The sequence below is a fragment of the Microtus oregoni genome, unplaced genomic scaffold (assembly GCF_018167655.1).
Source record: "Microtus oregoni isolate MIOR12 unplaced genomic scaffold, Mior012 000061F_ref0000440, whole genome shotgun sequence".
NCBI classification, from domain to species: Eukaryota; Metazoa; Chordata; class Mammalia; order Rodentia; family Cricetidae; genus Microtus; species Microtus oregoni.
In genome coordinates, this window is record NW_024543871.1 from 11278038 (window position 1) to 11422216 (window position 144179).

Genomic DNA, 144179 nt, shown 5'->3' on the forward strand with positions numbered 1-144179 from the left:
TGTTTGGCCATATAGCAAGGTTTGATTCAGCCTGGGATACATGAGATGCTGTCTCAATGAACAATCAAACCAAAATAACTTTTTAAAAATCTACAAGGAGATGGTATCTCAATGAACACCCAAACCAAAACAAATTTTAAAAATCTACAGGAGATGATGGAAAATAGACGAGGATAAGAATCCAAGAAGATAGTTCTGGAAAGAAACTTTAAAAAAAAGAAAGTAAGAGAGAAAGAAAGAAAGAAAGAAAGAAAGAAAGAAAGAAAAACTAAGGGCCTGGGGAGATGTTTCAGCCGCTGGAGTAAAGGCTGTTCCAGCAAAATGACTGCACTTCGCATTTCCATAACCCAGGTAAATGGCAGTAAATGACGGGTGGTTCTGATATTTGCTTGTCTGGGAAGGCAGAGAGCTCGAGCAAGGTGGTTTGGGAAGATGTCTTAGTTACTTGTCTATTGCTATGGAGACACCATGAGCAAGGCAAATTAGAAAAGAAAGCATTTCATTTGAGCCTTTTTTTTAATGTTTCAGAGGGTGAGTTCATGGCCCCAATGGCAGAAAGCATGGCAGCAGGCAGACATGGCACTGGAGCCGGAGCTGAGCACTTAACCTCCTGGTCGATAAGTTGGAGGCAGAGGGATGGGGAGAGGCTGCGCCTAGCCATGGGATCTCAAAACCTCAAAGTCCATCCCCAGTGACATGCCACCTCCAACAAGGCCACATGTCCTAATCTTTCCCAGTTCTACCATAGGGTCCAGGCATTCAAAGGACATGAGCCACTGGGGTGCGGGGGGTGGGGGGGGGACATTCTCATTCAAACTACCACGGAAGAGTAGTTGTACTGGCACACTCTGGATTTGCTTAAGAGACCCTGTCTCCAGACTATAAGGTAGATGAGTGATCAAGGAAGATTCTGGCTACTCACTCCCACACACGTATGATAACTTACATGCTAACTCATATATACATACAGTACACACTAATGCATGAAATGAAGAATAACATTTAAAATAACCCAGGACATGGTAACTTCATACTATAAAGTTGTTGTCAAAACATAAAAATCTGTACATAGATGCAGATAGTTCTGCAAGGAAGCATAAAAAAGAAAATGGTGCGTTCAGGGGCGCCAACCTCTGTGATGAATTCAGGAAGGAAGGCTGGTCCCAAGCAGTTGAAGAGGTGGAGCATCTTCAAGGGGTATGTTCCATTTTCACAAAATGAAAATACTAAAGATTCATCTATTTCAAAGGATCTAAGCGGAGGGCAAAACTCACTTTCAACAGTTGTTAGAAATGGATTCTGTTTCTTCTTCTTTTCCTTTCAAGCCAGTTCCTAGAGAGATTTTCACATCGGCCCCAGGGGTGGAGGGAATTTTGTGAGGCAGCAGGAGGAGGAGCCTAGACAACCACGGCTATTGAATGAAGCAGACATTTCCTGTCTTCAGTTCACAGCTGTTTGCTTGAGGCCCCGAATGCCCAGTGCTATTTTCATCCGGCATGAGCTTTGTGGACCAGGAACCACAAGGGAAGGGAACCGAAGCCCTTCACACACACGAAACAAGCACTTTGTAAAGCTGTGCTCCTGGGAGACGGGGCCAGAGACAGGAAGTCTCTCCCTCTGCAGGCTGGAGGTGACAGCCTGGCCCAGGGGGCAGTCTTAAAATACAATGACATTGCTACCAAAAGCAGCACTTTCACATCAGTTCTGACGCACTGCTAGCATCTGTCATTTAACACCTGAGAAGAATGAAGCAGCAAGATGAAAAAGAACTTCTATCCTGGTGTCTCATTTGCAAGGGGAAAAAAATGATCTCATACACAGCTAAGGTTTCAGGCCTGGAATATGAGCTATTAAGAGTTCAAAAAAGTACAGAGGTCAAAAGAATCAATAACCACTAAAAAGTGGTCAAGAAGGGTTGGAAATTGTGTCTTTCCCTTTGATTCATTATTCGGAACTCAAGAAAGCAAATATTTGGCGTCAGGGGAACATAAAGCTAGTAAATGCATTTTGCAAATAGCAACCATCCCACTGTCTGCCTTTGCTTCCCAAATAGGATTTCAGATTATTAACTATCCTTTCTCCCAGGACATTAAGTGATTTCACAGGCTCTAAAAGGCAACGGTAGCCAAACAAAAAGGCAGAGAGAATGCTGGCTGCCTCATGCTGTTGGTGGGGCAGGACGATGGCACAAAAACTAACAAACACAAGCTCATTACATGCTCATTACCATCTTAACCTTGATTTCTGGATAGCTTTATGGTAGCATTATTATAATCTGAAATCTCTAGCCTGCATAATGAATTTTCAGTCTGCTTGGAATACAGCAAAAAAAAGCACTACTTTTCAAGACCAGATGCCAGCAAACCACACAGGACATACCTTGCCTGACACCTGCTGTTATGAATCAAGCTTTAGTTATTTATTTACTTGTTTGCTTGTTTGAGACAGTACCTCATGTGGCCGAGGATGTCTTTGCATAGCTGGGTAACTGAGGATGACCTTAAACATTTGATTTTCCGGCCTCCAGATGTTTGGAGAACAAGAGTGAGTCTCTCTGCTTAGTTTATTCAGGCCTGGGGGTAGAACCCAGAGCTCTGAGCACGCAGTGGGTAAGGGTTGTGTCACCTGAACTCCAGTTCCAGTGAAGCTTCCTTACTGTATCCATTTGCTTACCTACTGTCCCCATCTGCTCTCACACAATGGCAGAGGCTGACCAGTTGGCGCAGGGACTGCATGGCTCACAGGGCCTAAAATACCACCAGGCTCTTTACAAAGGAAAACTGCTGACCTAGTCAACATTTTCTTGTTTATCCCCTTACTGTACAACAGACATGTGTAAAATTTCAGGATCTGTTGCTTTGTTTCTGTGAATAAGATTATTTAGGGGCTCAATTCCAAGTAATCTGCTATCACTACCAATTTCCTTCCCCATTCCTTGAATCTAGGGTGGCCGTATGGCTTGCTTTGGCATGAGAAGGTACTAGAAGAGGCCTGGAAACTTCTACTTCTTCTCATGGAGCCTCAAATCACCCTGTGGAAAGGCTGTTACCTCCTGCTGGAGAGAAGCCTCACCAGGCCTGGACACTTGAGGCCTGATGCCAGTCTCTGATGAAGTCATCTTGGAAGTCACGGCTTCACAAGAGCCCGCAGCTAGGATGCAGACATGGGAGCATCCAGGGCCAACATATGTGGTAGAACTCACTGTGCATTCGACAGAGTGAGGAAAGCCAATCACTGCTGCTTTAAATCACCAAGTTTGTCACTGCATAGCCATACAGGAACTCACCCTAAGGTTTGTATGCTCCATTTAGCATTGCTCAACTTTTAAAAAGCTATTTAAAAGTAGTGCCAGGACAAGACACCTCCACCATCTTTATAACATAAAAGCAAAAAACATCACCATGTTTGAATGGCAGTGTGAGCCACTGGATGAAAGGTACCTCTCCTAAACTAGACACAAACTGGAGAGAATCATCTCAGAAAGGGCCGAATCAACTGGCAACAACAACAAGGTGCACACTATAAACTAAACGCTGCGGGAATTCTCTTTAACCCACTGTCTTAGTGGTAACGGGTTTTAACATTTCTTCTTTGAAGACAGCATTGTTTTTCCTCCAATACAGTAAACAAACCAGGAAATGACTCAGTGGAACTCAAACATGGTTGGCCTACTACTGGGTACCTAGTCATAAGGATCTCAAAAGGTATTTGCACACCAATGGTTTTTGCAGTGTGCCTTATAATAATAATAGCCAAAAAAGAGAAGCAGAAGCCATGTAAATATCAACTCGCAATGAATGGAAAACAAAATGGCTGTACACAGAATATTACTCAACCCTTAAAAAGCAAGGAAATTCTGGCACATGCTACATCATATGTGATTCTTAAGGGCATTGTGCTAAGAGAAATAATCAATACACAAAAAGACAAACACTGTATAAATTCACTTATGTGAGGTCCATAGAATAGTCAGATTGATAGAGATAAAGGCAATAGTGGTCGCCCAATACTGGGAAGAGTTGAAAATGGAAAGGTTCTTGTTTTTGTGAACCAACTTCCAGATGTGCTATTGGAAAAAGTTGTAGTGATTTGCTGGACACAGGTAAGCATGCACTTGAAAAAATACTGAATGGGGAGAAACTGGGGAAAGACACTTGTAGAGATGCAAGCCTGACAACCTCAGTTTGATTCTTGGAACTCACACGTAGTGGAAAGAGAGACCCAGCACCGTCACAAAGATTCCTGATCTCTGATTCTCACCCAAGCATTACGGTATCACCCCTCCCAGCCCTCACATACACAGAGTAATAAGTTTTTTTTGTAAATCAGATACTTAATGGGAAGCCAGGCATGATGATACAGGCCCATAATTCACCTGGGAGGGAGAGTCAAGAGGATCAGAAGTTCAAGGTCATTTTCCAGTATGTAGTGAGTTCAAGGTCATCATGGGTTACTTGAGAATCTGTCTCAGAAAATCAAGAAAGGGGGTAGGGGGATGGAGAGGTGGTGGCTCAGTGGTTAAGAGTTTGTCTCTCAGCACCCACATGGAGGCTCACAAACATGAGAACTCCAGAGAACCCAGCCAGCATGCATGCAAAACATCCATACATATAAAGTGGAGCAAACAAATACATCGAAAAACAAAAAAAAATAGGAAAAGTTAAGCTGGTGAATGTACTATAACAGTAACTAAAAAAACAATTTTAAATTGCTTTTTAAATAGGAGAGGCTAAGGAAAAATGCCAGATTCTGGTGACCAGCTAGGGCCATGGAATAGCGGATGATGTTTACTATTTTACTTGTGTTTTGATATGTCTGCCTTTTAACTTGCCTTTATTTTTTTGAGTCGAAATGCTACTTGCCTATGATTTTCAAAGAAAGCGAGAATGGTTTGTTAAAAGTATAATAATTATCTTTGCATTTTTAGAAAAATGTCTGAGTCTCTGTAGGATGAAGGGAATAATTAAAGTATAAAAATAAATGTTAGAAAACAGAAACATGTAGCATTATTTGTAAACTCAAAAGTAAACTTCCTGAAGAGAGAAAAAAAAAAGACCTAAAAAGAGGCTGGGGGTGATAAGTCCCAAACGTGTACTACCAGGAATTGGGAAGTAAAGGATTTGAGAAATCCCATAATCTTTGAGAGAACTGGAAAACTCATAAATCTTCAAAAATGGAGGAGGTCTGAATTTCAAAGTCAATCTGGTTCAAACGTTTATGTTCTCAATGATCCTATGCCAACCATTCAGAAGTTTGGAAATAAAAAGCATGAAAAGTTCTCATTGTTCACTTTAGACAGCTTAAACAGTAACAGAGTTTCTAGAGGTGCTGCCTGCTGGATGATTCTGGCACAACCTGTGTGGAGCTAGTATTTCAGCAGAGGCGTTCCTCAGTCGATTGTCAAAATCATTAAAGACAACAGGTAGTTAATGAACATGAATTTATGAAAGCGGGCTGCATGAAAACGTGTACTAAAAGCAATTCGGCTTTAAAAATGGTTCTTCGTGTTAAACCTGTGGGAGAGGGCATGCAAGCCAGCTGCGGGACCAGGGGCTGAGGAGGGGGACTCAAGTCCAAGGCTCATACTGGGGAAGGAATACGTAGGTGTTGCTTCTGTTTGTTACCCTATCTCTAAACTCTAAGGAGGCACTTCCAAAAGTGTTCAGGTGGTTGTCTGCAATCCCTAGAAACAGCCGGCTGGAAAGCAAGCCAATCTGGACAAGTCCGCTCCTCCTGTCCCGCCTTGCCTCTCTATCGCCGCCTACTGGCGAGTCATAAGCAAAACCGGAGGCAGGCAGCCGGCCAAGAGAAAAAGGGCTTTGAAGAGCTCCTTTCCGGGCCAGCGGTGAGGTTCAATCATTAAAGGCTAGGCTAATAACCAAAAAGACAAGAGTGCTGCTCCCAGAAAAGCCAGAACGCTGCAAAAAGCTGTAGACTGTGAGCTCTTTGATCATTGCTGAAAGAATGGCAACATCTGAAACCTCTTAATTCCCTGAAAGAGGGTCTGTGAGAGGGTTCTGTCGGGAATAAGGTACCTTCAGAAGATCAGTGAAAAGAGAGGCCAGAAAGCTGTCCTTTGACCTCCTCACACCTGTAGTGGTGTGTGCGTACACACAACAAATAAATGTGTATTTTTAAATTAAAAAATACTCAAGTGCACAAAATGTATCAGCTGTTTCAAAATTTCGAGCCTTGATTCTTCAAAATCAAGAGCTAAGAAACTAAGGTTTTCCTTTCAGTGTGACTTCTGGAAGCAGAGATTCTGCTTCATTAATAAATACCACTTTATTTATTTAATACTCATGTGCCTAATTAATATTGTTTGCTGTTGTTAGTTTTTTTATTTTGTTTTGGTTATTTTACCATGTAACTCAGTATAGCCTGGAATTCCTAATATAGGCTAGGATGGCCTATCCCTAGTGTTGGGATGAAGGCATGCCCCACCATGCCAGGCCTTGTTTGTTATTTGTTTTTGTTTTTGAACAATTTTGTTTCATTTTCAAATTTGTGAAGATTTTCAATATGTCTCCCCACCTCCTTCCCTTACCACCCTCTCCACCTTCCCATCTCTCCCTATCCAACTTTGAGATTACTTCTTTTAAAAAAGAAATTATTTCCCCATGGTGTCCAATTTGTGTTAGTGCATAGACTTGCTATGATTTTTGTCTCAAGTTTAGCTAGGGATTTTTAAGGATAATGTGTAGTTTTTCAATAGTTTACTTTCTTTTCTGTGCAAAACACATACTGGAGTATTCTGCACATCAGCAGAGACAGTTATTAGAATTTAAAACTAAGGGGGATCTGTAATGTAACATGACGTAAATGAAAAAACCAAGGGCAGCTCTCAGATATGGTTACAAATTGAAAGCAAAGGGGTGATGTTGACATCCTGCTTTGGTAGGCTTTTCTCTGCTCAGCCTGAAGGGCAGAGGGCACATGCAATTTGCTGAGAAGAACATTGATTATGAGGGCAGGCTTCTAGCATGCTAATTAACTTTTGACAAGGGTTGTACAAAATTTAAGAGCATTTAGTTACTCATTGCTCAAGTTACAAAAGTAATTTGCTCATTTATAAGAGGCAAATTTGCTTTGTTTTGGTTTTTTACCAAAATATACCATGATATCTTTTCATATAATATCTCAGCACAGTAAAATACAGGCTTCCTGCTTTTGTTATTGATGATGGCTGTTGATGGTTATATTTTAAGGTTATTATTTTATTTTATTGTAAGTGGAGACTGTTTGTTCATTTTCCAGATGCCCAGACCCAAATAATCACACAGAAACTATATCAATTACAACTTTGCTTGGCCTATTAGGTCAGGCTTCTTATTAACTAACTCTTACATCTTAAATCAACCCATTTCTATTAATTTGTGCATCACCACGAGGTCATGGCCTACCAGCAAGGTTCCAACAGGTGTCTTTCTCTTTTGGCAGCTACATGGCATCTCTTTGACTCTGCCTACTCAATCTCTCTATCTCTCTTCCAAATTTCAGTTCAGCTTTACTCTGCTAAGCCACTGGCCCAAATAGCTTTATTCATCAACCAATAAAAGCACCACATGTATAGAAGGATATCCCACATCGTGTCTATGAGTGTTCTGCCTGTTTGAGTGTGGTATGTGTAGAAGACAGAAGAAGGCTTCTGAGCCCCTGGAACTTTAGTTACAGATAGTTGTGAGCCACCATGTAGGTGTTACGAACTAAACCTGGGTCCTCTGCAAAAGCAGCAAGTGCTCTTAATTGTAGCCTTTCTAGCCCCTAAAGTACAGGTTTTAAAATCCAAGGGGGGAAAACTGGTTTGCCTCACTGAATAGCAAGTCTGAGCTCACTCAGAAATGATCCAGTGTGGTGTCTGCCCTAGTCAACACAATATTGGCAAAGGATGATTATTCAAGTCCTTTTCACAAAGCCATAAATAGTTGTGCTGGAAACCAGTTTGTGAGCAAGTAGCAGTCCATTGTTCTTTCTCTGGCTTTTATCACTGTATAGTTACTATCGTTCCAGATTTTTATTGTTGTTATCTCTAATTTCAATATGAACACCAGAATAGGCACACTTAATTGTCCATAAATCACTGAGAGTAATATGGAAGAAATAAAGATATTTGGGAAACGTTTCGAAGAAATATCAATTTTTCATGTACTTTTATTTTCTTTTTTTGGAGCTGAGGACTGAGCCTAGGGTCTTGTGCTTGCTAGACAAGGACTCTGCCACTGAGTTAAATCCCCAACCACTCATGCACTTATTTTTCTTTTAGCTTATTGTCTTATAAATAGGTCTCACAAGAAAAATCAGCCTTAAGCATAATACTCAGGAATTCCTAAAAGCCATGCCTTTGATGAAGAAGCTCTATAAAGTGCAGGAGGTACTACCTAACCATCCGTTTCTGTGTTTGTGACCTGGAAACAGACTGACGTTTGAATACAAAGAACTCTGTAACAGTGCTGTTCGGTAAAGTTGAATTCGTGAAAAGGAAGGGGAGAGGAATTAGTTCATGGTACTGTATCCGGATTATAGGTTAACTTATAACAGCTGGTAGGATAAATAAATCATATATTTGTGTAAATAATACACATGCATGTCTACATCCAGATGCATGTCTGTAGAGATACATATCTGCATGTATGTCAAAAGTATAATGATGAGTTAACGTAACACATTTCATATTCATAATCTGAGCTCCCAATACCACAGACTCAGGCTAATGTTGATTCTTGGAGAAGGAAGGAGTGGGGGGTGGGGGATAAACTAAGGATGAAAGAGAATGTTAGCTCAATACAAAAGCTTTTCTTTCTATTTCAAATGGTGAACGGAAACAAATATCACAGACTAGTAACAGCCCATATAATGCTACAAATATGTATTCTGTTTTCTTTCCTGGCTATTATGGTCTAAATAGGAAATGTCACCCAAAGGCTCTTGTGTTCACTGCTTGGCCCATAGTTAGTCTGAGAGGTAGCAGGGCCTACCTGGCGGAAGCAGGTCTCTGGGGACCCACCTTCTAAGACTGTGTCAGCTTCTTGATCTCTCCTCTCTACGGCCTGTCTACAGTGAGATGAACAGCCTCTGCCACCAGCTCCCACCACTGCTGTGTGATACGTTGTACACCGTCATAACCTCCATACCAGGATGAACTGAACCCTGTAAAATCTTGAGCTAAAATCGATCTTTTCTCCCTTTAAGTTCTTTACACCAGACATCTGTCATAGCAATGAGAAAAGCTAGAACGAAGTCTTCTGGAAATTAATTTTTAAGACCCTCTTAATGCCCCTCCCCACAAGACCTCATGCTAACTACAAAACTCCCAAGGTGTGATTCTGCCTGTCTCCATTTTCTACCTTATTATCTGAGCACTAGCAATAGCTAGCACATGTTCCTAGGGTATCTGGTGGATTCTGAATACGCTAAAATTTCAGCCTTTTGGGCCAAGGCAGAGAAGGCTGAGCTCCACCGTAGACGATCAAATGTGAGCAGCACAAAGGCAGTGTGGACTTAGCTACTGAGGGTTAAGCAAGCACTCCAAATCCCAGTGGCTTAAAACAGTATGAATCTATGATTGACCTACAGTATACAATCACTTGAAGAGTTCTGCTAAACTGGGCTATCCTTGGCTGATTGTAGATAGCTCGTGTATGGATCTACCCTTTAAGGCAGGCTGAACTAAAACAGTGTCCCTCAAATGTTGGCCTTAGCTGATTATTGAGGTAGTGCAAATAGTCAAGGCAGCTGGGTTTTGTCACTTGGCAGATTATCCTGGACTTGCCTGTTTCTCAGCAAGGTTCCAAGGGAGGTCATGGAAGGGAGTCCCTTCTGTCATATTTTCTCGGCCACGGCAATTCACAAAGCCAGACAGATTTAATGAAAATAGATATTCCACCTTTATTTGACTTCAAAGTCACAAAGACTAGGGAAGAAAGTGAGTGTGGGGGGAATATAGAAAGTAGAAAGTTTTAGAAAAGTTTTGGAGTTCATCTACCACGCCACGAGTTTGTATAGAGTTTCAATAAAATGCTGCAATATATAGCAGGTAAGATATATATTAAATAGAACTTTACTAGGGATTTCCTCCAAAAATGTTTATATTATTTCTTTGGATAATGTATTTTATTTATTTAAGTAACTTTTAAATGATTTATTTAATTTTTTATGTGCATTGGTGCTTCACCTGCATGTATATATGTGTGAGGGTGCCAGATCCCCTGGAGCTGAGTTTCAGACAGTTGTAAGCTGCCGTGAGTGCTGAAAATTGAACTCGGGTCCTCTTCCTGGAAGAGAGGCCAGTGTGCTTAACTGCTAAGCCATCTTTGTCGTCCTTATTTTATTTCATAAAGAGGTCTCACGTGACCTAGGCTGGCCTCAAACTCAATATATAGCCAAGCATGACCCTGATCTCCTGATCCTCCAGCCTGGGGTTACAGGTATACATCACCACGCCTGTCTTCAGCCTTTTATGTAATGCCCAACCACATTTAAACACACTTTGTCCCCTGAGAAAGCTATATTTTTATACAGCTCACAAATTATCTCACTTCAAATTATTTTCTGGTTACTAATGGACAACTAATAGAGGCTAGCGACCTGAATTTCCCTCCCAAGTCCCCTTTTGTCACAGTGAAGAGTGAGCTGTAAATACAGTCTGCAGACTGGCGTAATTTACCCTGCACCAAAGCAGATCTCCACAAAGACTTATTAAATAATCCCATGGAAAGTTGTAAATCTACGTGGGGAAAGAACAAATCAATAGGAAAACACAGTGGAGCACTTGCCTACCTATGATTTTTGCAACCTTCTGGAAGGGTGAAGATTGATGCTGCAAAGAAATCCCCAACATGGAGGCTTGTAAAGATGAAGTGGCCTGCATTCTTCGTAACAATTCAATTTATTCAGGATGTCACTAACCTCTATCTGCATTAAATTTTCTTTTTGTTCTTTTTGCTTATATCACAGTATTAGCTTACATCCTGTTTGTGCAGCAGAAGATTGTGGAAACCAAAGAAGTGTAAAGATATTCATGATACACATTTGTTCCTGGAAGAATTGTAGAAAGACACAGTGCTCACATTTCTGATCTTCAGATGCCATGTGAACTCAAAGAAGAGAAGAACAGAAACCCAGTCTTTCATAGGGAGTGATGTATGGAGGAAATGCACCAGATTGCTAGATAAATGGATTTTCATGGTGCATGTTGCATAAATTTGGTGCAGAGCGAAAAACTCAGTCTTACATTTTTTAAAAAAATATGTAATTTACACGCTACAATACTCACTGGCTGGGGAGATGGTTCAGTGGGCGAAGTACTTGTCACACAAGCATGAAGACCTGAGTTCAAATCTCCTGAACCCACATGAGAGCTGTGTGCAGTAGCATGTCTGTAACCCCAATGGTCCTATGAAGAGGAAGTAAAGACAAGACCAGCCCTGGAATTTCTCTGCTCAGTTAGTCTAGTGTATGCAGTCATATAATAAGGAAATGACCCCATAACAACAAAATAACATGTGCACAATGGAAAATGTATGCCTGTCTCACTCCACAAAAAAAAAGCTGAAATTTTTTTTTAAAAGACTCCAAAGACTATTCACAAGAGCAGCACAGTGGTCAGCACTATCTGTACCAGGCTTTTTCTTCTGGGCCACCAACCTGCTCCCAAATCATGACACAGAGACATAGTATTAGTTTTGAATGCCCGGCCTTAGCTTAGCTTCTTTTCTGGCTAGCTCTTAGAACTTAACCTGTTTCTCTTCATCTCCGTTTTTGCCTGGGGCTTATTGCCTTTCTTCCTTCTGTATAGCTTACTTTCAATGCTTCTCTATGTCGGGCTGGCTTCTTGTCCTGGATGTCTCTTTCATTCTCTCCTCCTTCTCTCACTCTTCTTTCTTGTTCTTTGAGCCTAGATTTCTCTTCCTATTTATTTTCTCTGCTTGCTAGCCCCACCTATCCTTTCTTTGATGAGCTATTGACTGCTCATCACTAGACCAATCAGGTGCCTGAGGCAGACAAGGTGAAATAGCAACACATCTTTACATAATTAAGCACATATTCTTACATCATTAAACAAATGCAGCAGAAACAAATGTAACACACCTTTACACACTTAAAGTAATATCCCACAGCACAAACAAATGTGACACACCTTTACACACTTACAGTAATATTCCACATATAAACAAATGTAACACACCTTTACACTCTTAAAGTAATATTCCACAGCATAAACAAATGTAACACTTCTTTGCCTAGTTAAAATAATATTCCACAACAACCATCAGATTCCAGAAATGTCCATCATTCTAAAGAATCTGTATACCTTTTACTCTCAGTTCCATCCTGTAGACAGAGATTTCTGTCCCACCCAGACCCACCGCCACTCCATCCCAAAGAAACACACAGAGGTCTACATTAATCATAAACTGGTTGACCTATTATCTCAGGCTTCTTATTAACTCTTACATCTTAAATTAGCCCATAATTCTTGTCTGTGTTAGCCACATGGCTTGGTACCTTTTAACAGTGAGGTGTTCTCATGTTGCTTTCTCTGTGTCTGGCTTCCTCTGTGACGACTGCAGACTCAGCCTTTCCTCTTCCCAGAATTCTCCTGTTCTGGTTGCCCCGCCTATACTTCCTGCCAGGCTACTGGTCAATCAGCATTTTATTCATACACAAGTAGCAAATCTCTACAGGGTACAAGGCCATTGTCCCACAGCATCACTCCTTCCCACCCACTGGCAACCACTACTCATTTGTTCTGGATGTTTCATAGCTGGTATTGTTTGATTTTGGATGAATGAATGAAGCAGGAGCCCACTGTCACCAGTTCTTCACATATCCTTGTTCTTTCCTCATTCACCTGGGAACAAGTTTCAACCTAGTAATCCCCTGCCACAGAAACTTGGCATAAATCAGTTAGGAGGGCTGAGCGAGGGGCAGACATGGGTGGAGGAAAGTTGTGTCTCCTGAGGAAGCTGATCCCGCACAAATGTTCAGCCTCCCTTTCCAGTTCTTTCTTTTTCTGAAAGAAAACCCTTTTCCCCATTGCTCTTCCTCGCCTCCCAGAAAATCTCTGCCATCTCTCTGAGGCAGAGTTCCCTAGATCCTTCTCTTGGCTCTATCCTTTGCAGACATCAAGTAACAAAAGAAAACACCCATGGCATTGGAGAGATGGCTCAGCAGTTAAGAACACTTGCTGCTTTTGATCTGGTTTTGATTCCCAACACCCAAATGGCAGCTCACAACCACCTGTAACTTCAGTTCCAGGGGAATCTGACACCCTCATCTGGATTCCTCAGGTACGAGGCATGAATGTATGAATTTGGTACATATATATATATATATATATATATATATATATATATACACACACACACATCAAGCAAAATGAATAAATCTAAATTATAAAATAAACAAAAGGAAATATCAAGGCTGGGAGATGCCTCAGTGAGTTAAGCACTTACCTCACAAGCATGAAGGTGAGAAGTTCAGTTCTCCAGATGCCATATACAGTGGACACAGCAGCCTGTGTCTACAATCCTAGCACCAGGAGGTGTGAAGCAGAGAAAGAGACTCACGGGAAACTTGAGGATCGCCTAGCCTAGCATATGGAGCTGCAAATAAGAGCTCTGTCTCAAGGGGCAAGGCATGGACCAACACTAGATGTTGTACTTTGACCACCACATGCACCATGGCATGTAGGCACCTGCACCCTTACATACAAACACACACACACAAATGAACATGGGCCTGCTGTGGGCTACATTCCACCCCACAATACTCCTTAAAATCCTCAGAGTTGCTGGGCGGTGGTGGCGCATGCCTTTAATCCCAGCACTCGGGAGGCAGAGGTAGGTGGATTTCTGTGAGTTCAAGGCCAGCCTGGTCTACAAGAGCTAGTTCCAGGACAGGCTCCAAAGCTACAGAGAAACCCTGTCTCGAAAAACAAAACAAAAATCCTCAGAGTTCTTCAAGGAGAGAATCATACTGCCTAGTCCAGGAGAAGATCAACCTTGGAAGTACAGCATCAACTGAATTCATATAACTTTCCCAGCATGAGAAACTACAAGCTAAACTGCAATAAGCTGGGAAGTGTGCATACTGACATTTCATGGAAGATATACCTCTGTATTTTCTTTTTCCTGATTTGTACAGTAAACAGCATTTCCCCATTTTCATGCTGCTTTGTGGTCTGCTCCTGCTTGCTGGAAACGAAGTAGAGAATGATTTAAAAAAGAAAAAAAAATCCCACAGCATCAAAGCCAGAGTGGTATAGTAGCTCAGTTCTGGAGTTTTGGTGGAGGATTATAGAACCCGTCTGTCATGCAGGCTCCTGTCATCCTGGGCTCTGTAGCATGGGCTAAAGCACTCCTAGCGTCGTCCTTCACTGGAAAGCTCCTAGGATTGGCAGGTTTTCAAGCTAATGATTTGGAAGGTGACCACTGGCCCAGAATGGCTCGGGAAGGCAGTGGCCAAGCCTAAGTGGCCGAGATAGCTCCTCACTTTGGACCCACAGCTTGAGAATGAAGTTGAAGGCCAAAGTTGTTGACATCACCATTATTATTTTTGGTGCCGGCAACTGAGCTCCCATCTTGGAGCTTGCTAGGCAAGTGCCCTATCACAAAGCCGAAGTTCCAGCCTCACCTCCTCCATTATAATCAAAGAACTCAAGCCTCCATACTGCAGCCAACGGAGACTGAGAAAACACAGACTTCATTAGCCACGCTCTGAGGTTGTTGACGGATAACATGAACCCTAACCGAAATAGTGCTATCGGTATGAAGAGAGGAAGAACTTGGTACCATCTGAACAAAAATCACAAGGTAGCAAGGGAATGTGACATGTGGATGTCTGGAGCAAGAACATTTATGCTAAGAGGACGGCCAAGACTGTGTCCCCGAGGCAGAAGTGTACGTGGCTTTCCTGGAGGAGGGCATAGAGGTTGGAGCACACTGCAGTCGGAGGCAGGGAGTCAGTAAGCAAGTCTCAACTTAGGAATGAACGGTGCTGCTCTATATAATGATAACCACTTTGAAGTATTAATTTTTGTCCTAGGAATGCTGTATATTAACTGATAACACATTACCTGGCACTCAGAACAGTTTGTTGGTAACTGTTTAGTTCAGCAAAACTAATAAAAATGATAAAAAATACTTTAATAGAAATGTAAGATTACACTATTGTGCCCACTTAGATAGATGATGGTGACTGATGGACAGAAATCAAGGGCCATGGGGCTGCAGATATGACAAGTAAGAACCGTGTTCCTGGTTTGATCCCCAACACCACATAAACCAGGCATCGTGGTATAGGTCTACAGGTCTATGGTCTAAGCACTTAGGAGGTGGAAGCAGGAGGATCAAAAGTTCAAGGTCATCCTCATTTACACAGTAAGCTTGAGTCCAGCCTGAGCTACCTGAGACCTCAACTCAAAGACAAATCAAATAACAAAAAACCCCAGAACAATGACGGTATCAGCTGTTTAAAAGTATTTCCTAACAGTGACTTGAGGCACCTATTTCCCAACTTTCTTAAATGTACCGCTAACAACGCTGTTCATATAGCACTTATATTCTTACTGAACCCCATGTAACAAAGGATATGGACGCAGAGAAATTCTGGTACTTTCTAGGAAGGCAAATGTTAATAAAATGCTTAAATATGTGCACTCAGGGGGGTGAAGGTTATTGATACCAGTCCCGATGACCTAAATTCAATGCCTGGAGTCCCCATGGTGAGAAGAGAGCAGACTCCCAATAGTTATCCTGTGACCCCCATGTGCGCGCGCGCACGTGTACACACACACACACACACCCCACACACCTGTACCAATTCCTTTCCCAGATTCATCACCTGTGAGTTGGAGTTTGGGGGCCCATTTAGTTTAATGAGGGCCAACTGTGTGACAGGTAGATCGGGACTATGCAGCTGCTGGAGACTGGCGCAGTAAGGAGTGAGGACACAACCGGAAGTCACTGACTTCTCCCTCCCTGGATCTGCCAGCAGCGAAGAGTTCAGCAGTGAAGGCAGTGAGCACGCTGCAGGTGCACAAGCCTAAGCCAGATAAAGAGGAATCCTATTGTGTTAGGCATCCCCCCCCCCCACTCATTACTGTAACAAAATGCCCGACAAAAGCAGCTTAAGGAAGGAAGGGTTTATTTTGGTTTACAGTTTGAAGCAATACATACAGGCTGTCACAGTGGGGGATGTCATGGCAGCAAGGCTCACAGTCAGGAAGCAGAGAGAGATGAATTTTGGTGTTCCACTCTGTCCTTTCTAATCTGTCTGTGACCCCAACTCATGGAATGCTGCCACCCACATTTAGGGTAGCCCTTCCCTCTTCAGTTAAACTTCTTGGGAAGCACCTTCATAGAGACATATCCACAGGTGTGTTTCCAGGATGATTCTGAATCCAACCAAGTTGACCATCAAGATTAACCATCGCTAATCTACCCCTGGCCAACCTGATCCCCCAAAACACATCACTACATCATAGCATTCCGCCTCTGGCCGCTAATATCTCATTTTCATCGCACGATTCTAAAGCTGCCCAGTCTTTTAACAATTTGAACAGTGTTAAACAGTCCAAAGTCTCATCTGAGACTCAAGGCAATCTCTTATTTGTAAACTTCTAGAAAATCAACAACTTACAACATTTCAATATACACTGGCAATGAATAACCATCCCCATTCCCCAACGGAAGAATCAAGAGTGCAACAAGGGAAGAGGAGACCAAAGAAAAGAGCAACAGCCAGCAAGGCAAACACCAAATCCTGCAGCCACATGCCCGGCATCTGGAGCTCATAATGGAATCATATGGGCCTCAAAGGGCTTTGGGGGTCCCAGGTATCCAGCTCTGTCTTCGCTCGCTCCTCTCCATGCTCGCAGCTTCTCTCCGGTGATGACCCACAGTTCTGGCACCTCCACCATCTGGGCTCCACACTGAAGCTTAGCTTTCACTTTCACATCTTCACATAATGGCTTCTCGGGGCTCACCACTGTGACTCCAACCCTGCTCCATATCACCTGCTCTTCCGGGAACTCTAGTGCACATCTCCACGACGCTCTCAGTCATGCATCTTTCACAGCTGTCTGCCACGACCATGTGGGTGACATTTTGCAAAATTCTGCTGTGCTGGCTTTCATAGACTACAGGTCTATTGATGTTTGTGTGCGGGCCACGGGGAAAGGTTCCCTGGGTGACTGCTTTCTACAAGTAGGAGACTCCTTCAGCAATATTCTCAGCTTAGGTTTTCTCCTTTCAAATGAATTCTCATTTTCACAAAAGGGAGTGTTTACTAGGTGGGGTTTTGCTTTCAGAAAACCATCAGTAATGTCTAATACAGAGCACAAGGCTTCTCATTAATGCTGCTAATCTCTTTTAACAATTCCAGTTGCTTTCTCTGCATCTGCCTTGCCTGCACCTTTCCACTCATTTCTTTCCCCACCAAGTGGACACGTCTGTCTTCTGTCTGTCTTCCATTGCCCCATTTGTGCTTTCCCTCACTGGAGACCTGGATGACACAGTAGTCAGCAAACATGACACAGTCCGAAGGAAACCGAGCCTCAGATTTCTTCCGCCAAGCAAACGACTCCATTAATTTTGACACTAGTCTCACTTGAGTTCCCAGGACATAGCCCTGATGACATAGATTGATACCAGATTCTGTCAGATTTTCACACAAATGGCCGGTAGCTCAATTCTCAATAGTCCCCTTTCCTCTCCAAAACTCCACGAGCCAGATCGCCACTGTCCGCTCTTGTCTCGGCATCTGAGTTTTCAAAACGCCACCAGAACTGCCCATTCAATTCTGCTTACAGCATTCCAAGACTTCTCTGGCTCAAAGTTCCAAACTCTGAACTTTTAAACCCGTTCCAAATGCCCATGACCCACATGGTCAGGCTTAACACAGCAGCCCCACTTCTCAGTCCCAATGTTCTGTTTCAGCTCCTTTTGTGCTTGCTGCGACAAAGTCCCTGAGAAAAGGGTTTACTTTGGCTCACAGCTTGATGGTTCAGTCCATTATGGCAGAGAAGCCGCGGCAGCAGGAACATGAAGCCACTGGCAATACATATGCATTACACATGCAGTCAGGAAAAAGAAAGAAATGAACGCTGGGATCTCACTTACTTTCTCCTTTTTACTGCATCACAGACCCTAGTCCATTGCATGGTGCTGATCGTGAGCAAGATGGGTCTTTCCTCTTTAGTACAAACTTTGCTGAATCGGTACCATAGACACACCAAAAGTATGCTTCCACAGTGATTCTAAATCCATCACATTGACAATTAAGATTAACAATCTTACCTACCAGGACCTTGAAGGCTATTCCAATCAGTCCCCACAAACCTGAATCTGCACTAGCAACTAAATGCAGAAAGGAAGAGGTCTACACGCAGGCCACCTGGGAGGTAATAAATCTTAGCAGTCAGTGACGCACAAGGCACTTTAAAGAAACCATTTGTAGTTAAAAGTCCTTGAAGCTCCTATTGTTCATGACCGATGACCTTTGGAAAATAAAGTCAACTGAACTAAGCCATAAGAAAAGACAAGTGCTATGTTCAATGCTTTCATGACATCGGTATCCTTTCCAGTCACTAAAAGTGCTCTAAAGCATAGAGAGGAAAGGCTTGCGCAGTAAAATGAAGATGGAAAGGGTGACTGCAGAGCATGGCAGCTGGTAAACTTGGGAGAAAGATAAACGTGTGTTGGGCCCACCAGGGCCCACAGAACAGCCACACAGCATAGAGTCACAGCGACTTCTCATAACCACCAACAGTCACGATGCATAGAGAGGCCAAAGCAAAAAAGCGAGGGGCAAAAGGGTACAAAGAGAAAACAAGGGAAACAGTTGTGAGTGAGGGTTACCCCCACTGCTTCCCTGCAGTAAAAAGAACAGGGAAGGCCAGAGCAAAGTTTCTCTTGCTTCTTTCAAACAAAACTGGCAAAGCTTTATTTAGATCACCCAAAATAACATTTTATAGAAAAGGAACTATAACATTACACGGCAGAGTATGGCTGTAAAATCTCAAACAAGACAGGCAACGCTTTACTTAGAGCAACAAAAATAATGTCTCTGAGAAAGGGAACTGCTAAAAGCAATGCATAGTTGCAAGTTCTCCTTTGTCATCAATATCAATTCCCTCTAAAATACTTTCAGAGTACTTTGTGGCTTCCAAGCACAAACTAAGATCTGTTGAACAGAAAACAGTTTTCAAAACCATTTTGTTTAACATTAACAAATAATCAAACAACGTGCTTCTTGCTAACAACCAACCGCAATGGCTACCAGAACAATGTTTAACCTAAGTATCTGTTCATGAACGTTTCCCTACGAATACAGCTCTGGCTGTTTTTATCCTGCAAGCGCATACAGTTTGTGCAGCAGTGTTAATTTGGAACACGTTCAGACACCCAGGAGGTAATCATGACACCAAAAAAATCATTAATTAATTAATTAAATCAATTCCCCCTATAGGCATGTTCCACCATGATGAGGTCAGAAAATAATTCTTAACAGAAATAAACGTATGTGAGCAACTCAGAAGAACAGAGCCTGCTTCTGTCAGAGAACCCCCAGGGGAAGTCCACCATTTCATTCACGCTTCACCTGGAACCTAAAATATAAAGCCACATCGTACAGCTATTTTTCCCAAACCATGGAAACTTTAGTAAACTGCCCTGGGGTTCTTGGTGCTGTAGTGTGCCTCACAGGCAGCAACATATGCTGACTCCGGGAAGAAGTCATCATGGTATTCTGCTAAAAACCTAGAGAAAGAAAGAAGGCACTAATGAGCATCGTACTAAGAACTGAACACCCTGCAGCTCAGTATTCGCTTATAACCAGCTTTCGCATTTCAACTCCTGTGTGTACTAGGAAGGGAGGCTGCTTCTAGTCTTGATTCCATTTGATTACTTCCACAGCACTCACTGAACTGGTTTCTGTCAATCACTGTGCATCCAAATCTCTTCATCAGCAGTGTTACGGAAACAGAACCTGAACTTGATTAGGTGGCAGTCTGATTACATACATGAATCTGTGAAAAACAACCTCAATAAATACTTGCCTGTTTTTCAAACTCTAAAAATAATACATGACAAATCCAATAAATGTCCCTTAAGAAATTCACAGGGCTTATACACACTAAGTTGGCGGTAGGGCCTAGGTCCTGTCTCAGCAAGGTGCTGAGACAGATTTAGTTGACTTCCCAGGGGAGGCTTTACCCTCTCTGAGGAGCAGATGTGGGTGGGTAGGGGGAAGGTGGGGGAGTGGGAGAAAAGGAGGGAGGGGGAACTGGGATTAACATGTAAAAGAATAATTAAAATTGAAATAATTAACCTGGCATTAATAAAGACAAACAAAGGGGAAAAAGTTACATCCAAACTGAACAGAAAAGCCAACACCAGCACTTTACATATGAATTTGCCATCCCAAGAGGTTAGTTATAAGTCTGGATGAGAGCCCAACAATACGTCAAAACACTGGGATGTCTGTAGACGGCTGGTAAAGTGTGGCAAGTCACTCAAGAATCTGCAATACACTGATGATGGGCCCTCAAGTGAGTCATGCATGGTGCCTCAAGTCTGTATTCCAAGCATTTAGAACTAAGTTGTGACACTCCAGCTCCAAAAACAAAACAGCAACAAAATAAAGCAAACACACCCACGAGATAAGAAACAAAACAAATTCCAAGTGAACCGGCAGCTGTGCGGGAAGTACTCACTCTGCTATCTCACACCTGTCCGAATTCCTAAACTGTCACAGCTCTCTAAATAAGAAAGCACTGTCAAAAGTCATTTGCTAGCTAAGTGCTTTTCTCTCTGTTTGCACCTTCTTGAAGGCCACTGTTTAGTTCATTGATTTGAACTGTTGCCACTCTCTACTTCTTTAAAGAACAGTTTTATTTACTCTTTGACAACTTCATGCAACAGACCTTGATCATATCGAACCCCAATCTTCCCTCTCATACCTTGGGTACATTTGAAAAGCCTTTTCCTATGTTTATTTATAAAATCTTCTATGTTGTTCACTAAAGTCCTAACTTCTGCTTTATATGAGGAATACTGCAAAATCTGCACGCTTCCCTATACTAAACTGCAGTTTTAGCACTATCTGCTTTCAGTGCCCAAAGTTTATGGTAAAAAGGACTGTGGGTTACTCTGAAGGGACATTTGGGAGGGAAGAGAGTATTTTTAAAACTTGTTTTCACTAAAAGGTTGGAAAGTCTGATTATGTTCAAGGACGTGCTAGTCACAATCCCTACAGGAAAATCCCTTTTCAAACTTTAAGACTAATTTCTCTGGGCAGAGTACTCTCTACTCTTGAATATCTTAGACCAGTCAGAATGCAGCCCATTAGACAGAAAATGGCTCCCTTTAAGTTCTAGTAGCTAAGCTGAGCTGGGTGAGGCAAGGTGAAGGCCAGCTTTGAAGGCCAAGGTAAAGACCCAGCTAACAGACGTCTAGATGGAAGAGAGGGACAGTTCGAGAAAAATGGGCATAAGATCCACAGATGAAACATTCCATTCGATAAGAAAATGAATGGCTATATCAGGTGAAGAAAGCCACACCTTCTCTGAATTCAGAAACGTCAGTATATACTGAGTCATATTTAAGTTAGGAACACACAATTAACTTGGGTACACACAACAAAAAAAGGCCACTATTTATGGTACTCCTGAAGAGAAAATGTAAAATTAATGTCAATCTTAAGTACTTCTACATAGGAAAAGTCATTTTCTGCTTACAAGGTTAGCCTCCTGGATTCCTCTAGTGACATGATACATACCTCAGTATCCTTGCCTCAGAAACTGGAGAAATGAAGATTAAAAGAAACACAAAAGCAAGCAGCAAACAAACAAAGATCCTGCCCTACTTACCCTATCAGTCAGAACACACCCCTCCCCACAAAATGGAAAATACCACAAAGCTACTTTCCCTGCGTGCTAAAGTTAAGCCTAGAAAACTCGCGTTTGCTGGCAGAGGTAGGTGTGACAAGGTACTTAAAATACCTCAGAAAGAGATCAAAGTGCTTCAGTAGAGCCTTCAGATTCTTCTCCGAAAAGGACATCTTCCCAAGGATCTCTGGAAGTTTGACTGGATTAAAAACAAAAGCATTTGTAATCAGCAGAAGGTTACGATGGAAAGGACTCACCGTGGCTCATCATGTGAGTACTCGTTCCCCTTCGGGGACTGAATTCCCACCTGGAGAGTCAAACAGTGAGTCACTGAACAAGCCCAGAGTGGGAAGTCAAGTACTGTAAGTACAACTTTTATGAAATTTAAGGTACATCCAATGTCTTTTCTTTGAAGCAGAAACTGGGTATCCACATTAGTTCAATGCTTATAAGATGTCTACAATCTAGTGACCCTGGTTAAAAAAAAAGAGTCAAGAAATAAGAAGCTGCTAGTGCTGAGGGTATCATGAGGCCCCACTTCAGTCTGACCATCTATAAATCTGTAAGAGAATGGTTGCTAAGAGGAAGAGACATTTTCTCCAGTGGTGAAGCCACTGGTAAACTGCTCTTGTTTCCCTCCTCACCCATGCACTTATAAAGAACTATAATGAAACTAGTGAGGGGTCACACACACATACACACACGCCATGGAAATAGAAGGACAAGTAGTAGGGACTAGAGAGATAATGGGGGAAGTGACTATGATCAGCATCATTCTATAAACATATGAAAGGATCAGTGAAAGTCACTATCGTAGGTATTTAATAGATGCTAATAGAAATGAAAACTGGAACGAAGACAGAAAGAACAGGGGTTCTTACCAAATAATCGCAGCAAATGCTGTGCGCCATAAATGTATGAAGGGGGAGGTGGATGGTCTCCTGGCGGGTAATTGTCAGGCACAAGTTTCCAAGATAGGACCTACGAAAAACACCATGTGAATGCTTCCTTTATTCCAAATGGAGACACTTCTAGATACCTACATCTTCTCATAGTAAATCATATGGAGAGAATAAAACCATATTGCTACCCAATGAACATAAGAATATAAAAATAAATGTGAGGGCCAGAATAACTCAACATTAGACTAAGAAGATACTGGATTTTAAACTTGTCCACATGTACTACTTTCTGGAGAGACATTCCATAATGATGGAGAAGCCATACTGGCAGGATCAGGAGCCTAGCTGCTCACACTGCATTAAGTTAGGAAGCTGAGAGTGGGCCAGCAATCGGCCAGTCTATAAAGACTAAGGGCTCAGCCCTGTGAGCAGTCTATTCCTCCCAAAATCCGGCCAGTCTATAAGGACTAAGGGCTCAGCCCCGTGAGCAGTCTATTCCTCCCAAAATCCGGCCAGTCTATAAGGACTGAGGGCTCAGCCCCATGAGCAATCGATTCCTCCCAAAATCCGGCCAGTCTATAAAGACTGAGGGCTCAGCCCCGTGAGCAGTCTATTCCTCCCAAAATCCGGCAGTATATAAGGACTAAGGGCTCAGCCCCGTGAGCAGTCTATTCCTCCCAAAATCCAGCCAGTCTATAAAGACTAAGGGCTCAGCCCTGTGAGCAGTCTATTCCTCCCAAAATCTGGCCAGTCTATAAAGACTAAGGGCTCAGCCCCGTGAGCCATTCCTCCAGCAAGCTTGACTTCCTAGAGGCTCCACAGTCTCTCTGGACAGCATTACCAGCTGGGGAGCCAGTGTTCAAACACATGAGCCTCTGGGGGACATTTCCCGTGCATACCACCACAGTCACTTAGCCCCTTTTCCTTTATCAGGAAACACTAGCAAAAGTATCGGGAGTCCCTGGTGCCTTGCTATTTGCATCATTATGGAAACTAATTTGAATCATCTCAGAGTTCCAACTTGGTCATTGGTTTCCTTGTCTTTACTCTGATTTTCAGAACTATGGATGAACATGGGTCTTTGCTTAAAGTGAGAGCTGTCTTTCGGAACTCTGATGGATTTCCGCAGTACCTTCCTCAATCAGCAAACCAGCTTTTATTAAAGTGTGTGTCCAATCTATTAACATGGAAGAACCAATGGTGCAGGAAATCCTCTATGAAAAAAAGCTGAAGGGTGCCCACCCCCCAAGACATCAGAGATGCTGGCATAGTTGACCTGAAATAAACTACACATTCACAGTCCTGTGGGACTCCAGGATGACAGCCCCAGCTTCATTTCAGCTCCTTGGAGCCTTCATGTAAATTCCCTATCTCATCCTTGGCAGCCAGTACAAGCATCTTCACACCAACCAGAAATCTAACCCAGCTCCCACAGGGGAAGCTTAGAACTGCTTTGGCATTGAATGTGGACCAGAGGGCGCAGATAGGCATCTGCAATTAGTACAAGTTCTCAATGGGAATCACCTGTGCATCTTAACGAGCAATGTTTTCATCCAGACCCTTCCCAATCAGCGGCTAGTAATAGAAGAAAGGGTTATAATGGATTTGGATAAATAGTCTTGGTTAAAACCTACTGTGGAAGAAGTCCTAGAGGTCCTTAAAGTCACTATGGATTCTTTGGTCCCTAGAGCCTGCTGAATGCCACTGTTTACCACAAAGCGGCCTGTTCTACCATCAACCACTAGATGGCAGCACTCACCTATGTGGAAGTGGCCTTTGCTTTTTTTTTTTTTAGGGAAATAGAAGAGTAGCTGTGGGAGAGAGGGGGATGAAAGAAGGGACTGAGAAGAGTGGAGGAAGGGGTAACTGTGGGGTCTAGATTTAGTGTATGTGAGAAGAATCCAATTTAAAGAAAAAGAAATATAAATACCATTTCACTTAAAACAAAGCCTGTAGTGGCAAGGCTTCAAGTTGATGGGCTTAAAGTCCGGCCCAATGGCGACATTCAGCATGCTTTCAAAGGGATGGCTATTAAGGTTACTGTCCGTGGATGAGAATCAATGTCAAAAGTGAGTCAGAAACGACAGCTTGCTGCTCACATCTCATCCAACTGTCCATGTGGATTTCTATATTGCCCCAAACTATGTTTATGCTTTTTGTTGAGGGCTGAACTGCTCAACCGGGAGCCTCTTCCTGAGGTCTGATGTAAGTATGGAGAAGGAACAGTTCAGATTCTAAGAACCCAACTCTGCCCACCAAGGGGATTATGGTTATCAGTCTCAAGGTCGCCGTGTGCTTGGTCTGGAATGCTCTTAAGATAGCCTGTACTCCCTTTGTGCAACACTGTTTGCTTAGCTTCCCACTAAGTCCACTGGGTGAGTTTCGGCTGACTTTGTCCCATTGTATTTCTTAAAGCGCTTGTGTGGTAAAACACACAGCCTGTGAAAGAACTCCCGGTGGCAATCCTTATCTTCTCTTTGTCTATTCTCTTTATCTTCTGGATCTCCTGGTCCTCTCTGTAGGACCATAGCACCTAAGAACAACCTTTAAATGATTTAAAGCTAAAAGGCTATGTTTAGCTCTTGCATATCATATGCTGTTCACATTTCAGTGTCCGCGATAATGGTTTATTGATGCACGGTACATCTATCTCATTTACATATTGTTTGCGGCTACTATGCAGTTGATTAGTCTTCATAGGCATCACGTGACACACAGAACCTAAAATACATACTCTCAGACTCTTCAGAATAAAAGTATTAACGACTGATGTGTTATACAGAACACAGACACAAGTCTTTCAACAGCTAAACAATCTTTGTAGGAAAAAGTCATTCGACTTGTATAGCTGGAGTCCTGGCGGTTTTCTCAGATTTGAAACCAGAAACAGACTAATAAGCAGAATCCTCTGTATCCTTTTGCTCCTATTTCTTGTAAAGCAACATAATACTACAAGACTTAGGATTGTAAGCAACTACAATGGGTAAGAGAACTCTTGGAGCTGAACATCAAACACTCTACCTCATTTATTTCATTGGTTCTTCTCCCTTCGAAGCCAGCAAATACAGCACTCCCTTCCTTACTCAGAGTCAGAGGAATGGGGGAAGATGATCTGCTATGCACAGGTGTCTCTGCCAAAGAGAAAGTCACAATTATTTACCCATAAACTTACAGAGTGACCGAACTAGAGACACTCCTCGGGACCCCGAAAACCACTAGACTACCAATGTAAATAAGTTCTCAACAGCTACAAACCTTCACCAATATGGCCTTCATCTTTATAACAGATAGTACCTGGAATTTTAACATGGTACTGATACATGTTACAACATAAGTCAACCTTGCAAAGGTTAAGCTAAGCTGAAATGGGCACATCATAGAGCCACATATTGTGATTTCATTCATATGTAATATGTAAAATAGGCAAATCTGGGGATAGAAAGGAGATTTATAGTTCTACGAAGGCATGGGTGGGGTGACTGTTAATGGGTATGGGTTTTTGGGGGGAGAACTTCCCATGTTTTGGAACCAATTGAGAGAGGGCTGGACAACTCTGTTAATACATTAAAAGTCACTGGATTGGACACGTTAAATGGGAAAACTGGAGTGTGGATTATAGCTCAACAAATTAAAAAAGTAGGGCCACTAAATTAGTCACTTTAAAACGATTAACTTGGATGGGGGAGATGGCTCAGAGGTTAAGAGCATTGCCTGCTCTACCAAAGGTCCTGAATTCAATTCCCAGCAACCACATGGTGGCTCACAACCATCTGTAATGGGGTCTGGTACCCTCTTCTGGCCTGCAGGCATACACACAGACAGAATATTGTATACATAATAAATAAATATTTAAAACGATTAACTTGGATGGGGGAGATGGCTCCAAGGCTAACAGCACTGGAGTCTCTCCAATTGCCAGCAGCCACATGGCAATGGCAGCTCACAATTCTCTCTAACTCAGTTCCAGGGATTCTGACACATCATTGGTGCCTGAGGACACCAGGCACCCCCATGGTATGCAGACATAGATGCAGGCAAAACACCTATCCTCATAAAATAAAAATAAATCTTGAAAAATGTATATAGCTTTATGTGTGCTTTTGCCTAAATCAATAATGCCAAAAAAAAAACCTGGAGTAGGTTGGGAGGCAGGGAGATATAACTTCCTGTTTTAGAATTTCTTTTAAAAAAAGCATTTTATTTCCCAATAAAACCATCCCAGTTTTCACTCCATTAACTTATTAATCATGTACATACATTTTACATTATTAAATTTACATAAAATGTCTGAAATAAACAAATCTAAAGTGCTACCTAGATTGGTGCTTTCCAGGGGAGGTAAGGAAGGACACGTGAATGGCTGCAGATGCACAGAGGACGTCTTTTGTTCTGTGAGGAAAGCATCTGAGCTGATTTTGGCAATGGCTGCACCATTCTAATTATGCCAAAAAAACACCAGGAATGGTGAATTTTCCAGCATATGAAGTATATATCCACTACTCTGCTAAACCCAGATTTGGATACTTTCCTCAAGTTTTGGAAACAGGAAGAGAAATTAACAATCTACTAGCACCTTTCGCCCTGAGTATTTCAATATCTCCACCAGCTCACAAGTAGCAGAGAGGGAGTGTGGAAAGCAGCCGTAAACACGGAGTCCAGACCTGCTCCCCAATCCTCAGAGCTACCCAAGCCAGTTGCTTTTCCATCTTCCTATGGATGTTTTCCTCTTCTTCAAATGAAGTAGCCTTCTAGCATTTGGCTGAGGTCCTAGGAATAGCACACCCTTTATATACACTTAGGAAGGTTAAAGGCAAAGGAAACAGTGGCTTTCCCCAGCCTGGGGATCTTACAGCAAACTCACTCTTTTCCAAGTGCAGAAACAGTTTTGGCATGTTGGTAGATGTGTCCTGCTGCCGACGCTTGGGCTGAGGTGAGGAGCTACTCTCCGACAACCTGTCACAGTTAGTGCTATGGCGCGTGGACCGCCTTAGAGACTGCAGGGCTTCTGGATCAGCTTTGCGCCTCTTGGGAGTGACTGGGTCACCGCTAGTTGGTTGGCTCTCAGTGGACTGTGGTGTGGATGGGTTCAACAAAGGCGGGCTAGGAGACAGCTCCTCCTGGCTCCTGGGCAAGAAGGACAGAGTCACTGGCAGCCTCGAAAGTCTTCTGTAAGACCTTTGAAAGGCAGGTTCACAAAGCAGCCTGGGAGGGGCATATACCCCCAAGTATACTCAAACATCCATTTTCTTAAACAGTCCCTGAATAGATGAAGTCACTATACCTCTGCAAGGCAAGCTGTTATTAGAAATGAAAACACCACATCTATATGTTTTAGAACAAGCACTTTTGTGGGTGGGGGTTGGCCCTAGCCCAGAAAATAGTTACCAGTGTCTGGTGATATTATAAGGTTGACACAACTGTGGGAAGATATACTGTTGTCTAGTGGCTAGAGACCGGAGATACTGCTAAGTGTCCAACATCACACAAGATTGGCCCTAGGACAGAGAAATTCTGGTCTAGGGAATAAGACTATCACAAAATGTCTTCAAAATGTAAAACTTGCCAGGATGTGAAAACGGCATAAGCATATCAAAGTCGACCCCAGACTCTGGGAATCATCAGGTGTGAAGCAGGTCACTCATGACTTCAACATAGGTCCCCAGTGCATTTTGCTGGCCTCCTGCCTGAGGTGAAAGTGACATGGGGAAAAGAGGAGGGAGGGAGGGGGAGGGAGGGAGAGGGAGAGAGAGAGAGAGTCCACTGAAAAGAGATGGTAGAAAGGGAGGGAGGGAGTTAGGGAGAGGGGGGGAGGGAGGGAGAGAGAGAGAAAAGCCACCAAAAAGATGGTAGAGAGGCAGAGTGGAGAGAGAGAGAGAGAGAGAGAGAGAGAGAGAGAGAGAGAGAGAGAGAGAGAAAAGAAAGGCAGCTAATGTAGGGCACAGGAAATGAGAGTCAGCAAGATAGCTGTGGATGAGAGCAGATGCTGAGTGGTCAAACACAGAGGGATGCTACTCTTAGTGCTAGAGAACTCAGTCCTCTGAGCATGCTATGATCATTGCCATCGTGGAATCAGAGCAGCTATGATGACCCACATGAGATGCTCATAACTAATATTCCCTTGTGAAGGGTGGTAGGGCCCAGAAAGCACACAGAGGCCTCCCCTTTCTGAGGATACTTCAGCCGTTGACGCCTGCTGGGGAGAGGGAGGCTGGGGAGAGGGAGGCTGGGGAGAGGGGGGCTGGGGAGAGGGAGGCTGGAGGAGGCTGTAGTTCCTCAGTGCTGTAGTTACTTGTAAGTAGCACATGTTCCTAGAACTAGTCCTGGTTAAACTCATTCATTCACCAAGCTAGACTTGAGAACTGGTGTTTAGACTCTTGTACAACATTCAGGAAGAGAAGGGAAAGTGCATGGCAGAGTGCCTTAGACAGATTAAGGGAAAAGACTTTAGGTAAGGATGGATCCATCCTCACATCCCCTGCCAGAGAACAGGCTTAAGTACTCTTAGATACAGAAGGAAGAAAAGCAGAAATGAAAGAAAAGTAGGGAACTAACCTAAACTTAGGGCCAAAGGTTGTTGGCCCCTTGTGAACAATATCATGAACCAGGGAGACAGGCATTCATTCCATACTACAAATAGTAGGCAAGAGGCTCTATAAACACTGACCCAAATCACATAGCTAACAGCAATGAAGGATGTCAGTTGTACCTCCGCTTCCCACCCTTCTGGCCCATGTTGCCTTTACCCTCTTCACTGTCTTCTGGAAGACGGGACAGCTGCTCAGGATCCACTGACAAAGTTCTATCTACCCAGGAATCTTTTGTTTGTCCTGGTCTTGCTGAACTCCCCTCTAGAGACCATCTGTCCCCAGATTTATAGCAGTCCTCCTGCCTCACCGGCATGTGCCATTATGCTTGGCTACCCTGAAATGTTTCCCTGGGAAAATCTTACACACCCATTGAGAACAGGAGTGAGGATCTAGCTAACCCATAAATAAACAGAAAGCAAAAGTAAGAAGACCCTGTGGTTTCCCTTCCTCCATTCAGGCCCCCAATAGCAGCAGATCAAATACTGCAAAAAAAGAACTCAGTCACCCGAAGATGAAGGCACACTTCCATGTTGTCTAACTCACCTATTAGTTGTGGTGGTACTTTCCTTAATAGGAACAAAAAATTTAGATGATGTCACTCTTTTATATTGAGCTTGTTCATATGGATAGAGCAAAACCAATGGGAGAGTATAATCAAAGGTAATTCGTAATCCATCCACCATCTCCTTACAGAGGATTGAGAAAGAAAAGATTAGAGACTCTGTAAAGTCACGGGTATTTTCCAAACTTCACAATAAAAGTATATTTTTAAGAGAGCAGATTTATCTTTATTATTTATGTATTTACTCTGAGGCAGAGTCTTCACCATGTAGTCCTGGCTGGCATGGAACTCACTATGTAGACCAGGCTAGCCTCAATCTCACAAAGCTCTGCCTGACTCTACCTCTTGAGTGCTGGGATTAAAGATAGGTGCCATGCAGCTGAGGGCAGACTTTTAAAACCTTATATATTCACTTACATATAAAAAGAATAAATACAATCTATAGATGCTAATAATAAAAAAACATGGAAATATAGACCCTAATATAAAGTGCAGACACTATGATAATAACTTAAATGTATCCATATAACACAAATGAACAGGTTTATTACAACATAAGACATCCTGGCAGCCCAGTGCTCCTGGCTCCTGTTCAACTGTAATACTATACATCCCTAACACTGATCCTGCCAAGTCACAACGGTATAGTAGGATTTGAGGAACTCTACTCTGACTAGAATAAAGAATTATTTGGGGCTGAGGAGATGACTCAGTGGGTAAAAAGCGCTTGCTGTACAAGCCTGACAACCTGAGTCTGGATCCCCAACATCCACTTAACTAGATGCAGTAGTGTACAAATCTGTAATCCCAGAGTTCCTGCGGGGAAACCTCTGGCAATTCAGAGGCTACCCAGGGTGGTGGATCCAGCAGTGAACACTAGAGACTGTCCTAAGCAAGGCAGAAAGTGAGGACTTTACACCACGGGTTGTCCTCTCACCTTCAAATGGATGCCATAGCCCATATGCACTCAAACACATGCATACATAAATTCATTTTAAAAACTGATCTGATCAGTCATAAGCAGCCTTCTATCCAGTTCTCATTGCCATTCTGCATCCTCAAGTAGACAGTTCTTGTCCAAAGTGGTATCCCTGAAAATATTGGTCTTGGTGACAAGGAGATGCATAATCAAGCCAGGTCTCATGTGGAATTAGCAAACACTTCACAAAAATCACAATAGTTTCATGCACACTGACAACTGAATGAATAAGCAGCAAATCAGCTATGAAATAAGAGATGCATTCAATAAAACTGAACAAATAGAATGATCCCTTCTTCAAAACTGTAATATATAAAGAAAAAGCTGAGGGTATAGCTTAACCCTCATGCATGCTAGGCTAATGCTAGTTAAATTCAATCCCTGTACCACAAACACACACACACACACACACTCACACACTCCAAAACTAAACAAGAAACCTAACAATAACAACAACAAAACCAAAGACAGAATCCAAAGACCCCCCCATCACTCACTTCTTTTCTGCTGGGACATAGTGCACATTCATATGTGAATGCATCATGGCATGATGGTGACGAGGCCTCTCACTGGCTGAAAAGGCTGCATTAATAGCAAAATGCTTCACATAGGATTCCAAAATTGTTATGACGTTGGTCTGGCATGGAAGTTTCACTAACTGTTAAGAAAAATATAAACATCTAATACACACATCCCATTATAATCAAACATATATTACAAGTAGGAATAGCAATGGCTCTATCAGTTTAACTTTGTGAATTCTGCGTACGAACTTCTCAATTAAATATGTCTAGAAGCTCTTTAATATTCCTTCCATCCACTGATCATACTCATATATTACTATTGTCTTATTGTCTTGAATACACAGATGTGGTGATTCTCAGGCTTAGCATTGTATTAAGAAATTTGGGGAAATCTCTCCAAGTATTACCAAGAGATGTGCCCCTACCCTAGCAATTAAATCCTAATCAATCTTATCAGCTCTCTTTTTGAGACAGGGTGTACTAAATAGTTCAGGCTTTCCTGAAACTCTCTAGGTAGATTAGGCTGGCCTTGAACTCACAGTAATCTCTACCTCCCTCTGCCTTCTGCATGCTGGGATTAAAGGTGTATGCCATCACTCCTGGCTTAAATCTTAATCTCAGATGAAGCCCAGGTATCAGAATTCTGAAAAGCTCCCTGAGGGGCTCAAATGAACAGTATAAGGTATCCAAGTCTTAAGTTATGCAAGAACCCAGCACCACTGTTAGTCAATCTTATAACTAGACTGCTGTGGAATATTAGTTTAAGATGAGTTACATTTGTTTATGCTGTAGAACATTTGTTTAATGATGCAAAGCTGTGCTGCATCCTTTTATGCTGCATTTGTTTAACTCTGTGAAGCTGTGTTACTTTGGCTGCCTAAAACACCTGACTGCTCTAATAAGGAGCTGACCGGTCAACAGCAAGGCAGGAGAAAGGATAGGCAGAACTGGCAAGCAGAGAGAATAAACTGGAAGAGAAATCTGTGAGGAGAGATGTAGGAGAAAGAGAAGTGGAGGACTTCAGGGGCCAGCCACCCAGCTCTACAACAACCCATGGAGTAAGAAGAAGAATGATATGCAGAAATAGAGAAAGGTAAAAGCCCAGAGACAAAAGGCAGATGGGATAATTTAAGAAAAGCTGCCAAGATACAAGCTGATGGAGGAAGGTCATTGGCTAATAAAGGCACTGCCCTGGCCCATTTTATTGGTTAGAGGATAGGTGGGAGGAGTAAACAGAACAAAATGCTGGGAGGAAGAGGAAGTGAGCTCGGAGACTCGACCGCTTTCCTCGCGGGAGCAGACGCCTGAGAGAGACGCCATGCCCTGCTCCCGGGATGAAGCTCGGACCCAGGATGGACTAGGCTAGAATCTCCCCGGTAAGCGCACCTTGGGGTGCTACACACAGATGATTAGGAATGGGCTAAATTAATATGTGAGAATTAGCCTAGAAGAGAATGGGCCAAGCAGTGATTGAAAGAATACAGTTTGTGTGTTGTTATTTCGGAGCATAAGCTAGCCATGTGGGCGGCCGGGTGTGGGGGACGCAGCCCTGCCGCCCCATATTACTACAGTTGGCGCCCAGACATGTGGACAGCCGAAACCCACTTAAAAAACCTGAGAAGGCTTAAAAATAAGGGAGAGAGAGTTTAACACAGATTTTTGCTGTTTGTTGGTGTCGTGCTGTAGAGAGATTTCCTGATTCAGCAACAGTAGCAGAAAAACCACTTTGTCATTTTAAATCGCAACTTCCTGGGGCTGTGCCGCCATTGCGATCTCTGTCTGGCTCCTGCGGGAGACAGAGCTTTTGAATAGAGCATATGGAGTAAAGTGCTACAATTAGTTTGATGGCAACTAGACTCGCTGTGTTCTCGGGTCTGCTCTGCTTGCCAGAGGCAAGCAAGCACCTCATCTAAGAGAGGCTTCCTGACTCAGCTTTAGCTGCAAAGCCTGCAGCTCATTAAGAGGTCCTGCCACGAAATACTTAACGGTGTTGACGAAAAGCTGAACGCATGCTTTTCGGTTTTCAGCCGTAGCAGGAAAAAAGCTGCGCCGTTTAAAAATGCTGGCTTTCTGGGCCATCCTGCCAGGGCAAACTCTGACTGTTTGAGGCAGGAGGGCCGGCTACCAAGAGAGGACATGAGTGTTGTCTGTTGTAGCTCACTTGCTGGCAGGGACCTTGAAATGCCATACAGTTGTTGCAGTAAACATGGCTACAGCCTGTATATCCGCCATGAGGCTGGAAAGCTAAGGAATGGACTGGATCTAGCTGGCAAAGCCACGCCTTTAATCCTACCCATATTGCTCAGTAATTTAAAGGCTTGTGTGGTCAGAAAAAGAGAGATATATAGTAAAGAGAGATTCAAAGACAAAGAAAATTTCTAAATGGTTTGAAGTGTGTTAAAAATATATGCAGACTAAAATTTAAAGTTCTTAAAGTAACAAAAAAAAAAGGAAGAAAGTTGTGTGTGTGGTAGCACACGCCTTTAATCCCAGTGCCTAGAAGGCAGAGACAAACAGATCTCTGTGAGTTCAAGGTGTAGTAGTGTACACCTTTAATCCCAAATGCCTGGGAGGCAGAGACAGGCGGATCTCTGAGAGTTCAAAGACAGCCTGGTTTACAGAGTTACTTCAGGTCAAAGATACAGAGAACCTGTCTCAAAAAGCAAAGAGTTAAAAGTAAAAATAAACAAAATAGAGGTTAAAACAAAGCTGCACAAAGATGGAAAATACACAGAGAATCTTGATACTGTATGCTATTATGCTCTCTTTGAATTGTTTGAATGCTGAGGAAGAAGCAACAGCTGCTAAAAGATATTTATTGATAAATGCTGCTGAACTAATCCGACATAGATATTTTGATGCCTTAACTTTCAAATTTGGATCTAAGGACATGATGCTTTGGAAAGGAGTTTCTTATTTTGTTTTCACAGAGGATGAGACCCTGTTCATTTCTTCTATTCTGATTTGGTATGATGGACCACGCCCTCCTGAAGGGTTGGTGTGAACGCCTTCAGAAAATTGCTTCGCTCAACTGCCAACTGAGATGAAACTAGCACACAGGTTATACCATGAAAGACCTAATTAACGACGCCCCCATTCAGCAGGAAGCAGTTTGGAGAGAAATAACTGCGCCCATATTCCCAAAAAATGTTTATAAATGTTCTTTTACATTTAAAGGAAGATATGATATAGGTATGAATAATTTGCATTAGTATAGATTTTGCTTTATTGATAGAGATTTAAGGTCAATTTTGTTATATGTATAAGTGTTTCTGATTTTGATTAAGGTATTGTGATTGTGTAGTTCATTTAAATATGTACTGTATAATTAGGAAATATAGGTTGTTAATGGATAATCATCGATAATAGTAAAGCTTGTAGTCATGTTAGTTAGATTTTCTAGATATATAGAGATATATTTTAGATAGGCATTCTTCATATTTTTCAAAGATTATAGAATATGGCGTTTTAAATGTTTTAATAACTGAGGACTTTTCATGACAATGAGACACTCTGCTCCTGGCAGCACCAATCTACTTCAAGAGGAAGATGGGCATCGAAGAGGCTCATTATGGAGTTTTGATAGCCATTTGGGCAAGAAACTGCTCTTGCCCGGACTATTGCATAAACTGGACACAGAGAACCCGCAGAGAGAGGACTACTGAACTTGCCTAAGGTGAGATGATCTTTCGGGGTTCCTGATTCATGAAAGAGTCTGCGAGACATTCTGCAGGACACAACAGATAGTGACTGAACTGACTTTGAATTTTCCTGCTTTATGGAAATGTCTGCTGGATACCATGGGCCTGAAGGCTGAAGATGGATGCCCCAACGGTACAGAGGAACTTTGGGTGACTGTCCAGGCAGCGAGATGTCTCTGTCATTTCTAGAGTTTTAAAAGTTTCTTAGTTCTTGTTTACTTAGGTAATATTATATCTTTCTGGAGTCTTTGATGGAGTTAAGAATAGTTAGTTATAGTTATAGTTTTCCTTAGTTATGATAAAGATTATTGTAACTTTTACTTGATAACTGTTTTGTTATATGTAATTTTGCTATGTTAAATCCTTTTTTTTTTGTTTAAACCAAAAAAGGGGAAATGATGGAGGAAGGTCATTGGCTAATAAAGGCACTGCCCTGGCCCATTTTATTGGTTAGAGGATAGGTGGGAGGAGTAAACAGAACAAAATGCTGGGAGGAAGAGGAAGTGAGCTCGGAGACTCGACCGCTTTCCTCGCGGGAGCAGACGCCTGAGAGAGACGCCATGCCCTGCTCCCGGGATGAAGCTCGGACCCAGGATGGACTAGGCTAGAATCTCCCCGGTAAGCGCACCTTGGGGTGCTACACACAGATGATTAGGAATGGGCTAAATTAATATGTGAGAATTAGCCTAGAAGAGAATGGGCCAAGCAGTGATTAAAAGAATACAGTTTGTGTGTTGTTATTTCGGAGCATAAGCTAGCCATGTGGGCGGCCGGGTGTGGGGGACGCAGCCCTGCCGCCCCATATTACTACAACAAGCCAAGCTAAGGCCAGGCATTTATAAGAAAGAAAAAGCCTCTCTATGTGTGTTTATTTCAGAGCTGAGTGGCAGGCTCCCAGAAGAGTCAAAGAGCTAACAGAAAAACCATCACCAACACTGGACTGAGTAGAAAACTGGACATGAAACTACAGTCTTTCCATACGGCCTGGTGTTTGACACTGGGACTACAGAATACAGTCAAGTAGAAGCATCCCAAAGAATCCATTCCTCCAGCATACCCGTTTCCTCCTGTTGATATAGTAACAGTCATCCTCAAGCTGCTTCTTGAGAACTTCAGGGATATCTATGGTTATTGTTCTTTCATCCATGTCTTTTCTTGAGCGCAGCGACAATACTTTTTTTTTCTGCAATATCACAGTTCTATTTTTAGTTAATGTGAACAGTGGGAGAGGTCACCACAGAAAAGTCTGCTATGCAACAAAGCTAGTTACATCACAATAGTCACATCATGCCACATGTCCTCTATGAAAGGACAAGACATAAAGATACTATGCCACATTTTCAAGTGTTTTTCACAGCGTTAACTACATTACAAGTTCACTTTTGTTTCTTCCTCATGTATGATTATCATTGGGGTTTATGTCCAATTTGGAAGCAAGCAAAAGCCAATCTCTGTTATGCACCATTAAAAATGAATCATTATAAAATGCAGTTCACAATCTTACTTTAAAAAGATGTACGCTTTGTGGAAACACTCCGTGGGTATAAAAAGTAAATGATGCTCACACAGTGACTATAAACACACTGTCTTTTCTTAAAATGTCCAATAAATTCATACTATTGGTCTGAGAGGTATGTCTTTTGGAAAGAACTCCTAACCTGAGAATTTTGCCACTACCATAAACATCAAAGTTTCTACAATACAAACTTTTTAGTACCGCTTTAGTCTTTACTTTAATACGCCGCTGGCGATGTTCTTTCAGTTCTTCATTCTTTCTGCCACAGCTGTCCTGACAGGTACTGCTTATTGCTACATAAAACAAAAACATCAGACAAACTCATATTATATTCTTTGACAATTCCTTACATTTGCACATTTTTAGGTGGCGCATGCACTTGACTAAGAAGAACCATCTGTAGTTCTGCATACATTTTAAATCCTAAACACAAATACTGTACCTTTTGGAACAGAAACTTATTTTGATAAATATAACTCCAATTTCAATGGATACAAAAATCACACGAGCTAATGATCTGAAAGGGTTTCACCAGCTAGGATCCTATGGTTCACTGTTGGAGTCATAAGTGGTGGCAAGGCCCTGGAGGTATCAAGAAGAAAATGGACTGTGAGAAAGGATCTGTGCGGGCTCGCAGGCTGAGATGAAGGTGCTCACTGCTGAGACTCTGAGAGAGTCTTATACCGACATGCTGACTGATCAGATTGACTGCCTCTGTAATTAACCTAAAATAAACCAAGCGCATAGTACAAAGCTGCTCCTTCACTTACGATAGAGTCACACCTAAATTGATGAAAATACAGGCAGCGTACTGAATATCACAGCTGACTACTCTTAAGGAACTCAGAACACATATATTAACCAACAATTGGGCAAACTCATAGAAACAACGCTTACCTTATGGCAGTGTTAAATATCTCATGCATTTTATTGTATATTGTACTGAAATTGGAACACGAAAATAGTATATTTTCATACCACCATAAAGTCAACAAAATCTTAAAACTGGAGAACATCTGTATGTTATGAGTTTGCACTATTTCCCTGTCTATAATTTCAATGACTCTTTCTCTCAATCTTGAGGTCTAAAAAGATTACATGAAAATGGTTTTAGTTGAGGAAAATAAAGGCACTCACAGTTTTCGTCATTTTGAGGTTTTTCTTTAATCGGCACACTTTTTAAGACAGAGTCAACACCAGGTAACCTACAGCGTCTCTTCTTTTTTCCTGTACCTCTCCTGAAAACAATAAACACAATTAAAATAAACTTTCAGTCTCGTATAGGAGTTGGAATCCACAGAGGACATGATAAATAATCATTCTTAAATCAAATTTTAAAACATAATGGTAATACTCACTACCAAATGGATACGACTCATTATGGAAAACATCTATGAGTCCTGTATAATACTATAGAAACTCATTTACTTTAAATATGTAAGATGACTGAAATCTGTCACTTTATTACTTTTATATCATAAAATCCAAAACAGTTTTTAATAAAAACATACTGAATAACACTTCCATCAAAGTTTTTGTATCCTTACAGGCGAGCTATTGCTTTTTTGGCCAATTTACGCTGTAACCTCCGATTTTCATCTGTATCATGAAGCACATGGTCTTCGGCTGCCCATCTATTCCAACTAGTTGGAAAAAGGAAGAGGATGTAAAAGTCAGTATTTTGAATCAAATGAAACGAATCCTGAAAAGCATCACAAACAAGTGCCCCGTAGTTGCTGACATTTTAGAAAGCTATATGAAGACTTCCAAATCACCAGGAGGGCATCAAAGAAGCACAAAACGAACTCAGTTCCGGTCACCAGGGATTCCACAGATTACCCACAGGTAATCCAAACATAGCTGATTTAAAGTAAGCATGCCTCAGAATATGAAAGCTTTCCGAACAAAGCAGAAGCAGGAAATTAAACTTTTTTACAAGTGTTTCTAAATCTTAAAGTTACAAAATTAGTATGCTACAAAGGCAATTAATATTTAGTCTGATTGTAGCAAGTTCACTCACCTACTGTTCCAACCATTTAAATGTATCAGATATTCTGGAATCTTTCTGCCTTTTTCGTCTTTCCCGACAATAACATCGACGATCTGAAACCAGGAAATAACTGCTCACGAGTGGCACAATAAACCAATAATTATGTTAAAATTATAAGTTTTTTTTTAAAAAAAACCTAGATCACAGTCCCTTTTTAAAGGAAAAGAATTTGTTCCCTTTTTAGATCGAGAGCAGGGTTGTAACATTCTTCAACATATATTTTTTTCTTTTGCCTGAGTGGTTGCCTCAAAATAGGAAACATCCGTCCAACCAACCCACGATTGGTCTCTTGAGTTTGAGACCGGGTGAAGCTTTCTGAAGCCATTGGTCGGTAGATTTGTCATTACCTAGGACCCAGACTAGAAATAGCAGCCCTGAGACCTCTGGGAGTTGTAGTCACCCTGGCCTTGCCTTGTCCGGTGTCCAGTCAAACTAGCCAGAGACTTCCACAACTCTCCCCTTCCGTCCCCCTCCCCTTAATAGCCTTGCATCTCCGGAGGGAACTTCTGGAACAAATCAAACAGCGTGTCCTTCCCTCCCCTAGCGACGCAGCAAGCTTGAGGGATGGCAAAAGAATTTAAACAGTGATAAGAGTTGCAGGAGACACCAAAGGGACATAATCCAGCCCAGACTTTGGGGTGGCCCACAGGACAGCACCACTTAAACATCGCTAAAGACGCACCTGGGGCTGTTCCAAGTTGTCTCCGCCACCAAGGACTTCGCCTTGGTGGATGGAAACACTAACACTCGCCCCGACCCCCAGCGCGCTGATTTTCACCCTCTTGGGCACCGGAGCACTTAGGTGCCCACTCCTGCCCTCCACTTAAAAACTGACAATTGCAAGATACAGTTCAGCCCCGGCTGACTGAGCTGGATAAAGGCAATGCTAAGTTCTTTCCTAGCCCTGTCGGTCTCCTACAAATCCTTTAGAAATTGCGAATGTCAAAGCGATTGAGCAACCCCGAGCCCCTTCCTGCCACCCCTCCCCCAGGGTGGTAGTTCACTGCCTGTGATCTTAAACTGGACTCGGGTCCCGGGACCATGACACCGCCTCCTGACAGCTGCCAAGAAACTGAGGCCAGGGTTGAGGGGTTGAGGACGTGGGTGGGTCAATTGGTCAGGGTGTCCTCTAGGGAGCCCACACGGCGCTGAACCGCAGCGGACATGGACTTATCGCAAAAGCAGAGGCCTCAGGCGACAGTCCTCCTACACCGGGCGCCGGAATTGGCACCCAGCGATCAAAGTACCATCCCGGCCTAGCAACCGCTAAGTGACGCAACACGACCAGAAGCGGAAGTAGAAACAGAAGGGTCGCGGATCCTTCCAAGTTTAGGGTAGTTGAGTGCATTAACCGTCTCGTCAGCGTCCCCTGCCATCCCGGGCCGCTCTCCGGGGCCAAGGCGCACCCTGGTGGCTGTCCAGTGCTCCAAGCCACTTGTCCTCCGCTGGCCCCTTTGCCCCCCATCCCCGGGGCCCAGACCCGTGCCTCCTCCCTGTCCCCCCCGCGGCGGCACCTTGGCATCGTACAGCACTCGCGCCTTGGTGGGGTCAGGCTCGAAGCACAGCACTTTCTCCCCAGAGTGGAATTGAAATTTCATGCCCTCGCTCGCGCTCATTTGCTCATCGTGGCGGAGGGCGAGGCTCCGGGGCGGGTGGAGTGTGCCTGGTAAGGGAGGACGACCTGGAAGGCGGCGCTCCGCCACCGGGGGAGGGGGGGGGGGGCCAGAGTGGCGGAGGCTATGACCGCCCCGCCCTCGGCCCCTCCTCCGGCCACCCCGCGCCGCTGAGGGGACCTGGGCCATGGCGTTGGAGGCGCATGTCCCCATCCCCGCCAGGGGTCGTCCCCGCCCTCTCCCTCTGGGGCTCCGGGAGGGGTGCGGGCGGGGACCAAGACCCCGCGACCGAGGTCTTCCTGCAGAACGTCCCCTCTTGTTCCCATGGGCTAGGGTCCCCGCGGCTTCCAGGCTGCGCCCACACGTGCGCGGGGCCGTCACCTCCGGCGCGTGCTCTCCGGCCAGAGCGTGGGGGTCTCTTAGGGAGACGGCGGCTCTGGGGTAGTCACCAGGCTCCGGGGATTGTGGGTGGCGTCTGCCCCCAGGAGCCTCCTGGCCGCGCGCGCGCATCAGCCCTCTCAGCGGTGCTGCGCGCCAACGAGTGTGGCCACGCGAGAAGGACGCGGTGTTGGAGCTGGCCGGAGTCGGGCAATGGCCTTGGGCGAGGGGAGGAGACATTCCGGCCAGTGAATAGAACACTCTGTCATCCTTCGGAAAGGACCAGCAGGTAGCAGGCCTGGAGGCCCCAAGTGAGCAGTGGGCAGCAAGGCAGATGGGTCTTTAAAGGGTCGTTAACATCTTATATGTCAGTTTCCAGCGCTCCTGAATTGCTCCCTCGCGATCTGTCTTCAGTGGCTCAAAACCTGTAGAGTGGAAGCCTCATTGAGCCCGTTGTTAACAGGGTACCTGCCCAGAGGTGGAGTTCAGTAAATGCTCCGTGAATCAGTGATCAGGGGATGGGAGACTTGCAGCGTAGACCTTCAGCGACAGGGAGGGCGGAGCTGGCTGGTTTCTTCTAGAGTGCAAAGCCCCTGAGCTGTGGAGTTACTGGATGAAGACCTGGCTAGAGAGCAGAGCCCAGCGGCAGGGAGGTTAATGCCTGCAGTTTTAGTGAACTGCCTGGTTTCCCACACTATTCTGCTCTTGCCTCTTGCTTCCTGAAATTTTCACTCGCCTCCCCTCCCCCCTCCTGCGCCACTCCTCCCCTCTCTTGGTACATGGCACACATCTTTCACATCGCCACTTGGGCACTTCCAAGAGAACCCCTTGTCGTAGCCACACGTTGGGGTGACATGAATTACAATTACGTACCCCCAGTATCCCCTCCCAGCCCTCTACTTACCTGTTTCTTGCATTGACTGCTCTGGCTGATGAATGGGTTCTCTTCATTTGCAAAATGCCCCCATTAAGATGGGAAGCTGCTGGAAGCTGGAGGTTGGGGGTGTCTCATCCAGTCCATCATTGTGTACTCCTGGTACACAATAAATATTTAATGAATGAATGAACAGGTTGCAGATTTATGAAATCGAATCCATAAAACTCAGTTGCCAATTGGATATGAAGGAGGGGAGGAAGGGAGGGAGGAATCTTGGGAGACCTCCAGGTTTTGTAGCTTAAGAAGCTGGGTGAGTGATGGCTGCACTGGCCAGATAGGAAGAGGAGGGACAGGTTTGGGGAAAATGGCCAAATGATGACTTGTATCTAAGATAATATCGTCGGTAAGCCAGAACTGGAGCCTTGATTCTCCAGGGATGTGGGCAGTAGATGCTCAGAGTGTTCTCTGCAAATTGCAGGGCCAGCGCTGAAGCACAGGTAATTGCTTGTCACGTGTAAACCATAGCTGAAGTCTTTTGGTTTTTCTTGTTCAGGAACGGAAAGTTCCGTTCCATGCTCTAACCTTTGGGGGGAAGTGAATTCTTCTGTTTCTATTCATTTCTATCTTAGGTCACTGGTCTCTTTCTCTGCCCTTTTCTATAAAATGCAAGAATGACATATCTATATATCACATATGTCTGATTTTCTCTCTCTCTCTCTCTCTCTCTCTCTCTCTCTCTCTCTGTGTGTGTGTGTGTGTGTGTGTGTGTCTAATTGTTAGAATGGTAACAGTCTTGCCCCCCCCTTTTTTGGGTTAGGATCCACTGGAAAGGTTTCCATCTCTTACCCAAATGACCCACCCTTTGCCCTCATGGGTGAAAAAGACGAAGAACTCACTAAAGTCTGTAATTTAGTCTCTGTGAGGCCCAGTCCTATGATTATCACTTTCTGGTATGTGACCTTGGACAAGTAATTAGTCTCTGTGAGATGGTTTTGTTATACTAAAGAAAAAAATTGGCTTTAAAAAAGAGTGGCTCCTACTTTAGAAGGAGTAGGTAAAGCATTCAGTTTGTATGGCTTTATTTAGTACCTGGCATATAAATGCTGGGTAAATGCTTAATGTTAGGCATTTCCTATTAGCTCACCTGGTCTCTCATTTGTTCATGTAATAAATATTGAGCCTCCTGGGTGCTTAGAGGCTAGAAACATCAGCCATAGTATATACATCACTCCTAGCTTCTAGGATGGCAAAGCACTAAGCAAGCAAGTTGGAGCCTTCTGACTACCGTGATAAAGCTAGCGTGGAAGAGTGGTGGCGCATGTCCTTATTTTTACCTAGGAAGTTGGTACTGTCACAATAATCTTGGAAACTAAAATGTGTCAAAGTACTTCCAACATGACAATGTTGGGTCCCAGCCCTATTCTTATCAGTTACATTTTTGTTTTGTTTTGTGACGGAGTCTGCTGTATTGCCCAGGCTGGTCTGGAACTCTTGAGTTCAAACAGAGCCTCTTGCTTCAATCTTCCCAGTTCCTGTGGCTGCAAACCCTGTTCTGCACCCTCAGCGTCAAAGCCTTGGCGTCAAAGCCTCGTTTTTGTTCCCGTGTTTGCTCTACTCCAGCACAGAATGGACCCCCCACAAGGGTAGCGGGCAGCAGCAAAACTTAATTAGGCTGATACAGTAGCATTCACTTCGGGGATACATTTGAAACAGCAGGGGAATATTGGAGACACACTGTTGCCAGGCATTGTAATTTTCTTTCCAAGGCTTCCAGGTGACGTCAAGACACAGGCAGGGCTGAGAAATATAGATCTAAACTAATCCCGCAATCCTTTTTTTCTCTTGCAGAAAGCTAGACGTGACCATGTGATCCACTCTTGGCCAATAGGAAGTTTTTGTAGAGCCAGAGCTAGTTAACGAGAATATTTCTGGAAAAGGACCACCTATAGGCTAGGTGAAACACTTTGACACAGTTTGAAGTAACCCCTTCCTCGCTGGGCACTGTTTATTCTGTGTAGGTACGTGGGTAAATACCACAGTCATCTTAATAAGAGGGAGTTTGTCACTGTTACTGATGCTCTGAGTATGAGATAGCCCATAGATTTGCTGTCCTGTGTCATTAATGTGTTGTTAAACTTAGATTCCCCGAAATAACAAGACTTCTTGCTGTGTAGCATAATATACCCCAGAGCAGCTAAAAACATCCTGAGCACATCTCTTGTGCAGGTTTAAAGTTAACAGTCTTTACATCTAGCGTATCTGTGCAGCCAATTATGGTAATGTGAGGGAGGCCTTCAGTAATAAGCATGTGCTTTTCCGTGGCTGTGCAGACAAAACTGATGGAGTGGAATAGAGGAAAACTAATGACCCATTTACGGTGTGTGTTCAGTCAGAATGTGTGTTTTATTCTGGAAACAAGCTCCAAGGGCCCAAGGATCTAACTCAGATGGTAAAATGCTTATACAGTCTATGGGAAACTCTGTTTTTACCTCAGCATGGTTTAAATCGGGTACGGGGGGGGGGGCTCACCCAAGTAAGCCCAACATTTGGGAGGTAGAACAGGAAGATCAGGAGTTCAGCATCATCCCTAAATATATAGCAAGTTAGAGGTCAGTCTGGAATACATGACATGGGCTGTGGCAGAGGGAGTGGGGGGCAGGGGACACCCAAAAAGGAATCCTAGACCGATCCATTTATAAAACTAAGAATCATAGAAAAAGGAACCTCAACTGAGAATGAGACTTCAATGAGACACCCCCACCCTGATTACCCCCCCACACACACACTCCTACCCCACCCTGGTCTCACGTAGGCCAAGCTGACTTGGCAAGAATGATCGCCTCTATTCGGTCTGGACTGTGGCTATGTCTGTGGGGGCACTGCCTTGATTAATGATTGATGTAAGAAGGCCCAGTGAGCAGTGTTATCCATGGGCAAGAGGGCCTAGGCTGTATCAGAAAGGTAGCTGAGCAAGCCAGTATAACAACATTCCTTCATGGGCTCTGCTTCAGTTTTTTGTCCTGAGTTCCTGCCTTAGCTTCCCCAGATGATGAACTATATAAACTGTAAGCCAAAAAAACTCCTTGCTTCTCAAGTTGCTTTTGGCCATGGTGTTTATCGCAGCAAAAGGAAAAGTATATAAGACAAAATCAGTACCAGCAATGTGCAGCGCTGAACCTGACCATGTTGGCTTTGCGAGGGATTGTGGAAGGATTTTGAAGCTTTGTTGCTCAAAAAGGCTTTTGAATACTGAGGACTTCACGATCTTGGAAGATAGAGATGTTGAGGAGAGGTTCAGACAACTGGAGACTTGGCTTGTGAAGTTTCAAAGGGAAGCAAACTCCATCAGAGCCATTTGTGTGGTATCTTGGGTTAAGAATCTGTAGAAGTAAAACCTTCTGGAACATTTTTTTTTTCTGGAACAATTGAAGCTAGTTATCAGGGACTGGAAAATCAGCTGTGATTAACAATAGACAGCCTCATTCAGCACTCACAGGGCCTGTCCGCGTTCAACCTAGACGAGGCCCCAGCACCGAGAGGAGGTAGTAGACACTGCTCCCCCCCTCAACGAAGAAGCTATCTGCAGTTGACACCTCTTGCAAAAGAAAATGAGTTTTCTTCACTAGTGTCTAATTATACTTAAGGGTAGACTTCATGCCCATCAGTTGAGGACCAACACCAAACAAACTCAGTGTTATTTTAGTAGACTTTTTGGTCTCATATTGCTTTGTTTAGGGATTTTTTTTTGGGGGGGGTGTTCTTTGTCTTTTGCTTGTATATTATGGTTTTCATTGTGTGTGTTTTTTCTTCATCTTTGAAAAAAAAGAATCCTTGTTTAATTTTTTTTAATTTGGCTATTTGTTTTGTAAAGAGAGAGAGAGAAATAAAGGGGTTGGAGTTGGGTTGGTAGGGAGGATATGGGAGGAACTGGGGAAGAAGAAAATGACCAGAATTTATTGAATAAAATTTTTTTTAACAAAAACCATTTTTGACAAAGGGGAGCAGGACTCATTGTGGCAAAATCTTTTACAGCCAGCACACAGAAGCTGGGGTGCCAGGCAGCATCTCAAACTGGTAGCCAAACTTAGTAATGTGTCAGAGTCCCACATGGCACTGTTTGTAATGGCATGCAGGCAGCAGGATTGAAGGAAACCTAGACAGCAGCTAAGGCCTGCTGCTGTGAGAATCCAGGAAAGGTTTTTGGGGAGCACATTGGAGAAGGAGCACCAGTTAAGGAATTGCCTCCTTCAGTCTGGTCTGTGGGGGCTATTTTCCTGATTAATAATTGTTCTGGTTTGGTTTTTGTTAACTTGACACAAATCTGGAGTCATTTGGAAAGAGGGCCCATCAATTGAGAAAAATGCCACTACCTGATCACCCTATGAGCAAGCCTGTGGGGTGTTTTCTTTATTGATGTGGGAGAGCCCCACACTGTAGTGATGAGAGTGGTGAGCTGCTTCCCACCGCCCAGCTCTCCAGCTAGTTTTATACCCAAAATAATTACACACAAATTGTATTTATTTAAACACTGCCTGGCCCATTATTTCTAGCCTCTTATTGGCTAACTCTCACATCTCGTTTTAACCCATATCTAGTAATCTGTGTAGCACCACGAAGTGATGGCTTACCAGGAAAGATTCTAACCTGCATCCATCTCGGGCCAGAGCTTCATTGTGTCTGCCTCACTGCCTTCTACCCAGCATCCTGTTCTGTTTACTCTGCCTACCTAATTTTCTGTCCTATCAAAGGGCCAAGGCAGTTTCTTTATTAACCAATGAAAGTAACACATAGACAGATGACCCTCCTCCATCACCACACACTGTGAGTGGTACCACTCCTGGGCTGATTGTTCCCGGTGCTATTAGAAAGCAGGCTGAGCAATCCACAAGGAAGAAAGCCAGGAAGCAGCACTCCTACATGGCCTCTGTGCCAGGTGCCTGCCCTGTTTTCTATCAGTTATGACCTGTGGTGTGGAACTGTAATCTAAAATAATCCATTTCCTCTCCAAGATGCTTTTTTTGTTCATGGCATTTTATTACAGCGTAATTGATGTAAGAAGGCCCAACGCAGTGTGGGCTGTGCCATCCATGGGCAGTTGGGCCTGGACTGTATAAGAAAGAATGCTGAAGCCCGGTGTGGTGGTGCTTGGGAGGCAGAGGCAGGAGAATTTCTTGTCAGTTTGAGGTCTGCCTGGGCTACATAGTGGGAGTCTGTCTCAAGTAAGTAAGCAAGTAAATAAGTAAGTTAGTAAATAATCAACCTAACTGAAAATTTGATAAACTAAACATTTCTAGTGTGTCACTATAGAAATTCACATGGAAACAACAACAATAAAACCACCCTATAGCCAGGCAGTGGTGGTGCAAGCCTTTAATCCCAGCCCTCAGGAGGCAGAGGTAGGCAGATCTCTGTGAGTTCGAGGCCAGCCTGGTCTACAAGAGCTAGTTCCAGGACAGGCTCCAAAGCTACAGAGAAACCCTGTCTCGAAAATCAAAAAAAAAAAAAAATCCACCCCATAATGCAAATGGTATAGTAATGACATCAGCTCTTTTGAAGATATGGGGCCTTCCAGGGTGTAGACATGTGGGAAAAGGCCCTTAGTTTCGGGTATACTGGGAATATCTTAACCGCAACTTCAAGCATGTTTGACCATAGACAAAGACACCAAGATGCAGTTGCCGTGGTCCTTGCTTATGTCCTATCTAACCCATTGCCTGTACCTCTGTCAGTATTACACTCATTCTCAATCAATATGAAAACTAAGACAGATTTATCCCAAGTTGGCATGTTAGTTCCAACTGACTGTGACATTCCTAATCACTCCACAAGACAAAACCACACAGCTGTGCTTGGGAAGCAGGACACCAGGGTCAAATAGCTGTCACTTTATAAATAGCAACAATATTCGCATGTGAAATGCCTGTCTTGGACTAGAAGCCAATCCTAAGTCTGAAACAAATTCCCACAGCACACCTACATTTTGAAACCTTTTGGAGTATGCTGTAGAAAGATAAATATCAACCCTTGGGAAACTAATTCTGTAGTAACAACAACAAAAGCACATTAACAAAACTAAATTTGGACCACCAAAGGAGTTTTGTGACGTTGCCTAGATCTCCTGAGTGGAAATCCCCGGGGTGAGGTCCAGTGTCTCTATGTCCAAGAATGGGAACCCTTCTATATAGTCTTAGCCCCACTGTTATCTTTGTGGGGTGCTGGTCATGTGTTTCTGCTTAGAGACCAAAAGCATTAATGCCCATGCTCCAGTATAGTTGCTTCTGATGGCTTGAGAACTGGGGCATGTACTTGAGCTTCTCTTGCAAAACTCTACTTAATTAAGGTCAGCTGGTGCATTAGAAGGCGGTGCCAATGATTATTTGCAACCATTGCTAAGTCTGAGTAAAACCCATTTTGTCTCTGGTGATAATTTTTTAAAAATGAACTTTTGGTCCCCAACCTTATATAGTCAGGTTCTATTCTCTGAGCTAGCAAAGCAAGTGGCTACAGGCCACGTTTTACATTGGTTGTTTCTCTAGCTCTATACATATCTCTTTAAAGGCAGATTGCTTTGTTTTGAAATGGGGTTTCATGTGTCCTAGGCTGGCCTCACTATATATAGCCAAAGATAAGTTTGAATTCCTGATCCCCTGCCTCCACTCCCACCCAGTGCTGGGATTACAGGTGTGTGTCACCACACCCATCTTGAGTTTAGATTTTGTCTTCCATTTAAAAATAGGAAAGCTAAGTGTCAGAACTGCTAAGGGGTTTTCCCAAAGAGACCCACAAATACACAACAGAACAGTAAGGTGTTTTCTAAGCTACTCAAATTCCCATGCCCTTCTTTCTCAGTTTACCCATGAGCATCCCAATGAGTTTTACCAGCTTTGAAAGAAGCTTGTTAAATTCTAAAGAGGTTTCAAATAGCAGTGTCTTTGGATTGCTCTATAATCTATGCCCTCAGCACCTGGGTCATATCAAATGAGCACGAGCCTAACATTGCAGTCATGTTATTATTTCAGTCTTAATATTGAGAGTCTATCAATGACAAAAAAACCAAATTATAGGAATGCCTTTACTGTTAGATTTCTAGAGAAAGCTACAGGACAAATTTCTGAAAGTTTCAAAATCTGAAATCTTTTTTTAATGATTGAAATAATTGTAACACTCTCCAAATATCAACGGCTGAGAGTTCTTGAAATGTTCTGGAGGCGACTTAAAGGGAACATTGCCTGTGTTATTCACACGTAGTTTGCTTCCTGAAGATTCACAGGATGTTTTTGAGTAAGATGAATGTATCCTTGAGTGATTTCATACAAAATGACTCCACATAAGAAGAATGAAATAATTTTGAGTTGTCAGCAAACCTTGATTGAGGACCAAAATGTACACGATCTGTAAATTGTGTTGTTAACCCTATTCTGAGAGTTGTTGATTTCTTGATCATAAATGTTTCTATTCTAGTCAGTGCATCTTAAAAACAGCTTTTTTTTTATCATTTTAGAGCATATTTGAAACATGGCTTTTGGGTCCTTGTAATGAATTTATTTTCTTAAGTTTCTGGAGGAGTGATAAAGAGAATCAAGCAACACTGAAGATTTATTATGGGCTTTTCTGTTTCCTAGGTATCACAGCTATTTGTATGCTGCCATTTTATTCCAGTCTATAAATGGATGTTTAAACAATACCATGCTGCTGGTTTTAAAACCGAATCTCTTTTTTACAATTGAATTAGTTCTTTGATAGTTTAATACATGCATAATGCATTCTGATTACTCACCTCCCATTCTTTTCTTATCCCTCTTCATCCCTTTCAACCCCACCTCACTCTATTAGTCACTGTACCAGATTCATGTCCTTTAGTTTTGTTTTGGTACCTATGTAGTCTTACTAGGACCATTTGTATTAACCCTGCATTAGAACTATCCATTGGAGCAGGGGTGAGGTTTGAGGGGCATCAGTATATATACAACTGAAGGCAATGTTGCCCGCTCCCTGAATCTGGCAATAAGCAGTAGTAGATCAACAGTAAGGGATAGGGCTCCCTGATCTCCTCCTCCATCCATGCTTGGCTGTTGATGGGCCTTTTTTTTTTTTACAGATCCCGTACAGTCATATGCAGTTGTTGGGAGGTTACAATTGCATGTCCAGAAGATAGCATCTTGCAGCCCCTTTCCTTGCTTATGGTTCATATATTCTTTCCTTCCTGCCCCGCCCCCACCCCATTCAGCAATGTTCCCTGAGCTAGTGGACGGGATGGAAACCAAAACTCTTGAAGCAATTTTGAAGTGATTTAGTGATCATGAGACTATTAACTCAATCATTAGATTAAAGATGAGTAACCTGGGTTAATCTTCATTATACAAAGACAACATATAGTAAAGCCGATACCAAAAATGGGCCTGGAGAGATGACTTAGTAGGTAAAGTACTTGTTTTGTAAGAATGAAGACCTCAGTTTGATCCCAATCACTCACTTTAAAAACCAGGCACAACACATTGGTAATACCTGTAATTACAGCATGAAGTGTGGGGTGAGTCAGAAGGATTCCTTGGAGCTTGCTGACCAGGTATCCTGACCTAATCAGTGAGCTCGAGGTTCAGAAAGAGGCCCTGTCTCAAAATAATGAAGTGGATAGCAACAGAATGAGACATCAACCAGAGACAAAATGTTAAAGAGAAAAGGGATAATTTAAGTTAGAAAAGCTGGCTAGAAACAAGCCAAGCTAAAGCCAGGCATTCATAAGTCTCCATGTATTTATTTGGAAGCAGGTGGTGGGCACCCAAAGATTTAATGGAAAAAAAAGTACACACCCCCCCTCCCCTGGTTGCTGTTGGTCATGTTATTTTACCATAGCAGTAGAAACCCTAATTAACTAAAAAGAAGCCAAGGGGGAACTGAATCAGAGACCCAGGAGGAACGCTGCTTACTGGCTCACTTCCCTTGACTTGCTCATCTACTTTTTTTCTTTCTTTCTTTTTTGTTACAAGAACTAGCACATTTTTTATTGATATTTATTGAGATCTACATTTTCCTCTGATCCCCTCCCTGCCTCTCCCGCCCTTTAGCCTTCCCCCAAGGTCCCCATGCTCCCAATTTACTCAGGAGATCTTGTCTTTTTCTTCTTCCCATGTAGATAAGTCTCTCTTAGGGTCCTCATTGTTGTCTAAATTCTTTGGGGTTGTGATTTGTAGGCTGGTTTTGTTGCTTTATGTTTCAAATCCACCTATGAGTGAGTACATGTGATAATTGTCTTTCTCGGTCTGGATTACCTCACTCAAAATAATGTTTTCTAGCTCCATCCATTTTTCTTTTTTCTTTTCTTTTTTTTTTATTTTCGAGACAGGGTTTCTCTGTAGTTTTTGGTGCCTGTCCTGGAACTAGCTCTTGTAGACCAGGCTGGCCTCGAACTCACAGAGATCCTCCTGCCTCTGCCTCCCAAGTGCTGGGATTAAAGGCGTGCACCACCACCGCCCAGCCTCCATCCATTTTTCTGCAAAATTCAAGATGTCATTACTTTTTTTCTGCTGTGTAGTACTCCATTGTGTAAATGTACCATATTTTCCTCATCCATTCTTTGGTCCAGGGACATTTAGGTTGTTTCCAGGTTCTGTCCATGACAAACAATGCTGCTATGAATATAGTTGAGCACATATCCTTGTGGCACAATTGAGCATCCTTTGGATATATACCCAAAAGTGGTATTACTGGGTCTTGAGGAAGGTTGATTCCTAATTTTCTGAGAAATCACCACACTGACATCCAAAGGGGTTGTACCAGCTTGCATTCCCACCTCCCAGCTACTTTCTTATACAGCCTAGGCTGCCCTGTGTAGAGATTGTAAGACCCGTGGTGGACTGGCTTCTCCTAACACTAAGTAGCAATTAAAGAAATGCCTGATAGACATGGCCACAGGCCGTATTGATAGAGGAAATTCCTCAGTTGAGATTCCCTCTTCTGGGTATGTTTAGATTTGTGTCAAGTTGACAAAAAATAAATAAATAACCACCACATTTGCCTAACTGGACTTTCTACATTCTTCATTCTGATAACAAATATTTCCTGGCCTCAGGCTAGGCACAGAGCTGGCCCAAAGCTGAAGTCCTTCCTCTTTATCAAGGTGGTTGAGAAAAAAACAGAACCAGTTAGAATCGAACCCCATTCTTGAATGCAGGGAGGAAACACCACAGAAGAAAAGAAAGCAGCTACTGTTCAGATGCCACATGCATCCTAGAGTCTGGATAAACAGAGTCAACCTCATGAGTACCTGCTGATGTGGCCACTTCTAATGAAAAGTGGTGGTACCATGAAGCTAAACTAAGTGAGACCAGAGTTTCCAGTCTCTTAGTAACCATCCTCTAGTATCTGTCCAGTTAAGTATCCTTTCCTCCCCTAACACTATGCTCCCTCAGCTACTGTTCTTGGTTTCTTTTGTACACACCTCTTCCTTTACATGTGATGGTCCCTTGGTTTTCAGGTTTTCCCTCTTCTCAACCTCCCATCAGAAGCTCTTTTAGATATTCTCTTCTTTTAGATCTGCTGGTTTGTTGTTATTGCTATAATATGCTCAGTTGCTAAAAGTTCCCTAAGTATAAAGGGTGTCAAATGAAAAGTTTCCTTTGCATTCAACTTTCAGCCACCTGATTTCTCTTTTGTGGGCATTCTCTGTTATGATTTTCTTAAAGATCATTGCAGAGATATCCTAAATCCACATATAACAGGTGCTGTATAAAACTGCTTATGTATCTTATCTTTTTACTGCTTACCAATATGTCATGGAACTTGTTCCATAGACATACATCCAGGGCTGCATCCTTTGTGTGCATATGGATGGAGAATATGCCTACATCTGGATATACCCAAATTTCAATACAGAAAGTAGAAATTCATTTTATTTTCACCATAAAGAGCTTAGGAAAATTAGATGAAATGAAGCAATTCAAACGGATGAAGGAATAAAAATAATGGGGTTGCTGATTTCTAAGTTGTATAACTAGCTGTCATCCAGAGATCCAGAGGCTACCGTTGCCATGGCTACAAGAGCCACTTATGTGTCATTTCCACAAAGCTCGTACATGAATGCTGGATGATGGAAATCAACAGCCACGCACACTCATATCTACCTGTCTAGCTTGGTATGCAGCCTACAAAATGTCAAATTTTCCTGTCTTACATCATTCCCGGATTCTTTGCAGATGGATTTATTTTTCTTTGTAAGAGCAACTAACTCACGGCAGAACTCACGTAAAGCAGACCAAAGCATGGAAAGGGATAGTGATGGCTGATTGAACAATTCTGTCCATTCCTTTGACTATTTAATATACTGAGTCATAAATATCCCTGAAATGGCACCAACATGGTCACAACCTTATGAAATGTAATTAGATTTTTATACACATAGAAAAATCTCTGCAGGATGAAATCAATTGCATGATCCATGTCTGCGTATTTGTTTATTCTTTTTCTGAGACAGGATCTTATGCAATCCATGCTGGCCTGGAACTAGCCAAAAATGGCTTTGGATTTCTGGTCTTCCTGCCTTCACCTCCGGAGTGCTGAGATTACAAGCATGCACCACAGTGCCTACCTTATTCTGGATAATTTTTATTATTCCTTTAATTACAATTGAAATGTTATGCCCTGTAACCCAAGAAGTACCTGTTAAAAATAACTGCTATTTTCATAACGTGGTATGAAGCAGTTGCAAGCAAAAGAGAAGAAATACTATTTATACATAAAGGCAGATCTATAAAATGGCAAGGAATGTATATGCAGTTACTATATTTCCCAGTTTCAAGGCTGTTCATGAGATTGTAGTCAGTTTACAATTCTGTTTACATTATATGGTGGGATAATATAAATAAATACGGTATTGAGCTCATCACTGTCATTGAAGCAGGAAGGTTAGATAGCCCCAGTTCTCTATCGTAGTGCCAAATGTTGCCCTTTGCAAGATTACATGCAGAAAATAATCTAAATATTTAAGGTAGAAAAAGTAGAGCAGGAGTCAGGGGGTTGCCTCTGGGCTAATAGTTTAAAAGTCATACCACACATGCTGCGACAGGTATCAGAAAGCTGCTGGTCATGCTAGCTCTACCACCCCAACAACTGTGTCTCATACTCAGCCAGTGAGATGACCCTGGACTGAAGAGCCTTGCTGCTGCAAATTCTCTCATGTCCGTCACTTTCCAGACTCCAAATCATCAGAATGGGGTCTTTTTTTTTTTACATGAATTTCATGCACATGTTGTTCAATGTGGAAAGATGAACCATGTCACAGTTCCTAGCTGAGTGAGAAAGTCTGTCATATATGGAGCAGTTTTACATTGCCACTATGGTTATTATGACTGGAACTGGGAGCCCAGACCGTGCCATACCCAAGCCCATCTCAAGTCATGTGAAGTAAAACAAGTAATCAAACAGTTTGTCTATATATCATCTCCTATTACTGGAAATATGTCTCTGCAAATGGCTGGAGCACTTTTTAAGATATATATGTATATGTATATATATATATATACATGCAGAAAATAATCCAAATATTTAAGGTAGAAAAAGTAGAGCAGGAGTCAAGGGGTTGCCTCTGGGCTAATAGTTTAAAAGTCATACCACACATGCTGCGACAGGTATCAGAAAGCTGCTGGTCGTGCTAGCTCTACCACCCCAACAACTGTGTCTCATACTCAGCCAGTGAGATGACCCTTATATCTTATATATATGCTGTACTTTGGTCATGTCCTACATTGTTATATTCCCTTATCAGCCTTCCGCTCCCAGTGAACCCCTTATCCCCAATTTCATGTTTTTGTGCTTCAGTATACTTAAATAGGGTTCCTTCATGAGTATGGGTAAAGAGTTGTTGGCTTGAGTAGGAACAATGTGTCTGTCCGTGGGACGTGATCTCTGCTTCCCCAAGCACTCATTAACTGCTTCTAACTCCTCAGGAGGGGTGGGGCCTCATGAGCCCCTTCCCTATCCAAGGTGGAATGTTGATTAGCCCAGCCCTCTGCAGGTATTCAAGGTCACTGTGAGTCCGTGAGTCCAGAGGACAGCATTTCATAACATGCCTTCCCATTCTCTTGTTCTTTCTCTTCCCCTCTTCAGGATGTTTTCTGAGCCTTGGCTGGGGTGATGTGGATGAGCACTCAAGAATAACTACTCTCAGCACCTTGACTATTTAGGATCCCTGCATTAACTGTTGCCCACTGGAAAAAGAAGTTTCCTTGACCATGGCTGAGAATAGCACAGATTTATGAGGATAAATATTTAGAATGGAGAATTCTTTTTCTTCATGACTCTCTTATACAATACACAGCTTCCTCTCATGGTGCTCCTCCCAGTCCCCTTCACTTCTGCTCTCCCCCAAATTCACTCCTTCTTTCCCTTCTGAAAGAATCAGGCCTCAGTCACAATAAGACTAGGTATAAACCCTCATAATAAGGCTTCATGAGGCAACCCAGTAGAAGGAAAAGGGTTTCATATGTAGGCAAAAGAGTCAGAGACACCCCTACTCCCACTTTAGGAGTACCACAAGAACACCAAGCTACACAACCATAATGTATACAGAGAAGACCTAGTGCCGACCCAGGCAGGTTCATGTTTGCCACTTCTGTCTGTGAGCCCTGCTTAGGTGATTCTTTGGGGTGTGTTTTTCTGGTGTTCTCAACCATCTGGCTCCTACAATTCTTCCTCCCTCTCTTCCAAGGGATTCCGTGAGCTCCCATGGGTGGGGACCTAACGGTGATCTCCAGTTTGTACTCTGTCTCTGCTTAATATTTGTCTGCAGGTCTCTGTTTCTGCTTCGGATGGAGCATTCTTGAAAGAGATAGGCAGGGTGAGTTTCCTGCATAGCCCTGACCCTCAGGTCCCACCTACAGTCTTACTTCCTTCATCCCTTAAGAGTATCAGCATCCTCTGACATACAACATCTTTAGGAAAACACTGGAGTAGTTCTAGCACTGTTATATTTGCTCATGTGTGTGTGTGTGTGTGTGTTTATTTTTATTGTTTGAGACAAAGTCTCACTGTGTAGCCCTGACTGACCTGAAACTGGCTACGTAGACAAGGCTAGTTTACCTGCTTCTGCATCTCAAGGATTGGGATTAAAGACATATGCCACTGTGCCTAGCTTTTCTGTTATATTTCTTAAATAGAGAGAGAGAGAAAAAAAAGATATTCTCAAAGAGAAAAGGGGCCAAAAGCCATATCTAAAGCTAAGGAAGCATGAAACACACCCAAGCCTATCTCAGAGACTCAGAGAATTGTAACTGAGTTTAATCAAGGAAAATGTGTTTATTTATGTAGTCATCTTGTACTTAAATGAATGCAAATAAAATGTCTCCTCTCTTTTTTGGCTGAGTTTTGATGAACTTTGAAAGCCAGGAACCAGAACAGGAAATCCCTTTGTGTGGACCAATCAGCCTAGAGGTGGTTTAGGAAGAGAGAGGAAAATATGTGATGACCAGATGATGAAAGATGAATATGAACTAGAATTAGGACAGATCATGAATTTCTAGAAGGAAGCGGCTCTTTGACTCATCTTTGTTCTCCAGGTCCTAGCTGTCCCTTATAAATGGACATAATCCTGAATGATAGATTAAGGGGATGGATGAATGGAAAGTGCATATTTCAATTCCCCCATATCGCTAGTGGCAAGAGCTACTGGGTGCAATAGTCTGAATGTAATTGGCTTCCATAAGTTCATAGAGAGTGGCACTATTAGGAGCTGTGACTTTGTTGGAGTAGGTGTGGCCTTGTTGGAGGAAGTGTGTCACTGTGGAGGTGGGCTTTGAGGTCTCCTATGTTCCAAGATACCGTCCAGTGACTCAATCTGCTTCCTATTGCCTTCTGATCAAGGTGTAATCTACCTGCACACTGCCCTGCTCCCCACCACGATGGCAATGGACTGAACCTTTGAACTGTAAGCCTCCCCCATCAATTAAATGCTTTTCCATTACAGAAGTTGCTGTGCGTGGGTGCACCCCTCGCGGTCCTGAGTTCCTTGCTCATGCTCTCTCTCCTTCTGCTCCTGATTTGGACCTTGAGATTTCTGTCCGGTGCTCCAATGTGGGTCTCTGTCTCTGTCTCCTTTCATCGCCTGATGAAGGTTAATATTCAGGAGGATGCCTGTATGTTTTTCTTTGGGTTCTCCTTCTTATTTAGCTTCTCTAGGATCACTAATTATAGGCTCAATGTCCTTTATTTATGGCTAGAAACCAAATATGAGTGAGTACATCCCATATTCCTCTTTTTGGGTCTGGCTTACCTCACTCAGGATAGTGTTTTCTATTTCCATCCATTTGCATGCAAAATTCAAGAAGTCCTTGTTTTTTACTGCTGAGTAATACTCTAATATGTATATATTCCATACTTTCTTCATCCATTCTGCCCTCAACAAACTAAAAAAATAAAATAAAATAAAAAGTTGCTGTGCTAAGGGTGTCTCTTCACCGCAATAGAAACCCTAACTGGGTTGGCCCATTTTCCACAGCAATAACAGAATATAAGTCTAGGTAAGCAGTGGCATGAGAAGTCTGGTTGGCATCTACTTAAAGATGCTAGGAAGTCAAAGATTGAAGGGCAGCAATTGGCAGAGGCCTTCTGGCTGCATGCTAATGTGGCAAAAGGCTTGAGAAAGAGAGCAAACTTTTCAATGAACTCTCCCCAGATAGTGTTCTTATTCCATTCATGAGGTCATGAGGGCACAGTCTTCTCAGACTGGGGCCATGTCTCAGCCGTTAAAACACTTGCCGTGCAAGGTGTGAGGAGCTTCGTTTGGATTTCCAGAATCCAAATGCCCTAATTTGCTTTCTGTTGCTGTGATAAAACACTATAACCAAAAGCAGCTTGGAGAGGGAAGGGTTGAGTTCATCTTGCCGGAGCATCTGTTCAGTGGTGGCACCCCTAAGTGGCTATGGCCACCCACATCAATTTTATTATGTAAGCAAATTCCCCATGGTTATGCCTACATTCTAATACAGTGAAAGAAATTCCTCCACTGAGAGTCTCTCTTCTTAGGTGACTCTATTTTGTATGAAGTTGACAAAAATTAACTAGCATGACATGGAAATATCAGGTATACAATGTGACTGGCTTATAATTCCAGCCTTGGAAGACAGGGATGAAACAATGGGTTCCCAGATTACGCTTGCCAGTGATACTAGTCATATTGGCAGGCTTTGTGTTTAAATAAGGCCATGTGTCAATGAATAAGGCAGAAGAGAAATCAAGGATGATTCCCAACATACCCTTGGGCCTCCACATGCATACACATATGTGTGGCCACACACATGCAAACAGGCACATACACATGAATATAGATAAAGGGATGGTCCCATATCTTAACACTGTGCCATTGGGGAGTTAAACTTCCAAAGGAAAATTCACATATTCAAAGTATTACAGATGTGCAAATATTACATGGCCTTTAATGCTCACCATGGCCCCTGTGTCTCTATTGCATAGTGATGGACTAGTATAGAATCAAGATCACCAAGGAATCACAAAAACCTACCTTAAGAGACTCAGTCCTTGAAAGGACTGAAAGATGGAGCTTAGTTGCTGGGGTGCTTGCCTACCTTGATGTTGATCCCTAGCACCACATAAAGCAGACACGATGGCACCAATCCCAGAACTTGAGAAGTGGAGATAGAGGGAACAGAAGTCCAAGGCATTTTTTGCCTTCATAGAGAGTACAAGGCCATCCTGTGCTACTTGAGATCCCATCTTAGAAGAGATCCATTCAGTCATCCTGAGCCTGCTGCTAATTTAAACGTTTATGGGGGAAAAAAATCTAAAAGGTAATATTTACAAGTAAAGTATACGTAAGGGAAGCAAAACTAACACAGTCTCAATCCAAGTGAGACCGTGAGTGCTGGCAGCGCTATCTCAAAGGTAGAGCCCTCATTGCAGTAGGTCAATGCTGTGTGCCATGCCATTACCTTTGACACCTGTGTCTGAATTGCTGCCCAACCTGTGGTCGGGCTGCTCTGGAAATGGAGCCGCTGTCACACATATCTATCTCGCTGTCCACGTTAGCCCCTCTAAGTGGATCTTGCTTCTCTTTGTGGTGTCGGTGGACAACAGGAACTTTATCCAATCTCACGCAAGGAACCCTTTGCTGCTAATTCTGCAAGTTTAAGAAAGTTCGAGACTTATGTGGCCACTAGCTTATTGTGGTTGTAGGTTTCTTGTGATGATGATGAGCCCGATGAGTCAAAACTCTGATTCAGTCTCATTTTCAAATAATTTCTGCCTTAATCATCTTAATTTTTTTTTTTTTGGTTTTTCGAGACAGGGTTTCTCTGTGGCTTTGGAGCCTGTCCTGGAACTAGCTCTGTAGACCAGGCTAGTCTCGCACTCACAGAGATCCGCCTGCCTCTGCCTCCCGAGTGCTGGGATTAAAGGCGTGCACCACCATCGCCCGGCTTCATCTTTTTTTTAATTTATTAATTGATTGTGTATGTATGTGCACACACACACACACACACACACACACACACACACACACTTACCACATTGCAGGTGTTGAGGCCAGAGGGCAAGTTTTGAATGTTGGTTCTTGTATTTCACCTTACTGAGGTGCGGTCTTTGTCATTTGCTTCTGCTGCTTTGTTGCCTACCCCAAGCTAGCTGGACCATGGGTTTTAGGCTGATACACATATCTCTACTTTCGATTTTGCCATAAAAGTGCTGGGATTAGGGCTGGAGAGATGGCTCAGCAGTTAAGAACTTTGCCTGCTCTTCCAAAGGTCCTGAGTTCAATTCCCAGCAACCACATGGTGGCTCACAACCATCTGTAATGAGGTCTGGTACCCTCTTCTGGCCTGCAGGCATACATGCAGACAGAATATTGTATACATAATGAATAAATAAATATTTAAAAAAGTGCTGGGATTACTGGGTTTGGAGGTTGGAAGTGGAGTTTTAAGTCTTACACGGTACACTGGCTAGTTTTGTGTGTCAACATGACTCAATTCTAGAGCCATCAGAGAGAAGCAATCTCAGTTGAGGAAATGCCGCCATGAGATCCAGCTGTAGGGCATTTTCTCATTTAGTGATCAATGGGGGAGGGCCCAGTCCATGGTGGAGGATGGTGGTCCTGGGTTTTATAAGAAAGCAGGCTGAGCAAGTTAGGGGGAAGCAAGCCAGTAAGCAGCACCCCTCTATGACTTCTGCCTCAGCTCCTGCCTCCAGGATCCTGCCCTGCTTGAGTCCCTTTCCTGACTTCCTTCAATGATGAGTGGTAATGTGGATGTGTAAGTCAAATAAACCCCTCCCTCCCCAACTTGCTTTCTGGATATGGTGTTTAGATGCAGCAAGAGATCCTCTAACTAAGACATGGGTGCAGTGGTATCAGTGCGGTGATTTGGCCCCCAATTGACTCATGTGTTTGAATGCTTGGCCCACAGAGAGTGGCACTAGTAGGAGGTGTGGTCTTGGTGGAGTAGGTATGGCCTTGTTGGAGGAAGTGCGTTAAGATGTAGCGCTTTCAACTCCTCTAGCACAGGTCTGCCTGCACACTGCTGTGCCTCTCATATGATGATAATGGACTAAACCTCTGAAACTGTAAGCCAACCCTAATTAAATGTTTCCTTTATAAGAGTTGCCATGATCATGGTGTCTCTTCACAGCAATAGAAACCCTAACTAAGACACATGGCAGGCACATTTACCTGTTGAACTATCTCCCCAGCCCCTCACAAAGAATTAAAGAGCCTTATCGCAATATATAGTTACTTCAGAACTATACATTTTTCTTTAGTACAGATCAAGTATCTACCAGAATTGTTTCATCAAATTTTCTATGTAGTTGTTTACTTAATGTTGGTATCAAAATAGTGTAGATGCTGAGACAGGAAAGGAATCTCTGGAATAAGAATGGTATCCTGAGGCATGCGTACTTTTTCTTTTTCCTCCTAAGTCATGGTCAACATCAGACTCTTAAAAGCCTAGGTCAAAGAGAGCCTTATAATCCTCAATACAAAGCCATAGAGAAACAAACTGGGATTCATCAGTGTTGGTAAATAAGTTGAAATTTATATTCAGTCCTTTTGGGCCTACAATATGAGGAAGAATGTCAAAGAGATACCTGATCAGGCTGTGCTACAGTGGAGAAGGGTCAACAGAGGCAAAAGGATGAGGGCGTAGCATAGAGATCAAGTGGACAATCCTTTTTCCATGTGAACATAACCTAACTGCAGGGCTTCTCAATGTACTCTATGTAGGGATTGCCAGTGGTCTTGTTGAAATGCAGTTCTGAGGCATCATATTTTGGGAAGGCCTCGGGATGCTACATTTCTAACAAGGACATGGGTGTTGTGCTGGTTTGAAAGAGAATGTCTCCACAGTCTTAGACATTTGAACATGTGTTACCCAGCTGGTAGCCCTGTGTGGGAGGCTTAGGAGTTGTAGCCTTGCTGAAGGAAGTACGTCAGCGGGAGCCTGCTTTGAGAGTTTAAGGTACTTCCTGCCTTGCTGATTTCTCTCTCTGCTTCTAGCTTGTAGCTATTAGTGAGCTCTCGGTTTTCTGCTCTAGCCACGATGCCTGATGCCATACCACTCGGCCGTTACAGACTTCTATACCTCTGGACGAGACCAAACAAACCCCATCTTCTCTAAGTTGCCTTGGTCATGGAGTTTTCTTGCAACAGAAAAGTAACTAAGACAGGTGTTACTGCAGTTGCTAATAAAGGCCCACAATTTGAGCAGTGAGGGTGGTGTTAGTTAATGATAAACTCAGGCCTTGGGCTCAAGACTCTTTGTTCTTCCTATTGCTGTGGAGGAGGGAGACCAAAGTGGAAGTCAGAACATCTGAATTGAAATTTGAGTGTGCCACTCATTTTCTGACCCTGGCCTTCGAGACCCTTTTCCCTTATCTGGAAAGGGAAAAACCAAATTCCTCCTACTGCATTCAGAGCTCCTAAAGATCAGGTAGATACTGTGTACAAGCTGTTGTAAGGGTTCAGATAAATGGTAGTTAACTCTGAACTAGCCAAAGCCAACAGTATCTGGAGAGGACACAAGCTATGGCTACAAATCTCCACAGTTTCCAGAAGAACAATTTTATCAGCCTGCCAGATGGGGATCGACAGGATGCCAAACATGTAAATATTTGGAATGCATTCAAAACACACTCAACAAGTATCTCTCCCATTCAGAATGGTCTTTTGGCTTAAGAAAGTATAAGGGCAAGGGGGGTTTCTGCAGAAAGATGCTATCTATCTAACTTCACTGGTTCTTTTGTATACTTTGGAGCAGCTTACAGACATGTTGGAGAATGGTAATGCATGCAACATGGATAATCTCAATTTTCAGAAAGCCTTTGATACTGTTCCATATAACAGGCTGCTTAAACCAAAGACAGCAGGGATTCTTGATGAAACCCTAGGGAAAAAAAAGGAGATTGGCTAGAGAACAAAACAAAAAGTTGAGAATGAAGCAGAATGGAAAATAGATAGAAGATGGGGTTACTTTCAAACAACAAGGGAGGAAATGCGGATGCTGCAATTGTGATTGTGCCATAGGCTTGGTACACTGGATTGACGACAGAAGAAATGGTGATGGAAACAATGCCCAGTCATTCATGGGTTCAAGCTAGGCAGTGCCATGACATTTATATGACAACACCTTAATTTCATTAAGAACTAGGTATTGACATGACTAGAAGAATGTTAAGAACATTAAAAATGATATGAAACCAGTTATAACTTATGAATAAAAGTATCCAGCTCAAGACTTTTAGAAAAAAGTTTTATATTTTAATTAATTATAGTCATGGTAAACCTAGAGTGCTAAGAAATGTTATAAATCAGTAGACATAAATGAATAGGCAGGTTTGGGCTGGAAAATATAGCAATGCCTGGAGAAAATTTTTTGGAGGGGTTATTGTTCTGGCATCCCAGAGTGGAGATAATGGGTACCAAGAAACGTTATAAATGCAGGGTACAAGACAGGCACCTCAAAAGAGAGCTGTCCAGCCCCCAACGTCACACATACCTAGTCTAAGGCATCATATCTTGATGTACACACAGGAGAGGAGTCATAAGGTAAAACTATTCTATATAACTATTTGAAGAAAAGTGTCAGTCGTGGTTGCAAGTATTAATTATCACTAAACTACAATAGGATGTTCTAAGCTGAAATGAGGACCACGGAAGAGAGGGACATAGGAGATCAGGGAAATACAAGAAGCAAATGACAGAAAACAACATTTTTAACCTTGCTAGAATTTCAGTTTCTCTAGCCTTCATGTTCTTTTTTGTAGGTCTTCTGCTCAATTCCCTTCAAATGGACAAGTCTGATGTTTTCTGCAGCAGAGCCCATTAAAAAACATGAGTTCCAATCTGGCTTCCAGATGTTTGTCTCTGCACATGCTGGCTAGTCGTTTAGAGGTCATTTTCTTTTAGAGAAAAAAAATGGCTTTAATTAGAGATTGAGGAAGGTAATTGGGAAGAAAGAATTTAAAAAAATTAAAAATGTCTGGTTGCTTATTTTCTATGACTTTCTGACATATAACTCAGAAAAGAAAGTAATTCTTCTAATGGATATCCCTAGCGGTGCACTAAAAATCAAATCAGTTCAGCCATAAATGACTGATTTCTAGGAAAAGGGAAATGTTGTCTAGACAGAGTGTATTGAGGTAGGTTCATGGGACTTCACTGTGAACCCAATGTCCTGTCATTTCCAGTTACTGATTCTTCTCCCTGACATTTTGTCTCCTATTGTGACATGGATATTTTATTTAAGCAGCTCACTCTGCTACCTGCTCACCGATTAATTAACCTTGGATGGCCTGGGAGCCCAAGAGAAGCCAGAGAAAGGAATTCTGAGAGAAGACAACAGAGAAAGTGTCTTTAGTTTCCATTTTCCTTAAAAGTCAGACTTACTTGTAAAAAGGCAGTGCCCTAAGTCATTCAACACTCTACTCCCTATTACTGTTGCCACAACTACTTATTTATTTCATCTTAATATTTCTACCTATATTTATCTGTGCACATAGGAATGTGGGTTCATGAACCATGACGTGTGTGTGGAGGTCAGAATTCATCTCTCAGGAGTCAGTTTTTCTTTCCATGTGGGTTCTGAGGAACCACACCCAGGTTGTCAGTCTTGATGGCAAGAGCCTTTATTTGCTGAGCCATCTTTCTAGCCCCATTATGAGGAGTTTTTTTTGAGACATTATCTTTATAGCCAAGGTTAGCTTCAGACTCATTGTGTAGCAAAGGGTGCCCTTGAATAGGGTTAGGGGCCAAACCTAGGGCTTTGTGCATGCTATGGGAGCATTCAACCTCTGAGCTAGATTCCTAACCTCAGTGTAACTTTAAAAATGGAAAGACTACATTTTTAATTTAACACGTGTGATGGTTTGAATAAAATGACCCTCATAGATTCATGTATTTGCACACCTGGTCCTTAGTTGTTGGTGGTGTTTGGCAAGGTTGTGGAACCTTTAGGAGGTGAATTTTCCTGAAAGAAGTGCTTAAATGGTGTGTGTGGGGGGGACATGTTGAGGTTTTAGAGCCTGGCTCCACTTCCTCTTCTCTCTTTCTGCTTCCTCTATGCAAAAGAAGTGTAATGAGTCCCGCCCCCGACACATCATCCCTGCCTGCTGCCCTGCTTTCCCTGCCTTCATGGACCGACTCTATCCCTCCAGAAGTATAAGCCACGTGAAACCCTTCCAAAAACCTGCTTTTTGTCTGCGTAATCTATCCCAACAATGGGAAATAATTAAGACACATGTGCATTACAAGAAACAAAACTCACAAAGTGCAAAGACGCCACCGTCAAAATTAATTCAGCTTGTCGTGTACTTCTGGTTCCTGTGTGTGAATCCATAGCGCTCACTGCACTTTAGGTAATTGAAATAATATGGTCCTTTGCCTCACATTGTGAGTATCCACCCATTCAAAGCATTCAAGTTGCGCTCTGAGAGCAAAAATACAGTACACCAGCAAGAGTTCAGCTTTTGTGGCTCTCATGTATGACCAAGGTCACACGCTTTTTGATTTTCTGTGCTTGACCCTTTGCGTTTAGCATTGTTTCTTCCAAGGTTATTCATGCTGTTGCTTCTAACAGGAGTTTTTCTCTTTATTTTTCTTTGTAAGATTGCATCGTATGTGTATATGTGATGACATACATATGTATAAGTTGTACTTATCCACTCAGCAGTTGACGATACTTTGTTTGATTGGATAGCTATCGTACCGTGACTGACGCTTTTGTGAAGATGGGAGTGCAGTTGCTTCTTTACCATGCTGACTTCAAGGCCTTTGGATGGATAGCCCGTAGTGGGATTTGATGGGTCATCTGATTGCTCTTGTTAGTTTTTGTTTGGAGGATCTGTACAGTTCGGCATAATTGTTCTATTGATTTACATTTCTTCCAGCAGAGTACACGGGTCTCCTTTTATCTACTCCATCATCGACACTTATCTTTCATCTTTGAGAAAAACCATACAAACAGGTGTGAAGTGATGCCTCATTATGGTTTTAATTTGTCTGACAGTTAGCAGCACTGGGGGTTTTGTTCATATACCTGCTGAACGGTCAGTCATTTGTCTTATTTGAGCAATGTCTTGCCAGGTTTAATGGTGTACCTTTTTAGTCCCAGAGGAGGCAGAGGCAGGCAGAGATCTGTGAGTTCTAGGACAGTCTGGTCTATATAGCAAGTTCCAAGACAAGACAACCAGGGTTACATAAAGAAACCCTATCTCAACCTTGTTCTTGCCCACCTCAAAAAGAAAAACGTCTGTGCAGATCCTTTGCCCACATACGAATTGTGTTGTTTCCTTGATATTGAGTTGAGTTCCATGTGTGTTTTGCATGTGAGCTTTCTATCAGGTGAATTGTTTCTATATATTTTGTTCTTTAGATTGTATTCTCATGCTGTGGAGATTCTCCTTCGCTATGCAGCAGAACCTTAGTTTCCTCTAAAATTTATTTTTTTTATTTGCTTTTAGAGACACTGATATAGGGCATGTTCATCAAAATTGCAACATTCCCTCCAAATTGAATCATTTGCTGCAGGAAAGAGGGGAAGTTCTCAGGAGCCTCAGGTGATAAACAGGCAGCAAACAAAAGGTCACATATCCAGGAAGAGCAGCAGCTTGGAAGTTCTTGAAGGCCCCTATCTACAAAGTAAACTGGAGTAAACAGTTTCTAGTGGGCCATGGAGCTGCCTGCACACTTATGTATAAAGAGCTGTTTTGAGGAGTCCTCACCTGTGTTGTGACAGACTTTTTGGTGATACAACTAACTTTGAGTTATCCCTGCACCTTGTAAGTAATCCCTCAGCCATACTCCCTGTTACTAACCCCAATGACAATCCCATTGGTTCACCAAATCAGATACTGGTACCATCATTACTCAGGTCTGTTGTGTGTGTGCCTGGGAGTAGATGTGTGTGTTACACCTCCTCAGAAAAGGTCTATCACACAACATATGCCTCTGTGTTCATGAATGTCTATGCATAGCCTCTGACATTCTTTAATATCTGAATTTGATGATTCATTTCTTTGTTCCTGTTGTATTTCCAACTTCTTATGGTGCTCATTTAAAGGTCCATGCTCGATACATTTAAGCCCCCATATTCTTTACCTGATGATCCCAGTTCATCATTGAGAAATTCATACTTTAGTTTGTAAGTTGGAAGGAACAAGAAGACAATGATGACTCAGTGCCGCCATTTATCCTTTCAGATGCCTTTGGGGACAGGGATTGATAAAGTGTCGCTAGGAAAGGAGGAGGACCTCTTATTATATGTAACAAACCATACATAGTTTCCTAAGAAAATATTCAGTAGGCCACACATTGAGACAAGAGAATCCCCCCAAAAGTGTATTACCCTGAGAGTCGATGGCAAGCCATCCTCTCTTTCCTACAAGACTGTCTGGCTAGATCGTTTGATTATGGTGAGCTGGAATATTCCAAGTCCTGCACTGATTTATCTTGAGCTATTTGTCTTCCCCAACAGTTGCCTAGGCCGGAGACTTAGAATTGTGAATGGAAGGTAATACCTTCTGCACGATGTAGAAAGTAGCTCCTTAGTTTGTTCACGGATGAGCGTCAGCACGTCACAGCCCAGACAGCCTTCAGGCCACACTAGGATGATGCTCTAGCCAGAGGCTCTCAGCTGCTTCTGAATCATTCATCCAGCTGCCACGGCTACAAGCACTGGAGGAAAAAGTGGCCATGAGAAACATAAAGTACAAAACCGTATATGAATGCCTAGTGGCATGCCAGTGCCAAGAGTTTGCCAAATGTATTAATTACTTCTCTATTGCTATGATAAATTGTCATTCCAAAAGCACCCTAGAGGAGAAAGGTGTTAATTCTGCCTTACTGTTCTCAAAGGATAGAATCCAAGATGGCAGAGGAGGCACAGCAGCTGGCGTGCAAGGCCAGCATAACTCAGGAAGCAGAAATATCAGAAAACTTCTACTCAGAGCAATGTGACGGGTGCAGGGAGATGAACAGGGGTGTATGGGACTATGAATTTTCAAAGCTTGTCCCTAGTGACATACTTCTTCAGCAAGTATCCTAAAGTTTCCTGGACTTTGCCAAACAGTGCCCCTGATTGGAAGCCATGTGTTCGCATACATGAGCGATTATGAGACATTTCTCCTTCAAAGCACCCCAGAAAACAAAACAAAAAATAACAAAGAGAGAGAGAATTCATTGACATTTACTTTAAGAGAGCAAAAGCCATTTTCCAGAGAGGGGACTTTGAACTGAAATCCTGACTTTCGAAAAGGCCGTCACCTATGTTAAAGATTCTACAAGGCTGACAGATGACAGAGAGCTGGAATATTCCACGTCCCGAGCAACATTATCTTGGGTTATCTTTATCCTCCTCAACAGCCATTCATTGTCTGTCTCTGTGTTTGACCTGACAGCCTTGTGACTATCAGGTGAATTCCTTTTGCAAGTACTAATAAACCGCTAGCTTCTACCAACCCAAAGGCTAAAAATGCCAGTAGATAGCATCTGAAGCCCACAACAAGGTTTCCCCTCTTTTCTGTAACCCAGGAACTCCATGTTCCTACCAGTGAATTTTAAAAGTACTTGGCTTTTGACTTTCTTACTATAAAACTTGGGAAATTTTTTTTTACCATATTGGAACATACTACTTGGGGTGGCCTAAATCCATGTTTCTAAGCTATGGTCACTTATATTTGGCTCCAGAAGATATTACCTTATTCCCTAAAGAAAAGTATCAAGCATGGTGATTGCATTTGTAATCTCAGTGTTGGAAATGAGGAGATACGGGATCCCTAGGGATCCCTGGCTAGCCAGCCTCGTCTAACCACGTGCTCTAGGCTGATGACAGACTTGGTTTCAAAACAGGTAGACGGCATTCCTGAAGACTGTGTGTGCATTGCTCTCCACACGCATACTTGCATGCATGCGCATGAACACACACATCCACAAGTAACAGGGCCCTATCTTTAGAGAAGAGGACAGTAATAGGGTGTTTACTGCTCTAAAGGCGGTGGGGCTTGGCAGAACGCAGTTGATAAATGAGCTAGACGTGAAGGTCACATGCAAGAGTGACCTTTTTCAGAGCATCAGACGGTTTATACACTGAGGGTTCAAAGGGTCAGTTGAGTAGTGTCCCATCACAGGGATCAGCTGCAAGTGCTGGGCACACGGCATGTGGCCGGAACATGTTTTTCCATAGAGGCATATTAACCAATAACAAAAGCCAGTTGTAATGAAGAATCTAAAGTAAACTAACTCACTCCTATCTGCTGCACCCGGGACAGGCATGGAAGCACAATCCAAGACCAGTTCTGCGTTTTTGAAGAAACTGAGGTCACAAGACTATTGTCTTGGTTTCTTCGGGTTTTTTCGCAAGCACTAAGAAATTTCCTCGCAAGACTCTATTCTTGGACTGTTTTCCAACAGTAGAGGAGAAGCTAAGTGCGGACGAAAACAAGTGGAAGGGACTGGCTGGTTTCTCTTGGCCTCTGCTGATTGACCTATAAGAACAGAGACCATCTTAGGGTTTCCATGTCTGTGAAGAGACACCACGTCCATGGCAGCCTTTTTTTTAAAGAGTGGAACAAACTGACTTTATTCACAGATATGTAATTGTGTCGGCAGTTTTGTTTGATTGGTTGGGATTTGTTTTGCCTTTTTAAAACTTTGTATTTATTCTTTGTGGATTTCACATCATGCTCCCGATCCCACTCATCTCCCTGTCCCTTCGTATCCACCCTCTGCCCTGGCAACTTCCCCCTAAAATAAAACAAGTAAAATTTAAAAGAAAAGAAAAATCTCATCGTGGAAGCTGTAGTGCGACACAGTGAGCCACACAGTGTACCCTTGGGTCCATACGCCTTTACTTGCAAGTGTTCATTGCAGAGAGTCATTGTTCTGGTTCGAGGCCTCTGGTTTCTGCTACACTATCAATGCTGGACCCTTATTGGGGTTCCTCTTGGAAATTCTGCTGTTGTCCTGTGTCGTGGAGATCCTGCAATTTTGGGACTGCAGGACTGGCCCCTTCACGTGCTCCAACAGTTCTTAGATAGGGGTAGAGGTTGGGATAGGCCAACTCATAGCCCTGGTTCTGGTCCTGGGTGGTTGTTGGGTTGGTCAGCCCACCAGCTCTCTCTCATCCTCAACACCAGGGTCAGTCAGCTCTAGTGAGCACCCTCTGCAGTGAGCAGCAAGCGGCAGGGCCAGTTTTTCAGGCTCTCATGCCCTGGGGGCAGGCTCACCTACACCTACACCACCAGGGCCACTCTACTGTGTTGCCCAGCAGAGAGGAACAGGGGCCATTCAGCTCTCCTCCGCTCACACCCTCAGGGCCACTCACCCTTGTACCCACCGACAGGGCCAGCATTGCTGTATTGCTCAGGTGAGATACAGGGTCGTCGTCTTTCTTGAGTGCTGCAGCTGAGGAGAGGTAGGGCCAGCTTTCTTGCTCTTATGACCTCAGGGCCTGCTCTCCCACCTGCCACAGGCAGTGAGGTGTGTGCGTGTGGAGAGCATCTCCCCCTTGCTCACATCACTGTGGCAGATAAAAGGCAAGGCCAGATCTCTCATTTTCATCTCTCATCTCATTCCTTGGGGCCAGCTCACCTGCATCCCCATGGACACAGTCAGCTCTTCTGTACTGCACAGGAGGGGTGCAGGCCCAGCTCTCCAGAGAGCTGCTGCTGGTGGCTACTGGGGAAGTGGAGGACATCTTTCCCTCACCCTTGTCACCACATGGCAGACAAGGAGTTCTAGGCCAGTTCCCCCACTCTTACGACCTCAGGGCAGGCTCGCCTGCAGCCCGCCAGCAGAGTCAGCACTACTGTACTGCCCAGGTGAGGTGTAGGGCCTCCTCCCCTGAGTGCTGCAGTGTTGGGGACTGCAGGCCCACAGACCCTGAATTTCCTGTAAACACTTGTTTTCCTATGCTTGCAGCGGCTCTGAGCCAAACAACTTGTTTTCCTGTGCCTAGTGCAGGCACTATAGGACCATAGTACACGTACGCTGCAGCTGGTGAAGGGCAGCACCAGCTCTCCAATTCTCATGACCCAGGGGCCTGCTCTCCTGCCTGATGCGGGTGGTGGGGGTGAAGAGTATGGGGGCATTTCTCCCTTGCCCTCCCTACCACACAACAGATGAGTAGTGGAACCAGCTTTCCTACCCCCACACCCTTAGGGCTGCTCACCTGTGCACTCGCCAGGGTCAGCATTGCTATGATGTTCAGGTGAGGTGTAGGGCTTGCTTTCCTGAGTGCTGCAGCCAGTGAGATGCTGGGCAGCTCACTGGTTCTCATGATCTCGGGGTCAGCTCTTCTACATACCACACGTAGTGAAAGGCAGGCGGTAGTGGTGGAAGACATCTCCCCCGGCCCACACCACTGTCTGGCAGATGGGGGGTGGGGCTGGATCTTCCGCGCTCATTTTCTCAGGACAACTCCTCTGTGCCCCTGTCAACAGGGTCAGTTCCACTATCCTTCCCAGCCAAGGTACGTGGCCTGATCTCCCTAGCCGTGCAGCTTGTGAGGTATTCGGTCAGTTTTCTGGCCTGCCACAGGTAGCAAGGGGTGACGGGGCACTCTTATAAAGGAAACACATGTAATTTGGTGGCTTAAAGTTCAGATGTTTAGCCAGTTATCATCACGGTGCGACACGGTGGCGTGCAGACAGACATGGTACTAGAGCACTAACTAAAACCCTACAGCTTGTGGCAAGGAACAGGAAGGGAACTGTCTCACTGGGCATGGCTTGGGCATACGTGAGACCTCAAAGCCTGCCTCCACAGTGACGCACTTACTACTTTTGAATGTCATCTCCTTTAAAGTCAAATCCTAGGAAACATCATTTCTGTGGTGGTTTGAAAGAAAATGGCTCCCAGAGGGAATGGCACTTTTAGGAAGTGTGGCTTTGTTGGAGTAGATGTGACCTTATTGGAGGAAGTACGTAAGCTCCTCATTGTTGTCTAGGTTCTCTGGGATTGTGAATTGTAGGCTGGTTTTTCTTTGCTTTATGTCTAAAAACCACTTATGAGTGAGTATATATGATATTTGTCTTTCTGGGTCTAAGTTACCTCACTCAATGCGACGTTTTCTAGATCCATCCATTTGCCGGCAAATTTCAAGATGTCATTATTTTTTTTCTGCTGTGTAGTACTCCATTGTGTAAATGTACATCTTCATCCATTCTTTGGCTGAGGGGCATTTAGGTTAATTCCAAGTTCTGACTATGACAAATAATGCTGCTACAAACATAGTTGAGCACATATCCTTGTGGTATGATTGAGCATTCTTTGGATATATACCCAAAAGTGGTATTGCTGGGTCTTGAGGAAGGTTGTTTCCTAATTTTCTGAGAAATTGCCATATTGATATCCAAAGGGGGCTGTACCAGCTTGCATTCCCACCAGCAATGAAGGAGAGTTCCCTTTACCCTACAACCTCTCCAGCATAAGTTGTCATCAATGTTTTTTTATCTTAGCAATTCTTACAGGTATAAGATGGAATCTTAGAGTTGTTTCAATTTGCATTTTTCTGATGGCTGTGGGTGTTGAGCTATGTAAGGCAGAACTTCTTTTATGCCACTGCATATTCCAGGCTAGCTAGCCCATGCGTTGCTGGAGATTCTTCTGCCTCTGCCTTGCAGCTCACCATGGGAGTGCTGGGATTACAGATGCATGCTACTTGTCTGACTTTTATTTAGATTCTGGGGATCTGAACTCAGGTCCTCATGCATGTACTGCAAGCACTTTGTCCACTGAGCAATTCCCTCAGCCTTCAAAGGAGCCATCCTTTTTTTTTAATTCTTTGACAAATTTATTCATGAAAACTATGTATTTTTTCATCTCCTCCCCAATTCCTTCCTGTTTATGCTAATTAACCTCTCCTTGTTTCCAAGAAGTCACCCTACAAAGGAATAATCTTAACACAGGGAAGACATTGTTAGTAGAGAGTTGGCAGACAGGAAAGATGGGATCAAAGTGAAAAATAACAATATCACTCAAGAATGAGTAACTACTCAGAGCTCATAGAAATTTGTTTACTTCCCACTATTTATTATTTAAATAGGTATGAAATGATAATTTCAAATCCAGTTTATGTTTGGATTCTTCACTTCTATTTAGCGTGACACTTTCCCTTTCTGCTCCATAGTTTGATCTCTTTTGAAATCTCTCAGTTCACAGTTCCCTCAATCACTCTGAGTACTCTATTATTTAACTCCCTTGGTAACTTTTCTGCTTGAATTATCAACTCTGATTATTTCTAGTTCTTTGTAATTATTCATGACATTTGATTTCCTCTATGCTTTGGAAACTTCATGAGGTCCTCTTTAGAACTATCTTCTATAAGGTTCCTTTCTTCAGCATATTTGCTTTCAGGGTCACCCTTGTCATGGATTTATAGGGTTCAACTTTGTTCAGTCAGATGACAGGTCATACTTATAACTATACGTTGATTTTCGGAGATGCAAAGAGAAGTTACCAGGTTCAGAGAGCAGTACACCTCTACCGAAGTCATCCTGAATGATGACAATAAAGAGGGCAGTTCATTTAGGTTAGACTACGGTCTCCCAACCATGACTTGTAGGACACCTCCAATCTGCTGTCTGCTTTTCAAGTCCTATAAACTGAGAAGGGGCTTTTACATTTTTTAAATGATTGCTTCGAAATTTTAATTATGTAAATGTGTGTGTGTGTGTGTGTGTGTGTGTGTGTGTGTGTGTGTGTGTTTAGGCATACGAATGGGAGTGAAGTGCCTGTGGAGCCCAGAAGAGAATAGCATCTCTCCTGCAGCTGCAGTTAAACAGGAGGTCATAAGCTTCCCTCTGTGGGCACTAGTAATTGAACTCAGGTCCTCTGTAGGAGTAGTATCCTCTCTTAACTGCTGAGCTATCTCTTTAGCCTCTGAGTCTTTATGTTTTCAAGCTGTTGAAACAAATATGAACATTCTGTGACATGTGAAAAGGACATGAAATAAAAATGTCAGCATCTATAAACAAAGATTTCCTGAGAACACCATGCCTAGTTGTATACATATGACTTGAATCCCCCAGAAGCAATGTTTAGCAATTCAACAGAGACCATATGGCTCACAAGGTCTAAAACATTTACTATTTGGCTTTTGAAGAAATACTTTCTTTGGTCATTTAATTGCAATCATTCCTGGTTTCAAAATGAAAGTACACTCCTTAGATGTCTCTTCTGGTATAAGAAGTCAGCAAATGAAAGATCAAGCGAAAGGCTGTTATTCTTGTCAATCCTTGAAAATATTAAAAGGACTTAAAAAAATTCTCTGTCCTTTCAGCAAAATATGTCATTCCCTAGCATGACCACCAGATGGTGACTTCGGTGACACTTCAATGGTATCAGTGTTCTACTGAGGATAACACTTGGTGTATGATTTAAAAACTCTCTCAGCACGATACGCATCAAGATAAGCTAAATATTGCCAAACTCCGAAGAGGCTTGCTGGAAAAACAGGCTGAGGCTTCAAGTTTGGCTTTGATGGAAGCGAAAGCTTCCTTGGCTTAAGCAATCGATGCTTGGTCTCAAAAACATAATATAGGCAGAAAAACGTACTTTCTAATAAGGCAGACAGGAAACTGCAGCGCTGGAGAAGTGTCTTTGAAAAATCACCTTGATATTTCATTTTTAAAGTAAATTATTTTTTAAATTTGTTTTTACATTTTTATGTAAAACTGTAAAATTCCATTTTGGGATGTCTGTGTATGGCACATCTTGTATGGAGGTCAGAGAATGACTCGGGAGGGGGATGTTGGTTTTCTTCTTCTGTCATGTGGGTACACAGGATCCAGCTGAGCTCTTTAGGCTTGGTAGCAAGTGCCTTTATCCACTGAACCAACGCCCTGCTCCAGGGCTCCATCCTATAAAAGCAGCACTACATGTGACTCTGTTGTAGGTTTTGTAGTTAGGGGAGGATTTCAGCATGTTCTTCAAGGGGTCGTGAGCTAGAAGCTTGGCGAACAGAGTAGCACACTCACAGGGGACTGATGTGCTTATCCCAGAACTGAATTACTTCCAGTGAGAATGATTTGCTATAAAGCTGGCTTAGCTACCTCACTTCTTGTCTAATTTACCACATAATATGCTCCTCTTGGATATGTTCCCACCGTCATGATGCCACCACGTGAGGCTCTCACTGGAGCCAAGATATGCCCATGTCACGCTCTAGATCAGTGGTTCTCAACCTTCCTAATGCTGCAGCCTTTTAATACAGTTTCTCGTGTTGTGCTGACCCCCAACCATACAATTACTTTATTGCTACTTCATGATTGTAATTTTGCTACTATTATGAATCCTAATGCAAGTGTCTGATATGCTTGATATTTGATATGCAACCCCGAAAGGGGCTTTGACCCGCAGGTTGAGAATTGTTGCTCTAGGTCCTTAAGGAGTGGGCTAAATAGCTTTTCTTTATATAGTACTCAACTTGGGGTATTTTTTTATAGCAAGATGAAATAAACTAAGAGGAAAGACAATCTGAAGATCACATATTTTAAAATACTGGTCTTAGGACATGTCTTGTGTCAGCCTGACCGGAGCAGCAGCTAATGGATCAAATTACCAAGTCCGAGCACATACACAGAAATTGGGGCCTACTTCATGGGCAGCTGTTCTGATATGTGGGTTAGAGTGCAGTAAGGCCTGTCTCAAATTCCAGCAATCAGGGAGAGGGTCAGAAAGGGCAGTCAAGGCTCTATTCAAATGGAATGGCCCTCAGGCAGAGCTCTCTCAGAACTGCTAGGCTGTTTGGGGGAAGTGTTAAATGGAATGAGGGCCTCTGTGATGGGATGCCAAAGGCCAGAGCGACAGGAGCCATCCTAGATCCAAGATACTCGACTTTAGTAGGATTGCCTTAGGTTGAATCAGGTGGGGCTAATATAGAGCCTCAGTGGTGAAATATCTTTGCATTTTCAGGATAATAAAGGCTCTTGTAGTGATTCTCTTCTTTTGGGTTTCTGATTTCAAACTGTAAGCGTATTCAAAAACCTATACAAGCTCTTGTGATAGAATTAAGTATAGAAATTTCCAGATGTTCTTCCTTCCAAATACGTTCTGCTTTTTTAGTATAGCATTCACTTTCTTCTGCAGTGCTGGGGATCAAACCCAGGACCTCGTGCATAGACTAGGTAGGCTACACAAACATTCTACTACTGAGCAACATCCCCAGCCTATACCGCTCAAATATAACGTTCAGCATAATGGTCAAAGATGCTTCCAAAACATAACCAAGCCCTTTTAAGATCTGTTACAAGATGTTTTAAAATGAGTATTGTTGTGGAATATTCTTTTACACTGCTTGAAGATGCGTCACTGTGATTGGCTTAGTAAAAAGCTAAATGGCCAATAGCAAGGCAGGAGGTATAGCAGGGACTTTGGAAAAGAGAAAGCTCTGGGAACAAGAAGGGTGGAGTTGCCTTACACACAGAGAAGAAACAGGAGGTGCAAGATGAAAGAGAGGTTAACACCACCTGACAAACCATAGATTAATGCCTTCCTTCTTTCTCTCATGCCTAGCACAATGGCGGCGGCCGCGGCGGAGCAGCAACAGTTCTACCTGCTCTTGGGAAACATAATCAGCCCTGACAATGAGGTCCGGAAACAGGCGGAGGAAACCTATGAGAATATCCCAGGCCAAACCAAGGTCATGTTCCTCTTACAAACCATCAGAAATACAACAGCTGCTGATGAGGCTAGACAAGTGGCCGCTGTTCTCCTAAGGCGTCTTTTTTCCTCAAATGAAGTCTATCCAACTCTGCCATCAGATGTCCAGACTGCCATCAAGAGTGAACTGCTAATGATTATTCAGATGGAGACAGAATCTAGCATGAGGAGGAAAATCTGTGATATTGCTGCAGAGTTGGCCAGGAATTTAATAGATGAGGATGGCAACAACCAGTGGCCTGAGGGTTTGAACTTCCTCTTTGATTCCATCAGCTCACAGAGCATGGGACTCCGGGAAGCTGCCCTTTACATATTTTGGAACTTTCCTGGGATTTTTGGGAACCAACAGCAGCACTATTTGGATGTCATCAAGCAGATGTTAGTTCAGTGTATGCAAGATCAAGAGCATCCTTCGATCTGGACATTGTCGGCCAGAGTTACAGCCGCCTTCATACTAGCCAACGAGCATAATGTCGCTGTGTTCAAACACTTTGCAGACCTGCTACCTGGGTTCTTAAAGGCTGTCAATGACTCGTGCTATCAGTACGACGACTCAGTCCTCAAGTCTCTTGTGGAGATAGCGAACACTGTTCCGAAGTATTTGCGTCCTCATTTAGAAGCAACTCTACAGCTAAGTCTGAAGTTGTGTGGAGACGCCAACCTCTACAATATGCAGCGCCAACTTGCCCTCGAAGTGATTGTGACCCTGTCTGAAACCGCAGCTGCCATGTTAAGAAAGCATACCAATATTATTGCACAGACTATTCCTCAGATGCTGGCCATGATGGTTGATCTAGAAGAAGATGAGGACTGGGCAAATGCTGATGAGCTAGAAGATGATGACTTCAATAGCAATGCAGTTGCTGGTGAGAGTGCCTTGGACCGGATGGCCTGTGGACTTGGTGGAAATCTTGTTTTGCCAATGATCAAGGAACACATTATGCAGATGCTTCAAAACCCTGACTGGAAGTACCGGCATGCAGGATTGATGGCCTTATCTGCCATCGGAGAAGGATGCCATGAGCAAATGGAGGGAATTCTGAATGAGATTGTGAACTTTGTCTTGCTTTTTCTCCAGGATCCTCACCCAAGAGTCCAGTATGCAGCCTGCAATGCTGTGGGTCAGATGGCTATGGATTTTGCACCTGGTTTTCAAAAGAAATTCCATGAGTAGGTGATTGCAGCTTTGCTTCAAACCATGGGAGATCAAGGCAACCAAAGGGTGCAGGCCCATGCGGCGTCTGCTCTCATTAATTTCACTGAAGACTGTCCCAAGTCGCTGCTCATCCCATACTTGGATAACCTGGTGAAGCACCTGCATTCAATTATGGTCCTCAAACTTCAGGAGCTGATCCAGAAAGGCACCAAGTTAGTCCTGGAGCAGGTTGTGACGTCCATCGCATCGGTTGCAGATACCGCAGAAGAGAAGTTCATTCCCTACTATGACCTGTTCATGCCATCCCTGAAGCACATAGTGGAGAACGCAGTCCAGAAGGAGCTGAGGCTCCTGAGGGGGAAGACGATCGAATGTGTCAGCCTCATCGGCCTGGCTGTGGGGAAGGAGAAGTTCATGCAGGACGCTTCAGATGTGATGCAGCTCTTGCTGAAGACCCAGACAGACTTCGGTGACATGGAAGACGACGACCCTCAGATCTCTTACATGTTCTCTGCATGGGCCAGAATGTGCAAAATCCTTGGGAAAGATTTCCAGCAGTACCTTCCCATGGTCATGGGGCCGCTGATGAAGATCGCTTCGATTAAGCCCGGAGTAACCTTTCTCCACACCCAGGACATGGAGAATATGAGTGATGATGGTTGGGAATTTTTGAACCTCGGAAATCAGCAAATTTTTGGTATTAAAACTGCAGGACTAGAAGAAAAGTCAACTGCTTGCCAGATGTTGGTTTGCTATGCTAAGGAGTTAAAGGAAAGTTTTGTGGAGTACACTGAACAGGTTGCCAAACTGATGGTCCCTCTGCTCAAGTTTTACTTACATGATGGGGTCCGAATGGCAGCCGCGGAGTCCATGCCCTTTCTGCTGGAGTGTGCGCGAGTCCGCGGTCCCGAGTACCTCATGCAGATGTGGTACTATATATGCGATGGGCTCATCAAAGCTATTGGCACGGAGCCTTACTCAGACGTGCTCTCGGAGATCATGCACTCGTTCGCAAAGTGCATAGACGTCATGGGAGACGGGTGTCTGAACAACAAGCACTTTGAGGAGCTGGGAGGTATATTGAAAGCCAAACTTGAAGAACATTTCAAAAATCAAGAATTGCGGCAAGTGAAAAGACAAGACGAAGACTATGATGAGCAGGATGAGGAGTCACTACAGGATGAGGATAATAATGATGTCTACATTCTGACCAAAGTGTCAGATATTTTACACTCGATATTCAGCAGCTACAAAGAAAAGGTGTTGCCGTGGTTTGAACAGCTGCTTCCATTCATTGTCAACCTGATTTGTCCACATAGACCATGGCCAGACAGACAGTGGGGATTGTGTATCTTCGATGATGTCATAGAACACTGTAGTCCAGCCTCATTTAAGTATGCAGAATATTTCTTAAGGCCAATGCTCCAGTATGTGTGTGACAACAGCCCAGAAGTCAGGCAAGCTGCGGCATATGGCCTTGGCATCATGGCACAATACGGTGGAGACAACTACCGCCCTTTCTGTACAGAAGCACTCCCACTGCTTGTAAGAGTTATTCAGTCTGCAGATTCTAAGGCCAAAGAAAACATCAATGCTACAGAGAACTGCATCTCTGCGGTGGGGAAAATCATGAACTTCAAGCCTGACTGTGTAAACGTTGAAGAAGTATTACCACACTGGTTGTCTTGGCTTCCACTACACGAAGATAAAGAAGAAGCTGTCCAGACCTTCAGTTATCTGTGCGACCTGATTGAAAGTAATCACCCAATTGTTCTTGGCCCAAACAATGCCAATCTACCCAAAATATTCAGTATAATTGCGGAAGGAGAAATGCATGAGGCCATTAAACATGAAGACCCCTGTGCCAAGCGCCTGGCCAATATAGTTCGCCAAGTACAGACTTCTGGAGGATTGTGGAATGAATGCATAGCACAGCTCAGTCCGGAGCAGCAGGCCGCCATACAGGAGCTCCTGAACTCTGCCTGACGGCCTTAATACCACCTGCCAGAAGCCAGAAAACTAACTCCAAATAAACGTTTACCATGCCTTTAATCCCAGCACTTGGGAGGCAGAGGCAGGTGGATCTCTGTGAGTTCGAGACCAGCCTGGTCTACAGAGCTAGTTCCAGGACAGGCTCCAAAGCCACAGAGAAACCCTGTCTCAAAAATAAAAAAAAACATAGATTAATATAAATAGAATAATTTAATTTATAAGAGCAAGTAGAGACACGCCTAAGATAAAAGGCCAGCTTTAATTAAGAAGTCTCTGTGTCACCAGGCAGTGATGGCGCACGCCTTTAATCCCAGCACTCCTGAGGCAGAGGCAGGCGGATCTCTGAGTTCAAGGCCAGCCTGGTCTACAAGAGTTAGTTCCAGATCAGGCATCAAAGCTACACAGAAAAACCCTATCTCAAAAAAAAAGAAAAAAGAAAAAAAAAAGGAAAAAAAAGAAAAAAGAAAAAAAAGAAAAAAGAAAAAAAAGTCTCTTTGTTATTTTTTGTGAGCTGGCAGCCCAAAGAAAAATCTGTCTACATTTGGTGACCAACATGGATGTTCGTATATCCACATAGGGTCTGAGAAAGCAGCCTCTAGAATAGGCTTGGCGTACAAAGGAACAACCCTTTTAAGAGGCCCTGCTGCATAGCTGAGCACTTGAGCAGCAGGCACTGGGTACAACTCCTGCTTCAGTCAGACACTACAAATTCCCAGCCATGGGGCAGGTAAATGCAGCTATGGGTTGTACCCGCAGATATGAGACTAGGCTCTCACGAATTGAGAAGGGCAGAGCCAGTCACCTGTGTATCATATGCTGAACAGATCCTTGCAATAGTACTATCATAGCTTAAGATTTGGCTCAGTTGGTCAAAGGAGACCACAGACCTGCCAAAATAAAACCAGGTTCAGGCTGACAAAAATCACTGTGAGAAGGTGACAGTGTGTGTTTAAAAATGAATTTAGAAGTAAAATAAATAAGAAGAAAATGGTTATAGATAGTCATAGAAAAATAAAGTTTAAAAATAAAAATAAAGTCTTTTAAAAAAGAGTAAAGTAATATAAAAAGAATAAATTATGTAAGGATGGGAAATACACAGGGCATCTTTGGTGACTTTGAATTTTTAGATGCTAATGTACAAAAGTAATATCTGCTGAGAGACATTAGATTATAGAAACTGCCAATTTAAACCAAGTAATATATTTTAAGAATGTCAGCAAATATGTTGCTTTTCGGAAAGGTTATGCTTTTGTTTCCACAGAAAGCAAAAAGTTTTGGTTCTCTTCAAAATTAATGAAATCAGATTTGATTGCGGAATGCCTCCTGAAAATGTTGGCTATGGACACGAAAAAAGAAATCCCAAAAGACTACAAGATAGGTGACGTCATGCTGATTTCTCTACTATGATAACTGCTCTGAGATAGGATGAGACATGGTAAGTCTTGTTCACTATAGAATCCTCATGACTTACTAGTTATATGTCATCCTTTCATATGGCATGGATAGAGTTTGGTTATATAGTCCAAATGGACTTATAAAGTTGAGAGATGCCTTTTACCTGCTCAAACACAAAAGAAAAAATTAATCTTAAATTGATTTGTACATACTGCACATTCCATTCTTGTGTTAATGCAGATATATACCTTTAAAATTTGTGTGTTTTAAGAAAAAAAAAGGACATTGAGCCTATAATTCGTGATCCTAGAGAAGCTAAATAAGAAGGTGAACCCAAAGAAAAACATATAGGAATCCTCCTGGATATTAACCTTCATCAGGCGATGAAAGGTGACAGAGACAGAGACTCACATTGGAGCATCGGACTGAAATCTCAAGGTCCAAATCAGGAGCAGATGGAGAGAGAGCACGAGCAAGGAACTCAGGACTGCGAGGGGTACACCCACACACTGAGACAATGGGGATGTTCTATCGGGAACTCACCAAGGCCAGCTGGACTGGGTCTGAAAAAGCCTGGGATAAAACCGGACTCGCTGAACATAGCGGACATTGAGGACTACTGAGAACTCAAGAACAATGGCAATGGGTGTTTGATCCTACTGCACGTACTGGCTTTGTGAGTACCTAGGCAGTTTGGATGCTCACCTTACTAGACCTGGATGGAGGGGGGAGGACCTTGGACTTCCCACAGGACAGGGAACCCTGATTGTTCTTCGGGCTGACGAAGGAGGAGGACTTGATTGGGGGAGGGGGAGGGAAATGGGAGGTGGTGGCGGGGAGAAGGCAGAAATCTTTAATAAGTGAATAAATACATAAATTAATTAAAAAATATTACATGCATGTATAAAATTCTCAAACAATAAAAAATGATATGAAAATAAATCTGCATCCAGAATGACTTCAAAGCTGCTGAGAGATGGTCCAGCCTCACAGACTATCCAACCAAGACTTCAGATAAGCTCTACACTTTTCTGTCACACAGAGACTAAAAACAAAAAATAGTACAGCTAGCTCTCCCAGGACTTGACCATTATCCCAATTTTCTAAACCCCAACTATCCCAAATTTCTAAAGATGCCATCACACCAAGACAACAGGAAGCAGTCTAGACAACATGATACACACATTCCCAAGAGATGGAGTGCAAGGCTTTTGCTCATTTGGTGGGTTATATATGCTTGCCATTGTTTAAGGGAATTGGTTATAAGTTGTTAATGGTCATGTTCAGGAAAAAAGCTGAACAAAAGAGGTTAGATTCAGGGATCTCTTTCTGAAGGGATAAAGGGGGCATATAGTATAGAAATTATGGATTAAAAGGGTGGATTTATTGTCTGCTTTTGAACAATCATTGATCTCAAATATTTTACATTGATATAGATTTTTGTATATTGATACAAATTTAAGGTTATTTTTGTTAGAATATACTCTATATATGCTTCTATTCTTGTTTAAGATATTTTTGTATATTAATAGAAATTTAAATTTATTTTTGTTATACTATATATGTTTCTATTCTTGTTTAATGTATTGTACCTATGCAACTCATTTTAAAATGTAAAGTTATAGTCCTTTTAAGCTACTTAAAATAATTAGGAAATGCAGATTAGTAGTTAGTCATCTATAATAATCAAACTTGTAATCATGTTAGATATGTTTTCAAGGTTAAACAGAGATATAGTTTAGATAGATAGGTGATCTTAAAATACTTCAAAGACCTACAGAATATGGCATTTAAGATGTTTTAATAACATAAGGATTTTCAAGACAGTGAGACATGTCGGCACCAATCTACGTCAAAAAAGGATAATCATCCTCTAAGAACAACCTATGGAGTTTGCTTTTATTGAAGCAAAGCTAAGCACTGGGTAAGAAACTGCCCTTGCCTTAACTGCTAACAAGTATGCTGTTCAAACTGGACATGCAAGACACAAAGGAAAAGGCCTGCCAAACTTTGCCAAAACAAGGTGAAATAGTTTTTCAAATTTCCTGCTTTATAGAAAAGTTTTGCAGATCATCTAGGCCTGTAGGCCAAAGATGGATGCCCCAGTGTTTCAGAGGAATCTTGAGTGACTATCCAGGCAGCCAGATGTCTCTATTGTTTTTATAGTTTAGGAAGTTGCTTTCTCTGCTCTTCCTGTTTACCCACTTCTAGGGTCTCTGATGGGGATTGAAGACTAGGTAGTTATAGTTTTATAGTTTTTCTTGTTAACAAATTCAGAAAAGAAATTTACATAAGAGAGGTAAAGTTTATAAGGTTGAGAAACATAAAAGCTTAAGTTGTTTATCTAAAAAGATGTTTTAAGATCTAAAAAGATTTTTCTTTAGATATAAAAAAGATTTTATTTTAATTTACGGAACAACCACAGTGTCTCCTGCCTCCTCTCTTCCCATTCCCTCCCCCAATCTCCCTTGTGCCCACTCCCCATCCACTCCTCCTCCATCTTCATTCAGATGGGCTCCCTGCCAGTAGTTCTGTGCTGTCCATATTTAGGACAGGTCTTTTTCCCCTTGCCCAGGTATCTTCCTCCTGTGCTAGTCATCTGTATACACATACTCCTGACATCGTCAGAAGTTTGACTTTACTAAAGAAGCTTTACTAATGCCTTGGGCATCTCTCAAATTCATAATCAAAAAGAAGCATGGCAGGAAGATTAGCGTCATAGAGGAAGATACAGAGGCACACAAATGTCTCTTTGAGGGAGTTTGGCCTGAAATCAAGATCATCACTGAAGGATACACTTGTCAAACTTGCTACATTCACATTAGCCCCATCATCAGCCACACATCCTTTGGCCAACATTACTCAAGGAAATGCAGAAGTTCAAGGTCAATGGGAAATTGGCATGTTACTTTGTACTATTGGTATTGGCATTTGATTACTATTTTTCTTCCTTAGGACAGCCACAATGAAGTGCCGCATACCAGGTGGCTTTCAGTAGAAAATATTTGTTATGTCACAGTTTTCAAGTTCAGAGTTCTAAAATGAAGGTGTCTGTAGGACCATGCTTCACCCAATGTCTCTAGAGGGGAACCCTTCCATCCATGCCTCTCATAGCTTGTAAGAAGAGTCTAGCAAACCTTGGTTTATAGATGGACCACTTTGATCTAAGCCTGTGTTGTCACATGACTGATTTCACACATCATGGCTCCTCTTTTTTTTTTTTCAAACACACTAGTCAGATTCGAGGAAAAGCCCACCCCACACCATTGCCACTTCAATTCTAATTATTATATATTATTTCCAAATAAAATTAGATCCTGAGGTCTGGAAATTAGAACACCCAACATGTGCTGTAGGGAGGCAAAATTCAGTCTACAGTAATTCCTGATTTTTCTAAACTGCTTTGAATTAAAGAAAGCTGTTCATTTTGGATGCATATAGTCTGCCCCTTTCCTCTTCCCTTACGAAGAGTGGGCATCTGAAGGAACCTGGTGAGCCTCGCACTCCACTTCCCAGCTGCCCTTGATTATAGGTCTACCCACAAGGCTGCTTCTCGCCTATCGCCTGTGGATAGAATGGAGGTTTCTCAGTTCATCTTGGAGTGTCAAATAAACTGATGCAAGGACAATGAAATAGCTCAGTTAGTTGGTCAAGACACTCACTGCCAATCCTGATGACCTGATTCCCCCGACCCACACAATAGGTGAAGACTGACTGATTCCTGAAAGTTGTCCTCTGACTTCTACACTATAAGCTAGTATGCACATACATGCATGCACACACGAAATACATAAAATGCATGAAATTTTAAAATACTGATGATATTTAAATGTTTTTAAAAATTATTTACCCCGAGATGAGACTCAAAGGCTTAAAGGTGACAAATATTGCTGGAGGGCAGCTGCTTGCTCAGTGACTAAAGATATCCACATTGGCTTGCCTGGGAGCACTGAACTTGTGTCCTCTAGGTGTAATCACTGAACTTCAGTGTTTTCCTTGTTACAGCAGCTAGCATTGTCTTCAATAAAGCATTCAGACACAATTGATTTTATTGTTATCATAATCATAGTGAAGTTGATGTTCTGCTAAATGCACCTTTAAATTCTAATGTGAGTTTAAGCTAATAACTGAAAGAAAGCAAAACAAAAAACAAAAAGAAAAATCCCACAAAGGCTATAGCTACTAATATACTGTGTTTTCTCCAAAGTAAACTATCCTTGTGTTTTCCAAATATTTTTATTATATTATCAACTTTTTCCTTTTGTTTTCTTGTTTTTTTTAATAAGGGAAGTGTTGGGTCTCATGTATCACAAGTTAGTCTTCAATTTGCCAAGAAACTGAGGATGACATTGAACTTCTGACCGTACTGCCTCTACAACTCGTGGCTTTTATGTAGGGCCAAAGGTCATATCATATCCAGAACTTCATGCTTGTTAGGCAAGCACTTACCAACTGAGCTTAGCAACTTAATTTTTTGTTTGTTTTATTTCACAAGATAGGGTTTTCTGTGTATCGCGCTGGCTGTCCTATGTTTTCAAATGTCCTAAAATGTTTTTAAAACACATTTTTTTGCTTAACTTTATATTGCTACTAATTATAGAGTCTTTATAGCAAATACATAAGGAGAGGATTAAGGAGATGGAGGGCGTTGTTCCTTTGCGGAACTACAGCTCCCAGCGTTCCCCTGGACTACGGACACATTCCCAAAAGCCTTTGCATTCACCGTTAAAAGGCAAGGGTTGCCATGACTCTTTCTCTTTTCCCCCACCTCTCCTGTTGTCTCTGCACACCTGTACCTACCCGCCATTACCCTTCCCCCATTAAAGTGCACCCACGTGGGACCACCGCATGTCTGTGTCTCCTTTCCCCGCGTAACGTCTTTACCCTCTAAACCCGCAGACAAGAAAAGCCAGCTGAAAATAGGAACAACAATTGGTGCCGTGACTCAAGGCAAAGCTCAGACGTTTGGAGAAGGGTCCCCTAACCCCACAGGCACAGATCCTGGAGGTGGCTTTCAAGGTGTACCACGCGAGAAACGACAAGACCCGAAACCATTGCCACGTGATCACCGCACCCACCCGGCCAGCCGAGGAGATAAGCTGCCAAGTTTAAGGACACCAGGTTCAACCCCCTCTACTCCAGTCTAAGGAAAACAGTGGTCCCATCCGTCGCTGTGTTAACACACCCTCCTTTCTTTTTTTTTTTTTAAGTTTTTCGAGACAGGGTTTCTCTGTGGTTTTGGAGCCTGTCCTGGAACTAGCTCTTGTAGACCAGGCTGGTCTCGAACTCACAAAGATCCGCCTACCTCTGCCTCCCAAGTGCTGGGATTAAAGGCGTGCGCCACCACCGCCTGGCCCGTGCGCCACCACCGCCCAGCCCCCTCCTTTCTTTAAATTCATAAATAACCATCCAGCTGTCATTACAGATACCATCATCAAATACGGAGTCAAGGGCTCAGGTGGTAAGCAGATTCTCAACAAAGCTCCTTGACATAACAGGTCAGCCGCTGACTGCAGCAGTGGCCCCTGAAATGTTAAGGAATACACGGTTAAAATCTATTTCTTTTAAGACACTTTCTTTAAGCTCCAGGATGCCAGCCCGACCCATCTAAACAAATCAAACACAAGCGGATCATTAACAGAATAAGTATCATTTGATTTTTTTATCATTCTTAACCCCAGACCTCCTAAGACTCCCCCACCCCGAATCTCCCCTCTCCCCTCTAATCCCACCCCAGACCTCCTCTCCCCTTTAATTTTTCCCTCTCTAATGTGACTTTTGTCTTCCAGCATCTTAACGATGACCCAGTTACTCAGAAAAGCCAGACAGATGTGATTTCTTCAATCAGCCACCTCAAACGCCAGCGGACCTCGGCCACCCCAAGACTTCAAACGCCAGTGGACATCGGCCACCCCAAGACTTCAAACGCCAGCGGGCATCGGCCACCCCAAACAAACGCCAGCGGACATTTGCCACCCCAGACGCCAGTGGACAGGACACCACGACCTCAAACGCCAGCGGGACATCGCCAGAATAATCGGACACTCCCTGGATCCCTCAATGCCCAAAGCCAGCAGGAAGCAGTCATGAGAGACCAGGCTATGCCCCCATTCCCTACCCTTTAAGGTCCCCCAATTTTTTTTAATCAAACCCAAAGGGTGAAATGTTGTTCCTTTGCTGAACTACAGCTCCCAGCGTTCCCCTGGACTACGGACACATTCCCAGAAGCCTTTGCATTCCTCGTTAAAAGGCAAGGGTCGCCATGACTCTTCCTCTTTTCCCCCCGCCTCTCCTGTTGTCTCTGCACACCTGTACCTACCCGCCGTTACCCCTCCCCCATTAAAGTGCACCCACGTGGGACCGCTGCGTGTCTGTGTCTCCTTTCCCCGCGTAACGTCTTTATCCTCTAACCCCGCAGACAAGAAAAGCCAGCCGAAAATAGGAACAACAGAAGGGGCAGTAAGTACTTCATAAATCATTTTACATCAATTCGTTTCAGTATCTTATGCTCCTATCCAGTTTCTAGATGCAAACAAAAGTACAGTTTAATTTTCAGAAGCCAAATAACTTCATCACATGGCTTTTTATGAAACGCTCTGGAGCAGACATCTTCCACGGCTAGTTTTAGCCATTTCAGGGGTGTCAAGAAATACATGATGAGGTTTAAGAGACTCAGAGGACAATGTCACTTCACACTACACAGAAATTTTAGACAGTGGAAGGTCTTTATAAAGAAATATTCTTTTTTAATTTTTAATTTTTTTATTTAAATAACATTTTCATTTATTTTACATACCAACCAGTTTCCCCCTTGCATCTCCGGACCCTTCCCCTTTTGTATCTAAGCCCCCCCAACCCGAACTCTCTAACATCTCCATTCAGAAAGGGGCAGGCCTCCCATGGGTTTGCACAAAGCATGGCACATCAAGTTGCAGCAGGGCCAAGCTCCTCTTCTTACCTTCTGGCGGGGCCAGGTAATTCAGCATGGGAACAGGTTTCCAAAAGAGAGGTAAACCCTGCTCTCACTGTTAGAAGCCTTACTAAGAGACCAAGCTACAGGATTGTCACACATGCAGAGGGCCTAGGTCAGTCCCATTCAGGCTCCCTGACTGTTGATTCACTGTCCAAGAGCTCCTGTGAGCTCAGGTCAGCTGTCTCTGTGGGTTCCCCCATCATGACCCTTTGGGTGGTATGATCTCTCCTCTTTTTCTTCTGCATGACTCTTGGAGCTCAGCACAGTGCTTGTCTGTGGATCTCTCCCTTCGCTTCCATTAGTTACTGGATAGAGTATCTCTGATGGCAATTTGGGAAGTCATCAATCTGTTTACAGTAGATGGCCAGTTCAGGCACCCTCTCCACCATTTCTAGGAGTCTTGGTTGAGGTTATCCTTGTGGGTTCCTGGGAGTTTCCCTGGCACCAGTTTTATCCCTATCCCCAAAATGCACCCCCTCCCTCATAAAGATGTTTCTAATTCGTTCACCTGACTAATTGTTCTTTGAAAAACTTAACTTTCGCCAGGCAGTGGTGGCGCACGCCTTTAATCCCAGCACTCAGGAGGCAGAGGCAGGCGGATCTCTGTGAGTTCGAGACCAGCCTGGTCTACAAGAGCTAGTTCCAGGACAGGCTCCAAAACCACAGAGAAACCCTGTCTCAAAAAACAAAAACAAACAAACAAAAAAAAACCTTAACTTTCTTTGTGCCGTTTTGACTGCTATTGGATTTTCTCCTGAGTTTATAAAAGACATAAATAAACATTAGCTACAACTATGCCAAACATTCTTAGGTTAATTGTGGGTGCAAGAAGAAAATAATTTTTAACCTTTTTCAGTATTTGTAGTAAATTCTTCCTTTACTAACAAATCCAAATTCTAATTGTTGATGGTTTTTCATCTACCATTTTCCAAAATTAAAATTTGAGAAATATTCCAACTTAGTCCTCTTAGAACTTTGGCTTCAGAAAACAACTAAGAAAAATAATATGGAGCAATAAAAATACTCACTAGTTTTAGCTTTCTAATTTGGAATGCATCAAGATACAGCAGAATTCATGAATCTTCTTCATCTAGTTGTAATGACAGTTTAAAAGAGTTCAGAAAAAAAAATCTAGGAACACCTCTCCAAAGACAAGAAACCATCATTTCCAAAGCAAAGCTGACAGTGTTTTGGAAGTTGTTACAAATTTTATATTGAGTTGGCCAAATGATCATTCTGACTAGCAATAATAAAAGTAAGATTCTAATTTATATTTTTTCTTTATTTTATAAAAACATTTAATCAACACGTGTTCACATAAGATGGTAGGTTAATATTCTCTACTAGTGTAATATTTTTTATTGAAAAAATTTTTACACAATATATTCTGATCACAGTTCCTGTCTCCCAACTCCTCCCAGATCTTGCCCTCTGCACCCACTTAACTCCACATCCTTTCTTTCTCTATGGAAAACAGGCAACCGAAACAAACAAATCAGAATTTAAACACACGTACACACACACAAAGTAAAAACCACAGAAACACATGTATCCTCCTAAACAAAACCAATAAAAACACAAAAGAAGAAACCATAATATACAAACAAAAAAATCAGAAAGACAAAGTGATATGAGACAAGTCTGCAAGAACGCCATTAAGTTCTCTTTTTGTTGGCCACCTACTGCTGGGCATGGGGCCCACACTTAAGATCCATTAGGGTAAGTTTGACCTTCAGCTGACATTTGGACATGTTTAGAGGCAACTTCTGGTTATCATAACTTGGAGATGGGGTTACTACTGGCATCTTGGGTAGATGCCACAAACATTAGCTTTGAAGCGTATTTTCAGTAGATACACATTTCATCCGCACTGATCTTATTCCCAAATTGGGTTAGACATTTTAAGGCATCTGTTCCTGCAAATTAACTGTTACAGGATCCAGGTCCATGAATCTAGGAATTTTACACGCAAACTTGGTTGCTTATGGATAGTTTATAATTGAAAAAAACCAGTGACTTTGTGTGCTTTAAGTTAGCATGTATTCTGATGTAGAAACTTTTCTTGGCGTTTGGAGCTAAGGGTCTATAAATATTACTTCACTAGCCATTTCACTCCATAGTAGGTCTGACTTAAAAGGGGAATGGGGGTCCCAGGGAGACTTTGCGGCAGGAGGGGTCTGGTCTTTACCGTTTACTTCTTGGCCTTATATTGTCATGACAGTGGCATCTCTTGGTAGTAACATTGCACATTTCCAGGTCTTTCTTTTATTCAGATTTCCAGAACCAGCTACATTGTACCTCTCAGAGTTACCAGCATGAGCCAGTGTTCCCTTCATAGGTCAAACATGATGATTTTCATTTTTCTTAATGGATTCTGGTTGACAATATAAGCCTTTTTAAAATGAAAAATTATGTATGTTGATGGATGCTTTGCCTGCATGTATGTCTGTATACCACATGCATTTAGCGGTTGTGTAGGCCAGACATGGGCATCAGATTCTCTGGGACTAGAGCTTCAGATGATTGTGAACAGCCATGTGGGCACTGGGAATAGAAGATGGATCATTCCTGTAATGTAATGGTTAGCTCTGGACTCTGAATCCAGAAATCCTAGTTTGTATCTCTGGGGAACCTGTTCCTTGAGGAAGAGACCTGGTCAGTGATCCTTATCAACTCAGACCACAAAACCCAATATAAATGGGCTGCCCCATGCATGCTTCAGCATTGCTGGCGGGGGGGGGGCATGTTTCCTCTACAAGAGCATCCTGGGCTCTTAACAACCTTAACAACTGAGCCACCGCTCCAGTCCCAATACAAACCTTTTAATACAAGTTTATCACAGTAGTTATTTATCTTGAACCAAAAATGTCAAGAAGTATGAAAAGACATAATTTTAAACTGTCCTTGAGACAAACTCAGTGAAGAACTAACTTCCCTCTATCCGATTATTGATAGAAGATTAAGTATACAGAAAATCGAATCCTGAATGCTGTGGGAGATAGGCACCAAGGAACACACACAGACAGATCTACCAAATCAGTAGCAGATTTCTCTTATAGCTTTAATATTGTTTCCATACTCTGCAGCTTTGCCAACTTGAGAATCATGTGTTGTAGAGCATTTCTTCCTTGGTCATGTTTACCTGGGCTGTAAGTGCTTTTTGTGCTTTGGTGTCCATTTCCTTGCCTAGATTTGGGAAATATTCTGTTAATTTCATTGAACACACTTTCTATTCTTTGAATTTTTCTTTTCTTTCTGAGCCCTCTTTTGCACCACGGATTCTTGGGTTTGGTCTCTTGTTCATATCCCAAAGTTCCTCAAATTCGTAGTACTGTTTGTTTGTTTTACCTTTGAAAGTAGTTGTGATGGTTTATATTACTTGTCAGCTTCACACAATCTAGAAGCACCATGGAGACAATTTTATGTGTGAGGGAGTTTCTAGTTAATGGAGGTGGGTAGATTCACGCTAAACATAACTGTCACCATTCCATGGGATACCGCTCCAGACTGAATAATCAAGAGAAAGTGGTGCAAGTAAAAACATTCATCACCCTCTGCTTCTTAACTAGAGATGCAACATGACCAGCATCTTCCTGTTCCTAGTACCATGCCTTTCTTGCCATGATAGAATGATTTCATGCAACTATAAGTTAAAATAAATTCTTCCTCTTTTGAATTGCTTGCTCCCAGGAATTTTATCAAGCAGCATTGAAAATAAAACTAATAAAGTAGTATTTTCTCCATTTTGGCCTTCATCCATGTTATTCTTCCTTTCACTTGGTCTAGTCAATTGATCATTCTTATGAGAACTAAACTCTGGAGCTGGAGAGATAACTCAAGGGTTAAGAGTATCTGTTGCACTTGCAGACAGGACCATAGTTTGGTTGCCAACACCCACATGGTGACTCACAGCCACTTGTAATTCTAGTCCCAGAGAATCCAATGTTGTCTTCTGGTCTCCACAGACATGGCACATACATGATACACAGACACGTATGTAAGCACATAAAATGAAAATAAATATTAGATGAAATAATGTTTATCATATCACATTGATAGTGTCTTTCAGTCAAGAAAGGCATTAGATGTAACATGTCTTCCGCCTGAAGAGTTCTAGGTGTACAGGGATGGGGACAAGCTGTTGAAATAGGAACAATGTATATGAGAGGTGAGATATATGTGGGAAATATAGGTCCTGTTTGGGGGACACTCTGTGGGGAAGTAATCTGGTGGGTATCCTCAAAAGTGGATTGGGTGTGTGACTGTACAGGATCGAGACAGCTTGTGGCATGCAAGGTAGAGAGTTTCTATTGTAACTGAGATGAAGCCATCATATGATTTGAAACAAGCAGTTGACACAAACTGGCCTGAGCTTTTGAGAAACAGTTCTGTAGCACCAATGAGGAAGAGAAACAGAGCTACAGCTCGGTGAAAACCCTAAGGAGGATCTCTATGGACGGATGATGAGAAAGCCATGAGACGAAGCAATGGCCGTGGAGACAAAGAAAAGGAACTGGTAAATAGTCCAGTATTAAATAAAACAAAACAAAAACCCTCTCAGTGAGCACCAAGGAACTTTGAAAAGCAAGGAACGATGACAGAATAAAAGACCAGTTACTAAAAATTATTGCTGAATCGGAAATTCAGAAATAGCTAGGGTCACCATCTCTATTGTACCCCCCCCCCCTCAGAGAACATGTCCACATCGTACTTTGTGTATACTCAGTGTTTAAGAAGTCTTGTTGAATAATCTTCCTATTTAGGCTAATTTCCGTCCATGACCATCTTATCACCTCTATGTGAGAAATATTTTTTTTTTAAGAAATCATCTTTGAGTTCATGGAGGAAGGTGGTAGATTAGGGACAGCCAGCACATCCCTGCGTGTGGCATCAGTGACTCTGAAGCAAAACATTAGCTGCATGGCTGTGTTGAAAGGAACAGGGGTGCAGCTGTAAACAGAGATAGCATCAGGTGAACTCGAAAACTATTGAACTTTAGATTTGTTAAACAAACAAAGGAATCTAACATAGTGTACTGTGCAAAATCATAGAGAAGGGAGACAATCCTACTCCACATGGCTTTAAGCAGAAGAGAAATGCAATGTGTCTGAGCTTTCTCAGTTACACAGTTTACCACTCTGGGAAAAAAAACACAACAGTTTAAGACAGGAGATCTTTGATTCTTACAGCAAGAATTTGCAAAGCAATCAACCCAAGATTTATGGTGGGCCCAGAAAACTGCTTGTCACTAGGATGCCGACCTACTACTTAGGTCTATAGGGTGGGAAGGGGACATCATCCTCCAGAAGGAAGTGGAGGGTACTTACATTTGAGAACCATGGTTCAATTCCTGGGAGAAAGAGTGAGATCAATTGCGTGTGGATGGGAGTGTCTGTGGTAGGGCATAGGCAAGGACAGTGCCTAGCATCACCTGGATAATCAGGACCCCTCAGGGTTTCCACCTCACCATCAAGCACAAATTGTTTTCGATGGACTGTGTACTTCCTGAGATCTACAGACAGATCCCCAGACATTTACTGGAAACTCAACTGCTGCTGAATATTTCCCCTACCCGCATGGGATCAGCAAAGCATCTCTGGTGGAAGGCGTATCCAAAAGGTCAGTCAATGGTTGCAGCTGACAGGTCAGATCTGACAATAAGTCCTATACTCACCATATCGCTAGGCCAGCATATGAAGAATGTTAGCAGGAATTCAACCCCACAGCAGCCATGGTTGCTATCTCATTGCAGAGTAAAAGGCAGGGTGGGGCCCAGCCTCCAAACAGCCCTTTCTGGTCTGGCTTGTTTGGACTTCACCGAGGGGTGAGGGGGAAACCTCTGTACCCTCCCCTCTCTTTCCAAATAAACTTCAAAGGACAAGCCTGGAGCTGGGGGTGGGGAAACAAAGTAGTCCTGTCCTCAGCAAGGAATGATGCTTGACGGCTTTTCTGAATTGGTTTGTTTTCCTTCATTATCATTTCTCATACCTTCCTCCCATATATTTTCCTCTTTTTCCTATGTTTCTATTTATGTTTTCCCCGTTCTCACTCTTCTTTTAGTTACTCACACTTTAACCTTCACCAGTTTTTTAAGATTGAAAAAAGATTTTTTTTTCATACATTACATTCTGAACACAGTTCTCCCCTTTTCCTCTCAAATCCTCCCCACCTTCCATCCATCCAACTCTGTGTCTTCTTTCTCTCCCTCTTTAGAAAAAAAAAGAGAACAGGCAAAAAACAAAACATAACAAAACCCAAACCAAAATAGAACAAAACAAACAGAAAACAAAAAAGCACGTGACACAGATACACATAGAGACCCATGCACACACACAGAAAACAGAAAGCATAAAATATAAACAAAAAGAGCAGTAAGGTTAAAAAAATGCCCAGACAAAGAATTATGAGACAAAAAAAAATTCTAAAGTACCATTGAGTTTGTTTAGAGTTGGTCATTTATTTCTGGGCATGGGGCCTGCCCTTGAGTGTGGTTTGTTTCCCCAGTGAGGCTCCCTTGGAGAAAACTAAATTTCCCTTTGGGAGCACATGTAAATTGGATATAGTTTCTTGGTTAGAGATGGGGCATGTGTCTACCTCCCCAAACCCCCACCCTGGATCTAGGTCCCCATCCGGGTTAGACCTGCTGCTCCCATCTCTGAGAGTTCATCAGTTCTGTGGCATCTTGAAGGCATTGTTTCCTTGATATCTTTCACCCCCCCTAGGCTTTTACAATCTTTTTGCTTCTTCTTCCAGAGTTTCCTGAGGCCTGAGCAGAGGGATTTGATGGAGACATCCCATCTAGGACTGGATGTTCCAAGGTCTCACATTCTCTGTACTTTGTCTGCCCGTGGGTCTCAGCATTTGCTCCCATCAAGTGCAACAGGAAGATTCTCTGATGATGGCCGAACAAGACACTGCTCAGCTTCCCTGGACAGTGGAGAGTCAGCCTTCACTAAGTTTGAAACTCCCAGTTTGGGCTACCAGTCAGTATTCTAGCGCCTTTCTTTTCTACCAATATGGGGATAGAGTTATTCTTTCCAGCGGTTTCATATTGTATTTTGTTTTTAAGTGTTGCAGTTGCTACAATCTGTTTTCTGTCCATTGAGTGAAAGTGCAGATTGAGGCTAGAAAGACTCCCATAGAAAGCTGAAAGTGATATTCATTCAAATAGATGTCGAAACACAAGACATGCAAAACTTGAAGGCAATATGACTCTTCTAAAAGTTGGTGAATGTTTAAAAATTGAAACTGTTGGTATTGAGATGGGTAAAATAGCAAACAATTGAGAAGTCTAGTTTTAAAAATGATGTCAGTGAGGATTCAAATAAAGAGATGAAGGAGATACAAAATTCAACTGAGGACTTAGACGCGATTCATTGACACATTGACAAGAATAAGCACCTACTTCTCAGCAATAACTCTAAACGTAGATGTCTGTAACTCTCCAATTAAAATACGCAGACGGTGAGTGCATGATTGCACTAGCCATGTTATGTACCGATGAGAGCATCTCACAGCACTCCTCTCCTCCTCCGGCCTTTACATTGTTTTGTCTCCTCCTCCAAGATGTTCCCTGAGAGCTGGTGACAGTGGAGAGTGTTAATAAAGATTATCTCATTTAGGACAGAGCACCCAATTTTTTATTCTAGCACTTTGACCTATAATGTATTGTGTACCTCTTCACCAGGAACTATTGGCTAGGAAGGGAAGAACCATTCCCTTTTGAGGTTGTTCTCACTGCTAGTTTCCCCATGTTCTGGTGGCTAGCACCACAGCCATGCACATGCAGGCACCAGGGACCTAGTGAATTGTGTACAAGAGACAGGAAGTTGGGAATGGGACTTGTTGGGAGAATATGGGTGAATGTGATCATATCTCATTGTATGTATATATGAAATTCTCAAGAATAAAAAGACATTATAATAAAAAGATGCAAACTGGTTGATTTCCATCTTTTCCCAGAAAAAGATAGTATTCTCTGTATACTTATAAGTGCCCCACAGTTTACATTTATTGATACACCCTGAACATCTTTTCACATTGGAATCTAGGGAATGGGTAGGCATCGTTTTGAACTGGCCTTTCAACATCATCTTCTGCATCATCTGATTTTTAAATATGACAATGCAGCTAAATAGATTTCTAAATATTAATAAAGAACACACAACTCACATATTTATGCAAGTTGAAGTATTTTCACTTGCAGAATGAGTGGAGCAAAGACACTTTTATAGGATCTTGAATAGTATAGAAATACATAGAAAACTTAGTTTGCATCATGCTATGTAACAGTTAAAAATATGTGTACAGGGAATTAGCTTCTTAATATTTTAAATAAAATTTTATTTCTTATTAAAGTTTATTAAAAGTTAAACCATGCTGTTGTTCTGATTTTGCAATTGTATATTTAATAGTAAAATAACTAAAAATCTATTTTTGTCATAGCAAATTTACTTTTTAAAGTTTTATTGACTGTTAGACAGGATTTGTGTGAATGTTTTTGAAACATGGACAATATGTTTTCATAGGCCAGAGCAACCTGGTAATTTAGGCATGAGAATAAAGTTCAAAAAATAAAAAAGGAGTTAATTTTTTACTTTCACCATTGATTGGCAAACAAGAGCCTGGAATCCTCTTCAAAGAAATCCAATTTGTCCTAGATATGAAAGGAAGGGAGCAGTTTTGTATGCACCCATAGGCTCCAGCAAGGTTGTGGTGCAAACATCACCTTTGAAAGGCAAGCCAATAAGTTGTATGTAAGCAGAGTGCTCTTTTCTACACATCTGTTAGAAATCACTGCCTTTATCTCGTCTGCACACTGAGAAATTATATCCCATTATGCAAGGAAGGACAAAATGTAAGGAACAACTAACATTGAATGAGGTGCCAGGAAGAATAACCAGTTAAAATATTTGTTAGGCGACTATCATTGATTTTTTTTTCCAAGCTAAAATTGGGGTTTGAGAGTAGAATCTGTAATTACCTGCATTTCCCGATGTGTCAGTTGGGGAGAGGATCCCGGGTGAACCTATTGCATCCAGCTGAATGTGGCTCACTTCCCATGTAACACGCACAGGAAAGAGTCAAGGTTCAAAGACGGCCTGTATGCCTTTTATACACTAGCTCATAGTCTCTAAACTAATCTCATTTAAAAATCAGGTGTGGTCTATTTTTCTGTATGTGTGTGAGCGTGCATGTACGAGTGGGTGACTATGGAAGCCAGAAGAAGGCAACCGATCCCCTGGAGGAATCAGATCGCCTGGAGCTGCAGTTACAGGTGATTGTGATCCACCTGGTGTGGGTGCTGGGCCCCAAACTCCAGTTCTCTGAAAGAGCAGCAAACTCCCAAAACTGAGTCTTCTCTCCCCACCCCACCCCCAGGTGTACCTTTTACAAGGAATTGCTAATGCTACTATTTCACTTGTGGGATCTGGGAGTTGTATTTTGAGAAGTGTTTTTTCTGTATGTTCTTGAAAATAGGTTTCTCCCCTATTTCAAAAACAGGATATCACCATTTACCATACAATTCCTTCTTGTTTCCTGGGAACAAAATTTCTTCCTGTAGGTGAGGATGACCATTGCACCTTGTGTTGGGTTTTAATTGTTAGTTATGGTGGGACAGCATTGCTGAGCCCCAGTATTTGATATTGTTCCTGGGAAGATAGGGAAAGCATCTATAGAGCACCCACAGTAGGCCCAAGGAATGATTGCGTCCTAGTCCAGTGGTGATCTGATAAGTTTATTAGACTTATTTATAGAATAGGGGATTGGAACAGTGGTTCTCAACCTTCCTCATGCTGTGACCCTTTAGTACAGCTCCTCATATTGTGGTGACCCCTAAACCATAAAATTATTTTTGTTGCAACATCATAACTGTAATTTTGCTAGTTATGAATTGTAACGTAATCTAATATTTGACCCCTGTGAAAGGGTCATGAGAACCCCAGGATTAGAAGTTACTTGTAAGAATGTGATTAGTAAATAGTCTCCTTTTTCTTTAACCTTCCACAAACTGTCCACTCTCTTTAGTAACTCTGGAAACTACCTGTTGCTGGGCCAGAATTAAATCCAGTCTGTAGAATTGACACAGGAGGGAGGGGCTATAATCTTATGAGCCTCCTCATCCCTTCCTCCTCTGAGGGACTGTCAACAGGTTGGAGCTGTCAAGGGTCTGTTGCTGGTCTTCATAGCATCTCTGATCAGGATGGGAATGGCTGTTAACGATGGGCAAACAGTGTTTCATTCACTTGCTCTTTCAACATTGTTAACATCAGAGTGAACTTCCTTCTCAGTTCCTTAGTATTGTACTTTCTAATATTAGTTAGATAATTAATCTGTTAATCAATCAGTATCTTTATAAGGTCTATAATGTAAAAAATCACGTTTAACTTGCAAAAGCATGCTATGTTTAATATATATGTTGACATAATATATATGGATATATGTTACTTTTCCATTGCTGTGATAAAACACCATGACTGGTTGTATTAATCAGGGTTCTCTAGAGGAAAAGAACTTATAGAATAAATCTCTCTATATATAAAAAGGAGATTTATTGTAATGAGTTACAGCTGTGATTCAGCTAAACCAACCTTGGCTGCCTATGAACAGAAGGTCCAAGAATCCAGCAGCTGTTCAGTCCATGAGGCTGGATGTCTCAGTTGGTCTTCAGTGTATGATAGAATTATGGAGAAGTAAGCTGGAATGCCAATGGATGAAGACTCGCCAAGGTGGTGAGAGCAGGAAGGCAAAGAAAAAAAGCTCCCTTCTTTCATGTCCTTATACAGGCTTCCAGCAGAAGGCATCACCCAGATAAAAGGTGGGGTTTTCAGCTCAAAAGATCTCGATTAAAGTGTGCTTTCCCTACATCAAAGAGCCACATTAGTGGTAGATCTTCCCAATTTGAATTGAATAAAAATTCCTCATTGGTGTGTTCTTCATTTTTTGTTTTCAGTTAATTCCGGATGTAGTCAAGTTGACAACCAAGAAGAGCCATCACAAATCCAACCCTTGTCAACTTGACACAAATCGTATCTCCTTATGTCGTGATTAATTTCCAAGTGAAAGTAATGAACAGGTCATAATAATGCCCAAACATGATATAACTGTCCAATGTACAATCACAAACACATACGATATTTAACCAGGACATGACTAGGCCTAACATAATATAACTATCCTTTATAAATCACAAATACATTATAAATTTAGAATAGGTGGCAAAGTCCCTTGAGGGACATTCTCTTAGTATACCAAACTTAAATATGATAACCTCTGATAATCTCTTAATTGATGTTACATCACATGATAAAGAAAATTGAGTAAAGAAAACACAAATATCTGTACAAATGCATTCTTAACAAAATACAACAGAAGGACTGATGTCAATTCTAACCCTTGTTTCTGCAACTGGTCACCTGACCTTAGATGGCATTGATAACTCCTTTGCTCTACTACTCATTATGCATTTCCTCCACCCTCAGCAAGCACCTCAGCAGCTCTTGGTTCTTTTCCTGGAGGACTGATCCACACCACCATTCTTAATGGGTCTGTACCCTGTGTCATCCTGCCTAGATTAGGTTGTTGTAGTTTTCCATTGACTTTAAAGACAAGATAGGGCAGCACTAAGAGATCCCCTGCACTCCAGCCATGAACATTCTTACCTGCACTGTGGTGAAGCAATCCAGTTTCCCTATGATCATTTGGATCAATCACCCCCTTCTCACATTGTTATTCTTTTCTCAGCCTGTTGGCTTAAGCATATCAGCAAATCAAAGTGGCCTGGGGAAGTCTGAACTTCCAATTCAGTGGAAAATTTGTTTGTGCTTCCTGGCAGGAAGGTTCCTTTCCCTGGAACCAAAATGTCTAGGCCAGCAGACATTAAGGTGGTGGGTACAGAAAGCAAAAAATTTCTAGTGCATCACTAGAGGTAATAGCGAGTGGAGTTCCTTTACTCTCATTTCCACTCTCTGATTCCTAAACCCATGGATCTTGGCTATGGGAGAAACCGTACCATATATTGGACACTGTTTCAAAGCATATACCGCCTTCTGCAGAACCCTGTCCCAACCCTCTAGGCTGCTGCCACCTAACTGGCACTGAAACTGTGTCTCCAAAAGGCCATCTTTTTATCAGGCCAGTGGCTTCAGGATGGTGGGAAACATATTAAGACTAGTGGATTCCACGATCCTGGGCCCACTGTGGTACTACTTTGACTACGAAGTGAGTTCCTTGGTCAGAAGCAATACAAGGTGGAATACCATGTCAGTGAGTCAGGCATCCTGTAAGTTCATGGGTGGTGGTTTTGGCAGAGGCATTATGTGCAGGAAAGGTGAATCCATATCCGGAACAACTATCTACTCCAATAATAGCAAAGCATTGTCCTTTCCATGGAAGAAGTAGTCCAATGTAAACAACCTGCCACCAAGTTGTCTGGTCACCCTGGGGAATGGTGCCATATCTGGGGCTCAGTGTTGGCAGATATGACATTCAACAGCAGCTGTAGCCAGACCTGTCATGGTGAGTGAAAGTCCATGTATAAGCCCCTGCATAACCCCTATTTCTGCCACTATGTTCACTTTTTTCATAGGCCTATTGGACAATGGCAGGAACGGTTGGGAATGAGGCTGACTATCCACAGAATGGGTCATCCTATCTACTTGATTATTTAACTCCTCCTCAGCTGAAGTCACATTTGATGAGTATTTAAATGGGACACAGTATTTTTACACCTTTCATGCATTTGGAGAGATCTATCCACATACTTCTACCCCAGATGTCTTTCTCACCAATTTTCCAATCATACTCTTTCCAAGTTTCTGATCATCCAGGCAATCGATTGGCTGTAGCCCATGAATCAGTGAACAATCACATATATGGCCACTTTTCTTTCCAAACAAAATATATGACCATGAGTGCTCTCTGAAGTTCTGCCTACTGTGAAGATTTCCCTTCTTTGGTGTCTTTCAGGCTTGCCCCAGAAGAGAGTTATAATGCTGCAGCTGTCCACTTCTGGGTGATACCTTCCTAAAGTGCAGAACCATCTGTAAAACCAGACCGTAATCTTCTCTTCCTCAGTCAACCAATCATAGAGCCATGAGGCTGTAAGTGTACAGTTGGCAGCAGATATCATTGTAATGGGAGTAGAAATCCATAGGCATTTGGGCAACTTCTTCATGTAATTTGCTTATTCTTTCAGGACCTGCTTGGGCCCAATCACGTATATACCACTTCCATTTGATAATAGATTACTGCTGTTCAATCCAACTTTATGATTTGGTGGGTCAGGTAACAAACACCCAGTTCAGGGCTGTTGGGCCTCATGAGGCCGGGGCATGAGGCCCAGTGTAATTTCCTGAGCCTAACTGAAGTTAGCATGAGGCCTAGCGTAACTTCCTGAGCCTAGCTAGAGTTTGGAGACCTATCTCTGGCTACCTGACCTAGACCCACCTCTGCCCAGCCACCTCTAGTGTGGTCCTTATTATATTATATTACTGGCCCTTGTTCCTTACTCTGCCTCAACCCATCCCAAGCTTCTCCATCCCCTTCACAACCCTATGTAAGTCCCTGCTTGATACCATTATATGAGATCCTCCTTTGACAGATTGCCGACTCAGTAAGTGTGTTTCTCTCCAGTGGCCAAGGGAGGGAGGGTGTCTGGGTCATTCGACACTCACCATTCTGCTCAACTCCAGGGAGAGTGGTTCCAGCTCTGCCCCTGCTCTTTCTGCCAGAGAACCCAAAACAGGGCAGCTCAAGTCACACGGCAATTTGGTGGCCCATTGTCAAATGCTCAGTTTCCATTACGGATCAATAGTAAGCTAAGAAATGTCTTTCAAAGGGAGAATAATTGTCTGCAGATGATGGTAGAGTCTTCTTCCAAAATCCCAAAGGTGTCTTCTGTGATTCACCAATAGGGGCCTGCCAAAGGCTCCAAGCAGCATCCCTATTGCCACTGACACCTCAAATACCATAGGGTCTGCTGGATCATATTTTCTAAGCGATGTAGCAGGCTGCACAGCCATCTGGACCTGTTGAAAAGTCTTCTTCTGTCCCAGGCTCCATACAAAACTAGGAGCTTTCCAAGTCACTTGGTCTATGGGCTAGAAAAACACACCCAAACAAGGGATGTGCTGTCTCTAGAATCTAAAGGCCCATTAAACAGTGCGCTTCTTTCTTGGTGGTGGGAGAGATCAGGTAAGATCATTTATCCTTACCTTAGAAAGAATATCTCTCCATGCCCCATACCACTGGCTCCTAAGAATTTCACTGAGGCCCTTGAATTGTGGTTGGATTTCTTTCTAATCCTCTTACAGGCATATATGTGTTACTAATGAAATCAAAGTGATTGCTACCTCCTGCTCACTTGATCCAATTAGAATAATGTCATCAATATAGTGCACCAAATGTGCTATTTTGTGGAAGAGACGGAGGATTCAGATCCTTCTAAGTTATGGCACAGGCCCGGAGAGTTAATATACCCCTTTTAAAGTCAAACTGTGAAGGTATCCTGCTGGCTTTGTCAACTGAAAGCAAATTGCTTATGATGGCCCTTATGGACTGAGAAAAAGGCATTTGTTAGATCCATAGCTGCACACCATGTACGAGGAGTTATGTTACTCTGCTCAAGTAAGGACACTGCATCTGGCACAGCAGCTGCCATTGGAGTTCCTACCTGACTGATAGTCACCTGTCATTCTCCATGATCCATCTGTCATCTGCACTGGTCAGATAGGAGAGTTAAAATGAGAAACCACTACCCCTGCATCTTCCAAGTATGGAGTCACTCGCTAATTTCTGCAGTTCCTCCGGGGATGTGATATGTTTTGGGCTCACTATTTTCTTTGGCTGCGACAACTCTAAAGGCTTCAATTTAGCCTTTCCAACCATAATAGCTCTCACTTCACAGGTCAGGGAACCAATGTGAGAATTCTGCCAACTTCTAAGTATATCTATCCCAATTTTACAATCTGGGACTGGAGAAATAACCACGGGATAAGTTTTGGAACCTACTAGACCCACTCTGAGTCAGATATTAGCTAAAACTCCATTAATTACCGGTCTCCATAAATCCTTACTTTAACTGGAGGGCCGCAGTGTTTCTTGGAATCTCTTCAATCAGTGTCACTTCAGAACCAATATCCAATAGAAGATTTCTTTCCCCCCAGTGTACAGTTACTCCTGTAAAAAGTTGTAGGTCTCTCTTGGGGAAGGACTGGAGAAGGCTAATAGTAAAACATTTAGGTGTTTTATCAAGGTCCTTCCTCAGGGAAACTTGGTTGTCCCTTCATTCAAGGGGTTGGGTTTGTAAACTGGCTAAAGGTATGGAAATTCATTCATGAACTGAGATTCGTTTTTGCCATGACTAAATGTAGCCTTTCTTTCATTTGACAATTTTTCTGCTTATAGAGGTCAAACAAAAATTCAATATGCTTCTTGCCACTTTTATGCCTGGAAATACTATAATTGATTAGCCAAAGGTCCAAGTAAGTTAGGCTACCATAAAATTTACTTCGCATGTGCTGGCCAATACATTATGGACATTGCTTCATCTATGCTGCCCACTCTAATAACTAAGATCATTTTGCCTTTGGTAACTCAGTGCTGCCATCTTGGCCCTGCTACCTCAGGGACCAATTAAACCCATTATGTTTACCTCATCCTACTAAGTAGCATCATCTGCAACCCTAAGATCTGGCACAAAGAAAGGAGCAACAATAAAGCTCTGGAGATGCGCTGGTGCCCCCTTACCATTTTATTTCTTCTAGGATTAATGAAGGGTATGTCTAATGTGCCTTCCTGTATTTGTATTTTGATATTTTTCCTATTTAGGGGACCATCACCCAGTTCCCAAATAAATACACAGAGACTCATTCTTTTTTAAATTCATTTTATTTTTTAAAAACCATCTTTTTTATTTTACATACCAATTTCAGTTCCCTTTTTGTCTCTTCCTCCCCCTTCCCCCCCCCCTCCTATGCAGTCTTCAGAGAGTGCAAGGCTTCCCATGAGAAGTTAAGAAAGTCTGTCACATCACCTGCGGCAGGACAAAGATTCTCCTTCCTGTATCTAGGCTGAGCAAGGTATCCCTCCAGAGGGAATGGGCTCTAAAAAGCCAGTTCATGCACTAGGGATAAATACTGGCTCCAAGGCCAGTGGCCCCACAGACTGACCAAGCTATACAACTGTCACCCACATTCAGAGGGCCTAGTTCGGTCCTATGCAGGTTCCTCAGCTGTCAGTCTGGGGTCAGTGAGCTCCCACTAGATCAGGACAGCTGTTTTATGGATTTCCTCATCATGGTCTTCATCCCTTTGGTCATATCATTGCTCCCCCCTCTCTATGACTGAACTGCAGGAGCTCAGCCCAGTGCTTAGCTGTGGATCTCTGCATCTGGATCAGTTACTGGATGAAGGTTCTATGATGACAATCAAGGTAGTCATCAACAGCTTATCGGGGAAGGCAGTTGAGGCACCTGCTCCACTATTGCTTAGATTCTTAGCTGGTGTCATCTTTATAGATTCCTAAGAATTTCTCTAGTGCCAGGTTTCTCACTTACCCCATTAATGGCTCTATCAAGATATCTCTTTCCTTGCTCCCCACAACTTAACCTTCCCCATTCCTCATGTTCTCCTCCCCCATCCCCTTCTCTTCCCTGCACTCCCTTTCCAACATCCCCCCTCCTTTCACACCCCCAATTTACTTATGAGATCTTGTCTATCTCCCCTTACCAGGGGGATCCATGTATGTCTCTCCTAGAATCCTTCTTGTTTCCTGCCTTCTCTGGGGTTGTGGACTGTAGAATGGTTATCCTTTGCTTTAGGTCTAATATTCACTTATGAGTGAGTACATACTGTGTTTGTCTTTCTGGGCCTGGGTTACTTTACTCAGAATGGTTTTCCCTAGTTCCATCCATTTGCCTGCAAACCTCAAGATGTCATTGTTTTTAACCACTGAGTAGTACTGCATAGTGTAAATGTAGCACATTTTCTTTATTCATTCTTCAGTTGAGGGGAATCTAGGTTGTTTTCAAGTTCTGGCAATTATGAATGATGCTGCTATGAGCATAGTTGAGCAAATGTCCTTGTATTATGATTGAGAACCCTTGGGAATATGCCCAAGACTGGTATCACTGGGTCTTAAGATAGATTTATTTCCAATTTTCTGAGAAACTGTCATACTGATTTCCAAAGTGATTGTACAAGTTTGCACCCCACCAGCAGTGGAGGAGTGTTCCTCTTACTCCACATCCTCTCCAGCATAAGCTGTCATTAGTGTTTTTGATCTTAGCCATTCTGACAGGTATAGGTAGTATCTCAGAGTTGTTTTGATTTGCATTTCCCAGATGGCTAAGGATGTTGAGAAATTTCTTAAGTGCCTTTTGTCTATTTGAGATCCTTCTGTTGAGAGTTCTCTGTTTAGATCTGCACCCCCTTTTTAAATTATATTATTTGGTATTTCTATGTCTAGTTTCTTGAGTTCTTTGTATATTTTGGAGATAAACCCTCTGTCAGATGTGAGCTTGGAGAAGATCTTTTCCCATTCTGGAGGCTGCCATTTTGTCTTATTGACTGTGTCCTTAACCTTAGCCTTCTCAGTTTCAGGAGGTCCCATTTACTAGTTGTTTCTCTCAGCATCTGTGCTACTGGGTTATATTCAGCAAGTGGTCTCCTGTACTGATGTGTTTAAGGCTACTTCCCACTTTCTCTTCTACGAGGTTCAGTGTGCTTGGATTTATATTGAAATCTTTGATCCTTTTGGACTTGGTTTTGTGCATGGTGACAGATATGGATCTATTTGTATTCTTCTACACGTTGACATCCAGTTATGCCAGCACCATTTGTTGAAGATGCTTTTTTTCGTTGTATAATTTTAGCTTCTTTGCCAAATATCAGGTGTTCAAAAGTATATGGATTAATATCAGGGTCTTTGATCCTATTTCATTGGTCTATCTGTCTGTTTTTGTGTCAATACCAAGTTGTTTTTATTACTGTACCTCTATAGTAGAGCTTAATGTCAGGAATGGAGATGGCTCTGTAAGTTCCTTTATTGTACAGGATTATTTTGGCTGTCCAGGGTTTATAATTTTTCCCATATGAAGTTGAGTATTGTTCTTTCAAGGTCTGTGAAGAATTGTGATGGGATTTTGAGGGGGATTGCATTTAGTCTGTAGATTGCTTTTGGTAAGATTGTCATTTTTACTGTGTTGATCCTACCTATCCAAGAACATGGGAAATATTTCTATTTTCTGATATATTCTTCAATTTCTTTCTTCAAAGACTTAAAGTTCTTGTCATACAGGTCTTTTACTTGTTTAATTAGGGTTACCTAAGATATTTTATATCATTTGTGGCTATTATGAAGGGTAATGTTTCTCTGATTTCTTTCTCATCCCCTTTATCATATGTATCTAGGAGGCCTACTTTTTTTGAGTCAATCTTCTATACTGCCACTTTACTGAAGGTGTTTATCAGATGTAGGTGTTTTCGGATAGCATTTTTCAGGTCACTTTGGTAAACTCTCATATAATCTGCATATAGAAAAAGTTTGACTTCTTAATTTCCAATTTGTATCCTTTGATCTCCTTTTGTTGTCTTATTACTCTAGCTAGAATTTTGAGTATTATATTGAACAGATATTGAAAGAGTGAACAGCCTTGTCTTGTTCCAGATTTTAGTGGAATCACTTTGAGTTTCTCTCTATTAGTTTGATGTTGGCTGTTGGCTTGCTGTATATTGCCTTTATTATTTTTAGGTATGTTCCTTGTGTCCTTGATCTCTACAAGACTTTTTATCATGAAGGGGTGTTGGATTTTGACAAGGGTTTTATCAGCATCTAATAACACAAGGACATGTGATCAACATGTTCATAGCAGCATTATTTGTCATAGCCAGAACCTGGAAATGACCTAAATGCCCCTCGACTAAAGAATGGATAAGGAAAATGTGATATATTTACACAATGGTGTACTACACAGTGGAAAAAAAATGACATCTTGAAATTTGTGGGCAAATAGATGGATCTAGAAAACATCATTTTGAGTGAAGTAACCCAGACCCAGAAAGCCAAATATAATATGTACTCACTCATAAGTGACTTTTAAATATAAAGGAAAGAAAAAAAAGCCTACAACTCACAGTCCCAGAGAACCTAGACAACAAAGAGGACCATAAGAGAGACATACATGGATCTAATCCACATGAGAAGTAGAAAAAGAGAAGATCTCCTCAGTAAATTGGGAGGGTGGGGATCATGGGAGAGGGTAGAACAGGAGAGAGAAGAAAAGAAGGGAAATGGAGAAAATATACAGTTCAATAAAAACAATAAATAAAATGAATCTTTAAAATGGTGATGTAGATTAAATGCTAACAAATGATATCCGAAAGTATATATATTAGTTGAATAAATGATTGCTATCCAATAATTTAGAGATTCTTAATGCTTAGCAAATGAAAAGTAACAATAACTATATGTAGATTAAGTGACAAATGAACAACACCCAATTGAGTATGTGTAAGTCAAATGCTCAACAAATAATCACTATCCTTCAAAGATAGTGGCAGTCATTACCCCAGATCATTTTTTGGTTGTTGTTTGATTTAACTTGCTTATGGAGAAAGAAGTATCTGTTCTATATCACATATACTATAAAAACACAGATAATAGAGGCAATTGGTGAATTCTTTGTGAATGAAGAAATTCTAGAGGGTTCATATCAATAAACTCAGTCTGATCCACTTTTACATTCCTTCATTATATCGTATGTTTAAAATTCATTCCTACACATATTCCACAGACTTCTGCTTGAAAGAATTAGCATACTCATTAAGCTCTTTAGCGGTGTTGCACACTTTCTTATGGACTTCACTTTGTGTCTTCTCTCTAGGAGCCTGCTTTGTGTTAAGTCTGGGTATAGGACTAATGGCAACTATTGGTGGGCCCTGAGGAACATCAGTATTGTCTTGTTTGGTGTCTCCTTGAGAGAAAGTCACTGCTGGTTTAGCGGACAATGAAGGATTAATTTCTTCAGTCAGAGATCCCCAGAATTCTGGAAGGTAGTGCTTAAATCTGTTTTTTTCATGGAGTATGTTGTTTTCTCCGTCTACGGGGATTGAAAGCTTTGCTGGGTATAGTAGTCTAAGCTGGCATCTGTGGTCTCTTAGTGTCTGCAGAACATCTATATAGGACCTTCTGACTTTCAGAGTTCCCGTTGAGAAGTCGGGTGCAATTCTGATCGGTCTGTCTTTATATGTTACTTGACCCTTTTCCTTTCCAGCTCTTGATATTATTTATTTATTCTATATATTTATTGTTTTGATTGTTATGTGGCAATGGGACTTTTTTGGTCCAGTCTATTTGGTGTTCTGTAAGCTTCTTGTACTTTCATAGGCATGTCCTTCTTTAGATTGGGAAAGTTTTCTTCTATGTTTTTGTTGAATATATTTTCTGTGCCTTTGAGCTGGACTTCTCTATCCCTACTATTCTTAGGTTTGGTCTTTCCATGGTGTCCCAGGTATTTTGTATTAAGAATTAGTTGGAGTTAACATTTTCTTTGACTGATGAACTCTATTTCCTTTGTTGTATTTTCAGTGCCTAAGATTCTCTCTTTCATCTCTTATATTCTGTTGGTTATGTTTGCATCTGTAGTTCCTGATCATTTACCCAGATTTTGTGTTTTCTTTATTGCCTCTATTGCAGTTTCAAGTCTTGAACCATTTCATCCACCTGTTTAATTGTTTTTTCTCAACTTTCTTTAAGACATTTGTTGATTTTTCCCCCAATTCTTTGTTTGTCTTTTCCTCCACTTCTTTAAGGGAATTTTCCATTTTTTTCTTTAAGTGCCTCTATCATCTTCATAAATTTATTTTAAGGTCATTTTCTTATACTTCTTCTGCATTAGGATGTTCAGGTCATGCTGATGTAGACCCACTATTTTCTGGTGGTTCCATACGCTCTTTATGTTGTTGAATGTATTCTTACATTATGTCTACCCATCTCTTCCTCCAATGGGTGCAGGTGGGGCCTATGTTTCAGGGGTCTCTCTTCTTCCAAATGGTGCAGGTGGTGCCTGTGACTTAATGGTTGCTCTTCACCCAGGAGCAGACTGGGCCGTGCTTTAGCCTATTTATTTATGTGCATCTGGAGCTGGTCAGTTTTTATCATTGAGTTCATTGTTGTCCTTCACCATAAACTGAGATGTTACAATTTGGTTAATTTTATCATGAAGCTCATTCTCCCTTTCCTTTGTCAATTCATCCAGAGATGCTGGGAGCAACTGACAAGCCTCATAATTTTCTTGATTGTTCCACAAATTGTCAAAAAGTTTTATATACAGTGTTAACAAATCTGTTGCTGCTCACAATTGGGGAATTGGAATAATTAAATGCATTTATCTCTTTGTGTTTGTAAAATACTTCACACCATGGGCTATCTGAGCTCCAGGAGAGGCTTCAGGAACTGGAGAGGCTTTGCTAACTGTAGGTGTAGGAAAGTCTATTCCAGATACTTGAAAGAGTTATCTTTATAGTTCTGTTCCTCTAGAATCACTTCTGGAACCAAAATCCACATTAGTCACGGTGCTCTAGAGAAACACAGTTTATATAATCTTTCTCTCTCTCTCTCTCTCTCTCTCTCTCTCTCTCTCTATCATATGATATATATATATGTATATATATATATATATAAAATAAATCAACTTCATGTAAATCACATACATGTTGATTTATTAGAATAACTTACAGGCTGTAGTCCAACTAATTCAACAATGGCTATCTCTGAATCGAAGGTTCAGAAATCCAGCAGTTCAATCAAAAAGGGTGGATGTCTCACTCACTGGGATCCCAAAGAAGTAGGCGCTGATGCCAGCAGAAGGTAGGAAGACACAGTTATTTTTGCTTAATAAACACTCACATGACAATGAGAAGAAGCAGTCCCTGGCCTTCTTTTCTCCTCTTATTAAATGTTTTATTAAACATTTTCTGACTGGACCTTTTCTGGATACAGTTCCTCAAGTTTGTTTTCCTAAATGAATTAGGAGTCGCTCCAATGGTAGAGATTTTTGGTTGTAGGGTCTGGAGATGTCGTTTAACCAGCTGGGATCCTGCCTAGAATACACCAAACCCTGGATGTGATCTCCAGCATCACATACAATCCAATACGGTGACAAAATCCTACAATCCAAGCAGTCATTCAAGGTCATCCTCACCTACATAATGAGATCAGGGAAGCCTGGGATACAAGACCCTATCTCAATTTTTTTTCTAATTGTGCAAATGTATGGGTCATGGTGTCATTACTTGAAGCATGAATACACTGGCTATTGATTACATCTGCATAGTTAGTATTTCTACGTCCCTGAACACTGAAGAAAACGTTTTGATAAAGATGTAAGTTATTTTGTTGGCAGGGTTCAGAGATAACACTACCTTCTGATAGATTTTATGAATAACTAGAAGAAAAATATAATACAAACATGAAAGCAGTTCAAAACATGTAGTGTAGTACATGAAGAAAGAAAGATTTTTGATTCTCTTTCTTTCATTTTTATTTATTGGGTACATGGGGGTGAGGAACCCTATGCTACAGCACACGTGTGGAAGTCTTTGACCAGCTTAAGGGTTGTAGTATCTTCCCCCATCATGTGCTTCCTGGATATTGAAGTCAAGTGGTCAGGTTTGGTGCCCACTGAGCTGTCTTGCTAGCCCTCTCTTTCTTTCATTGCTAATAAAGCCACTGAAGGAACTAGACTTCACAGGAAAAAAAAGCAGGAGAGCCCGTGTTAGACCCTACCCTGAAGCACACAGTGTTCTCAATGGGTGTAGCTCATTGTCTGCTACATCCAGACCTGGATGTTCTCCCGTGATCACATTTGTGGAATGTAACTGTCTTAAATAAAGTACAAACAACCCCTCCCCCATTCTTGTATTTTTGTCCATTTCTGTCTGTGTTTTCATAGGTTATAGAATCAGTATTGTGCTACGCCATTTAGATTTGCCCCTGGCCAGATGTGTGATGCTAAGACAACAAAATCGTCAAACCTGTCTGCGAATGTGAACAGAAATGAGTGCTGCAGATAATGCAGATGAAGCGCCTCAACTTCCTTTGCGAAAACAGCCGCAGAGCTGAAAATCCCAGCTGTTTGCAGAAGCACACTGGCTTCATAACGTTGATTTCTTCTTTATATTTAACAGCTTTGGTGTGCACCTAAATTAGGAATGTGCCTGTAATTTGCTGTGAAAATGTAGACTCCAGTTTTCTCCCTATTTTCCCTTCACATGCTGTGGGGACTGCAGTGGCCTTTGCTCTCTCTAATCTCAGTTTTGCCCAGAGGCACAGCATTCCGTTCATCTTTCACCATCAGAGAACAGCTTCCCTCCTGTCATAACTCTTCTCTGCTTTTCACCTCCTTTCAAGACCCAAAGTCAGAAAACCAATGCAGGATAGAAGAAAGAAGTGAGATTTCCAGGCCTACCAGATGATTCAGTGGATAAAAGCCCCAGTGACTTGAGTTTGATTCCTGGACCCTCATGGGGAAGGAGAGTCTCAAATCAACTCCTACAAGTTCTCTGATCTCCATACAAATGCATGAATGTATCCACATACGTGAATAAAAGAAACTTTTTATGAAAAGTATGCTTTGAAATTAGGTTAAGAAATCAGCTTTGCCTAAATGTCTCTGGGGTCACTTTATCTTTTGAAGTCTCATTTCCTTGATTATATCACACGGGTGAATGACAAAGAATAGACTACCCATATCTGAAGCTTAAACAAAATTATATACACTGCAGCTAATATGAAAGGTTTTGCACCTAAAGATACTGCATTCAAGAAAATTACTATTATTCTATATATCTACATAGAATATTTTATTCTTCATGTTTCCAGAGAACTGTGATTTAGAAACTTTAATTTGCATACAAATTACTTGGGGATCTTGCTAAAATGAGGGATTGGATTCGGAGAATCCAAAGCCACCTTGAGGCTCTGCATTTCCAGCAATCTCCTCAGTGTTGTTGAGGCCATTGACTCACAGACCATGATTGGACTAGGAAAATCTCTGAAAATTCAAATATAGAGGTAGAAAGCATTGTCCTTTGTGAAACAGAGCACCATCTGTGAGAGTCTTATGGCAATTTCTTCTCACACATCAAGAGAGCTGGTAGCTGACCGCAAACAAGTGTTTTGTAGTCTGGGTTGGTAAAACCAATCTGGCTGCAATTCTCTTGTTTGTCAGTGAATGGGCAAATGGCAGCTATAGTTTTAGACCTCATGTCCACATTCAGGGGATATGGCCCATGCCAAACTTTCAAAAATTAGGACAGTGAGAGTATATTCAGAACCCCTAAAAACATTGGACTTTGCCTTTGTCATCAGAGTGGAGAGGGGCTACAGAATTGACAACAGCAGTGTCTGCTCTGTCTAGGGTACTGACTCCTTCCTTCCCCTCCAGTCTTTCCTTCTTTCTACCCTTTCTTCTTTCTTTTCCCCCTCTTTCCTTTCCCTTTCCCCTCTTATTATGTATCCCAGGCTGGGAATAAACTCAGCATGTGACCTAGGATGATTTTTAATTTCTAAAGAATTTCTGAGCCTCCTACCTCCACCTCCAGAGTGCTGGCATTATAGGATGGTGACATCATATTTAGTTTATGTGGTACTGGGGATTGAACCCACACCTTCATGAATGCCAGACAAGCACTCTATCCTCTGAGCTACATCTCAAACTCCATTTCCACCTTTCACATATACTCAAATATGTACTAATCCTTTGAAGATTTACTTTCTACCTCAAAAGGATCTGTTGCTGTTCATGGTTTTTGTGTCACACTAGAAATTTTATAACACACAAGACATAAATCAAGTATTAATCAATCCCTACACAAAATATAATTTGCAATTAATAGTCAGCTTTTAAATTCTTAATAAAAAGTTGATATTCATAGTAAAAACAGATCATGCCACTTGACTTAAGTAGTTCAGATCCATAAATTAAATACTTGAATTTACATTCAAATTATACCTCAGTGAAGGAACGAGATGTCAAATATAATAGGTCAAAGGGAACATGGGAATGCTAATCCCCTGGTTATAAATAGAAAACCAGTCATACACAGTAAACACAGAATAAAATTAAGTTCAAAAGCCCTGCTGAAAATAGACTTTTGAAATAGGCATTATAAGGAGGAATTATTTTACTAAAATCACCCTAGTTCCTATTTTAAGAATCCATGCATCTTTCATAATAAATTTAAATAACAGCAAATAAATAAGATGTCTAATATAATTACTGTACAAGTAATTCTTGAAAGGAAACAGATAAACATATTTCCTTGTAAGAAAGTTTAACACGCTCTGTGGAAACGGAAGAAACAAAATTCATATGCTAGAGTCAAATTAGAGTTCAAAAATAAACGCAGGTTTCAGTTATTTGAAAATGTATTTGCATTTTGCTCTAGGTTAGATATGCCTTCTGAATTTTCGGTTCTGGAAATTTGAGCCTTGGTACACAGAGATGAGAGGTGGGACTGGGACATGGGGGTTCCTTTGCTTTAAAGGTAGCTGCTGCACTAGCTTTGTTATTAAAGTGGGTTCCTTCTGGCATGACTGTCCTGTCTTATCTATCATGGGATGCCCTCTGTTGTGTTATGACTTGAGCAAGTGGGTCCAGACCAGATGCCAAGCAAGTGCCAGCATCATCCTCTTGAATAGATCAGGTTCTAGACTATTTAGAGAAAATGACTTCTATTCTATTAAATTCACCAGGTCTTAAGTATTTTGCTGTGGCAACATAATACAGTCTAAGCTGAGTATGGTGGTGCACACCTTTAATCCAAGCACTCAGCAGAGACAGGTAGATTTCTGTGAGTTCAAGGCCAGCCAAGACTCTAGGGCTACATAATGAGATCCTGCCAAAAGAAAATCAAAACAGTTGTAGTGGTGTGTGTGCCTATATTCCAAATTACTTGGAGATCTGAGGCAGGAGGATCACTTGAGTCCACAAGTTTGAGACTAGTCTGGAGAATATAGTAAGCCTTTGTTGCAAAAGAACCGAAAAAAAAAAAGCACCAAAAACTCCTGTCAGTGTCTGAACTTAAGTAACCATCCAGCTGCAATGCTATTTTTTAGATAAAGTGGAGTATCAACTTCAGAAATGAGAAATACCTTCATGCTTGGTGTTATAAACTCAAAATAGCAGTTCTCATTAGAAAATTACTGGGTTGGTTGATTTATTTTTGTACAATATAGACATCCTCCTTGCTGAATGTTGCTAAGATTAAAAAAGTGATTGGTTAATTTCTAAAGCAGGATTAGGAGGGGAAGGAGGTGGTGTATGGTCAATTAATTCATTAAGCCTGGGAATGTATGATCAAGACTTTAGGGGCTTTGGGGGAACATAAAAATAATTGAGGATTAAAATGAAATGTATGGATCTAGAAATACAAAGTGAGGTCTGTAAAACAGAAATCAATAAATGTTTAATTAAATTCCCAACTTGGTCAGCTTCCATAATTAATATGTTTCATATCTGTAAACATTTCATTACATTTTTAAAAACCATCTGTAAGTTGTATTTTCTCATTCTGTTAATGAGGGTGTGCATGCATGGTGGCTGCTGAGACATTATAGCCAATTCATAAATCAAAAGTTACTTGTAACCAAATATCATAAACTATAATTACAAATTCTTGGCCACGTGTTGTTCAGTAATGAATTATGCTTCCTGAGGGATGCGGGTTGTTTTAATTTTTTTTGACATAACGTAGGAGAGAGGCTCTACAAGTGAAAAAGAATTCAGCTATAGAACATTTAAATCAACCCTGGAGGAAATGAATAGGCTCTACATAAAAGTAAGTGTTCACTGAATGAGTACATGTCTTAAAGAAAACCAATCATTGAGAATATTATTTCTCAATAATATTACTCTGATGGTAATTATTTTAGTTATTTGCAAAAAATGTCCCTAAGTATTATGTGTATTTCATGACTTCCAATAGTAAGTTCAATACTTGGTTTTCATAGAACATACTTCTCAATGACCCAGTTCTCTGCTCCTGCCAGACTAAAACATTGTCCTTCCTCCAGATATTGAGTTAGCCATTTCCAGTTGTCCTTCTAAATAGATCCTTCAGAGTCTGGAGAGATAGCTTCATGGGTAAAATGCTTACCATATGTAGAAGGAGCAGTGGGCTGCGTTCCTGCCACCCAGCTCCCAGCCACTGGGCTAGCTTATGCCCCGAAATAATAACATGGAAACTGTATTCTTTTAAACACTGCCTGGCCCATTAGCTCTAGCCTCTTACTGGCTAACTCTCATGTCTTGCTTTAACCCATATCTAGTAATCTGTGTAGCACCATGAGGTGGAGGCTTACCGGGAAGATTCTAGCCTATGTCCATCTTGGGTCGGAGCTTCTTCGCGTCAGTCCTGGAGAGAACGAGGCATGGCATCTGGCTCACTTCCCTTCTTCCCAAAATTCTATTGTGTCTACTCCACCTACCTAATTTTCTGACCTTTCAGGCCAAGCAGTTTTCTTTATTGATTAACCAATGAAACAACAGATTGAGAAATTACTTTCCCACATCAACCATACACAAGCAGGATGCCCCACCTTCAGTTCCCTGCACTCATGTAAGCAACCTGACATGGCAGCCAGCACTTGGAATATCAGTGCTGGGTAGATGGAGGTAGGAAGATCCCTGGGGTTTGCTGGACAACTAGCCTTGCCTAATCAGCGAGGAACATTGTCTCAAAAATCAAGGAGCAGCACCTGATGGTGCCCTCTGGCCATCACACACAGGCACACACAAATGCACAAATATCCCAAAACACAGACACATGCCCATACATGCTCACACTCATATATATGTAAATAAATAATGAAAAATACTCTTCACCTAGCACTCCCTTTATTTTTAAAATTTATTTAGCATTGACCAAGGCTACTCTGTGCCATGCAGAATGCTAGGATTTAGGAAGTTAAGAGTCAATGCAACACAGCTCCTTTCTCAGAGAACTAACTAGAGGTGTATCATCCCAGTGCTCAGAATGTTGCCTGTTCACCAGCAGTAATAGCAGAACCATCCCTTGATAGGAACACCAACTCTCAAGTCTCTCTCAGATCCAGTGAGCTAGAACGTTCTCTTTAACTAGAATCTTAGGTGATTCATATGGCTGTCAAAACCTGAGCAGTACTGTGGAGCAAGAGATATTAAGCAGATAGATAGATTGTTGCCTTATACAATGGATGAAATTAGGTTCATCAGTGGCCTCAACTTCCACATCCCTCTTGAACCCATTTCTTTACCTCCACCCTTGTAATCCCTGGGATAGTAATTGTCAACTTTATGAGAGTTATAAATGTTATAAATGTAGTTTTTTTAACCTCTTTGGAGGCTCACCACCCATCTCCCAAATAAATACACGGAGACTTAGTTTTACTTATGAATACCTGACCTTAGCTTGGTTGTTTCTAGCCAGCTTTTCTTAACTTATATTATCCTCTTTAACTACATTTTGCCTCTGGGCTTTTTAACCTTCTTACTCTGTGTCTGGCTGTGTGACTGGCCCCCTGGTGTCCTCCTCTCCTCCTTTTCTTTTCCCCTTCTTCTCTCTCTCCTATTAATTCTCTCTGCCTGTTAGCTTCACCTATCCCTCTCTCCCACCATAGCTATTGGCCATTCATGTCTTTATCAGACCAATCAGGTCCTTTAGACAGGCTTTACAGATTTAAACAAGTATGACATAAAAGAATGCAACACATCTTTGCATTATTGAGCAAATTATTCCATGGTATAAATGAATGTAACACATCTTAAACTGATATTCCACAACATATAAATACCCGGGAAAGAATTTATCTTGATTTGGTTCATTAATGTGGGATGAACCATCTCACTTGTGGGCAGCACCATTCACTGGGCAGTGGATCCTGGATTGTATAAAGTGGAGAGAGCAATATGAGCATCAGGAAGCATTTATCTCTCTCTTTCTGATTATTGTATGTGGATTTGGTATGTCTAGCTACTGGAAGTTCCTGCTGCCGTCCTTAACTTCACCATGATAAATTATACCTTTGAACTGTGAGCCAGAATAAACCTCTCCTCCCTTGATGCACAATTAAATGAACCACGAATAATAAAACCTCAGGATCAGAAAACAGGGTTCAACCTGAAGATCTGAAAAGTAAAACAGCCAGCCACTGGCTCTTACCTCGACCTCAGCCCAAAATGGTGATCCTACCTCCAGGAATCCCAGAATGAGGCTGTGTCTGAGAGCTACTCCCCCCACCCCGGCTTATATTCCTCTTTAGGGCTGGGATTAAAGACATACACCACTGGGATTAAAGGCATGCGCCACCTGATTTCTATGGCAACTAAAGTGGCTACTGGGATTAAAGGTGTGTGTTACCATAATTTGGTCTGTAAGGCTGACCAAATTGGTCTGTAAGCGGGAACTGTTTTACTCTCAGATCTTCAAGCAGTTTTTATTTATTAAAATACATGTGAGATGTCACTACACGCAAAATACTACATTCGTATTACATTCTTATTCGTAATACATTCGTAGTAGTATTTTATTACTACACTAGGAGAACCCAAGAAAATACCCATTAGTGAACACACACAGGACAGCCTTCTACCAGCAGCACAACCTTTAAGTACATCTTGCTCTAGTTCACTGTTTCGTGCATGGACTGCACCTCTTCTTCACTAATGTTTCCAATGGTTAAGTTCTGGGATAAACACTGTGCTTTTGTAGCCCATGAAAACAGCTAACATTTTCTGAACTTATATAATTAGATCAAATACTTTATTAGCATATATAAATTATGCATAAATTCATTATGTTATTTCCATACACATATCTAATGTATTTTGAGGTTACATTTACTTCTCTTTTGTCTACTGTCTAATGTACGTTGACTCCCTTCCTCTTTTCAAGCAGTCTACATTCTACTTCAATATCTGTTGTTTTATTTTGTTTTGTTTTCTTGGTGACCCAGTGTGCATTTCATTGGGGTGGCTTAGAGAATGTTGGGGAGAGGTTGTGTAGAAACTCAGGCCGTTTCCCTGTGACTTAAACACTGAAGAAAATGCCTCTACTCCTTCCAGCAACCAATAATTGAGAATCCATCCTCAGGGAGGGGAGGGGTGGAATCTCACAAGCCCTTCCATACTTCATGACAGGATGTTGACAGACTCAATTGTGCAATATCCTCAAATGAAAGGCTAGACTGGGACTACTTAGCCATCTGAATGCATGCAAATGAATTGATGTTAGATGATTCCCTTATTTCCTAGAGTTGATGAAAATGGGAGCCACAGTGCAAGCAGACATAACTCCTGGTTGCTGAGGTTCTAAGTTCAGGTCTTTATATTTGTGCATCAGACTGAACTATCTCCCCATCCTCAGTAATATATTTATGATCAATTAAACCTAGAACTAAGGGCTGGCAGAGTCAGTCAGTAGGTAAATGCTTATAACGTAAGCCTGATGGCTCGAGGTCACTGCTTGGGATACAAGCAAATGTGAAATGTGAGAATCCAACTCCATAGTTTTCCTTGACTTCCAGAGAGATGTTATGGCTTACATGCATGCACGCGTGCACACACCACTACACATAAAACACACGGAAAAATAATATAATAAAAGTTTTAAAAAACATAGTAGTAGTCTAAACCATTCACAATTACTTCTATTTTACTATTTAAAGTTTAATCTCCAAGTGATTTTAAACAACGCTCACATAACTCAGATAATCATTGAAGAGTCGCCATAATGACTAATCCCTTTCTTCTTCGTGTTCAGTTTTTTCAGCATTTGCTTTCCTAGATTCTGAAAATATCTTATGAATGGATTGAACTGAACAGACTGGGAACAGGAGGCTTAGTTTTCTTCATACTGACAGTCAGCAAGGAATGACGTCAATGATCCTGGAGGCATCAGATTTATCGAGCAGAGTTTATGTCACTACTGTTCCACTCCTGATGCTTCACAGTGCGAGACTGTTTTCTACTGTCAGGATGCAACCGTGCACAGTGAGTGGAAGGAAACTGGTTTATGAATGATTTGAAGATAATTTGAAGCCTGTTCACCTAAAGAAAAAGCAGAGACAGGCTTGCAGGGCTCCTTGGAACTCAAATGAGAAGTGGACTCATGCCCCTAACTCAGAAGCAATCTCCAATTAATAGCCACTTGCAAATGAAAGTTTAGTTTCCATTCAGGGAGTCTCACTGGGGAAACAGCCTACTACTCCGAAGGGTGGTATGCAAGTCCAGCAGTAGATGAGCAACAAAAAACAAGCTCACTAGCATCTTTGGAAGTTTCTTGTCTTTAAATATTGTGTCAGGCCTTTTCCTTTAAAAAATATTGTTGTGCGAAGAATGAATGAAGAAAATGTGGAAATTTAAACATTGGAGTACTACTCAGCGGTAAGAAAACAATGACATCTTGAAATTTGCATGCAAATGAGTGGAACTAGAGAAAACCATCCTGAGTGAGGTAACCCAGACCCAGAAAGATGAAAGTGAGTATGTCCTCACTCATAAGTGGATACTAGTTGTAAAGAAAAGGATATTGAGCCTGTAGTTCATGGTCCTAGAGAAACTAATTAACAAAGTGAACCCTAAGGAAAACATACATGGATCCACCTAGAAAGGGGAAATAGACAAGATCACCTGACAAAATAAAAGAACATGAGCTGGGGGAGAAGGCAGAGTGGAAGAAGAGGGAAGAAGCAGGGGGTGGAGAGGACCTTGAGGGAATTGGATAATTGAGATCGAGAGAAAACAGAGATGAGAGCAAGGAAAGAGATATTTTGATTGAGGGAGCCATTATTTGGCTAGCAAGAAACTTGACTCTAGAGAAATTCCCAGGAATCTACAAGAATGATCCCAACTAAGACCCTAAGCAATAGAGGAGAGGGTGGCTGAACTGGCCTTGCCCTGTAGTCAGACTGATGATTATTTTAAATATCACCACAGAACCTTCATCCAGTAACTAATGGAAGCAGAGGCAGAGACGCACAATGAAGCACTGGACTGAGCTCCCAAAGTCCAGTTGAAGAGTGGGAGGAGTGAAAATATGAGCAAAGGGGTCAAGACATGATGGGGACACGCACTGAAAAAGTTTACCTGAGCTAATGGGAGCTCACCAACACAAGCCGGACAGGGAAGGAAGCAGCATAGGTCCAAATTAGTCCCTCTGAATGTGGGTGATAGTTGTATGGCTGAAGCAGACTTTGGGGCCACTGGCAGTGGCACCAGAATTTATCCCTACTGCTTGTTCTGACTTTTGTGAAACCTATTCTCTTTGGATGGATACCTTGCTCACCCTAGATATAGTAGGGAGGGCCTTGGACCTTCCCCAAAGCAATGTGCCGTACCCTCTCTGAGGAGTGGATGGGGGTGTGTAGGTGGAAGGAATGGGAAGAGAGGAGGTAATGGGAACAGTGATTGGTATGTAAAATGAAAAACATAGAGTTTGTTTTCTTTTTAAAATAAAATAAAATGAAATTGGGGAATATTATTTTAGTTATGCAAAGGTGTGTTACATTTGCTTATAGTGCCTTTGTTTAATTATGTAAAGATTTTGTTCCATTATTTTACCTTGCCTACTTAAGGCACCTCATTGGTCTAATAAAGAGCTGAATGGCCAATAGTTAGGCAGGAGATGGATAGGCAGGTCTGTCATACAGAACAAATAAATAGGAGGAGAAATCTAGTTTAGGAAGAGAGAAGGACAAAACAAGGAAGAAAGAGAGGGATATATCCAGGGCCAGAAGCCAGGCAGCTGCCCGCCAAACATAAAGACAGCAGAAAAGTAAAATATGCAGAAGGAAAGAAAAGGAAGGAAGGAAGGAGGGAGGGAGGGAGAGAGGAAAAAAGGTTAAAAAGTCCCAAGGTAAATTGAAGATAAAGAGAAACAAATTAAACTAAGAGCTAAGTTAAGACTGAGTATTCAAAACAATAATGAATCTCTGTGTCATGGTTTGGGAGCTGGTTGGTGGACCAAAGGAAAAGGCCTGCTACAAATTATCTTATTATTTTTAATCTTGTTTTAAATTTTTATTTTATCATTTATTTTCCCCTGTCTATTTCTACCCTACAGGTCATCCGTGTATATATAACTCCCATGTGGGTGCTTTCAAGGTATTCCTGAGAGTGAGTCTCTATTGCTTGTGCCTTTATTGGTCTCCTTTTCTTCTGTTTGTTTGTTTGTTTTTGTCCAATTCCAACCTGTTCATTTTTATTTTATTTTATCCCTTAGAATCCTGTTTATTTTCTAATGATCCAGATGGGAGCCCAGGTGGGGAGAAACTGGGAGGAGTAGAGGGAGGGATACTCTAATCAGTACATATTGTAGGAGAAAAGAATCTATTTTCATTATAAGGGAAAAATGAGCAGGGAGCATAATATAATTGTACATTCAGTCTAGAAACTGATTCGCCTAAACATTTTATGTGTAGCAGTGGGAAAACCATTTGTATTCCCTGTTCCTGACGACACAACCAATAGCTCCCAGAATTGTGCTTTTCTTTTTCTCTTCATAAAATTAAAGTTTAAAGTTACTTTATGTGTGCGTGTATCCATGTTGTGTTATAAGAATGCATTTGAATGTCATAGGACAGCTGGAATCAGTAGGTCTGTTTTTCCTTATTTTGGGTCCTGGAGAATCCAACTCATATTGTCAGGATTAGCAGCAATCACTCTTATCTACTGAGCCATCCCTAGCCCCAATGTTTTTCCATGTGGGTCGAATTGTTCATTGTGTTTCTCACACGTCAGTCTTTTGCCATGTGACAAATCTCAACTGGTGATTCAGGTTCCTATGTAGACAAATGGGTATTATAAAACAAGAAGACCAACTCAGGTTTCTACAATCAAATCAGAGGCTTGGGTTCTTTAATATTGAGCAAGTCTTCTTCTAATTTAAGTTTAACTTCAGTGGTCAATATTCTTTTCCTGCGACTATCTCAGATATAGCTTGTATTGTATATTTTTAAATCAACGGGAGTGAAAATTTCCAAAGTCCCTATATGACAAACCTAGGTACGTGAGGGGATGTACATGTAGTAAACTTGGTTTAAGATTTGCTAATAGCCAGGCGGTGGTGGCGCACGCCTTTAATCCCAGGCAGAGGCAGGCAGATCTCTGTGAGTTCGAGGCCAGCCTGGTCAACAAGAGATAGTTCCAGGACAGGAACCAAAAAGCTACGGAGAAACCCTGTCTCGAAAATAAAAAAAAAAGATTTGCTAATAAATTATTAATAAATCATATAACTTTGTATCTGATAAGTATACACAATTTACAATGAAAACCTAACAAAAACCATGCAGTTTGAGAATGCTGCTAATTTTTTGAGGGGAGGGTTTCAAGACACGGTTTCTCTGTGTAGCTTTGGAGCCTGTCCTGGAACTCTCTGTAGACCAGGCTGGCCTTGAACTCACAGAGATCTGCCTGTCTCTGCCTGCTGAGTTCTGGGATTAAAGGTGTGTGCCACCACTGCCCGGCGAGAATACTGCTAAATTTAAAAAAAAAATCTCATGAAAGAAGCCATTAGCAGTCACAGCCCAGGAGAGCACTTGGAGTGGGAGGGTAATTTTGCAAGTATTTGCAAGCAGATCAATCTATTAATGGCTAATTGAAAATTACAGTTTCCTTTTGTCTGGTAGCAAGTAATTTTGTAGTTCTTTTTTTAAAAACCAATTTCCCACATTTTATAAATATTTACCTTCAGTATAACCTAACCTGTAGGTAATATTCTAAATTAATTAATACTGTAAATTGTGTCAGAAAATCAACAAGATTTGACAAGTTCAGATATATTATTCCTTAGAAAGGAAAGAATAATAGTTTGCTTGTTTTATGTTGGCAGATGATAAGAGCAGGTGAATCTCTCATTTGGTCCTAGCAAAGCAGTTCCCAGCTTCTCACTCAAGAGGAACCTCTCTTGCAATGGGAGTCCCAACTGATAGTTGGTTGTAATGCAGCATCATTCTCCAGAGATGAAATGGGAGTCCAGAAATGTCCATGTTATGGTGGCCACACAGCCAGAAACTGGGATGAGCATCTAAGGACACACATATAGCTAAGTGAGCTGAAGCAGATCCAGATGACAGGTTAAGTGGATTCAATGGGTGAATCATTTCTCTTCTTTTCTCCTCTTTCTCATTCCCATGTAATGGCTATGTATGTCTGAGTATGGGTAGCAAATACCTGTGTTTCACAGTGAACTAGAATCCCCTTTGTGTATGTGTGTTGCTGTGTGTGTGTGTGTGTGTGTGTGTGTGTGTGTGAGAGAGAGAGAGAGAGAGAGAGAGAGAGAGAGAGAGAGAGAAGAGAGAGAGAGAGAAAGAAGTGACCCACATGGTGCAGGCCCTTCTGCCTGCTCCCTCTGCTCCCCCTGCTCCCCTCGCTCTCTCAGCCCTCCTTAGTGATATGCTATCGGTTACATTCTGATAAGGATGCCAGGCCCAGGAGAGTGGCCTGTCCTGTTGAGATCACACAGGGATTCCCAGACAGAACAGGCATTAGTGTATTTTGCCCACCCTTTGGCCTGTTCTCCATCATTGACTTTGCAAGAGATTCTCCAGCTGATTTCCACATACCACACTAGCGAGGCTCCTACTGCCCTGTAGTCCCACTGACTTATGAGACTGAACATGTACCACTGTCTGGCATTTTCTAAGGTTTTGACTTTCATCATTTAGACCTTAGATCCGCAACTGGCTTACATACTGTTGCTTACAGTACCTGTTTAACACTATTCAAATGATTTTCCTCTTTATTTTTTCTCACACCACAGAACCTTAAGTTTAATATACCTTTACATCGTAATGTACCCTTGAAAAATCCTGATTCATAGTACACTATAATCAGCATTTCAAACCACAGAGCAAAAACAAAGAATCTATGTACTTCGTATCCAGACAGAATTTAAGATCCAAATCAATCAACTTGCACCCTAAGCAAGCAGTTTGGAATATTTGAATGAATTACATAAACATAAAGTCAAAGAAAATGAAGAACTCCATGGGGAATGATCCATGGAATGATTTCCACAAGACAGCTGAGGAAAACTGTTGGTTATGGCCATGGAAGGACATACCAGAGTCCTTAGTGTCCAGTCCCTGTATGACTTCCTTAGGTTTCTTGCACCAGGCTGTTAGCCAGAGCACCAGGCAGGATTTGGCCACGTGGAAAATAGTTAGCCTTTAACCATGAGTGCAATTAAACCCCCGGTAGGCAAGCAACTGTGCTTTTCCTTAGCCAGTGGAGATGCCCCAGCTTTCTTGATCTTCAGTGTTCGTATCAATCTTCCAAGAAGATTTTAGGTTTTCTGAAAATCTCAAAACTTGTTTCCATGTCGTATGGCCTTAAGACACAATCACTTGATATTCTTTCTTCATTTTGAGAACCCAAAGGTGAATTTATTCTTCAAGGTCTGATCATTTATTTATTACTCTTTTGGCAGGATGTGTGTAGAGGGGGCTTCAAGATAGGTAGCTCTGGAACTCATTCTGTACACAAGGCTGCCCTCACATTCAGAGACCCCCCCCCCCCGCTTATGCTCTGCTTCATAAAGGCTGAGATTAAAGGTATGTGCGACCACTGCCTTGCTCCTGTCTGTTACTCTCTCTCTCTCTGTGGGTGGGTGTGGGTTTGTAGACCAGGCTGGCCTCGAACTCACAGAGACCTCTGCCTCCTGAGTGACTGGATTAAAAGTCGTGCGCTGCCACCATCCAGCTCCTATTAGTTGCTCTTAAAAATTTATTATTTCCCGAACTCAGAAAATAAGATGTAGAAGCTCTCAGAAAGACAATCTTTGTCTCTTAGCAATCTGCTTCTGGCGGTTTTCTTCGACTTCCTTCATTCACTTGGCCAAAAGTTTGGCATATTCTACAGCTCCTTTCTTTTTATTCTTAGTATGTTGTTGCTTCTTCAGAGCAATGCATCAGCATTTGTGTTACAGGACATGTGGAGTAATAAGACACTGAATTTAAGGTGCTTTGGTGCTGAGGGACTACTTCTTAACTTGTTTGTTTTAGGGCTTTCTAAAAACAGATTGCTAGACATCATCATCTTTAGAGAGGTTGAAAAGTGTTCGGATTCTATGAACTCTTTTTGGTTCCAACTGCAGAGGCACAGTGGTATCTGTCAGTCCAAGAATATCCTTCCATATTTTATTTTATTTTATTTTATTTTATACAATAATCAAGTTGAGAGCGCTTAGATTGGCATCCACAACACATCCCAAACAGAATTGCCCTTCCTCTCTCCAGTTCTCCTTGGTCTCTAACAAGAATGCCCATTACTCAACAGCAGGCACACCCTGCCCAGGGTCTTGACACCTTGCTTCTTGGGAAAACCCTGTTTCCCACCACTGATTTGGACCACATAACCCTTCCACTCTTCATCCAGGGCATCACCATCTACTTGTGCTAGAATATACAAAGTTTGCATTCCTTATCCACTTCAAGGAGTTTCTGACAGCGGGTGGCTGAATGGGGGAGATATTCAGCTTCATCTTTACACAGCCAACTGCTCAAGATAAACCTCCAAAAAGAGCCCAAGGTTGAACTTTTAAAAATCCCCATGCTTAAATCACTTGCTCCTGTTAATTGAAAAGAAATTATGTACCTTGAAAAACATTATTAAAGTGCTGAAGAGATGGTTCAGTAGTTAAGAATACTTGCTGGTCTTCTAGAAGTCTTAAGTTTGAGTGCTACCACCCTTGCCAGGAGGCTGGCTCACAACCATTTCAAACTCCAACTCCAGGGGATCTGATGCCTAAGGCCTTCCCTGGCATGAGGACTTTTCTTGCAGAAATACACATCCATACACAATTAAAATACTAAAAATAAATCCTAAAATTATTAAAACATTAAAGTAAAAATGTTAAAGTCTAGGCTGAAAACCAAAAATGTTGCAAGTTCTGGGCCACTAAGGCTCCAAAATGATTAGTTAGATAGATGTCTACATATCCATATACTTATATGTACATATTCATATACACATATGTTCAGAGGAGCAATTGGAGCACATTAAGATGACTACTTAGCAAAGATATATCCTTTCTCTTTAAGCTATCAAGATATATGAACTTAATTTAATAACACAATAATTTTGTTCCATCCCTTTGCCAAAAGTTAGTATGATCCCATTTTAAAAAATAAACCTTTCTCTGGGAAAAATACTAACTTTAAAAATACGTTTGAGGAAACAAAACTAACCAAATGCAATCCACATATAGACTATTCTAATTTGCGTTGCAAGATAATCGAGCAAAGCATCTTCAGAAGCAGAATAAACAGAAAGAGAAGCACTAATTTGAAACTGTCTCTCCCAAAACATGAGGAGCAGTGAACATAGCTATTTTATATTCTGTAGAGCAGTCTTGAGTTAACAAAGGAAGTCTGGCACCAGCAAAGACCACCAGACTCGAGGCTGAAGAAAATCCCAGGGACAAAGTTAGTTGCCCCAACTCACATTCTTGTGGTAGCCCAGTGACAAAAGAGAAGTTTAAAGGCCTCTTTATATTGTTCCTGAGAAGGGATAGGTCTGAGCAATGAGGGTAAAGCTTGTTTTAGTACATATTCCAAGACTGTTGATGCTCATCTTTTGGGGAGAAATATCTAAAGATGTTAAGAAATTTACTGTTCTCATATGGATCAAGTTTTTCCACAGCCTGAACGGATGTCACTTGAAACACCAGCCCCAAGCGTTAGAGACGTTTTATAAAATTATAAATAACTTCTTTTGAAGCTCTGGTATGAACTACAGACCAATTCTCCTTGGAGAAAAGCATCCTTAGTTCTTATAATATACATGTACTAAGCAGGTTAAAGTTAATATTTACAGGGCCATGATAAGAACTAGTCTATATAAGTAATCAACTAAAAGTTTATTTCAGAAAAATTTAGCAGTGGAAATTCCTATTAGAAAAATTTTCCTGAAATTATAAGATCAAATGGAGTTTTATAATCAGTTTATCATTTTAATCAAAAGAATAAGAAAAATGAGATTGAGGTATGAACTATGAGCCCTTACAATGTTTTCTGTCAGCTGTGAAACCTACCAGAACATGGATTAATGCATGCTTGGTCCAATCTCCCTTACTAATTGAACAAATGCTCAAACAGTATTTTCTGGGTGTTGGGTGCAGCTGTAAGCATTTTCCAAGTAGGTACTCAATGAATTTTCATGATAACCAGAAGCAAAGACTGCTGTTGGCCCCATTTTAAAGCATATAAAACAAGCCCAATATTGGTGAGAACTAGAGGCTGAATTCTGCATCCATGGTCTTCAACTTTATTGCACACTTCCTGGATACTTTTGTGTTATAAATTGGATCTCCAAAGATTTGGATATTAATGAATATAGTGCTGTTTGGTAGTGATGGAACCTTCTGGAGGTCAGGATTAATGTTAGGGAATTAGATCATTGGAATATGCCCTTGAAGGAGATTATTAGTACCCTAACCTGTCCATTTGTCTCCTGCCCCAACTTCCCTCTGGTCACCATTATATGAAACAGATTTATTTAATCATATATGCCCAGGCATAATATCTAGACCCCAAAGCAGTGGGACCAAGGCACCATTGACTGATGTTTATAAAATCATAAGGCTTGCTACTGTTTGAATTGGTTATCTCGAGAGTTTTGTCACAGCAATGCAAAGTGCACTAACACACTTTGTTATTCATGCCTATTTGGTGGATGAGAATCTTCACAAAGGTGTCAATTCAATATTCAACTGCCAGCAGTATCTCAGTCCACTTCCTTCCTGAGAGGGTGTCAGACCTCTGCAATCTTCCAGCGGTAGATTTCTGACCTTTTCCCTGCTTATCTCCCTTCCCCTCTCCTCCTCCACCACCTCTCTCTCTCTCTCTCTCTCTCTCTCTCTCTCTCTCTCTCTCTCCCCTCTCTCTCTCCTTTGTTGGCCTGGTTAAGTAAAGAGTAAACAAACAGTCCATATTCCAGAGTTCCTCCCTTTCGCCTCAGCTCTCAGTCTGTATATGAAACAGTTAATGTTTCCAGAGCTATGGATTTTCTTAAACCTGAGTCTCATAGATGATTGGGTTCAGAAATCAAATCATAGCACACAAATGCTATGAATTATAAAAACTAATTTCTTTATTAATTAATCTTTCTTAGTTTAGCCTCGTTTTCTTTTTATGTGTATGGGTGTTTTGCCTGCATCTAAGTATGTGTACCACATGCATGCCTGGATCCCATGGATGCTAAAAAATGGCATAGAATTCCCTAGAAAATACAGATGGTGATTACGAGCTGCTGTATAAGTGCTGGATCCTCTGGGAGAGTGGCAAGTGTTTTTTTTTTGTTGTTTGTTTGTTTGTTTTTTGTCACTGAATAGCATCTCTCCATCCCCCAGTCCCATTTTTTAAAAAAGATTCTTCCACCCTGTCTTCAATGCTATGATACCCAGAAAATTCTTTGACAAGCTGTCGTGTTTCCATGTAGATTAGTCATGTAACTATCTGCTCATCTCTCCTATGTTATTCCCCCACTGTGGTTTCTTTGAAAATAATGAGGTAAAAGCCTTAAAAACTGCGTTCTACAAATTATCCTTCAAAACCTAAAAAGTAATGCAAGTTCTAAGTTTATGCCTTGCTTCATAAGACAGACGTTTATAGTCTTTCATTTCTCTTAAAGCTGCAGTCCACCAATTGGTCTCCTAAGGCTTATGCATTTACATAGCACTCATACACCGGAGGCGAGAGAGTGAGCAGAGATGCCTGCCATGCTTCGTTTGGCTTTTTATCACCATTATCGCCACCAGACTAGAAAGCTAAAGGGCTGCAGTCACTTAGAGATAGGACCAAGGGAACCATCTGTTAGTTGGGGTCAAGAATAGTTCCTGGAATTTTGGAGTCATGTTTAGTCAGCTCATTTACTGCTGATCATTTGAGTTTGCTTGGATGTTTATGACCATGAAATCATCACCTTGGGACTGAAATTCATAGCCTAAGGTAAAATAGCGTCCAGAATATAGAACAAAGGACTGGCACATAACCCTTATAGAGCTAGCTGTCTTCAATTCCCCCCCCTCCAAATAGATTTTCTTCTTAAATGTTTGTTTACTTTTCCTCCCTAAAATAGAACATTCTATTTGCCCCTTGAGTTGTGGAGTTACTGGAGCTCTGCTGACCTGGCCTCTACAAACTGGAGAGGATCCTGACTTGCATTTTAGCACCAGACCCTGGGTCTTGTCAAGTCTTCTATTTATGTAAAAGATGATATATTACGAGGTCAATTTAGTCTAAGCACCAAATATAGGATTTTGTAAAAGAGGAAAATGTGCACAAGGGCAAAGCTTTGCAAAACCCAATATGAAGAGAAATGTTTGTGTAAGGTTTTTAAGAATTAAGGAAAACATGAGGGGTCACTTAAACACTGCCCCTGCAGGCCTGTGAACTCAACTGGCCGCAGTGGCTGCATGCATGAGAACCAGAACGCAAACATGCCCTGAAAGGCAAACGCAGTGCAGGAAGTCAGCCAGTGGCATTTGGGCCAAAACTAAATTTAGTTCTGGAAACTATATTTTGAGTGTAAGTGGAGCTTTTTTTTTTCAAAGAGTTTTGTTTTATATGCAGAAATACTCTTTGCTGTATGATTGTAGAGATGTGGGTTCAATCAGAATACCTGGCTTCCTAAAGGGAGTAGCCATGCATGACCCCAAGGAAGTTGGCCATTTCAAACTTCAATTAAGTCTGCAAAGAGAAGGCGTAGTTGGCTTTTGGCAGTATGGGGAAGCTAGCCCTTGAGACCTTGAGAGAGGTTCAGGGCTAGGAAAGCTTTCACTGTCTGTTTTCCGTGATGGCTCAGGCTATTTCAGGTTACCTTCAACAGTCCAACAGAAATCTAACAGATTCCTCCTATCTCAGAGAGGACCTTTTCCACTGCTGCAGCTCCAGCTGACAAACAAGCAACTCTCTCCTCTTTCTTCCCAGCATCCATCCTCTTCCTGATCTGGTCTATTAACTAGCTTTTGGATTTGGTATGTATTTATCTGCCTTCACTGCTCAGAGGGCTTGCAGAATGTGAATGGATCTTCTCTGTATTTCAGGACTTCAGAGAATTTTTGGTGAAAGTGCTTACTTAATACACACTTGATGCCTGTTTGACCAGTGTCATAAGACCATAACTGCTCTGCAGAGATAAATACTTCTAGAGATGCTTTAACTAGGAATCAGAATCTCAAGCCCACCTACTTGAAAGCTAACTTGGATCAGGTTATCTTGGAGACCTGTGTTCCATTTTCTCTTTCAAATTCCCCATGAAAATCAGTATTCCCAAGGTGTACCACTATTGCTACATAAAGTAGGGAAGAGGGGACACTACACAATAGTTTTGTTTTCGTGAAATAGTTGACCAAAACAACAAACAACAAACATGAACACACACACAATGTACAAAATTAAAAAAGAAGATAGATAGATGACTGTGTATCAAATCTTCCATATTACAGGACTGATGTACATGTGAACTCACAAGAAACTTGGCAGCAGACACTTGAAGTGCACAGCTTTAAGCCAGACAGGGTCCCAGCACTGAGAGGGTTAATTGGACACGGAGTCCACTTAGGTCCATCCCTACCAAAGAGCTCTTTGCAGTTGATAACCCCTGAAAAGGGAAAGGGAGGTCACTGGATATGTTAAATACACTTCAGGGCCAGTCTCATGCCCAGGAGTATTTGGTCAACAAAAAGTGAATGCAATGTTTGTTTGAGTGTGGGTGAGGGGCTTTTTGTTTCATTTTGGCATCTTTTTTTTTTCTTGTTGGCTTTTGTTTGTTTTGATTTTTGGTTTTTGTGAATTTTTTTTAAGAGAAAGAACATGACATTGGACAGTTATGGAGGTGGCAAGTCTCTATTAGGAGCTGAGGAAGCGAAAGACAATGATCAATATATAAAAACCAATTAAAGAAACAACCACAACAAAAGAATAGCAGTACAGGAGGAATTGAGACCTGAGTATCTATTGTAATGTGGCAGGGAAGGGTGGGAACAGGCACTCAGCCCTTGCTTTATCTGATTCTAGGCCTTTTTCTCTGACTAGGGTTTTGTGTTATACAGCCTGGGAAACCCTAGTTTGCTCAGTTCATAGGCAGGACAGTTTGGTTAAGTCTGTCAGGGCAGTGTGCTTACACATTGTATGTGGGTCTGTAACCAACATTTCAAGTTAAACACAAATAAAGGATTAAATAAATTTTTCCAGTTTGTAAAAAGAAAGAGATATTTTCAAATAAAGACATAAAGCATTCAAATACTACCCCCTGGGGTTCTGATGTGTCTGGGACTGCGGAAGGGCCTTAAGGTCACCATTATCAATTACTCCCTCCCTTGAGGGTATTTTGGAGTTGTGTTTTATCTGGCCCTCTCCTTCCAATGTTTTTAATTTGCCTTTTAAAACAACAGCAAATGTCAAACCAGGACACTGAAGCAATCTGTGAAAACAAATGCTTTATCTTGTCGAGAATCGGTAATAATAAATCCATCTGGCTTCTCCTTAGAAGTCTGCATCTGGTCATTGCTCTCCACATCCCGTGACTCTCCCCTGGAAGCCTGTCTTTATAGTCATATGCTGACTCAAACACCGGTGATCTTGTGCCACGGTGAGTTGTAGCCAATATATATTCTGGAAAATCCTCAGTCATCACTTAGTGGTCTCAAGTGATGCATTAAAACAAATAAGCCGATAGGCAGTTCCGCAAGTCTGTTTGAGCTGTGCACATTCACCTGGTCTCACAACGTATCTGTAAGCACTATTCAGCTGCTTCAAAGGAAAGTAAACTGAGCTGTTACTGGCAATTATAGGTCTTAATAAAGATGTTGAAAACAGTTAATGCAGTTGAGCTAGCTCTCACAGGGGCCGTTCAGAGTAACATTGTGGACAGTGTATCAGGTGATAATTCTTGTTCCAGAAATGTGTCCATAATATTATTCTGAATTGTACCTGTGACATTAACTCATTCAGTTCTATTTATCCTTTCTTCGCCTTTACTGTGCCGTAGAGTAAAGCATCTTTTACGAAAATGAACCAGATATTATGCTAGTGCTTTTCTTGTGTATATGAGTGTTACTGCTTGTGCTGGAACCAGCAATGAGGTCTGAGAGGCATAGGTTCCAAAACACACTGAATGCAGAAAAGCTTGCCTTGGCACTTGGTGAGATGCAACTACTTACTGTCAATAAAAGATCTTACTTTCTACTTCATTTTTGTACTTGTGAAAGAACGATTTATGGAATCAAAGGATTTATGGATCCGGGCAGTGGTGACGCACACCTTTAATCCCACCACTTGGAAGGCAGATCTCTGAGTTCAAGGCCAGCCTGGTCCTTGGAGCAAATTCCAGGGCAATCAGAGCTACACAGAGAAACCTTGTCTCAGGAAAACATATTTATGGAATCAAATCAAAGTTGCTTAGATACTTTCTAAATTCAGGCTATTAAATAATTTTAAACATCTTTTTATAATCTTAATAATCACTATTATGTCATATGCTTGGGCCAAATACATCCTTGTTGATCCTTTCTGTTTTATCTGGCCAATCTGTTTGGAGACACCATTTGCTCTAGCAGGCAATTTGGAAGGGTTCTGGATCCAAGTATCATCTGCCACAAGCACACTGACTTCCCATTGACTGCAGTTCATTTGGGCAGAATGAACTGTTGTCAACAGTAAAAGGGAATTTAAGAAAAGTAGCTCTCATAACCTTGGAGCCCAGTTTGTCAGGATTAGTCTCCCTAGATAACAACTGCTTGATGTACACACAGTTCTCTGGATGTAAGCGTTCTGCATCAGTAGACTTGAGCAACTGGAGATTGAGAATCTTTGCAAGAATTACTTTTAAATTGAACCTGTGCAGAATTTTGTTCCTGTCATTACTTTATAACCAGTATGACTATTTACATAGTATTTACATTACAATAGGTATTGTAAATCACCAAGAGAGGATTTGAAGTGTGCAACCGGATGTAAATACTGTGATATTTTATCAGTGAAGTTGGTTTTGATATCGTTGGAGATTGTAGAAGTGATTTCCCATGGATACCAGAGGTAACTATGGAAGATTTACCATCACTCTCAGGATAAGGACATCAGGTAAATTTAGAAAGGGTAATTTCTTATTTGATGCACACAAACTAAACAGAATGTGAATATCTCACATTTAAGAGTACTACGTCCAATGTGGGGCTTTGAAATGAAGATAGAACACATGGTGCATGGAAAATGCCCTAAAGAATATCTTTAAAGCACTAAACAGGACACAAGGGGTAAAATGAAAATGTATCTTACAGCAAAGAAGCTTTGAATTCCTTTACAAAGTAAGAATATGTTTAGAAAACAAAACTGCAGCTGATTCCTACTTTCAATAAAAATGCAGAAGGGCAAGATAGGGTGTGGCATTCCTGTTCAAGGTCGCGGTTTATGATGACCTTGGTATGGACACTCAAGGAGTGTAATTGGTAGCAGAAGGGTTTTTGACATTCCATAGATATGGGTGTGAACCACTGACTTGTGAAACTGGAATAATGATATTTACCTCATAGTAATGCAATGTAGAAAAAGACGTATGGGAAGTTCTTAGTGCAGAACAGATACTTGGGCAACAATAACATCTCCTTCCTCTCTTCTTTCATACCCAGTCCCCCACCTCACACTCTGAATTCTTAATGTGGTATAGATCACGTAAATGGGGAAGGTTGGTATGGATTTTCTGTTTGTCACACACTTCATATAGAAAACATTTTAAAAATCAAGTTTAGAGCTGGGCGGTGGTGGTGCACGCCTTTAATCCCAGCACTCGGGAGGCAGAGGCAGGCGGATCTCTGTGAGTTCGAGGCCAGCCTGGTCTACAAGAGCTAGTTCCAGGACAGGAACCAAAAAGCTATGGAGAAACCCTATCTCAAAAAATCTAAAAAAAAAAAAAAAAAAAAGAAAGAAAAAAATCAAGTTTAGAATAGTGTTAGGGTTCTTTCATTGGTTCTCTCTCTCTCTCTCTCTAAGTTTATGAAAGGAAATTCCAACTATAATATTTTCCAGTTACCTTAGGAAAGCTTGCTGACTCAGTTTCTTTCTTTGGACAAGAGAGATTGTTGTTCTTAATTTCTGCGGGTTGTTCTTAATTCCTGCGGGTTAGACGAGGGTTACGCGAGGAAAGACACAGACACGCGGCGGTACCATGTGGTACACTTTTTAATGGGAGGGGAAAACACACTAGGAAAAGTGAAAGGAAGGGACAAAGGGAAGGGATAATAAAAGGGCGAACTTGTGGCTTGTCCTTGCTTTTAACAGAGGATGCAAAGGCTTCTGGGAAATGTGTCCCGTGCTTGCCGTGTGCTGGAGTCCAGAGGGATGTTGGGAGTTGTAGTGTTGCAAGGGAACAACAGAGATAATCAGAAATGCTTCATTAAGTTGTGAGGAGTAAATATTATAAATCACTCAAAGCATTTAGCATAGCGTCTTATACATCTTAAGACCGTGTTAGCACTTATTATTAAAATTTAATACTATGATAATATGTATACATAGAAAAGTTGAGACAAGCCACAGTACATGTCTTATTGCTTGAATTCACGCTAATAATTTTTGTCATATAGTTATTAGATGTACACATCAAAAGAAGAACCAAGTCTCTGAAAATTTAAATAATTTTACCCCAGGTCAGTTAGTTGGCCTGTCCCTTTCCTTCTTTGTCTTTCTTTCCCAAACTCTCCCCCACATTCAGAACTCAAACCCAAAGTGATATGCTGTGTTCCCGACAATCATCAAGCCGTTAATAAGCAGTTGTCTACACTGTTATTGCTCATTTTAGTCTTGCTATAACAGAGGTCCTTTCCCCTGATGCCTGAGGATAATTCCACAGACAGGATCCGGAGTCTGGGTTGAGATGCTGATTTATGGTTATTGATGGAGGCACCGTTTTTTTTTTTTTTACAGGACATCACATTCCAAAGCCATTTTTATTTAAATGGACGGGACCCCCTGGCTTTAGCCTTGAGTCACACCTTGTTTACTACAGTCTCAGGAGAACCTTCTTTGCATTCCCCTGTCTTTACAGGGGGTTGGGGAGGGCATGTGTCGGTACATCTTCCATCTGGGTCCTGCAATAGAGCGGTGAACTGGGAGAAATATCGGAGGAATTTCCCCAGAGATAACACAGGAGGCAATTGAAAGGCGTGCAGCTGTGATCTTCCACTGTCCTGCTACTTCATCTACATCCTTCAAAGTTTCTCTTGGGAGAAACCCTCACGTGGCTTTAGTATTCTTCTCTTGATGAGGAGTTCGTGCAGCCCCCAGCTGTCCGTGGAATGGTATTTCTCCTTCTCTCCTGTCTGATCTAGCACTTGAACTCAGGTATGCCCTTGAGCCTTTTAATGTGGAATGGGGTAAACACCATTAAAAAAAAAGCAAACTAAAAGATCACCATAGCCCCAATGGATTTAAGCTTTTATTAGGTGTGTGGTGTGTGTTGGGGTGGTTTGCATACACACACGCCACAGCTTAATGTCAGGAGTTAGGCTGCTCTCGGAAATTAGTTCTCTTCTCTTTGGATGCTGGCAATAGAACTCAGAACATCAGTTCCCTTGGCATGTTCACCTGCTGTGCCATCTTGATTCTACTTATGGTGTGGCCGTCTCTCTCTGGCTAGAGCTAGACTAGATTCTGCACAATGCTGACAAACCACAAAAACCGAACTTGAAACACCTTTCTGAAAACAACTGCTTAAAAGGACAGAAATTCCCCAGGGGAAAAGAGAATGCCACTCTAGTGGGAACTAGAGCTGTTAAGGGAGCGAACTGCAGTTAAGAAGCATGGCATAAAACCATGTTTAACGCGGGGCGGGGTGTCCAATGCAACATGTTTCTTTCTTTGAAAACGAAACACCAATGAGCTTTCATTCATTAACCATGCTCCTGCCTAATTGAAAAATTCTTTGGAATTGCCTTTTTGCTCAATGAGTTCCTTGGCTCTGGGTTTCATTAAATTGTTTGAAAGAAGGCAAACCAAGTTGCGGTCTGCCGTGCTTTAGAAATGGGTAATTTTCCTAAGGGTTGCCTTAACAAATTACTACAAAGTGGGTGGCTTAAAACAACAGACATTTATTCAATCACAGTTCTGGATGCCAGAAGTCTGAAATCAAGGTGTCTGCAGCGTGGATTCCTCCTTAAAGCTCTGGGGAAGAATTGGTTTGGATTCTCTCTCAGCTTCTGGGGATGGTTCTTGGCTAATAGCTGTATCAGTTTAATTTCTAATCATCAGACGCGCCCTCTTCCTCTTTGTGTGTGTGTGTGTGTGTGTCTCTGTCCAAATTGCCTTCTTAATTCTTTCAGAAAGATGTAAGTCACTGGATTTAGGGTACATCCTAGAACACTTTGTCTCTGCTCCTCTCCTAACTCAATGCTGGGGTTACAGGAACATGCAACCGTCCCTGTTTCTTTTGAAAGTAACGATTTTATTTTTAATTATGTGTAATATGTGTGTGCACATGTAAATGGAGGTACTGTCAGAGTTCAGAAGAGAATACTGGATTCTTTAGAACTGGATTTTCATGATGATATGAGCTACCTAATGTAGGTATTGTCAACCAGACTTGGGCCCTGTGCAAAAAGCAAAACATGCTCCTAACCTCCGAGTCATCTACAGGTCTGTGCCTGGCTGTTACTGTGGATGCTGGGGATTCAAATCCAGGTTCTCATTATTGGGAAAGCAAGTACTTTTAAACTCTGAGGTTACTCCCTAGCCCCGCATTGTCTTTAGACACAACTTTCATTCTGTAGCCCAAGCCCTGGAAGTCACGTTGCAGTTCAGGCTAGTTTCAAATTCATGATAACCTTCCGGGCTCAACTTTCCCAGTGGTGGGATTATAAGTGTGAGCCACCATGTCTGGCAGCTTGCTCTGTGTTTTGCCTTATCTGCCTTTAGCTTATCTTCTTCCCTTAGCCCGTTCTTTAATTGATCAGAATGATTCTACCAGTACACAGTGTGAACGTCAAGTTGTCAGTGTTGATCAAACATTAATAAGAGAAGGAGATGATGTGTTCTGCACCTTCACTGATTGTCATAGTAGCTTTGTATATTCAACTGTCAAAATTCATCTACGCAGTTTATTATATACAAACATAAATGTTTTCTCACTTAAGTTGATGAAAACACACATGCGCACACACATGGCACCAGTTATATAATCTCACTGCTATTCAATGTTAGAGATTTGAAAGAAAAAATAAAAATTCTGAGGAAAAAAAGTCCATATTATTTAATCACATTTTTGTCATCGGAAACTGTTTGCTCGTTTCCAGCCACTCAGACCTGAAATAATCACACAGAAACTATATTAATTGCAATACTGTTTGGCCAATAGCTTAAGTGTATTTCTAGCTAGCTCTTATATTCTAAACTAACCCATCTCCATTAATCTTCGCATCACCACGAGATCGTGGCCTACCGGCAAAGTTTTGGCAGGCTCCAGTGGATGCATTTGTATACTGTGGTGGCTACATGGCTTCTCACTGTTTCTGCCTACTCTCTCTCTATATATATCTTTTCCAGTCTGGCTATATTCTGTTAAGCCATTGACCTAAAGAATCTTCTTTATTAACCAATGGCAATAAAGCATATTTACAGCATACAGAGGGGAATCTCACATCACTTTTTAAAGTTGGGCATGTTAAAATTTTTGTGTTATGGAAATTGTAGAATAACTAGCAAATGATTCTTCTAAAAGATGCTATGGAAAGTTGTCCTCTGGAATGTTCTTAAAGATTTAAATTTGCTTTAGTCAGCATATTTGTACATATTAATATTTTCATTATCTGCAATAGTTTTAAAATATTTAAATAAAATTTTATACAATATATTTTTATCACAATTTGCCCTTCCCCAGATCCTCCCAGGTCCTCCCCCACCTTCCCACCTACCCACCGACTTATGCAATGTCATGTCCTTTCTTTCTCTCTTTTCTTTGGAAAACAAGCAAACCAAAAAACCATATTTTTAAACAAAACTGCCAAGAAACACACACACACACACAACCCCAAAACAAAACCTATAAAACCACAAAATCAGAAAACATAATACACAAACAAAAGATCAGTAAGACAAAAAATGCCCAAACAAAGCAATATGAGACGACGACAACAATAACAACAACAACAAAAAAGTCTACAAAAATACCATTGAGTGGTGTGGGATTTCCCTCTATGTGCTCTGATTACCATTGATAAATAAAGAAACTGCTTTGGACCTATAGCAGGGCAGAACTTAGCTAGGTGGGGAAAACTAAATGGAATGGAGGGAAAAAGGAGGTGGAGTTAGAGAGAAGCCATGTAGCCCTGCTGGAGCCGGACAGAACATTACCCGTTAAGTCACAGGCTCGTGGCGATATATAAATTACTAGAAATGGGTTAAATTCAGATATAAGAGTTAGCCAATAAGAAGTTAAAGCTAATGGGCCAAGCAGTGATTTAATTAATATAGTATCTGTGTGATTATTTGGGGCTAAGCAGCCAGGAACCAACAAGTGGCCTCCTCCTTGCTACAACTGAGTTCATTTTGTATTGGCTATATGCTAGGAATGGGGCCTACCCCTAAGTCTTGTTGCTATATCCAATGAGACTACCTTGGAGAAGACTATTTTCTCTTTGCAAGATGTCAGTTGCAAATGGCTTCTTGATTAGGGATGGAAGCCCATATCTACTTCCTCTTTCAGCACTGGAACCTTGTCTAGGTTCAGTCTCTGTGGGCTCTGTGTATGTTGCCAGTCCCTGGGAGTTCATACACTTGTCAGTCTAGTGGTATCTGGAACACATTGTTTCTACGGTGCCGTCCCTTCCCTTTGGCTCTTAAGATCTTTCCACCTCCTCTTCTACATAACTCCCTGAGCCTGAGAGAAGGCATTTGTGGAGGAATTACATTTAGGACTGAGTGGTCCAAAGTCTCTCTGCACATTGTACACTTGTGTATCTTTGTATTAGTGTCCATATACTGCAAGAGGAAGCTTGTCTGATGATGACTGGATGAGACACTCATTTATGGGGATAGCAGAATGTTGTTAGGAGTCATTTCGTTCTGTATTGGTTTTCCTCTAGGCCCACGGACTATCTAGGCTAATATTTTTGGCCACCTGAGCATTTGTCTGGCCTAGATTTCAGTTCCTGGGATGGGGTTTGAATCTAATCAGAAAGTGCACCAATAATTCATATAGGCAGGTCACTGTTGTAGATCACAGTAACTCTGATAGTGATAAAAATATTTAAAAATTTTATTTATGTGTACGGTCATTGTTCCAGCATGTATATATCTGTACCATTGTATGCCTGGTACCTGAGAAGGCCACAAGAGAGTGTCATATCTTTTGGAACTGGAGTTACAGTTGTGAGCTGCCTTGTGGGTGCTGGGAATCGACCCTGGGTCCTCTGGAAGAATAGTCAATACTCTTAACCACTGTGCTATCTCCCCAGAGTTTATTTTTTCTATTTATATTCTCTCTTTTTCTCTCCCCCCCCTCTCTCCCTCTGTGTGTATGTACATGTCAGGGTGGAGTTGAAGTTGGTTCTTTTCATTCATTATGTGGGTTCTAGGGATTAAATTCAGATCATCAGGCTTTAGCTTTATTATGGGCACCTTAAGATATGCTGAATTCTCTCACCAGTCCTAAAATGTTTTAAATATATGTCCATCCACAAAAATGGAGGAAGAAAGAATACTAGCAGAGAAAAAAAAGTGCCCCTGACAAACGGTCTGTGCGCAAAAATGTTTCCCAGTCAATATTGCATTTGGTTGTCAGTCAATTTATTTTCCTCAAAATCTTTTTAAACTCAGGATTCAAAGCCACAAACAAAAGCAACAGCCATGATTCATTTAGGATTTGATGTTGGGAGTCTTTCAAACAGCACAGCAAGGAAAACTGTAGTTTGTTTAATGAGTGACCCCTGGGTTTCTGCCAAGCACACCCACATTACAACTTGATGTAAGGCTCATAAACAACCTTATCTGCCACCTTCCTTGCTAGCTAGGGAAGCACGAAATTGGAATGTTAGACATTCAGAAATACTGTGCCTTTGAGAGCAGGCACATACTCATGCGCATGTCCCACACAGACGGAAGAATCTGGTCAGCAGCTTGATCTGAGACCCTCTAACTTGCTTTCTCCACTCTGGTCCAGGCATCCTTTGTGGGAGGCAAGGAGAGGAATGGGATTCCAGGATGCTTGCTCATGTGATGATGACCATGGGTTCTGATCCTTCTGCAGTTGGGGAAACTTCTGGGAGTTCAAAGATAGGCTCTGCTTAGTAATGGAGAATGTATTGATTTTCTCCTTGACACCTACAATTTTCAGTAAAAAAAAAATAAGTCTGTGTTTTGACATCATATATGTAAAGAAACATTGTGCTCATACCAGGCTAGCAATCACATGATTAAAATTGGTGCTGCTTGTGAATGACCGCTTTCTAATTTCTAAGGAACACTAGCAAACATAGGAGAGGTTGCTAATGTCTGCACAAAAATGGGAAAACAATGTTGCAATGAAATGGGTTCCTGGTTTATGTTCAAGGCAAATGCTAACAAGGGCAAGGATTGTTTTTCTCTTTGCTGAAATTTTTAAAAACTAGTTTATTTTATGTGTATACGTGTTTTGACTACACGTATACTTATGTCCCACTGGATCCTTGGTGCCCAGGTCGGCCAGAAGATGGTGTTGGGTCCTGTGGAACTAGAATTTCAGATGGCTGGGAATCAAACCTGGATCCTTTAGGAGAGAACTTTTAACTGCTGAGCCTTTTCTCCAGGCACTTTGTTGAAACTTTTAAGGTCACAGTTGGGAAAGGAGGGAGAGAGGGAGGTGTAACTAGGTATACAGACTTCTCTCTCTCTCTCTCTCTCTCTCTCTCTCTCTGTGTGTGTGTGTGTGTGTGTGTGTGTGTGTGTGTGTGTGTGTGTATTTAAGGGTGAAACTGAGTGAGATGAATTAAAATAATCATTCGTGTTTTTAAAATGTACTGTCAGAAAATTTTTCATAGACAGCTACCTGACTCTAGGAGCAAGACACGTTTCTACCTGTTTTGAACTGGGATTGTCACAGCTAGCTCTTTTTTATTTTATTCTTTCTTTCCTCTTCCTTCTCTTCCCCTCTTTTGTTCTTTCTCTCTCCTTCTTCTATTCCTACCCTTCTCCTAGGACATTGTATGTGCTAACCACACAATTGACCAATATATTTAAGCCATCCCCCTCTGTGTGTTTTTTTATTGTCACAGGTCTTAATGTCAACTAGTTAAATATGAGAACCTCAGCTGAATGCCTGGAAGTTTCTTTATTCCAATTTTGGGGCAATATGAAATTGATCTAAAATGCTGAACCCAAATGCTTTCATGTTGCAAAAATCTTTTCTGTATTAAAAAACTGTAGAATGATTCCAATAAATATTCATCATTTATAATTTCAATATGATTCTTAAATATGAACTTAAAAGGGGGCCTGAAGAGATGATTTGGTGGGTAAGGTCCTTGTTTCACAAACATGATTGCCTGGGTTTAGATGCCTAACACCCAAGGGGGAAACAGGCATAGTGGTACCCACTTAAAAGCCCAACACTGAAGAGGCAGAAACAGATGTAGTCATGGGTGGGCTTCAAGTTCATGTAATAAGGTGGAGTCTAATAGAGGAAACACCTACCATTGACCTTCACCCTCCATATATACCTGCACACATGTGTACATGCACACACAGGAAGAGGTACATGTGTGCATGCACACACACACAAGCAAACACAGGAATCTAAGTAAACATTCTTAGTTTTAGCACAAATATTTCTAGCTTCAAGTCAGGAAGTAGGTTAGGCATAGGGCAGTCTAGCATTCTCACATTCTATCAACGTTGTCTATACATTTCTCATATATTTCCCATTACACAGATTAAAATCATGCTCCTTCTTCCTGTTTTAGAACCATAGAGGCAGAACCTTTGATTTCTATGGATGAATGAGATAACCGTGACCTGTTCACTCACTAAGAACACGGAAATGGTATCAGAAGGATCACAATTAGTTTGGGAGACATGGGCAAGATGAAACAAAAATCAGCAATGCCGACTAAGTCGGAAGCCAATCAGATACAAGTCTGAAATATTATATGACATAAAATCTGAACAGTCAGTGTGATTTGGGACTATTTAAGAAATGGGATTATGTAACAAACAAAGGCAAAATAGGATGCTCTAACCTGGAATGTTGGACCTAGGGAGTGAAAAGAAATAAGCGACTGGAAGGAACCCAAAGAAGATCATCAACAGTGATGGTTTTCAAGTAAAATATGAACTTTTTAGTGTAGCCAAACCACAGAGTCAGACCCAAGGGGCCTGATACAAATCTACAAATAGCTCAAGGCGATAAACACCAAGAGTAAAGAGACATTTTGGCTGGAGACATGAAAAGTTTCAAGGGATAAAGTTAGGATACAGAAAAGAAAATTTAGGTTAAGTATCAGAATATATCCTTTGATAGTAAGAAGTGTTTGCAGAAAAATTTCTTAAGTGAATAGAAAAAAAAAACTGATATATTTTCTGAAATCCTTGGTAAGAGGATACCTTGATGTCAGACCAAGGATTCTAGAACTTTCACTACAATAGTCTTGTGCCATGACCAGATGAAATAGATAGCATCAATTTTTTAAAGCCCAAATTTCTGTGATAATTGTAATGTGAATGAATAGTGAACAAACTGTTCTGCTCCTTAATAGACTGTATCTTAGAACTTTTCATTAAGGCCTTGAGAAAAAACCCAAGCTCAAATAAGCATGATATTATATTCAAGTAGCAATTTGGGGTATGGAGCAAAGTCTTGGAACTGCTTTTGAATACATGTTGAAAATGATTTTTCTCACTGTTGTTTATTTTCCTTAAAAGTTAGGTGATGAATGTTTAGAAAGATTCTGGTAGTTGGAAAGATGGTTCAGTGGCTAAGAAGCTGCTCTTCCTCAGGAGCAGGACTTGGTTCCTAGCACCCACAGGGCAGCTTCCAACTGCAACTCTACTTCTAAGGGGTTGTGTCACTTGCTTCTGTCCTTCTCAGGCACTGCTTATATGAGGTGCATAGACATACATACTAGCAAAATATTCATACACAGAAAAGAAAAAAGGAAAATAATAAAATAAGAGAGCTTCTGCTAGTTATTTTAACACATTCACCTGTTTCTGAAATTGGTAAATAGACTGGCATCTCTTTCTTCGTTTCAGGTAACATAACCTGGCCATCAACCAGAGTGGGCAATAGGGCAATAGGAGCTGAGTCTGCATGGAAAGAGTAACATAGGATGCCCTGAGCAAGAGTGAGTAATACCAAAAGTTCTGAGAACTGCACCATACACTTAATACTTAGGTGGAAAAGAATGTATTTTTAAATTTCGTTTTAATGAATTTATTTATTACTACTATTATTGAGAAAGGGTTTCACTGTATATACCTAGCAGGCCTGGGACCCAAAGAGATTGATCCATCTGCCTCAGTTTCCTGAGTTCTGTGATTAAAGGTGTGGAATACCATGGGCAATTTACTTTTAAGTAACTTTATTGTATTGAATTAACAAATAAAAACATCACACAGCTAGATTAGGGTTGCCATACAAGTTAATAGTTGTCCAGTCGCAAATACTTCAGTGAACTTCTACACAATTAGAAGGACCATTCTGAAGTTAGGGAACTTTGTTTAGGGTTTTCCTTTTATTCTTAATTATATTCTTCTTGGTTTATAATGTGGTAATGAAAATGTGGGAAATATACAAAATGAATTATTATGCTGCTAAATAAAATGAACTAATATTTAAAAGTATGAACTTAAAATGTACAATATTAATTGAGATCCATAATTCTCCTTCATAGGCAGATGCTAGCCTAGAAAGTATTCATGTTTACATGTGAACAACTGTGTGCACATTGTAGTAACATTCAGGAAAGAGACCAAGAAAGGGTAATACTAGATGACAAGTATGGATGGAATACAGGCAGAGAGACACTTGAGTTGTGGAAGAGGGTATAAAGCTATTTTTTTTTGTGTGTGTGCGTTGTTTGTTTCAATTTTGTCATAGCTTTTTTTCTTCCTTTTTTGTGGTAAGTACCACCACAAAAGAGTTTTTTAATATTAAAAAATCCAAATGGTTTTCTTACAAAAATCTTTCATTATAGAAGAACCATTACATTTGTTCCCATGTTTTAAAAGCACAAATAAATACATTAGCTAACTTTTCCCAAACACAAAGCAACTTCCAAGTTAGTGTTGGGTCAGGACCTGTCGGGGGCAAGGTGATGAATTAACTGACAAGTATCTGCTCCAAGCCCTAGGGGTGCTGACAGAGGAGTCATCCTGCTTGTTGGCTCTCCATCCATGACCAGAGATGCCATTGCACCTATATGACATTCCTATTTGACCATCACAATCCTGACAGGGGTGTATTTTCAACCTCATGAACATCACAGGAGCTTAGACAAATAGAACACCCATCTGAATTAGAAATGACATTTACTCAGCTACCTTGAGTTAAAAGTGGTCCCATAAAGTGTGACTCTGTTAAACATCTACTCTGAATGCCAAGACTCAGTGAGGCATAGCCATGCATTGAGGCGTAACTGTGCAGTGGTATCCTAACACTGAAGACTATTCAAATAAGTGTTTTTGTCAAGAGTGAAAAGTTATGAGGCATTGTTATCAAAGAAAGGTCAGGCAAGATACACCCATATATACTTCTTTGAGGAGGAAAGGTTGCTAAGGTTATCAACCCCCAAAGATGGTACACTTTCGGGTAGGCCATCAAATGATTTTAAACACTGTGGCCTCTCTCAAAACAGTTGACTGACAACCACAGAAAACTCTTGGGGCCTGCCAAGTAAACAGAAAGAGACAGCAGCAGACAGTGATGGGA

The 144179-nt window shown here is 41.8% G+C and overlaps 2 protein-coding genes and 1 pseudogene across 2 annotated transcripts; 1 reads left to right on the forward strand and 2 right to left on the reverse strand.

The window, feature by feature from the left end:
* Window positions 1-19408: 19408 nt before the first annotated feature.
* LOC121439468 (male-specific lethal 3 homolog) lies at window positions 19409-38518 on the reverse strand. Its single transcript, XM_041639964.1, has 12 exons — window positions 38481-38518; window positions 38208-38303; window positions 37798-37898; window positions 36862-36953; window positions 36202-36327; window positions 31417-31577; window positions 29922-30125; window positions 27653-27915; window positions 25813-25922; window positions 22771-22870; window positions 22004-22088; window positions 19409-19760 (listed from the first exon to the last, which is right to left on the reverse strand). The coding sequence occupies exons 1-12, from the start codon at window positions 38516-38518 to the stop codon at window positions 19661-19663; spliced, it is 1476 nt and encodes a 491-aa protein (XP_041495898.1). The 3' UTR covers window positions 19409-19660.
* A 2110-nt stretch (window positions 38519-40628) lies between these two features.
* Window positions 40629-79050, forward strand: LOC121439404 (importin-5-like). The gene is given in 2 exon segments (XM_041639909.1): window positions 40629-40990; window positions 75585-79050. A coding segment is annotated over 1 exon segment (3285 nt). The 5' UTR covers window positions 40629-40990; window positions 75585-75588; the 3' UTR covers window positions 78874-79050.
* A 45003-nt stretch (window positions 79051-124053) lies between these two features.
* LOC121439469 lies at window positions 124054-124840 on the reverse strand (annotated as a pseudogene).
* Window positions 124841-144179: the final 19339 nt, after the last annotated feature.

What these genes read in the sequence shown, in the direction of transcription:
- LOC121439468 (XM_041639964.1), bottom strand. Translation starts at nt 38,518, where the DNA reads ATGTTTGGATTACCTGTGGGTAATCTGTGGAATCCCTG. An exon ending in GTTTCTGCACTTGGAAAAGA is followed by an intron (nt 25,923 to 27,652) that starts GTGAGTTTGCTG and finishes TCTCTTTGGCAG; the next exon opens with AGACACCTGTGCATAGCAGA. An exon ending in GCATTTGCTGCGATTATTTG is followed by an intron (nt 22,089 to 22,770) that starts GTAAGAACCCCT and finishes TTTTTAATCCAG; the next exon opens with TCAAACTTCCAGAGATCCTT.